The sequence below is a fragment of the Eublepharis macularius genome, chromosome 2 (genome assembly GCF_028583425.1).
Source record: "Eublepharis macularius isolate TG4126 chromosome 2, MPM_Emac_v1.0, whole genome shotgun sequence".
In the NCBI taxonomy this organism is placed as follows: Eukaryota; Metazoa; Chordata; class Lepidosauria; order Squamata; family Eublepharidae; genus Eublepharis; species Eublepharis macularius.
Genome location: NC_072791.1, coordinates 134,700,337 through 134,844,515, shown reverse-complemented (window position 1 = coordinate 134,844,515; position 144,179 = coordinate 134,700,337). Strand labels below are relative to the sequence as shown.

The 144,179-nt window shown below is 42.3% G+C and overlaps 1 protein-coding gene across 2 annotated transcripts; it reads right to left on the bottom strand.

Annotated features, from left to right (window-relative positions):
• Positions 1-36,972: 36,972 nt before the first annotated feature.
• DUSP8 (dual specificity phosphatase 8) lies at positions 36,973-127,413 on the bottom strand. Of its 2 annotated transcripts, XM_054971737.1 has the most exons (6): positions 127,183-127,413; positions 106,369-106,507; positions 42,160-42,326; positions 40,686-40,845; positions 38,907-39,030; positions 36,973-38,101 (listed from the first exon to the last, which is right to left on the bottom strand). In XM_054971737.1, the coding sequence occupies exons 1-6, from the start codon at positions 127,411-127,413 to the stop codon at positions 36,988-36,990; spliced, it is 1,935 nt and encodes a 644-aa protein (XP_054827712.1). In that variant the 3' UTR covers positions 36,973-36,987. The 2 variants fall into 2 exon arrangements, with proteins under 2 accessions (XP_054827712.1, XP_054827713.1); XM_054971738.1 differs by lacking the exons at positions 106,369-106,507; positions 127,183-127,413 and adding an exon at positions 63,421-63,460.
• Positions 127,414-144,179: the final 16,766 nt, after the last annotated feature.

The window sequence follows — 144,179 nt, the reverse complement described above, 5'->3', positions numbered from 1 at the left end:
AATTGCAAATACAGTGAATTCACTCTATACAAATCTAGAGTTTTAGTAAGAACTTGAGAGCTAGGTATTTGCTGCAAGAAGCCAAAATAACCCAAAGGTATTTTCTTTTCTTTTGATCTGTCCTGTCATAAGCAACAACATTTTCTAAATGGTCTGGGATAACTTTGCTCCTGAACATGTAGAGAAGAAGCTCTTTTTGATAGCCAGTATGAACAAGTAAGGGTAGTGGCTACAATGGGAGAGACTAAGCGTGCTCTATTCTTCCCAACTCTGAAACTATTTTGCAGCAGATCTGTCATAATAACTCACATTGGACTCTCCTCATCTAGATGGTTTTGCTCTGGTTGTGTGTTAAGTTGCACATTACACAGTCTATAAGGGTTATGTATACTTCATTTTCTGCAGTTTGAAACATTCTGACAGCACTCTTGTGTAATAGAAAGGACAGAAGTTCCCTTGCTGCTACTGAGCATGTTTGTTTGTTTGTTTGTTTGTTTGTTTGTTTGTTTGTTTGTTTGTTTGTTTGTTTGTTTGTTTGTTTGTTTGTTTGTTTGTTAGATTTATAGTCCACTCTCCCTGGACCAGGCTCAGACCAGATCACATCATACAAATATATTCAACAATAAAATCATATTAACAACATAAAATTCAGAGAACGGCCGTTTCCACACTGTCTTATTTTACTGCTTCTATTGTGCCATTCCCGATGCCGCTTTTTAGTGATCGTGTCCAAAAGTCAGGAATATCTCGCTTCTGTCATGCTTCTCTCTGTTCTCACGCTGCTCAAAAGAGCGCCATTTCTTCTGGAGGATCCAGTTATGTCAGCGTTGATGAAATCAAAGTAACACCCCCCCCCCCATACCTGGCATATCTCCGACACATTGTGTGAAAGCATAACACCTATGTCTGCTTCCGAAGTGCCCTGGAATGTAGGCAGAAGTTGAAAGAGAGGCATGAGACCAACAGGCGACAAAGCAAAAGGAAGCAAATTGAATGATCTTCTCAATTGTTCTGCACAATAGCACCCTACCGAAATAAAAAAAATTTAAAAAGTGAAAAATATCAGATAAGTGAATGATTGATCAAGCAACCAAATAATTGGAAAATATTTTACGTGTCTGTAAAAGAATCAGTCTCAAAGAGAGACTGATTCTCTTTCAGAAATCTAATCAGCTGGTTTGCAGCTTAGAGATGGGAGTGGGGTGGGGGGAATCCGAGCTGCAATTTCCTGCCAGAAGAAAAAGAATGGGCGGGACTGGCTCTCTCTCTCTCTCTCTCTCTCTCTCTCTCAAAACACCTCAGCTTTTTTTCCTGTCTCTTGTTACATCGTTCCCTACCCCCCCCCACACCCCATCCCAAGTTCTCAGAGGATTTTTGAAAGAGAGAGAGAATGTGTGTGTGAAACTCCCTCCTCCCTCCCCAGCTGAGAATCAGCTAACTACAATTACCAGGGATCATTGCAGGATCTGACCCTTGCCCATGCGTCTCGTATGTTTTGATCCTGAGAGTCAGTGACAGTGGGAGTGGCTGAATAACCATTTGTGGTGGTACTTGGGGAAAAGCGATTTCATGCATTCTCATGCATGGGGGAAATAACAGTAAATTCCCATCACAACATGGAAAAAACGGAACAAGAGCTTTAGCAGTTAAAGTGGCAGAATAGTGGGATGTTAATGGAATGTGCACAGTACAATTGCAAAACAGTGTGGACAAATGCAAATAAAACAGCAGAATTGCGCTAACATGACGCTAAAATAAGGTTGTGTGGAAATGGACAACATATAATTCATATAATTCATGCGGCAACCCATATCGCTTAACCCCATCAATACATTCTATGAGATGAGGACTGGCAGACAAATAGAAAGCATGTCAATGGGGAAAAACTGGAATGAGGGGTTTTTCAATCCCCCCTGACAAGACATTGGCAAAGGAACTCACCCACACCTCAGTCTCAACAATATGCCTGGCGGCAGGCCTGGCAAAAGGATAACAGATCTTGCTGGGCAATTGCTCCAGTCTAAGCCCACAGATTTCAGTTGGTTTAAGAAAAGACAAACTCTTCATAGGACTGTATTTTAAATTTGGCACATGTAAAGAATTGTTGTGGATATGGCTGTCCACTCAGCTACTGCATCACAGTTTAATTCTTCTGCAGAGGTCACTGAAAAACCTGTTTTCACTGTCACTCTCCATAGCATCACTTGTATTATTTGTTAGTTCCATATCTGATTGGCAATTAGAATATCCTTGTCACCATGTGAGAGAAGACATACAAATAAGAATTTTACCTGTGGTTTGATTTGACCTGCACAGCCAATCAGGTAAATTCATAAGCTGATTTTTAATTACATGTATTTGGGATTTTATCCCACCCATCCACCACACATTCACAAAACAGTAACATTTACTTCACTCACATAATTCCTAAGGATAATTGCCTGAATTCTTTTATTGACAGTTTTGAAACGTGCCTAATATTGTATTGGCAATACATCCATTCATTGTTACTAATTTTATGAAAAAACACACTCACACATACATGCAAAAATAAAGAACTGAAAAATTATCAATTTTGGAAAATTTTCTAACCCATATCCCTGCCCCATGCAAAAGCTGAATAGACTCTCAGTCAATGAAAAGCAGTATGTCAGCTCAGAGACAATGACCAGTTTATGCCTGTTGAGAATCTGAGCCTTTATGCTGTCTTGGTGAGTCACTATGTTTTGTATTTATTGTCACTTCTTATGCATATGTGTATTTGAGAAAATTGCAGCAATTTTCAATTCATAACACAGGAAGACATCTCTTACTGAAATACATGTGCTAGGGACTCCAGAGGGAAAACAGCTGAAAAATTCCTCCCTTGATAGATGTGTGTGTTAGGAAGGATGGGGGCTTGTGTGATCACGTACATTGTGTGTTTGTATTTTCTTAATGAAGTAATCTTATGAATTGGAGTGACATGATGAGGTAATGTCAGCTAATTACATACAGTGAGTAATGGATTCCAATCTGTAGAGATAACTCCTGGTGCCTGGCAGTGTCCCCATCTCAGACTGCTAAAGATGTATTGTCAAGCCATTTTCACAGAAAATAAACTGTTCTTTCTTAATGCAATATGGCTTTTTAGTTGGGCCTACAGGTAGCAGCTGTCTCTTTCAACTCACTGCAAACATTCTGTGTGACAGAGACCTAACACCTCCAATTTGGAGCAATTTAATGGCACTCAGTAAGCATGGATCTCATTTTTCATGCAATGAGTGTGAATGTATATAAACATACTTAGATTCTCTCCACTATTCTCTGAGCAATTTCCACCAACCTGCTGGCCAATAGTCACTTAGTCCCTCCCTCTTGGGAGTCCATCAGGGAAGTGCCTTGCAGACATTCTTATAATTATATTCTATCACCATTTTTTAAAAGAATGATAAAGGTGTGTTGATGCACAGTGGGAGATGACTGCTGCTGAAAGACTGAGAAACTATGGGGAAACCCGCCATATGGAGGTGCCATTGCCGCAGCCACAGTGGCAATGGGGAAACTACACCTTCCCTTGCATGAAAAATACTTCTCATACAGTCCAGACATCAAGTTTAATACTGGTCTCTTGCTTAACACACTGGTTAATATTAGTTTCATGTAAGTAGCTGTGTCTGTCTGCAGGAGAACAGCAGAATTTGAGCCCAGTAGCACTTTAGAGACCAACATGATATTTAAAATCTTGTTGATCTCTAAGGTGCCACTAGTCTCAAATCCTACTTATTAATATTGTTTTACAGCTATAAACAAAGTTACTATTATTATTACCATTGTTGTTGTTAAGTAGAACACTATGCACAATTCTGTGCATGTAGTGTTTGCACAACTGAGCATCCTGATTTTTCCAGAGCAGTTGTATAAATACAAAACTTTCTACATGAGTTCAGCTGAATGTGTAGAGTGCGAGCAACAAATGCACTCCTTTTCCTCACATTCTAGGAGTTCAACGTGTCATGTTCAGAAGGCTTGTTTGTATGCTATTGCCAAAGAGACTCCATTTTAATCCTTCCAGTATTATGAGTGCTTTCTTCACAGGTGCCAGGATGTTCCCAGGCAGCTATCTCCCTGTGGAGGAATGTTTTGGCTACCACTGTTCCAGCTTCAAAGGACTTTCGCTTTCCAAGCTTCAAAGGGATTGTTTTGAGAACTGTGGGGGGAGGTTGGGCCTGCTGGGATCTGTTACTTTGTACCTCATGCTTTGCCTGTCATTGGTAACAATTCACATGTACCATCCTGAATATTGTATTCAGACTCGTGGACTATAATGCATTCTTTCTTCAGTAAACTTTTACAAACAACGGGCTTTTGTCTGATTGCAGAAGGTAGTCTGGAGTAAGGACATTATCTAGCCACAGTTCTGACATTTTGTTACCAATTACATGCCGAATATGTGCCAACCTCGCAAGCTACTGGCTACACTGAACAGGAGGTTGAAAATCCAGATAGAGTGCAAGTCTTGGAGACCAGACTAGCAAGCATGGAAGAAAGTTTAGCTCACGCTGTCCACCTGCTATCCGTACTCGTGGTGGGGGACAGTGGACGAGAACCGCCAGCTGGTCTACCAGACATCAGTCAAAGTTTGTCTACCATACAAAGCCTTGTGCCCCATCCCGAGGGCCCAATCCAGCCCTGGCCACAACAGCCTCCGGAAACTGGGGATTCTGAGCCTGATACCGGGGAACCCTGTCCAGAAGACCCTTGTCCAGAAGACCCCTGCCCAGAGGATCCAGTCGCACCAGATGACAACGGAACCAACGGAGGAGGTGGGGAACCGGAACGTCCTACGGGGCCCCTGTCCCCTGTAGCGCCTCCACCTACAACCCAAGAGAGTGAGCCACCAGTCCTACCGAGGGGGGATACGCCGCGACCTATCCCGGGGACGAGTGTGATTGGAAGAGGCACCACTCCCCGGCCACTCCAAACGCCGGGGCCGAGAGGGACCCTAACGCCACATCAGCCGATCCTGGGAGGAACTCCTGTACCTCTTCAGCCTATGTCTCCTCACCCATCCCCGTTACAACTGGCATCCCAAGGACCAATTCCAGCTCCTCTGTTACCAGCGCCTCGATTGCCGGCGCCTCGAGATACGCCGCCGGTTTAGCCAACGCCTTTTCGGCCAGCTCCGCTACAACCCTTACCCAGAGGCCCTCCGCAGCCGATTCCGGGGGGGCCTCCTCCGCGACAACCTCAACCTCGGCCTCAGCAACCTCCGTCGCTTCCACCGCCCGCACCGCAACAACCTCCGTTACTACCACCACCTTGGGAAACGAAATGGATCTGTCGTAAAAGGACCCAAACGGCAGATCAAACATCAGTCAGTTCCTATTTCGAACAGACCCCAAGGGTCCATACTCTTCATACCAGTAACTTTAGTGTATCCTGACAGGAAAGTGCACATCCGCGTGCAAGCGCTAATAGACTCGGGCTGCTCCAGAGACATTATTGCACCAGCCCTAGTGAATGGATTAGTACTTCCTGTGAAAGAATTGGAAACGCCTGTCATTTTTGAGCAAATGGATGGCACTAACATGAACCCAGTCACTACCGAAACCACTCCGGTCATAACCGGCATGGGACAACATTGGGAAGTAAGATCATTCGTTATTAGTGCCACTGCTAAATACCCCTTGATCCTGGGGAGCCGATGGTTGTGCGATCACAACCCCTACATCAACTGGGCAGAGGGAAGCATCACGTTCACCCATGAGGCTTGCAAAAGTCATCGTTGGAATCAAAATTGGGGCAACGACCCTACCATCACTGAGCCTGCTCTCCTCACCCAGGAAGAAATCAACGAAATACCCAAGCAATACAGAGCTTACACCCAAGCTTTCACAGAAGAAGAAGCGAACGCTTTACCTCCTCATAGGAGGACGGACTGTGCTGTAGAAATTTTACCGGGTGCCTCCCTGCCCAAGGATCGCCTATATCCCATGAGCCCTAACGAAAGGGAAGAACTCCGCAAGTTCATCGACACCAATCTTCAAAGAGGATTTATTCAACCGGCCAACAGCCCGCATGCTGCGCCAGTACTCTTCGTCAAAAAGAAGGATGGGGGCTTAAGACTGTGCATGGACTTTCGGGGACTTAACGCTGTATCTTCCAGTAACGCCTATCCCATCCCGCTCATCAGAGATCTACTCAACGTTGTGGCTCAAGGTAAGATCTTTACGAAATTGGACTTGAAAGATGCTTACTTCCATGTTCGTATCAAAGCAGGGGACGAATGGAAAACCGCTTTTAATACGCCCCTCGGCCAATATGAGTACTTAGTTATGCCATTTGGCCTGGCTGGGGCCCCCTCAGTTTTCATGTCCATGATCAATGAAGTACTACATGAATTTTTATACAAAGGCGTGGTGGTGTACCTAGATGATGTTTTAATTTATTTGGAAACCGAAGAGGAACATGTGGACCTTGTGAAAAAGGTCTTAACCACCCTAATGTGTAACAAACTACCCATCAAGCTGTCTAAATGTGAGTTCCACAAAACAGAACTCACTTACTTAGGCTACTGCATCTCTCAAGATGGCTTGAAAATGGACCCAGGCAAAATACAAGCAGTACAAAATTGGCAAACCCCCGCTACCCGCAAAGAACTACAATCCTTTTTGGGCTTTGCCAGCTTTTATAGAGAATTCATTGCAAACTTTGCTCAAATTACACTCCCTCTAACCGAACTGTTAAAAACCAAAGACAAGGGGGACCAAGCCAAAAAACCAAGTGCAAAATTGCCTTGGACACCAGAATGCCAAACAGCATTCAACCACCTTAAAACACAGTTCGTTTCAGAACCCGTTCTACAACACCCCGATGAAAACCGCCCCTTTGTAGTGCAGGTCGACGCCAGTGACACCGCAATTGGAGGCGTACTATTGCAGCGGGGGGAGGACGGGAAGCTCAAGCCCTGCGCCTTCCTTTCCAGAAAGTTTTCAGAAGCGGAAAGGAATTGGAATGTTTGGGAAAAGGAGGCTTTTGCTGTAAAAGCAGCTCTCACTACCTGGAGACATTGGTTAGAAGGAGCCCGTCATCCTTTCGAAGTTTGGACGGACCATAAAAATTTAGAGGCCCTACGCAGCCCCCGCAGGCTAAATGCCAAGCAACTGCGGTGGGCAGAATACTTTTCCAAATTCAATTTCACGTTAAACTTTTTACCGGGCAAAACTAACTTTCTGGCCGATGCTCTCTCACGCATGCCCCAGCACAAAAGCAAAAGGGAGGAGACAATTGACACCGTCTTTTCGCCTACGCAATTAGGAGGTGTGGTAACCACACGCAGCTGCACAACCCAATCCCCTCAACCCGATCAGGGGTGGAGACAAAAACTGAAAGCTGAAGTGGAAAAGGAGGGGGGGACGTGCCCAAAGACAAACTGCAACAATCCAATCAAGGGGAATGGCTTTGGGGAGACCGCTTCTATGTACCCAAAAGTTTAAGAAAAGAAGTTTTACAACGCTGTCACGATGCCCCAATGGCAGGACACTATGGGTACTTAAAAACGCTTCATTTAGTGCAACGTCAATTCTGGTGGCCGGGCATGCGCAAAGACATTTCCCAATATGTAGCGTCTTGCCCCATTTGTCTCAGTGCCAAATCCCGCAAAGGCAAACCACCAGGACTATTGCAGCCGTTAGAAACGCCAAGCAGACCGTGGGAAATAATATCTATGGACTTCATTACTGATTTACCCCCCTCCAAGGGGCACAACTGTATTTTAGTCGTAGTTGATTTGTTCTCCAAGCAAGCTCATTTTATACCTTGCACCACTATACCTTCTGCTAAAAAACTAGCTGACATCTTTCTAAAGCACATTGTAAAAATACATTCTTTTCCATCAAAGGTGATTTCGGATCGCAGCGGACAATTCGTTGCCAACTTCTGGCAGGAGCTTTTACAACTGCTGGGTATTGAACAAGGTTTAAGTTCAAGCCATCATCCGCAAACCGACGGACAGTTGGAAAAAACTAATCAAATACTAGAACAATTCCTCCGCTGTTATATTAATTTCCAGCAAGACAACTGGGTCGATTTACTCCCTTTGGCAGAATTCTCTTACAATAACAGTGTACACGCTTCCACGGGAGAAACCCTGTTTAAAGTAGTTTATGGCTTCCACTTCAAACCCTTCCCGTTTGATGCGCTCCCCCCTTCTACTTCAGCATCCCGAGACGTCACCGAATGGTGGGGGGAAGCTGCTCAACAAGGGACTCAAATTAAGAAACATCTCGACAAAGCCAAACAGGATTACAAAAAGTATGCCGACCGCCACCGTGCGGCTGAATGGAATTTACAACCAGGGGACCTTGTATATCTTTCCACAAAGAATCTGAAAGTAGCCCAAACCAGGCGCAAATTGGCTCTGAAATTCCTGGGACCTTTTCCGGTTTGTAAAGTAATCAACAAAGTGACTGTCGCCCTGGATTTGCCAAAGAATTTACGTTACGTGCATGATACTTTCCATGTCAGCCTGTTGAAACGAGCTCCTCCAGCAGACCAATGGCACTCTCGTGCCCCTCCTATTCCAACTCTAATTGATGATCAAACCCATTACGAAGTGCAGCAAATTTTGGACTCTAAATTAAAGCGAAATCAACTCTTTTACCTCATCAGGTGGAAGGACTTTGACTCTGGGTTTGATGAATGGGTGAACTCTGTGCATGTTCATGCCCCAAGACTTGTCAGGGCATTCCATAATCGCTATCCTCATAAACCTGGGGGGGGGGGAGCATCTTAGAGGGGGCAGAATGTCATGTTCAGAAGGCTTGTTTGTATGCTATTGCCAAAGAGACTCCATTTTAATCCTTCCAGTATTATGAGTGCTTTCTTCACAGGTGCCAGGATGTTCCCAGGCAGCTATCTCCCTGTGGAGGAATGTTTTGGCTACCACTGTTCCAGCTTCGAAGGACTTTCGCTTTCCAAGCTTCAAAGGGATTGTTTTGAGAACTGTGGGGGGAGGTTGGGCCTGCTGGGATCTGTTACTTTGTACCTCATGCTTTGCCTGTCATTGGTAACAATTCACATGTACCATCCTGAATATTGTATTCAGACTCGTGGATTATAATGCATTCTTTCTTCAGTAAACTTTTACAAACAACGGGCTTTTGTCTGATTGCAGAAGGTAGTCTGGAGTAAGGACATTATCTAGCCACAGTTCTGACACAACGAACATGTGAACAGGGCTTACTACAATTAGTAAGTGGGCAGTTGGGTTTCTATTTTAAAAAAGAAAAAAACTCAGTTGCCACATAAATAGATAAATCACTCTCTTCATCTCTTTATCCTCCTATTCTAGAACATAATTCCAATTATTAGACTGCTTAGAATGGGGTTATTTTTCAAAAGATACAGTTTACATTGGATAACTAACAATGGCCCCTTTCACGCTCACAGTTTAAAGTGCCCTTTTTGAGCAGTCGCAGTGGCTTCAGCTTGGCACTGATCCTTTCACACTTCCCAGCAGTTTCGATTTGGCCTCTTGTGATTCCTTTCAGACCTGCCTCCAGAAGTCTTTGTTCAGTTTCGAGCTTTTGGGGCACTGCAGTGCACATCACCTTTTTTAAAAAAAACTTTGAGCATTGCATAGTAATGTTTCTACATCTTCTGACTGACACGGCCTCCCCATGCCCACCCTTCAACCACCCACCCCCACCCCACTCTTCCAAAGGAGTAAGGCAGGACTTCAATTTGCACAGCACCTTTTTAAAAAAATCTGAGCATATGTAGTAACATTCCTGCATTACTACATCTTCTGACAGACAAGCCTCCCCCCATGCTGCCCCTTCAAACCCCCCCCCCACTATTCCTGGGATAAGGCAGGACTTGCCTTCCCAGAAGAAAGGCGTGGGGGGAGCAGACTCATACCCACCCCGGCTCAGCTGAGATGCGCCGAGCTGGGGCACGGCTGGGGTGCCAGCTCTTGTGCTCTTGAGAGCCACCTCGTCTGAGCCCTGGCTGCGGAGCACGAGAGCAGGCACCCCAGTGAAGTCTCAGCTCGCTGCATGCTCAGCTGAGCATGCAGCAAGCCGGGGCTTGGGAAAGGTGGCTCTCGTGCTACGCAGTCTGGCTGCAGAGCACGAGAGTGGGCGCCCCAGCCAAGCTCAGCTGTGCATGCAGTGAGCTGGGGCTTGGATAAGGTGGCCCAAAAAATGGCAGAAAAGGAGTTCAGAGAGTTGTGTTCAGTGGGTGTGGTTAATTCCACACAAACCAATCAGCTCCCAGGGAAAAGGAGCGAGGAAGCGCTGCAAAACATTCACATTGACATTAATCGAGTCAGCCCCGACTGGGCAGCTCATTAAAAGTTAATGTTGCGATATGTCAGCAGGGAGAAAAATTGGGCTAATGGGGGAAAAGAGTGGCACCACATCCCATGACTAACTTGCAAGTGTGAAACCCCTGCAAACATGGGATGCGTAACAGGTACAGAAATGCTTTAAAATCCTAGTATGAAAGTACCAATGTATTTTCTTGGCTAACATTTTTTTACAATGAAATAATAGTTCCACAGAAACCATTCTTGGCCATTTTCACACTGCTTACCAACCACGGAAGTGCAGGTAGTAGGCTAAGGGGGAGGAATCAAATATGAATTTAAATTCAGTAACTTTGAAAAGAAATGTGCACTGTACCTCATCAAGTACGGCACTCAAGGGGTGGTGATGGCCCACTGGTTAAGGGAACAGTACTTAGATGTCTTGGGTAAAGATATTATTAAATATTAAAATTTAAATAAAAAGATTTTGAATTCAAAACAAGAGTCTAATTAATGTGGAGAATTTCTTTCTAGAAATCAGATGCAATACTCTTGCTTTCATTTAAAAGCTCATTATGCATCTATTGCTGTTTGCTTATGAGTGGTGAGAGGGCGCAGGAGCAATCTGTAATAAGCTTGCCGACTCTGATGGCAGGGGTGGGGGTGGGAGGCTAGCTGGAAGGAAAAAATCCCAAAGGCATGCTGAGCTTGTTAAATCTGCCGATCGGAAGGTAGAAGCATAGACAGAAAGAACTGCGGAAGTTATTGAAGAAGAGAAGAGAAGAGAAGAGAAGAGAAGAGAAGAGAAGAGAAGAGAAGAGAAGAGAAGAGAAGAGAAGAGAAGAGAAGAGAAGAGAAGAGAAGAGAAGAGAAGAGAAGAGAAGAGAAGAGAGACCGGAAGCTGTAAGAGACTAGTTCCAGGTAAGTCCAAAAAGATGCCACAAACCAAGTTAAATAAAAGGAACTGGATCCAAAGTAGCACTTGTGTGATCAGAGGTATTTCTACTCCAAGAAGGGTGAGATTTCTATGGATTTTCCCCTTAAACCACAGGCCCACCCTAATTCCATGATGTTTCTGAGTATCCTTCAACCCTCAAGAGCATTTTTAAGGTTGTAAAAGGCATTGCAGAACAAAGGGGGAAGCACAGAGTTCCGTTAGTGGAACTCTGCTTGTGGTATTTTGGATCCAAACAAGCACTAGAGAAGTTCTATATGTTTGTGAAAAGGCATTGGATAACAAAATAAGAGCAAATGAAGCTACAATCTTCAAGCTTTTACAACAACAAACATCAGTATTGAGTTGCCATCCTCCAGGAGTGCCCTGGAGATCTCCTGGCATTCCAACTGTTCTCCAGACTACAGAGATCAGTTCTCCTGGAGAAAATGGGAGCTTTGAAAGGTGGGATTGTATGGCATCACATCCCCACTGTGGTCCCTCATCTCCCCAAACTCCACTCTCCCCAGGCTCCACCCCCAAATCTCCAAAGATTTCCCAACCCAGTGTTGGCAAACCTAATAGAGAAGGTAGACTGAAAGCAAATACATAGCAGGACTTAATAGCAGTAGAGCTCCTGCAATCACCAGGGCTGCACAAAGGATAAAAAAGCTAGCCAGACAAGCTGTTCACATACTGCCCTCCGAGGGATTTGCTGCCTCCAGACTCTTTAGCTGTTTTCCCCATCATGACCCACCCCCAAGGTCTCTTTTTCACTTTTCTTCAGAATATTTAATCTTTCCACCATCTAACTCCACAGTCAGCTGATGGGAGACTGATTGATTGGCCATGGAAGTCTCTCTCTTTTCAGCTTTCTTCAGTCAATCCAATAGGAAGCATCCTGCCTGGCTACTAGTGGTGTATTTGATTCTTTCAGGCCTTGCTGGCTGCTGTGGAAAACAGGTGGATGGAAGTGTCACTGCTTTAGTCAGCTCCAGTGGAAAGAAAGAGTGCATGCTTGGAGTTTGGCCACAATGGTTGCAAGCTTAGTTAATTACTGGACATAATTACTGAGCCATAAAGGGAAAATACTAGACTGTGCAGTTGAGAACTGGGCCGATTCCAGACGGCCCTCTGCCTCCCGAAATGTTGCGCGTCGTCGCGCGGAAAACGCGAAATATCGCGTTTTCTCGCGTGAGTTTTGCGCGAGGTCGCGCAAAACTCGCGCGAGAAAACGCGATATTTCGCATTTTACGCGCGACGACGCGCGACGACGCGCGACGTTTCGGGAGGCAGAGGGCCGTCTGGAATCGGCCCTGGTCAGTTGGCAACCCTATTGGAGGTGGAGCTGGTAATGATGTCTAAAACTAGCAAATATTATAGCAAATACCATGATTGAAGTCTGCTGTCCTGGACCATTGGAGAAGTTCTGGTTTTGTTTATACACACACTTTTGGATTTTGAATCACTCAAATTAGAACTTTATAAAACCCATACTAATTTTACCATCATATCCTATAAAAGGCAAATATATATTTCAGCTTAATCTTTACTAAGCTAGTACCATTTGTTGCACAGAGAATGCTTTGGGAACTTTCTGGCTTGCCGCCGTTTTTCCTTTTTTCCATGAGATGCAGGTAGGAACACATTATGGTTGTCAGTCTTCAGGGCAGGGGGTGGGGGTGGAGATCTCATGGGATTACAACGGAACTTTGGGCTTCAGAGATAATATTCTCTGAAAAAAACTTGCTCTGTTGCAGTGGACTGTATGTTGCCAGGTCCTCTTACCCTCCTAGCGTGGGTGGGGGGGACCCAGAGCTTACCTTCCTGTTGCTCTCAGCATGTGGTTCTGGCAGTCCTGCGCTGGCGCAATGACATCACTTCCAGGAAGTGATATCATCGTGGAAGTCTGGGGAGTGCATGAGCGCTTTGCAGCAGGCCAATTTGAGCCTCAACCAAGCCCAATTTGGCTCATTTGGGGCCCAAATTGGCCAGCTGCAAAGAGTGGGAGTTGTTACGCTGGCCCCAGGAGCATGCTTGAGAGACCTCCCCCCCATCAGCCAAGTAAGTGTTGATGGAGGGTGAAAGGTGGGAGCAAGCGATCCCCCGCCCCTATGGGGGAATGGGATCCATATCTTTTCCCTCCTCAAACCATGCTTTCTCCAGTCTCCACCCCCAAATCTCTAGGAATTTCCCAACCTGGAGATAGCAGCCCTAACCTCCACAGTGGAAAATAGGGATCAAGGGGTGTTGATTTTGGATCAGCATTCTAGCAAAGCCCACCTTCTGAGTGCTACACTGAAGTTCTGGTTGGGCTGGAGGGCCGTCTGATTACCCTTTAAGATCAAAACAATAACTTGCTGAAATAATAAGAAGAAAACAAATACATCCACCCCCAATATTAGGAATCATAAATGTCCTGATTCCATTCCTATCCCTCTCATCTTAACTGGCCTTCTGAGTTCCTTTTCACCTACAGCATAGTTCTCATCTGTGTGCAAGTCTCTCCATTATAATTTGTTTCTGGGCACAATTCAAGGTCCTAGTGTCCCTGTTATGAACCTATTTGATTGCTATGGTCGTCTTCTAAGGCCCTGCTTCAGGTGCCCCTCCCTTCTGAGATTAGATGAGTGGCAACCAGGAGAGGATCTTCTTGGTTGTGGCACCAACTCTCTGCAACTCCCTCCCCAAGGAACTCTTCCTGTCCCTTTCTGTCACCATCTTCTGCTAGCATCTGTCACCATCTTCTGCTGTTGATTTCAGGACAAACTTGCCAATTAATACCCAAACTCTTTAAAAATATTTTTCCTTTTATTTTCTTGTTCATCTAAAAGTTTTAAAATATGGAGTTATAAACATGGAATCTGAAAGATACTGATGGGATGGTGTCCCTTTGGAAACCAACACTGGATTATTAAAACAGGATCTAAAAGAAAATTGGACCAGATTAAAACATGCTGAGTCTCTAAACTAAATCAAGTTTAAAAGTCTCCATAACATTACAAAAAATGGAAATGTTGTAATTTTTGCATTTAGAGGCTCCTCATAATCTAAATTCCTAAACTGCAGCTTGCTTTGCTTGTGAATAACCCAGTTCTAAAAGGGCAGATTTGTACGTAGGAGTGGGGGCAGATTTGCAGGTTGCCGAGTATTCAATAATTTTCCTGGTTTTGGTATCCCATACAAGCAACAAAGTAGGTTTATGGAGTCACTGCAGGGCATGGCTGGTGGCTTCATTCAGCTTGGTGGTTCACAAGTTGTGCAAAATAAGTTACAGAATGGGACACTCTTCAACATGAAATGTTATGAACTAAACACAGTTGCTTTTAAATGATAAAGAAATGTGAAGTATCAGTAGCCAAGTGTTTGTTTGGGTTTTTTTTGATAATTTTATTTTTTAATTACTAAACTCAAAAACTACAAAAAGGGGAAAGGGGGAACAGGGGGAGAGGGAAGAAACAACATATAAAAAACACACTCTACAACTACAAGTTTTGCATTCCCTTCATAATACAGTTATTTAAAATTAAACTTTCTAATATGCTACTAGATTGGTAGATCTCATAAAATACGAAGTACAGTCAGGATCAGGTCTTCTTCCCTCCCCCCCCCCCTGTGTCTCGGTCGCAGCTCTCTCTGAACAGCTACAGTAGCTGCGCTCACTCCATCCTCCCCACTCCCTCCTTCAGATTCTGGATCTTCTCCTTGCTGGAACTCTTGATGATTAAACACAAAGTCCCTCAGCTGTGCTTCTGATGTTATTTTGTAGGCTTGGTCTTTATAACTGAACCAGATACCTTCCGGAAATAACCATTTGTATTTTATTTCACGCTTCCTCAGAAGAGTTGCAAGCCTTTTGTATTTGAATCTTCTTTTCCGAGCTAAAAATGGAACGTCCTTCAATATCTTAACCTTGTTACCCAGAAAATCCAAGTCCACATTATACGAATTATATAAGATGGCGTCCCGAGTCTTCTTAGATGAAAAGTCAATAATAATCTCGCGAGGCAGCTGACGCTTCGTTGCATATTTTGAAGATGTCCGACGGACTTCCAGAATATCGCTTTTTAACTCTTATTTAGTTGCCTTTGCGGATGACGCCAAAAGTTCCGACACCAAATCCTTTAAATTTTCACTTTCCTCCTCCTTCACATTCTGAAGATGCAATACCGTCTGAGCACGCTCCACCTGTAGCCCTATCAATTGATTCTCCAAAAGCTTTACTTCTTTGTTTGTTATTTTCATGAGTACTGCGTTTTCCCGAGCAGACTGCTCTGCCCCAGACGCTACGTCTTTAATGGTTTTCACTTCATTTTCAACTCAGCCAACCCTTTGACCAATTTCATTTAGCTTATCAGCAAAGGGCTTCATAGCTTCAACAACCGACCGTTTAACCACCTCTTCAAGAGACTCTCCTTTCCCCTGCAATGCAGCCGAAACAGATTTGCCCACAGCAGAGCTCTGCTTTTTCGTCGCCATCTTGGGGGGGGGGGGGGAATCCGCCAACTAAGTTTCAAAACTCAATGAAGGGGAAGATATCCGAACCTTCTTAGCTTCAACTCCCACCAATCCTTCGCATACGCTTGGAAGAACAGAAGGGATTCACTTACTTACAGGTTTTCACCTTAAATCTGCTTGTTGCCATTCTCCATGGCCCGGCAGCACGCGATGTGCTGTGCAAGTCTGCCGGCCTCCATTGGAGCAAACAGGCTATTTACCCCCTGCATCGACTTCAGGGGGCTCTTCCCGCAGTGCTCCGGACCCTGACCCCCTCACTGGGAGTCCTGGGGGTTAACCCTCGCAGGTCAACCACCCGGTCAGGCTGCTCGGGCGCTTCCTCCCGGACCTGTGGAGAGGAGCATCCGACATGGCCGGGAAAATGAAACCAAAAACCCAAGTGTTTGTTAAAATCATAATTTGTCAAATGAAAATCAGAATCTTAAAAAAAAAATCACTGTAGTAACTCTAGACTAGAGTATATTCCATAGTATATAATCACCCAAATCTTATTCAGTGGCTAGTCGTGGGCACACGAGTATCACTCAGTCAACTGTACCTACAAAGAACGTCCTACAATGTTATTGATGATCAGCAGTAATGGAGTGAGGGTGGCAGAACTGGAGAAATTGCAGTGCTAACAGTTAAAATAGAGGAGATTTGTGTGTATGTGCAAGCAAGGTTCCTTCAGCCTCATTTGCATTGGCTGTACAGTTCTGTTTACATGGCACAGACCCACTACACTGATGTCATCTGTCTTTTCTGGAAGGAGGCTGGCAATGACTTCACTGCAGTATATGCAAGAGCCAAAGTATTTGTTTCTCTCTCAGCCACCAGGCATAGTGGAGCCTCTGGAAACAGAACAGCCTGTCTGGCAGGTCCATTTGGTTTTGTACCTGCAATAATAATTACTAAAAACACACACATAGGAGTCAGGGTTTGTTTTCCATCTCATATATTTATAATTGCAGTTTTTATTTCTTGCAAAAGACATTTAAGTGGTGCCATCAACTGAATGTTCTGACCCCTAAATGTCAAAATCAAAGTTAAATGCACAACAGGACTTCAAGTGTTCCCAAGAGATCAACTCCCATTTATCTACCCAGCAAAGATGTTCTGAAAATCTGGCTCTGGCTGACTGTGGGAGAGATGCTGAATTCTAAAGCCACACACAAATGTGATCTGTATGTTAGTGCTGACAAGGGCATCATGTTTTTCTCAGTAGCAGGCATTGATTATACTGAAAATTAATTTGTGATGTATTATGCAGTGGCTAAAATAAGTGTGATCATTTGGAAAAGCCCTGAATGAACACACATGATGCAATCTTCCCTACGCCCTGTTGGCAAAAGTAGAGCTTTCTGTGGGCTTTTCTTTAGAATTATTCAAAGCATGACCTCATCACACCCTGGCTCCCTCCACTGCAACATCTCTTCCAGTGAAATAGGTATGATGTGCAAAGGAGCGGTAGACAGCTTAGGTCAGACATGCTAGCTGGGCTGCTGCGCCCACATTCTTTTACTGATCAGTGGGAGAGCAGGAGAGAGGAAGACTCTGCCTCCCCAGAATAAAACAGTCAGGAGACCAGCAGTAGCTGAAAGAATCCATGATTCCCAAGCCACCAACAGGAAAAACATTCAGGAGTCTGGACAGGAACACCAACAAGGCTTTCATGAAAAAAAGACTAAAGGGCATAAATGTTTTGTACTTTCTGAAAAGTTCATGGGTGGTGGCATGGGTGTATGTAGCCCCTCTAGTCAAAGGGTCCAGAGGAACATCAGCAAGAGAAGCTATGGCTCCGTTTTTTCCATTTGCTGCTGAGAAGCTGTTAAAGAGGTAGGCAGGATCATTGGATTGAAATTGAGGGATTTGCTGGAGATCAGTATGGAGGGCAGCTGACCGGCCATTTTGCTGTGCTAAGAAGTCTTTTATTCCAGAGGGATAGCCATGTTAGTCTTCTGGAACCAAAATTACGTGACAGTCCAGGAGCACCTTAAAGTCTAACAAAGTTTATTTTGGAATGAGTTTTCATAAGACAGGGCACACTTCTACAAACTGATGCGCAGAAGGTTTGAGTGAGAGAGCAAAGAGGGCAGCATCATGATGACAGTGGGAGGAAAAACTGCACTTGCTGTATGTTAGTATTTCATGTTTATTAAGCCTCAAGCTTATTTTGCAGAAAACTATATGGAAATAAATACATGAAGAGCGTACACCTTAGAAAGGGAGCAGAACAAGAAGCAGAGGCTCCATCCTAGGGGAACCCAGACAGATGAGCCATGGGGTGCCTTTAAGTAATGGCAAGGCCAGCCGGTGCCGAATCACGAAGAAACAGAACCTTGCTGGAGCCACAACATGGCTATTCTTAGCCAGTCTGTTTCCAACTGATGCCTCACAGGAAATAGCATCAGCAGGTTGAGGGATTAGAGGTGTGGGGAACAGGACTTTCACTTCGAAATAGTATCATGCGGTTGCTTGGGTTTTAAGACCATCATCCTCTTTCCTACTTCCTTCTAGCTGATTTTCTCATCAGTTTTCATTTTGCTTGCTTTCTAATGGTTTGCCTCAACAACTTTTTATACTTAATGAGCCACAATTCAGAACCAGGGACCAAAAATCAGACAGTATAAGACAGTCCAGTTTCATAAATGACAATATACAACCTCCATTACTGATAATTGTCTTGTTGATTAATAATCTATAGTTTCTGCAGCCCAAACACTGGTTGTAGCAAATATTTGATTAGAAAGTGGCTCACACACAGTGTTACAATAAATAATAAATATACACAGGACAGAGTACCCTGTGCACTAACATACATTCATACATGATTGACAGTTGGATAACTGGCAACTGTTCTCCTCTATCATTTCCCTTTCTGTAATATCTCTTTAGTCCCATAAAAACATTTTCTTTCCATTTCCTTCATACACTGGTTATTCCAGCATCCCACCTACCACTCCAATATACATTCACTTACAGATTTTGTATTGAGCCACATTTTGGCCCTAGAGCTATAGACTGCAGACCCCTGACCTACACTGCAATTGTCTTTTTTGTGGAGGATGATTGCATCTTCAGGACTCTTATGTAGGGAAATATTTATGCATGCATGCATGTATGCATGGGTTTAAGTGCATCCTGTCATGGTGCGGATACACTGGGGCTGGTTACCTGTCTGGTTTATAGAAGACTCTCTGGGAGGGTAACACTTCAGATGAAGTGGCAGAATGGGTGCTCCAACTTTACTAGACCCTGTAATAAAGCAAGAATGTTCTTTTTCACTGCTACTCATACCAGAGTAGAAAAACCTTGCGGCATTAAAGACTCTTACTGGACTGGACGCTTCGGGACTCTGTGGACTCAGAGCTTTTATTCACTTGATAGATCTGGTCACAATAGTTGGCCAGTATCAGGAAAGGGAAGAGTCATCTTGCTTTTAACACAGATGTGTATTGGAGTACAGGACAGGCACATCAAGATGGCAGCCCTCGTCACATTTACTTGAGAGTGAGCCCCACTGAACACAGCAGACTTAATTCTGAGTAAGTGTACACAGTATGGCTCTAAATATTTGGACAGGATTTTTGGCCCGGCCATGTCACTCAAATTATCATGCAAAGCCAGCATTCACAGCCGTATTACATGCAACCTGCTCTTGTATTTTATGGACTGTGCAGACCCTCAGTATTGGAAATAATAGCAATTCAACATAAAAAGAAGCCCACTCCAATGAATGTTTACTGGAAGAACAGCCCAATGAGTTCAGTGGTGCCTGGTTACAGTGCATAAGAGTTCAGCCTTGGACTTGGTCTGTCAAATAAGAACTACTAGGCTTAAATCCAAGCAGTTCCAGGTATTGATTTGTGAAGCAAGTCCCCATTACCCACCTGTTTCTAGGATCTCACACACAAGCAAAAATTAATAATGTTGGGTACTTCTGTAGGGATTAATAATGTTGGGTACTTCAATTGAGTACTTCTGTAGGGATTATTTTTATTAAATGTGTTTTTAAAAATAATGTCACTCTGGGATGATACTCAGGTCATGTTACCCAGTTAACCTTATCGGCAGTATATTCTGGTCAGACAAAAGGAAATACTTCTTTACAGAATGCATAATTAAGATATAGCATTTGCTGCTATGGAATGTAGTGATGTCCAAAAGCTAGATAAACCAGATTAGACAAATTAATGGAAGATAGGGCCACCAACTACTCTTAGCTATGATGGCTGAATGAGACCTCTTATGTTCAGATGCAGTATTGCTCTGAATGGCAGTTTGGGGAGTTAGCAGAAGTGGGAGCCTTTGTGCCCCACTGCAGGAGTCAGCCCCTAAGGAAACAAGATGCTGGACTAGATGTACCATTGGGTTGAGCATGCAGGATTCTTCTTATGTCCTTATGTCCTGAAGTTCTTCTTGCTGCTAATTCCGATAACAGAAGTAGCTACATTTCTCTGAGAAAGAGAAAACGGGGAAGGGGGAAAAGAATGTTCAACCCTACCAATGCTTGTCCTGACCTGGATAGCTCAGGTATACCTGATCTCTTCAGATCTTGGAAGCTAAGCGGGTTAGTAATTGAATGGGAGACCGCCAACAAAGGCCATAAAAACTCCACCAGTGTCTCTGTAAGTCAGCTATCACTTGACGGCACTCCACCACCAATGTTTACCCCAAAACACACTGCAGCAATTTATGTGATTGCAAGTCACCCAGGCAACTTGTACTGTGGTCACTGTCAGGTCCAAACAAGTAACATAAATTGCACAGTAGCAAGTCACCTGGGTGAATTAGGTAGTGGTCGCTGCCAGACATGGCCTGAGTAAGTCCTCCGTCCATTAGGGGATGTGGCAGTGGTGGATGTGGTACTCTTTCCAGGACTGTTTTAGCCTCCCAGAATAGAGATGGGCATGAACTGCATTACGAACTTCAAAAACCAACGAAAATGGCGATCGCGTGATCACAATCCGGCGGTTCATTATTGGCCACGGCCAACGAACCAGCGGTAGGTAAAAGCCTGGTTCGGTGTATTCGGCCGCGGTTCGGGAAGGCAGACACTCAGATGCCAGCAATCAATTCCCCTGGCAACAGAGCTGGAGGAATGCCTGAGCTCTGTCTGCGCTCCTTCTGTTGCCCTGGAAACCCGAATGGAAACCCAGCTTACCTTGATCGGCAGGTCTTCCTTCCAACCATGGAGCTGCAAAGCAGTTACAAGTTGGGAGAAGACACCCAGGAGAGGGAGGGGGAAGGGGGTGTCCTGTAGCCACGGGCACTCCAATCTCATCCCGGCAAACCCTGATAGGCAGCTCTGATGGCCAAACACCGACCTCCTGCATTGCTCAATGGGACCTGTGCTTATAAATAGCCATGGGCTCCCAGGTTGGGTTTCACTTTCAGCGAGCAGTGGAGTGGGACAGAGCTCTTGCTTGCCACTTGCTAGCCTTTGGGGAGAGAGACAGAGAGTATAATTCAGCTTGGATTTTTGTGGGAGTTTCCTGGGGGCCTTGGATTGGAGAGGGTATAACTCCAAGATCCCTTTTGCAATCTTGTCCAAACTTGGGTGATGGCTGTAGGGGAGAGCCTGCAAAAGACTCCCCGGGAATATGGGCTCTGTAAGTGCCACGGGGTCCGTTCCGCACCCAAATAACCGCGAACTAGTTCAGTAATGGGAAATGTTCGTTGCAGTTCGCGATCTCGGGATCGTCATCGGCACCAAACCGCGAACCGCTGGTTCATTAAATTTTTTGGGTTCGCACCCATGTCTATCCCAGAACACCCCTGCTCCTCACTGCCTTTGACAGACAGAAACCAAGGCTTGAAAACTGGGCAATATAGATGTGGTTGCCTAGTAACCCACAAAATGAACACCAAGATCATCTCAGTGACCATTCATGTCTTAAAGCTACAGATGTTGTTTCTATTATTTTGGGGAGCTTTAATCTATCGTTTAATGTTTTTCTTTAAATCTGGGGCTTTCTTCAGGGTTTTTAAAAAAAAAAACAAAACCTGCCCATCTGTCCCTGCTTCCAATGTGTGGATTTTTTAATTCATACTATGGGTAAGTTCAGAATGATATATATGATATATGATCTATATCATCAAATGCATGAGACAAAAGGGCCCTAGTTTGAGGAATGTATCTAAACTTTGACATGAAAAAGACAACGAAGTGAGGGAGGCAGCAGAATTAAACAGGGAATGGCTATGCATTTATTTCCGCTACATGTACACAGGTTTTGTTTCAATAATAAATAGTCACTTTAGGGTTTTACCGAGGACTTCATGGAAAAGGTAAGATTTTGAGAACAAGTGGCATCGCACAGGTGTTCAGAGAGACACTTCTAGGTATAAAGGGCAGAGTTCTTTGAGGATGCAAGATGATAAGCTTGAATGTTTTAACACTGACATCTCTAAACTCAGAATGTACAATGGGAGCTGCCTAAAATATGGAATTAGGCAAGATGGGAGCCAGTCACTTGGTTCCCCCAGGTATGTTTGTGGAATGCAGATTCAGGTTCTATTTGAGACTTCCTAACTTTCTAAGAGAAGCCTGATGAAGGAATGTAGGGCCCCAGTTAAGCATCTGGGTCAGGGACTCCTTTTTAAGCTGTGCTTCCTATTTCTGGCCTGAAAAAAAAATCCCTGTGCGGAACAAGGGCTAATGTGGATCATACTCGATAGCGGTTTGTGTCCAGAGGCTCAGAAAGGCCAGATCCTTCAAGATAGTTTCAGGTAGGTAGCCGTGTAGGTCTGCAGTAGATCAACAGGATTCTTCTCTGCTTCACCCCACCCACTTCCTGACTGGGATATAAAGGATCAGGGATCTCCACTCCTCTCTGTGTCTTTAGAAGGGAGCTCTGCCTCTCAAAAGCTCATATCCTGAAAATCTTATTGGTATCTAAGGTGCCACTGGACTCAAATCCGGCAGGTGCTTCAACTGACCCAGTGCAGCACCTCAAAACTGCTGCCCTCCATGGGTGGTCACAGCATGATGGGGATAAAGCAATGCTAGATTTAATATTGGCAGGCTCTCGTGCAGGCACAAGCTAAATAAATATACTGCAGCCTGTTTCAATAGCTTCTATATTTAGTACTAGAACATTTATTTATAGGTTTGGCAGCCGTTCTCAGTCAATAAAAGACCGAGTACTGGAAAAAGGATGTCCCAGTGTTCCTCATGCAATAGTGGCTGCTACCATTGCCATCATAGAGGAATTGCCTCATTTACTGACATAGACTCATATCCCATCTTCTCTTCATTGCTCAGGGGAGATAATTTTTGTAAGACTGAAAAGACCTCTCCCCAAAAAACTCTACTAAAAATAATGACTAGGATCCTTCAAGATGAAAATAGTAATTATTGTTAAGGGGTTCCTTCAAAGCTGAGAGTGTGCTAAAAGGTTCATATGAGACCTTTAGATAAGCTCAGTTATTCCTAAACCAAGCTGAGGGACTAGTAACCTAAGATGTGGTTCCTAAGATTCTGTAATGCAATGGAGAACACATGATTATAGGTGAAAATAGTAACACAGCTTCTTTCAGGCGTAATCTGAGTTAAAGTAAATTGCTCATGATTTGGCATGACATGATTTGACCAACAAGGTAATGATTTAGGGCTGGTTCTCACATGCACGGTAATGGGAGCATCCCAGAATGGCATATATGTGCAAACAGGCCATCACACATAGACCATCAGAGTTAGAATGTTCATATCACTTTAATATAAACATTTCACATTGGTTCCCGCACAGATGTAATCGGATTTCTCTAAACTTAATTGGCAGTTGCATTTCATTGCATTTTAAGTTACATGTTTTTAATAGCAACTAGATTTGAAAATAAGGTTGCTAGATTATTAATTTGGAATCCTTGTCCTAGATCCTTAAAAGTACTGGATTTTGAAAGTCTCTCTCAATCCAAGTAGGTGGGGGACTCCAACTTTAGTCCCAGTTCTGTGCCTCTGCCTTTCTTCTACAGTACCACTACAACCTGAGACCCCAGGGCTGTGTCCTGGAGAAACAAAGCTTCCATGTTCCTCAGCCTTTCCCCTTTCTCACCCAAGAAAGCAATGATATTGGGCATGTCAGCTGACCACATCCATAGCATTGTTTAAAGGGGTTATTTGCTCCTTTCCACCACTGCTCGCTCACCTTTCTCATCAGGCTCTTCCAGAGGCACTACCAGAGGTCAGAAGCCAGTTTGCAACCCACCTATGCAAACCAAGAAAAGGAAGAAAGCCTCTTCTGCCGCACGCTGCAGTCACTGCCTGACAGCTGTGGTCAGTTGGCTGGAAGCGAAAAAATGAAATTGAACACAGACAAGATGGAGATGATGGTGGTTGGGAAGGTGGAGACTGAAGGACATTGTTCTCCCCACTTTAGCTTGCTAGTTCCCCCATAAATCATATTTATTGCAAGGAGACCCACTTCCGATAACACTTGCAGACTTGGTTAACAGCCTAGAGTAGCGATGGCGAACCTATGGCATGCGTGCCACAGCTGGCACGCAGAGCCCTCTCTGTGGGCACACGAGCCAAGTCGCTGATCGCTAGGTCCAGGGCTCATTTGGAGGGGGAATGCCTGCAACGGCATTCCAGTAGCTCTGAGCAGAGATCACATGGGCCCTGCCCATGTGATTCCTTTTCCTCAAGGCTGCCTCCCTGCTGCCCGTCTCTTTAGCAGCAGGAAGTGGAGGCAGCAGCGAGGCTGCTGGGGCTGGCTTTCTAAAGAAGAGTAAGCTGTGGTTGTTGTGGGTTTTCCGGGCTGTACTGCCGTGGTCTTGGCATTGTAGTTCCTGATGTTTCGCCAGCAGCTGTGGCTGGCGTCTTCAGAGGTGTAGCACCAAAAGACGGAGATCTCTCAGTGTCACAGTGTGGAAAAGATGTTGGCAGGTCATTTATATCTACTCAGAAGGAGTGGGGTTGAGCTGAGTCATCCTGTAAGAGTTTCCCAGGGTGTGGAATGCTAATGGCGGGAGGCTTCACTGTATCCTGAGGAGGTTCTTTTGCATATGGATTGGTGCTTGATGTGCTAATCTTTTCTGCAGGGCTATTGTCAGGTATAGAGTGTTTTGTTAGCCTGGTGTTTTTCAGAACTAGAAACCATGCTCTGTTCATTCTTAAGGTTTCTTCTTTCCTGTTGAAGTTTTGCTTATGCTTGTGAATTTCAATGGCTTCCCTGTGCAGTCTAACAAAGTAGTTGGAAGTGTTGTCCAGTATTTTGGTGTCCTGGAACAACCAAGGAAAAATAGTCTCCTACAGGAAAAGTGTTTTTGCCATATATCAAAGGAATTACTGATCAGATGGGAAAGCTTATGAAAAAGCATAACCTTCAAGCAGTATTCAGACCCACCCGAAAAATACAACAGATGCTATGATCAGCAAAAGACAGTAGAGACCCCCTCACCTCTGCAGGAGTATACTGTATACCCTGCAGCTGTGGACAAGTTTACATCGGGACCACAAAGCGTAGCATCCAGACAAGAATAAAAGAACATGAAAGACACTGCAGACTTGGACAACCTGAAAAATCAGCAGTGGTTGAACATAACCTAACTCAAACAGGGCACAGTATCTTATTCCAGTATCTTATGCCTTTGACAATACGACAAGAGTAAGCTGCTTTGATTTAACTTGCTTTACTTTCAGTCGTGGCTCTTGAGCAAGTGAGAGAGAGAGAGAGAGAGAGTGCTTGCAAGCAGGGCTGCTGGTCTAAAGAAGGGCAAACTGCTTTGATTTAACTTGCTTTACTTTCATTCATGGCTCCTGAGTGAGTGAGTGAGATGTTAATTAGTTGGGACAACTGTATGAGTTGTTTTTCTTAACTAAAACCTCAGTATTCAGGTTTAATTGCAGTGCTGGCACTTTGAAATAAATAAGTTGGTTTTGTGTTGCAATTTGGGCACTCGGGCTCAAAAAGGTTTGCCATCACTGGCCTAGATCCAGCACTACTACTAGAAAAGCAAGTTAACACAGCTGCAAAAAATGCTTTCTCCTAATACACTCTAGCCTGGAAGACGGCCCCCTACTTTGACACAGCTGATCTGGCCATCTGGATCCACAGCATGGTAACATTGAGACTTCACTACTATAATGCATGCACTCTACATAGCTCTCCCTTCAAAGTCTACTAAGAGACTTCAGCGGCTGCAGAACATTGCAGCTCGATTATTATCTGGAGCTAGACACACCATGCATATAGCTCCCATTCTTCAGTCACTGCATTGGCTACCTGTCAGTTATGGGGCTCAATTAAAGGTTTTGGCTGTCATGTGCAAAGCCTTCCTATGGGATTGCTTCTCCCTCTCTGGTCTATCATGGCAGCTTCATTCATCTGAACAGGGCCTTTTTCAGGTGCCATCTTGCAAATGGGCAAAATCACCAGCTGTCCATATATGTGCATTCTCTGTAATGACCCCTACCTTGTGGAATGGCTTCCCTGAGAATGTCAGGAAAACTCCCACTCTCCTGACTTTCTACAAGCTGCAAAACCAAGTTATTCAGGAGGGTTCTCCTAGACAGGTAATAGGGCTGGTCTCTAAGGAAATGGTTCAAAGAGATGCTTTGATATATGGATAGGGGCTGTAGATTATGCTACTGCGCACTTCTCTTACTGTACCTACTTGGTCATTTCCACATTGTTTAATATGTTATGTCAAATTGCTTGTGTTTGTTTCAGCTTTGTATCAGATTTCTATTTTCAAATTTTTGAAATCTATACCCTATTGTATCATTTATTGAATGTCCTTGATAGTATTGAATTACACTATCTAATCCACCTTGAGTCTCAATGAGAAACATGGACTATAAATAATGTAATTAAATAAATAAGCTATTAGTTCAGCTTCCAAAAGCGAGACTGGAACTTGACTGGAACTCTCCCTTGTGCAACAAACCAATTTAGGCAATAACAACAGAGGAAAGTCCAAATTCAGTACAGCCAGATGTTACCCAAATTGCCATACACATGGAAGCCCTGTAACAAGCGAAGGTGTCCCCTTGCTGGCCAAGAACAAACTTGTATATTGCAAGGTGTTTAAAACAATATTTTGGAATCTTTAAACTGTGTATATGAAGGTCCAGAATACAGAATAAAATGGGGGCGGGGACAAGCATTCTTAAAGTGAAAAGGGTTTTTATTGAGATAACATAAGCCAAATTAAACAACTGTTATAAGAAAAGAGAGATTGTGAAGTGGCTAACCAATAACCTTCCCCTAACAGTCACCTGTCTATAAGAGAAACCAAGGGGTGGGGGGAATAAGAGAATACAACCTGTCATGTAGAATGTGGCAATCCTGTAGGGTCCTGATGTGAAGAGTGGAGTGTAGAGACGGCCAAGGAACTTCTACCACACAAGGGCAGTAGCTGGAAAAACTACTGCAAAGTATTGGGGATTTGGGAGCAATATTTATGGTATAGATGTTCTGTTTACCACCTGAAATGTACTGGTCATAAGGTGGGGCAATGAGAACAAAAGACAGGAAATGACAGATGGCTGTCTCTGGGAAGGTGATGGGTCTGTAAAAGGGCTTATCACCTGCTGGACCTAATTATGGAGAATCACCCAAGTTTAAAGTGGGGAGGAAGCTCATATTGAAAAAGGGATTTTCTCTGGTTTGCAGTTAAAAATGCTTCCTGGAGGAGGTTTGAAGAAACACAGACCTAAGGCTGGGTGAATAACAAAATTTAAGGAGAGGGCAGAACCTTCCTATATAGTCACTAATATAAGGGGAGGAACTAGCTGGGGTTAGTCTATTGCTCATTGTCTTGGAGACTGGGGGCCAAGCTACACATGACGAATGACACTTGAACAGCAAGTGTATTTCTCCCTGTTCACTTGCCCTCCACTCAATCCACTTGCCGTTCAAGTGTCATTCGTCATGTGTAGCTTGGCCCCCTGTTGCTCATTAGGATCAGGTGGGTAGCTGTGTTGGTCTGCAGTAGAACAAGATTTGAGTCCAGTAGCACCTGAATGACCAACAAGATTTTCAGGTTCTAACAACAACAACATTTGATTAATATATTGCCCTTCAGGATGACTTAACACCCACTCAGAGTGGTTTACAAAGTGTCATTATTATCCCTACAACAATCACTCTGTGAGGTGGGTGGGGCTGAGAGAGCTCCTAGAAGCTGTGACTCGCCCAATGTCACCCAGCTGGCTTCCAGTGGAGGAGTGGGGAATCAAACCCGGTTCTGCAGATCAGAGTCCAGCGCTCTTAATCACTACACCAAACTGGCTATCTCTTATAACCAAACTGGTTATAAGCTTTCAAGAGACAAAGCTCCCTTCCTCAGCTGGAAGACAATGGGCAGTTTTGTTGATGGTGTACAAAGTGACATTCAGTCCTTAAAAAGTAACTGGCTGCCACTTACTTGGCTCTACATTTACCATACAATCTATATAAAAGGACAGCTCTGAAAGAACGTGGTGAAGAGGTAGCTGATAGTTCTGTTCTGTCTAGAACTGTAGCTGGTGACAAATCAGCAATCTCTGCAGTGCTTGGAAGAACACTATCTTAAAAAGCTTAGGCAGCAACAAGTATCTTCCAGAGCCAAGAGCTCCCTCAAACTTACTAAGAGACCAATTCAATTCTTGCCAGAGGTGTCACTGAGAACTACACATAGGCAGGCATGCTGCCCACTGCTTATGCAGCATGCCATTAATCAAGTATCTGACATATGGCCGTCAGCCATCCCAAGATTCCCTTCTTTTAGAAAATCTCTTGAGCAAGGCTGCACAACATTGGTCACGGGCTTGGCAGGATTCACTTGCAAGGTTTATTTTTAAAACAAGGCGGTTTAGGGATTTTTGCAGATAGTAATTTTCTGTTAGGACTGTATACTTCAAGTACAATGGAAAGGTGTATATGCATAAATTTGACCAATAGGAAATAAATGCACAGAGCTGTGAATTGTTAACAAAGGATCCAGAGATCATTTCTCACACCAGCACTTTTGTCGCAGATCTATCAGGCTTCTTCCGCATTCTCAAGCTGCAATGTTATCAATAAGCAAACGGGATTTTTCTCTTCGTTGGCACCTTCTATAACTGTGACTGCAGTTAGGAGGAATGTACTTTACCAGTGTTGTGGGCACCTACAGGGTAACAATGACTAGTACAACTCCATGACAGCGTATGCATTTTACAGGCGAGTCAATTTTAAAATACTGTTTCACAGCCTCTTTGCACAGCATCCTTTGTTTTGTTATGACCGCTTGATCTCCTGACAATGCTGCCAGGGTTGCCACCTTCTCAGTTTCCCCTTCTTCCTTTTATTTCCCTTTTGCCAAGCACAGACTTTTAAAGAACAGAACCAACACTAGCTGTTAAAACATCTATTAGGAATTTATTACAACACATTGTTCCCAAATACAAAAGAAAGGGAAAGAAAGAGGGTAAAAAAGCACTGCTGTTTACAGCCTCCAGTAATAAATAAAGTAGAAGCAGGGGCAGAGTGCACCACTCAGTCCTGCCAGGCAACATCCAATATCAGCATTCCTTTAGCAGGCAGAAGAAGATACATTTTGGTTATCATGACTCATGAGAGAGGGAACAGACACACAGACTGGATGCAAAATGTCTTTTCCCCACCCTCCCTCCCTGGACAATACTCAGAATTCATTCTAGGAACATACAGATGTTCATACCCAACCCCCTTTGCAAGGGCACTGCTTGTAAAGGAATTGTCCAGTCTTGGATCACCTTGTTCCTCTCTTGTCGTATGAGAACTTTTACAGAATAGGACTTTTTAAGTTCTGTATCTCTGACAGGTGCTTAACCACTTACCCCTAATAAATCTTTGTCCACGAGCTTTTGTAAGATTGGAGAAGTGGAATAAAAAATACGGAGTTGTAGACAAGAGACCATGAAGAATTCAATGTATGCCTCCTGAGGAGATAGGTTTTTCCATTCCTTCCAAAAGAATTCTGAGCAATAATAAATAAATGCAACATACTGCAATAGAAAGACCTTCTTCAGCACCTCTTCTCCCCACCTATTTTTAAAATGCAAAACATACATATTCTATGAAATGGCTGTTCTGAAGTACCTCACCTTAAAACTGATTCCTATCCTCCTTGACAAGGAAGTACTGTGGCAGGAAGGTGATAATATCTTTGGGCATTTTGACAGGACACTTATGGATTGCAGGGGGACCTGGGCAACTAAGTTTTGTTCCTCAAATTTATTCAGTAATACTAACATTTGTTTCTGATGCTGGGAGTGAAAACATTTGTTTCTATTGTTAGCTATATAGGAATGTGAGATACCATTAACGAGAGCATATGGCAGCTTCTACTCCCCCAGTTTCTATAAACAACTTGGGTGCAAGATGGAAACTTGAAGAACCTTCTCATACAGCAGCAACAGCCTTAGTTCTTACAGATTATCAAAAATGCTCCAGAATTAGGAGATTTATCTATACTCTAGAACGGACTCTAAATATCCTGTAAGTATTAGCTTTATAATCAGGATTGCAATCCAAACACCTGGGGGAAAAACTGTACTGAAATCTGTAAGATTTGAGGCTTGAAAATTCTAGGATAAAATACAAGTAAAATCTGGATTCTATGCATTTCTTAGTCTCCTTTAAAAAATAATCTACCATTCCTTGGTTTCCTCCTTCTTTGCACCAAAACTAATTAGTATTGTAGGAAAAAGAAAACCTGGAATATGTTGTTTTACCATCTCCTCAGTCATTTGTAGTAACTTACAAACTCTTTTATTACACCTTATAAATATCCATGGATTTGAGAAGACTTCTGAGAGTGGCAGAGCACTGAAAAGTCCCCATCTCCTCATTCTCCATAGTAATAGGGCTTCCTACTTCATCCTGGCCAAGACATCTAATGACCAAGCATGCCACAGTACTGACCAGTCACCATCACCTATGATTGGAGTCAGGATAGGCAAATGAGCAGGTGGAGATTGAAAAAAGGTCTGCATATACTCACGACAGTGAAACAAAGATCAACATACACAGAAGCAAAATTACATAATAATAATATAATAAATACTTAAATCTATAATTCATACATTGCAATTACAACATTGATAGCTTATTATTATTAGCATTAAGGAGCAGGAGGAAGGCAGAAAAGATCTTCTTTTAAGGGTTTGGTGTCCAGCAGAGGAGACAGGACAAGAGCACATGGCTACAGGGATGAACACAGGGAAAAGAAATAATAAATAAAGCAAGAAAGCACATATGAAAGAACAGATGGAGTAGGTCAAATCAGCATAGACTTTAAAAAAAAATCCAACTTTTTTTGACAAGAAAAAAAAAAGGTGCTGCAAGCCAGAAATTCACCTCGCAAGACCTGGGTGGTGCCATCTTAGATACTTTTGCCCTAGGCTTAAAAAGTCAAAATGGCATACCACCCCGAGTCATTGAAAAACAACTGGCATACACAGATGGAGGCTAGAAGCAGGAAAATAATACTTCTCTGGAAACTCCCACCCAAAGCAAACTACCTCCTGTTGCTTTATGGTCCTGGACTTGGGTTTTAAGATCAGTGTTACCTATTCCAGCTTGCATCATCCCACAAACACTCAATTTTACACAGAGCTTGTCCCTACATGGAGTTGTTTTAAAGCTAGGAAGCAGTATTATTGGTATTCTGCTCAAGGCCAGGTTGTAGTATCTGAGGATTAGTTGTTATTGTTTCTTCCTTGAAGATCAAAGGCCTCATTTGGATTCTGGTAGAATCTGCTCTCAAAGCAATTCTCAAATAAAATCTTTTTACATTATTCTGATTGTCATTATTCTGATAACCTATCTGAAATCCCTTGACTCCCACTGATACTAAGTGAGCTGAGCAACAATTCTGCTATAGACAAGAGATCAGAATTTGGAATACATTTTCCGGTTGGCATGAAAAACTGGGGAACTAAATGGTAACAAAAAATTTCCCAGGAAGAGCAATGCTACATCATCTAGAGTCAACTGTGACTGACGACAATGCAAAGGTTTATTAAATTCAGTAAGACTATTTTTGATATCTCCACTAGAAGCTAATGGAAGATTAATCCCTGATATTTACTGACCTAACAGTAAGATAACCCAAGTAGGATGAAGACTGCTCATTCCTTTTCAAGCTCAGAGGCCAGGGAGAAAGAAAACTTGATCTTTACAAGCTCAGACTTAAACTGGCTCAAAGAAACTTTTCCCACATGGCAGAAGGTGGTGGTCATTCTTTCAGCAACCACTGATCTTGTCCTTGTTGCTTTCTTCAAGGAGATGTCTGTAGTAGAGTTTGGCCGTTTTCATACTGCTTACTGGCCACAGAACATCACACTGAGCTCCCGGAACAACAGCGTCTTCCTGGTGTGATTTCACGCAATGTTCTGCGGCCAGTAAACAGTGTGAAAATGGCCTATATTTGCCCCCACTGGTATAGCTACACCTGTAATGTAGAAGAGATTTGTGGGGCTGCCAGCATTTTAGCAAGGTCTACGTATCAGTGCAAATCTGTTTCTCAAAACAGGATAAAAGGATCCTTTTGGACTTCAGAGTTGTAAACTAAGCATAAGACATGGGCCCAGCACATAGTTATGGGCCCATTATGAAAGTGGGATAGTATGAATCAGGCTGGCATTGCAGTGATGTCACAATAGCATCACAGGTGGACGCAAGAAGTTTAGAATCAAGGCAATAATGCTCAGTGTCACAGCCAAGGAGGTTGCGGCTGCTGAAATGAGGTAGGATTTCTCAGGTCATTTTTATTAACAGTCCCCAAGGGCAAAACATTGCTCTGCCAAGGACTTTAAAACCCATTTTATACAACCACATGGCATCTACATTTTTAGTTTTACTCCTTTATGGACATTTAAAGCAAAGCCTGGGGTTGCAACATTACCTGCTGCTTCAGTTCAAAAGGAAGCAGTCCTGTTGAGGACAGGATTGCCAGCCTAATGAATTTACAGGTTTTACCTGCCTTGTTTTCTGCACCTCTATTACATCCTTTTACCTTTGTTTATAAAAAACTATTTTTCCTGAAAGTAGTACCCTTTCCCATCCACTATAGATCAAAATGCTCCTGTGCTGATAATCCCACAGAAAAAAAGAGGCACAGAACAGATACACATGGAGATTTCTAATGGACCAACATTTAAACATCCAGTGCAGGCCTATTTAAACTTGAATATGAAATTTCCTTGGGCTGTGCTAAGAATCTGAGAATTGGGTGTTCGGCTTGGTAGAACTCAAGCTTTGGCTGAGAGGGCAGTCACTGAGCTTTCTGCCCATGTTCAAATCCTAAACACAGTAAAATGAATTGTGGGTGACTCCTAGGGCCACTGTTGTGATGATCAACCGGGCTCATACCATATACCCTGCCCTGAGCTCTTCAGAGGAAGTATGAGATGCACAATTACAACTGTAATAACGTAAGTTATACAGGGATAAAATAATGGTACGGCTAATACTAGCTGAAAATTTACTAGTAGCCAACATTGCATTTGAAGAGGTATTTGCTACAGGGAGGCAATGTGTGCACTGTGCTTTTTTTTTTTTAAAGGAGTAGATTATTTTCTTATGCGTAGATTTTGAGGGCGAACAAATGGAACTAGGGACACATACTCAAGTTAACTGAGTTAGTTAGTTACTCCTCAGCATAGTTTAGTTATGCATTCATACAATTAATGTGGCACCCTTTTTGGTGCAATGGAGATTCCAGTCTACTAGTGATTATACGAGACAGTGTGCACTTCATTACTCTAGACCTGAAAGATATGATCTGGCCTTTGTATACTAAGTGGGATCGCACAGAAAGCAATAAAAACTGATTCAAATCTCAATATAGGTTGTTAGCTGTAACCCGGTCCTCTGCCACACCAGTTCCAACACATTAGGTCCAAGAGGATCACTTCTGAGTTTGCAGCATCTAATTTGAACACATCCTGATAAAGCAAATATTTCTAAAAAGTCTAACAGGTCTTTGCCTTGTTTGTGTCTTCGTAGTGTACAGACAGTAGTTACTACAGTCAGGAAACAGACAATTTGGTGCAAGAACGTATTATTGCTGTTCCCTGGGGGTTTTTTTTTGAACCTGAGATTTTGTTTTTTATCTTTTGTAGGACTATTTTTTTTTTAAAAAAACCTAAAATTCAACAAGAAAGGAAAAGGGAAAATAAATGAACTGGTAATTTTTTTTTCTTTTAAACGCTACACAAACCCTGAGGTATTGGCTCAAAAACCAGCATATGATACGAAAGGAGAAAATGCAAAATCAGTGATACAAAGAGGAGGGGAAATGTGCTTTCAGCTTTGCTGAGAGACAGCTCTGTGCCTGTGTCCCAAATGTGGGGCAGTGTTGTGGCATCTGAATAATGAAGGCTTTTGAATGGATACCTTTGCTACTCCCCAGAAGGGAAGAAGTCCAGTGTGACCAACAGTGAAAACATAAATCATCCACTCCCACTGTTGCGTCCTGGCTGAAATCTTCTACTGTATTTGGTTAATAACCCACACGTTTATGATTTGCTTATTTGTATGTTTGTTCTCCTGCTTTAGAACCCCATCTTGCTCCCATGAGGGCCACCTGAAACAATATGACCACCAAATGGAGATACCTGAAAAATGCTTCATGTAGCAGCTTCATGCGGGGCTGTAGTATCTGTCAGCTACATGCCATGTGAACAGCTCAGTCATGGGGCAGTGTCCACACTATTGGCTCCCAAGAATGTGAGCAACTGTGATGAAGGCTTTCCATGTGATTGGGCCTGTTTGCATAGGAGCTCACAAAAGTTTCTAATCTGAGGAAGGCTGCCAGTTTTTAGCAACCTCTGCACTAGGACCATAATGCTTGAATTACTGTTTCTTGCAACTAGTTGAAAGCAATTCAAAGTCCCTCAATCCAGGTCACCATTACTACAAGGTAGAATGAGGCAGAACTGTAGGCAGAAGATTTCTATTTAAGAGTGGTAAATTATAAGTTCTGAAATGTATTGTTATACTTTTTACTTGAGGGGGGATTTCAATTCTTTATTTCACTTGTCAAAATATCTTGGGCCAGTCTTGCTACAATCTCGGCCTATTGGTGTTTACCTTTAAAAAGTGCTATATCTTCCCCATTTTTCCCGTACATGAAGATTTTTTCTATCCAAACCTTCCCCCAAAGCAGTAATTAGGTAAGACCTTTAGCACTGGATTTCCTTTGTGGATCATATCTTAGTCAACTAATGTCACTTCTCAAAGAGAAGACAATCAAGATATATGTCCAAGCTCCTCTTTGTAAGCAACACATCTAGGGCTAGGAAGATGACTGCTGGAGGGGGGGTATGAATTGGAGAATGTAATACTACTTGTCCTTCCTAGGCACCACCTGCCTCAAAAGGCTATTCTGTTTGGTCTTCTTCTAGTTCAGTTTTGTCTTTGGGCTTCTTTCTCATGGTTGATTCACACTCATTGGGGAATCCTCCTATGAAAGATTCATGCTGGAGAACTGGAGCTGGAACATTTATCTTTTACCTGCATTCTTGCAGCAGGTGGCCACTGCCCATCAGCAGCCCTGAGAAACTCAACGGGATTTTATTCTGGTACCAGAATAACATCATTCAATCAGTTTGGCTGCAGCCATCCTTTCTCACAGGTGTCAAACCTCCATCTTTACCCTTATACCTCTCCCCCCTTCCACAAAGCCTGTTGAGGCTAGATTTAACACTGTTCAAATAACAGCAGCATCTGAAAGGTCAGCCTTCCCCTGCTTTGTAAGGGCAAGGAACAGTGTATACTTTGTTACTATAATTCTTTTGGGAGATAGCCTGAGCTACTGGAAAGGGAATCCATACTCTGGGAATCCATCCCCCCTGATCTAATAGGCTCCCTTGTCTTGAGAGCAATTCAGAACGCTCAGGAAACACAGCTCTATCTATCGATGCAGCCTGCTGCCTCCTTCTTTCTCTAGACTATGAATCCTTCCACCTCCCTTTCAGAGCAAAGCAGACGCCTGTCCTTGCAAGCCCAACCCTACTGTCCCCCAAACAAACCCAGGAAAGGGGAATATTTTATGGCTTTGATTGCAGGTGCAATAGAAATAGGAAGTAAGAAAGAATTAAGAAGGATTCCTGGCTCAGTTTGTGTTGAAAAAAACTCAGTTTGTTGTTAAATAAAAGCGCACGCACACACACATAACACACACACAAAAGATTTCTCATCCCACTTTTTGGGGTGTCTGCATCACTGATGTGAGCTACAGAAGGAGCCGCAGGCCTAGGATATTGCTTTGAAACTTGTGTTTCAGATTTAAATACCATACACAGTAAAAAGAGAGCTGAAAGTACCTCCCCTACATTGTCTGAAAATCATTGCCAGAATGAACAGCTTTAAATAAATTAAAAAGAAAAGTTGAAATATTATTTGTTTCAATAAAAACTGTAGTAAAACCATTTAAACCTTTTCTTTGTGTTCTCTCTCTCTTATATTATATATAATATATATTTATATATGTATAGGGCTGCTGTAAGGCAGCATTAAAGAACACTAGCCAGAGAAACACAGAGGAGCATGCTCAGTATGGCGGTGGTGGGCTGGGGACAGAGGAAAGCCAAGAAGAATGGATTCTTCCAGGTTTCTGCACCCCATTCGGGGAAGGAACCACCAATATACAATGTCCAACCAAGATGGAATGGAAAGGGAACTCCCTTCTGTAATGGGAGCAGAGTATGGGCACGATATCAGTCATTTCCTATAGGTAAGATAGGAATGTTTTATTAACAATGGGTAACGCACTCTTATAAGAAAATAACTTGTTTCCCTTTAACTTCCCCCTGTTGCAAATCTGCACCTCCAACAACAATAGCCATCCATCAGAAGAACATTTATATTGAAAGTAAATTGGTAAAAGAGTTTAACTCTGCCACAGCTTTTCTTTCACCACATCTTTGAAGTCAAACCTCAGCTTTTCCAATTTCCCTTGGGAGCTTAAACCCTGTCTGCATGCAAAATAAAAGAATTCGGGGTTTAGAAAGTTAATACAGCCTCCCCCTCCCCCCCAAAGGGAATGTGGCTGTGGTTCATTTTGGTGGTGGAGGTAGGAGCAAGAGGGGGCACTAAGCACGCACCATTATGTTTCTTGACTTTGGATTCATTTAGCTTTGCCTTCGTTTCAGCATGTGTGCACTTTGGAAATGCGCACAGGCATATAAATAATACTCCCACCCATGCCTTACTTCTCCCCAGTTAAATACCTTGCCAGTATTCTCACCCACCCATCCCACTGATCAACGCATATGGACTTGTTCTCAAATTTCACATGGTGACCATCAGGACACCTCTATGATTTCCATGCTGCCTGAAAAGCTAGACTGTTTGCTGATTTTGCCCAGGTCTTCTCGAGACCTGCTCTCTGACAAGGTCTCTTCAAACTCCATCTGACAGCTCCTCCTCTTGAATTGCTTTTCGGCCGTGCTGTCCTCATGCCAGCTGTGCCGCACATCCCGTTGCTCCCCTCGCTGCTTGTCCCTCAGTCTGATCTCACAGCTTGCCTGGATTGTGCTGCAGCTGAACGAAGAGTAGGTGGTGGCACTGGCAAACAGAGTCCCGCTCCCGCTGCCCTTGCTGCCTGATGCTGAGTCAGTGCTGAAGTACCAGGGATTCTCTGATGAAGGAGTGCTAGGGGACTCCAAGTGCATCCCCCAAGTGCCAGCAGAGGTTGGGGTGGTGACTGGCTGTGTCAGCTGCTGCCCCACAGTGGGAAGGCTCAACCGAAGTGTCTGCTTGAGGCTGTCCTCCATGCTGGTGCTTTTATGCATGGCACATACTCCGCTGAAATTAAGGCTCAGTCCATGGGCAGGGGAGCCTGCCTGGTGCCGGTGCTTCCTCCTCTGTCGTACTTTGGCCTCTAGAAGGAAGTCAGGCCCACTAGGCCAGTCGGGACTGTCTGGAACAGGAGAGAATTGGCATGTACCATTAGGGCCTGATGGGCTGTCAAGCTTACAAAGCTTGGGGGTTTCTCCTACTTCTGTGGATTCTTGGGCTTCTTGCCTTTGGCTAGGGGAGTAGGCTGACTTAATATCTAAGGAGAAGGAACGCTTCAGCCGGTTGGTGTCTTGGATACGCTCAGAAGACAAGTGCAGCCCATTGAGTCCTTGCTGTAGCACTGTAGGTGAGACAACCTTGGAAACTCCTGATGGCTTCTCAGAGTCAACTGAGGAGATTTCCACACTTGTGCTTTTTACTACCTCCTCGGCCTTTTCTGAGGTAGACAAGTGTTTGCTGCCTTCCTGCATTTCAGATTGGTCTTGCTGGGAGTCTCCCTCATTCTTCTCCCCTTGGGCCTTCAAGGCCTTGAGCAGCTTCAGGCTTCTCTCATACTCTAGAAGCTGGCCCAGGAAGTTGAAGTTGGGTGATATGGAAGGACGTCTGTCTTTGACAAACCTGCCATTATAAATAAAATAGTTGTGGTTATTACTTAATCTACATTCAACGGGATTCTCTAGTTCCTTGATACTATCGTTCTGGGTGTTAAAGAAATGTTAAAGAGACCTAAGATTTAAAGCAGTACTAGGAATGTGTTGGATTTGTCCTTTCTGCATTGTGTAACTTCAAGAACTAGATGCGCAATGTGATGCTTTGACGCTTTCTGCTTATCTGGCAGCTATTTGCTTGAGGCAGTAGCCACTGGAATTGCCTGGTTCCTCCTATGGGCATGATCACTACTACATGTAGGAGGAAGTTTTTTCACCTGCCACTGTAAATGCCTAAAGATGTAGGTTTGCCACGAATGACAGAACAATCCTGCATTTGATGGCAGATGGATGTGACTAGCTTGCATTGGCAAGGAACCAGACTTGATATGAAATTCAAATGGCTATGAGGACACCAAGAGCCATGCAAATCAGCGGCCAAAGTTTACACCAAGAATCTGGTTTGTTAACAAGGCTACAAGTGACTGTACACTCTCACCAAGCACTCCTTGCCTAGTAGTAGACAGCATGTCTAACTAAATGAACTGTGCCTATGGCACTACACTTTTTTGTGCTCATCAACCTGTACCATGTTATGGGATAAAGTATAAAAATGTACTTTATAGCAAAGTGTGCTGTTTAAAAAAACATTCCCTAGAGTTTCTTTTTAAAAACCCCAAACTGTCCGTACCCCCCTTCCCAAAACCCATACTCCAGAAAGATTCCCCTTGACTGAGCAAAGTCCACATTAGTGTCCCCTTTCTCCATATACCTACCTGTAGGCATCATCTGAAGACATGCCCATGGTCTTCATGATGTACGCAATGGCAATGGTGGCTGATCTGGAGATCCCTGCTAAGCAGTGCACTATCACCTGGCAGCTGGAAACCTTGGCCTTATCTGCAGCGTGAGAAAATAGGGTGACATTCTGGGAGTTACATTATTCTAAACAAAAATCAGAATAATTTTCTTCCAAAACGGTAAGTTTTAACATGCCGTACAAGAAATTTCAACAAGCCATTGAGAAGGGTCATAAATCAGTGACAGAGCATTTGCTTTGCATGCAGAAAGTCCTAGGTTCAATCGAGAGGTGTGCACTAAAACTTTTTGGTATTTTTCAGATTTAGGTATCTGGAATACCATAGATATTCAATATTCCCAATAATCACACCTCCAAATACCTGTATAATATTCAGATTCAGGTTATATTCAGAATTTCAAATATATTCAGCTCCATTATTCTCTATAGGAGAATCTTTCCAGGGGGCTGGAGGGGCCCATTCTTCAAGCAAACTACACTCAAATTGCAGAAAACCAAATCCTGCCTGTCCACTAAACATTCCCCAAGTTTCAAGCCAATTAGGTCAAGAGGTCCAATTCTATGGGTCTCTGAAATGGTGTTCCCAACCACTCTCCATTATTTCCTATTGGGGGGGGGGGGCAATATCTAATGCCTTCTCCAGGTCTAAGGTGGTGGTAGAAAGTGTTGCCAAGTCATAGCTAACATGGCAACCTCTGCTGAGGTTTTCAAGGCAAGAGATGAACAGAGGTGGTTTGCCATTGCCTGCCTCTGCATAGCAACCCTCGTCTTCCTTGGAAGTCTCCCATCTAACTAACCATCTAACTAACCATCTAACTCCCATCTAACTAACCAAGGCCAACCCTGCTTCGCATCTGAGATCTGATGAGATTGGGCTTGCCTGGGCTATCCAAGTCAGGGTTCCAGGTCAAAGATAGAAGCCTAAAAAAGAGTCTTAACCAAAAACAAGAGCAACCATGTTGACCTCCCAATGCAAACAAAACCAACAATGCCCCAAAGAACCAATGTTAAACCAGAGAATCCCAGCAGAACCAAACTGAAGCAAGGGACACTATTACAAGTGCAACAGAACCTGCGTCACTCATGGATGCCAGGCAGAACTCAGGGCCAATGCAAGCCAAACAGAACCAACATCAAACCAGAGAGTCCAAGCACCCAAACCGGCAAGCCAGCAATACCAAAGTAGCCAACCAGACCTGGCAATGGAGAGTAAGCAACTCTCTCTCACACACACTCACACATATGTACACAAACACACACAGTAAAGCTGCCTCCCTCCTTCCTCCTCCTGTAGCCTGGGAAAACTGCAAAAGGGGTGGAGGACAAGCTGCTGCAACCTTTAAAATATGATTCTTAAATATTTCCGAATATATCTGGATAATTCGGGAACATAAATACTGGTTTATTTTAATATAACCTAATAAGAGAGATATATCCATATATATCCAAATAATACTGAGTAAGTATTTTGGGGGGATATTTTTAAACTGGATATAGGAATTGCACATCCCTTGTTCATCTTCAGTTAAAAGAGTCAGGTAGTAGGTGAACATGGACTTCTGGAGTCAATATGTGCAGGTGTGTTTTGCACACATTAAGAGTTGAAAACAGTGTAAACAGAAATGTCTGTGTATGAACAGTGTCATTATCACTTGGGGGCCTTTTACAGCGACACCACAAAAACAGAAGCCTGTATGTTTTTTAAAAGGCCCTAGAGACTGGAAAGCAATCTTACCTATGAACTCGATGGATTTGTCCAGCCAGGGAAGGAGCTTCTCACAGTAATTGTCATTGACAGGAATGCGCATGAAGTGACTGTCACAAATGAAATCTGGCTTGGGACAAGAGTTGCTGGCGTTGAGGACATAGCTTATCCCATTCTGAGTCATCAGGTCCTGGGTAAGAGAAAGATACTTATTACATGTTTGTTGGTCCACTGCAGGTTCTTTTCATCCACTTTTCCAGAGGCTCTGACTATATCACGCTATATTCTTTTCCCTTCTGTGACTCTGCAGTTCATCCTGAAATGTATGGCTGTGCTACCTGTAAAAAGGTGTGCACTAGCTGCTTGATTGGCACTGTGGTTTGAGGCTCAAAAAGGTAAAGAGGATTCACTGGGTGTTGCCACAAGGGAAAGAACAAGACTTTGAACAGGAAGCAACCTCAGACTCCTAACAAAAGAATAATCAGAAGACATTTGATTTGAAGTAAATACCTAGAGAGATGCAGATTGACAAAGTCTTCTGAGTACCAAGCCATATTTCACTCCCCACCCTGCCAATCAAATACCAATAAATACATCATTACAGCCTCTCTCTTGAGTTTCCATGGCTCAGTAATTTTTCTGAGTGGCCTTGCTATAATAAGTAGTGACCCTCGCTTCAGTCTGTAACAGCCAGCCCAGCTCCCAAGTGGACCTTCCTGGCATTTATTCCCTTGATTTCCTTCTACTCCCTGTATAACATGTTTTCCCTTCTCCCTTTTTATTTCTTTTTTAAACACTTCCATCTATCCCTCCCCAAGGCAAACATGTCCAATTGGTTCCTTCCTTCCTAGAACAAACATCCATTGGTGTTTTAACAACAATTATGGTTTCTTTAATTTTTATTATTTTCCCCCTTAAACAAAATTCTCTTCCCTGGTGTGATATCATGGCTCAGGCATCCTGGAAGCTTTGGAAAGGACACTGATTGCTCCCTCCCCATGGTCATTCCCAATATAATTTCTTTGTCCATTCTGGGGCCTTCTCAAAGGGCTCTTTGCTTGCAGATGTGTTCTGCAGTGCCCACACTCTCCCTCATCTCACCTCATCGTCAGTCAAGCACTGAATGCCAAGCTTAATACCTCATCATCTGGCACTGAAGCTGGACATGGAAGAACTGAGGTCAGTGTTATTCTTTAGCCTGGCTGGCACTGGACCCTGACAAAAAACAGCTAGGTTCCCTGTCATAAAATTTCTCACGGTCAATTTTGCCGTCTTGATGCTCCCACAACGTCCTTTTTACTTCAAAAGAATTCACAAATGATATCTCTGCCTTTCTGTACAACGGTCCATGAAGACACTACTGATCCCAGTTGGACAATGTACAATTTCCCTCATAGGTAACATATACGTTTTGTCAAGCAGAGTTCATAACTCTTAAAGGAAGGGAGAAGGAGATGGCTGTTTGTAAAAGAAAGACTGTCTCTCTTTTTAAACTAAGCTGTACCTTATTTAAGACATCTTTCTGGGAGCCCAGATAGAGATGAGGCAAGATGCGCGTTGGGCCAATGTTGGCCACTGGCAAACACGGCTGAGAGATGCTCATTGGTAGGATGGCAGCAGGTTTACCTTCGCAGAGTCCTGGGAAGCAAGATGAGAAGGTGGCAAACCCCCCTGGAGAAAGAAACAGAAGGATCCAGAAACGGTGAAAAACTGCTGAGCAGTGCTTCATATGTTGTCTTTTACAAGTCATTTTATAGATAGGGAACTGAAGCAGAGAGGTAGCAGCCTACCCAAAGTCTCACATTGAATCTGTAGCAAAGGTGGAACTTAAACCTGGATCTTCCACAACAAAGCAAAAAATGGAACAATTTGATTAAAGTTTATTCTATAGCTCACATCACTATATATAAATGTAAATTCCTTGGCTAATGTAGTTTGGTTACACTGATCTTCCGGTACCATATACCCTCTTGTCCTCTAGAGGGCATATGCATGCTACTACTTTACATACTCCCATAGAAGTGAATGAGAGCTATCACTTTTATGGCAGAGTAAAGAATTCTTCATAGGGATGGGGTCAAAACAAACTCTTGACACTGGACCTCTGCTGACAGGGAGCCTGTATCTATGTTTATGTGTCCAGAGGTCCCTGGAATCTTTAAGCCCTCCTTATCCATCACCATGACCAGCATTTCAGTAGTCTGTAAAGTAAAGGCTTCTTTACTTTGCTCCTTTGTAGCCATTGCTTTATCTTTGCTTCATTACAACTTTACTGTCTTCCTTGATGCCAACCAACTACTGAGTTACTTAATTAACCCATTGAAATAAATATGCAAGTATTAAAGGAAGTGTACTATTGTGTGGGTATTTAAGTGAAGGTAAATGATTATTTTTACTAAATAACACAAGACAAGACATTAACACTTTGGGAAACAAATATATTGCCTGAATCTGGAGACATATGATTGTTATAACAGTGCTGTCATGAACACTGAACACCAATTCAAGTGCGCGTTCTCCAACAACTATTCACAGTTTAAATCTGAGAGTAATGAATCAGCTCATTTATCATATCCATTCATCTCTTCCGTCTTTCAGTCCTTTCTATAAAAGTACACAGAAGCTGGATTTACCATTCACCAGTTTGCTTCCTATTACAGTGCACATAATTGAGGATAGCCTTTTTGTCATTCACTGATTCCAATATGGTAAGGAGCCTGTGCTGCCTACCGTAAAGGACCAGGGTCTCTCCAGTGGGAGAAACTATTCTTCACATTATTCTTTAATTTCACTTCATAATTTATTTATTTATTTTATTTATATCATATTTGTACTCCGCCCTCCCCGCAAGCGGGCTCAGGGCAGATAACAACCTTAAAATCATTTTAAAACATTCCATATTAAAACATTAAAACATCATATAAAAATAGCAGCGCTCTTTTGCCTGGCGAGCAGCATAGGTCTAGTCTAGCCTGCAGATCTTTAGGTGACTGCAAGGCAGCAGAGTCTTGTAGTGAAAAGTAATATTAGATAAACATATGACACAAAGTTAAAAAACTGCAATTGCAAAGATTTGGGCGGGGGTAAAAGAATGAATGTGATTCTAGGAAGGCAGGAAATAAATTACCTGCACTGGAATTTGGCCAGGACTCCAAGGACTAATTTTACTCCTCTTCTATAAATAGTCCCCATGGGATCTTAAGCTGACAGATGTGAGCAAAACTTGTCATCTGAGAAACAGCAGCCCCAATTGCTGCCAGTGTTGTTATTAAGAGCTGGCTGAGCTGCTCTCAAACTTTTTACCCTTGGGGAATAACCCGTCTACCTATATAAACCCCTGGCAGGGGTACCATGAAATCCCAGTGCATTGTAGAAAATTCAGTAGCGTATTCTGGAGCACATGCTCAGACTTGTCTCACACATACAAGGAATGAGATGGCAAAGATAACACACACACACTCCTTGTAAATAGAAAACTGGTCCAGCATGGAAAGAGAAAGGGTGGAATCTTTTCCCAGCGGTACTAGTCATCTGTTCACATGGAAACACATTCAAAGCTGGAACCCACCACCTGCAATCAGAATTGCTGCAGTCCATTCTATCACCTCGGGGTTCTACTACCTCATTCTCTTTCATGCCTAAGCCAGACCTCCATTCATGCAAGTCCTCTTGGATTTCTGTATTGTCCTGAGTGAATGAAGACTGTCACCTAGATGACCTCTCTTTCAGCTACTCATTGCAAGTCAAGATCAGCAGAGGACAGACAACCTGGTTTACAGAGGCCCAATCTGCCCTATAGATCTTCTTCTATAGAACTTCAGTAAGCTTCAAAGAATTTCAGGCTAACAGGAACACAGTTTGAAAGCCTCTGGCTTAGGAAATCATTCCCAGCCTTCTTCAAAGCATTGATCTGTTGGGGGAAGATTTCATCCCTTTATCCCTCTTCTGTAGTATCTGGTGGAATCACAGCAAACATAGCTGCAGGCCATTGTACTTGAAAGAGATCAACGCCAGAGTCATGCAGCACTTCAGTAGCCCCCCCCCCTCGCTGCCACACACATACACAGAGTGTTTCTCTATTTCATGCCTGAGCAGCTGGGCAATAATGGCTGTTTTCACACAGCTTACTGGCCATGGAACATTGTGCCGAGCTCCCGGAACGACAGCATCTTCCTGACGCAACTTTGCATGAGAACTGCTGGCGCAAAATTGCGCCAGGAAGATGCTGTCATTCTGAGAGCTCGGCGCGATGTTCCATGGCCAGTAAGCCATGTGAAAATGGCCGAAGAAACCTTGTGTACCATACTAATTAGAAAACAATCTTGTACACTGATCAGATGATGCATAAGATGAGTGACCAACCTCCAAATCATGCTGATCCCAGTCTAGTAGGTAGCTTTAGACTGGGCCTTATTTTGATTAAAGAATGGAGAACAAATCAGGTAGAATTCCACTGAAATTGTAATATTTAATAGAAAGAATCAGCAAAATGTATTGATTCAATTTAAACTGAATTTATGAAACTGAAGTGGAAACAGTATAGTTAAAAGAGACAAAAATCTTGGGTGCCCTAGTGTCAAATTCAGTTTGGCAACAAAACAAAACAAAAACCAACATCACAAATAAGATCTGCATTTTGCCCCAGTGTAAGTATAAAAGAAAATAATTACAAAACACATTTTGTTAACATTTGACTGCTTATTAATTGAATAAGACCCAGTAATGTAAATGACAAATTTTGAAGGCATTATCAACTAGAAAGTTTTAAAAAATGCGTATCTGGTGGAACTGCCCCTAAATTAAAATTTTCTGTGGAGAAATTATATGCAATTAAGTTTGATGATTAATTATAGTTTACCTTGTAATCCATTGAATATTTTGCTTGGCTATTTGGATGCCTTAATTACACAAGATCATTTTGAGTTATTAGAGAATCTAAGAATTGCAGTGAGAGTAGTTGCAGGCAGGAAACAGAAGAATCTTAAAATTCTGGTATTAAAAACTATCAGCCTTTTGAGAACTTGTGACTCCTGTTTATTGACTTTAGAAAAGCAAAATATAGCTTGGGCATTAACAGTGCAACCCTAAGCAGGGTCATATTCTTCTAGGTCCAATTAAATCAATGGACGTTGAATGTCATGTCTTTGTTTAGGATGCACTGTAAGATGCATAAAGATTTTTCATTTAAGTAGATATACAGTTTGCAGTTTCTTTTTTTGTAGTTAGAAAGTTGAGCTGTTCTACACTGTTTTGGAAAAAAAGAAAAAAATCATTTGAAAGTTTACTTAGGCCAATACATATACTATGATTCTGAAGGAGCAGAAAATATAGCATTAGGTGCAGGAATTCATTTTTCTGAAAACTGTAACTTCCATTGACCACGCCCCCCTCAACATTTCTAGTCCTTAAGTGTGAGGATATGTTTGACAGAGTATGCACAATGTGTTTTCATTGGTTGGGATGGGGCTTCATTGCCCTGCATCGTTCATAGCCCCTCTCCAACACGAACAAAAGCAGCATATCTTATACACACCATCCAGTTTTTCTTTGGTGTATATTGCCTGGATACAGCTGTGATTGGGGATCAACATATTCTGACTAGTCTTGGTAGCTGTACTCAAACAAAAGAGGCTCCCATAGGAGAAAACACTTACAGCTCAACCAAGGTTCTCCCACAAGAAATTAATCAATGAATTCTGAAGCAACCTTAAAGGTTCTATTTAACAAGTGTTCAAAGAGCTAAGTGGTAAGTGCATACAATGTAATAAATACCAATATAAATAATAATAAATAGTTGATCCAATTTATACATATCCAATAAATAGAATACAATTAAATCCATCACTGTTTAAAACTACAATCACACTTCTTAAAGGTACAGTCTATGCACGTTTTTATGTCTGTTCTTTATCGTTCTTCTTTGCAGGTTTAAGCATAAAATTCCACCAGAGGCTCCCAAAGAATGTTAAGGTAAGTGATAATCTAGTAGATATTTATCAACATCATATAATCAGTTTCTCTTGTGTTTCTTGTGGGTCACACATCTGCCCATAGGATGCCACTGGCCATGGCACTGCCCAACAGACAGCTAGCCCCACCTGTTTTGCACTTAATGCTTTCTCAGGGGCTGAGAACATAGCTTGTAATGTCTGCTGCTTGCCAGATGTACCCAATTTCCATAAGTGACTGATAAAGATTCCCTTTATCCATCACTTAAGGAAATTGGGATGGAGAGTCTTGGGATGGGGCTTCATTGCCCTGCATTGTTTGTAGCCCCTCTCCAACCTGAGCAAAAGTCTTGGTAGTTGGCCAAATTTTGTACTTGCCACCGACTTTGCCTGTTATTTCTGATATTATGCTGATCACTGAAGGCACCTTAAGCAGCTCCAAAGCCTAGTTCAACTGTGGGCATGAATCTACCCGCCTCAGGGTGGAGATGTGTCCCTAATACACTTGGTGCATTTCCAAAGCCCAGAGTAACTGCAGGAATGATCTTTCATCGTTCTTGGGGCAGGGGCTTGGGCCCATCACATTCAGATTCAGAGGTGCTCTCATGTCTCAAAGGCCCAGCATGATTGAGATAAGGGTAGCCCCACTCTTACTTCTAGCAGAGCTCATTCTTGTCACAGATGCTGGAGCCAGAAGGGGCACTCACCATGGCCATTTCCACACTGCTTACCTTCCCTTGGAACAACCCAAAACATTGCGCAACATCACATTTTTTGCGCGATGTTCTGGGTCATTTCGAGGGAAGGTAAGCAGTGTGGAAATGGCCCATGTTTATGCACAAGCCAGTTTGTGAGACCTGGTTGTGGAGCTAAATAAATAGTAACTTGCTGCACTGTCTTCCAGTTGGCTTCTGAATCAAATTCAAGGTGTTGGTTTTAACCTTTAAAGCACTTAATGGTCTGGGATCCTGATACCTACAGGACTGCCTCTCACAATATAATTCCCTGTGTGCCTTACGGTATGCAACTCAGGTCCTGTAAGTGGTTCCTAGCCCTAGGGCAGTTCAATTCTCTTCGACCAGAGGAAGAACTCTTAAGGTTGAGGGTCCCTCCCTCTGGAATTAACAGAGGAGGCTCATTCCCTTTGCAAAGCAGAGATGTTTTGTCTGGCATTTGGAGGCAGATTCAAATACGTGTATTGGCTTGACTTCGTAGACAATGGGCATACGTAAGGTTTAGGGATGGTGCTGTTCTTTTAAATGTATGAAATTTAATATTTGTATTCTGCTATGGGTTGTAATGTTTGTATTTTACTATGTTATTGGTTTTAATGTTTATGTTTCATTTTAATACTGTATTATTGATTTTAATGTTTGTATTATATATGTATGTATGCCTTGAGCACTAGACATGGTTGAAAGGCAGTATATAAGTTGAATAAATTAAATAAATAAATATATTGCAAAGAATACCCTATCCCAAATCCAGCCCACTTTTAATACAAAATTATATTCACCTATTCATCAGCCAAGAACGTGTTAGCCACAATCTCTTAATGTGAGGCTTCATACATTTGCTTTTTTCATGCAGAACTAATGTTTGTGATGTACCAGCGGCACTGTTAACTTTACAGGATGTATGCACATGAAAATGGCCTGTTGGGAGTTATGTTACCCTACCTGTGGTAAGAGAAGATGACTAGTGTCATATCAACAAACAAACAACAGTAGTATCACATCATTTTTTTTGTTAATTCTAACAATATTTAATTATTACTAATTATTTGCCATTTGTAAACATACCTAAAATGTACTAGGAATGTACCTACTTTTTAAAAAAAATGCACTAAAAGAAAAGAGACTTGAGGCGAGAAGGAATACATGTATTAGGAATACATATTTAGAAATATGCCCAACTACCTCTTGGAAATAAGCATTTGTGGTGAATTAGTAAAGCTAAGCATCCCTTCACAACTTTACGCTTGCAAAATGGTTTATAATCATGCCAGTATTGCACACCAGGTAGTTTAAACTGTAATTCTTGATTTAATTTCTAGTATGCACAAGTAATAACGAAGAATTGCTCCCTGGCCCTTGGTGGCATTTGATATGCATATGAAGGCTAAGTTAGAAAACCTACCTTTCTCAGAGTCTCTCTACACAAGGCATTTTACATGAGAACGCTCAAGTGTAGAGAGACGCAACGCTAGCCAGGAAGAGAAGTTTAAAAAGATAGAGCAGAAGGCGCTGTCAGTTTCACATCTCTACAGAATTGGCAAACATAGCTCCTCAGAGGGTTTGTTAATTTCCTCTTTGCCTTCAGGAAGGTTCTGTAAGGTGAAGAGGAAATTAACAAACTCTCTGAGGAGCCATCTTTGCTGACTCTGTAGAGAGGTGAAATTGACAAGCCTTTGTTTTTTTAAACTTCCCTTCCTGACTTGAATTGCCTCTCTACACTTGAGAGAGACTCTCAGGTAATCTCACACCCACCACTGTACTAGATACATAAAGGGACAAGGTGATAAGAGGTGCTGGAGGCTAGGCACAAAAAGGTCCCATTTTACATGCAAGCATCTCCCAGTAGAAGAGTAGAAGAGTAAGCCTGGCTCTAAATCTCACATAAACATCTACCTTCAGATAATTAATATTGTTTTTTTTTTAAGGCTAATTCATTTTAACACTCTGCAGAGCTTCCTGATTGTTTTCTCTACAGAAATCGTCAACTATAATACAGTATTATCTCTGGGGGTGAATAAACCCATTAAGAAATAATGAAACATTTTACAAGGCCTCATCAATTTGGTAAGCAAAGTGTTAAAGTGCCTTGAAACGTGGCTTCGAAGCTCTGTGGCTCACTGTGGCATGACATCACTCCCTCAACCGGGATATTAAATCAGAATGAATGAAACAAGGTTAGCACAGGTGCACATGAGCTCTGGTTACTTCCATCTGCCCCCCTTCCTCTCATTGCATCAACTTCACGAGGAAGCATAAATCACTAGGTTGAGTGGAGTGTATGTCAGCATGCGTAATTCCCCTTTCTTCTGCTCTTGGACTGAGAGGAGGAAAAATAATCTTACAGCCAAAGCTTAGGCATCTGGAAGTACTAGAAGAGTCCATCCTATACCCAGCTTGGGAACTGTCCTACCAATGAACTACAGCTACAACCTTTAGTTTGTTCATTGCTTAGATTCCTCAATGCCTTTTAGCAACTAAAAAGGTGCCACCAATTAAAAGAGAAGCATATTAAAGTGTTAATTATGTTTCAATATAAAAATTGAAGGTGAATGGGTGCGGTATTAGAGGAAGTTGCCTGTTACAATGACATATACATATATTCCCTAAAACCAAAGGAACTGTTTTTTTCTTTCTACATTTTATTAATATGCACACTTTTGCAGATTTAATTGATGACAGTTTAGCTTCTTTAATCAGGTGACAGCCTTAACTTGAATATATGAAATTATTTTATACTGTCAGACCATTGATCCATTTAGCTCAGTATTGTCTGCTAGCTGGTAGCAGCTCCCTAACATCTCAGACCAAACTAGATGTGAAAGGTCTGTATGATTAAACATGCATTTGCCACGGTTACTTAGAAAGGAGGGAGGGATGTAATTCTAAACAGTAAAAGGACCCAACCATCACTTGTAGGAGTCATCTCCTACCTCTTTGCTTTCCTCCCCAGGTCCCTTCTCTCCCAGCAAAGGCCTAGAATTCAGCTCTGGAAAGCACTTGGGGAGAGAAGGTGAAGGGAGGTAAACTGTGAGTAGTGGTAGGATTCATGCATTCCTCACCTGCATGCCTCTTCTGTTGCTAGATATGCACTTCCACTTCCTCTTTCTATATAATTCAGTACAGGGTCTCCTGCCATCCAATCTTGACTGGCCCTGAAATATTTAGCTGGCAATGTCAGGGACTGAATTTAATCGGGGACCTCAGTAATATAAAAACCATGGTTATGCTTATCTTTAATTCATGTTAAAGCAGTCATACCTGGACACTGTGTGTAGGCAGGCCTGCTACAGAGAGTAAAAAAGAGTTTAAAAAGGAGTACAAAATAGAGTAAAAATGCTCATAGCATGGCTGGAGGGAAGGAAGGGCTGTGGCTCAGTGGAAGAGCCTGTTTGGCATGCACAATATCCCAAGCTCAATCCCTAGGATCTCTGGTTCAAAGGACTAGGGAATAGATGATGTGAAAGACCTCAACCTGCACCCTGGAGAGCTACTTCCCATCTGAGTAGACAATACTAACCTTGATGGATTAATGATGATTCAGTGACTGTGACTGCACAGATGGCCATTCAATGAACATCAGTTACAAGTAAGCACAATAATGTTTCTGTTATTGTAGTAACTGTGCAGTCCCTTATGGGAGAACAGAGAGCTAACTTACCATGTGAGGATGGTGGGAGTGAGCTCTTAGTTGAAGAAACTCTGGAGGACTGCTTTTGCAACCTCTGCTTCTTTTGCAGCACAGACATCCATTGAATAATTCTTTGCAAAAGTAGAGAGCCAATCAGGTAGCTGCCTTGCAGATGGAGTCAATGGACAGGCCATGTATGAAAGCTGCAGAGACTGCTTGGGCCCTGATGCAATGAGCATACACCCTGCACAGGACAGTCAATGGTAACCAACTCATAATACAGATGAATTTAGGAACTATCCATTGAGAAATGAGCTGGGGAGAAACCTTGTAACCTTTTTAAAAAATTCTCATAGGAAATAAAAAGCTTGGAGTCAATGAAAACATGAAATCACTTTAGACAAAAATTGGTGAGCAGCATGAAGAACAACTTGGTGTTCTTGATCTTTACGAAGGGAGAGTCATTTCTGAGGGCTTGCAATTCACTAACATTGTGAGCTGAAATGATAGCCACTAAAAAAGCTGTTTTAATGGTTAAAAGGAAAATTAGGAGGTAGCCATCATGAAATGTTGTTATAGCTGTGAGATGACCTCTTATTGAGCTTGAAGATAATCCTCCCTGAACCGGATGGAGCAAATTAATTCAAAACTGGCCCAAGAGAAAAGCGACTTACAGCCCATAAGGAAGAATGTTTCCCCTTTATACAGTGGGATTTACATGTAGAAGGTTTCTTGACATTAAGCAAAATTTGCTTAAGAAGGTCAGAGGAAACATGGGGTATCCTTAAATAAGGCAGGCTATGTTAAGTGCATACTGTTAAACTGGGACGGCAGATTGTCCCTTGGGAAAGTAGAGCAGCATCTGGGAGATCTGGGGAGATGTCCCTAGGCCAGAGAGAGCAGAATTAAAAAACATATCTACCCAGGGCAAAACAGCGCTCTCAAAATGGTGTGAGATTGTTCCTCTCTCACTTTGCAAATGACATGGACTGCTAGTGGGAGTGGGGGAAACAGGGTCCAGAACACTGGGTTTGAAAGTAATCTCCCAGTGAGTGGGGATCCTGATCAGCTGGAGGCTTTGCATTTTCTGTATACTCAAGTTGCAAAAAGACCAATTGCAGGGAACCCTCATCTTCTGAATATTGGCTCAAGATACTTGGAATGGACCTCCCATTCATAAGGACTTATGCAGGAAAGTCTGCCAGATGGTTTAGAGAACCTGCAACATGAACAGCTTGAACTATGGGCTGATAGGCTATGCTCCATTCCCTGATCATCGTGGCTTCCCGGCATAAAGACAGGGATGCCATTTCTCTCAGCTTGTTTAAATAGAACACAGGCATGGTATTGTCTGTATTGTCCATGACACCATCTGCCCATCTGTAAAACTTTCCTTTTAGCTAAGATTCTAGGGACCTGAGTGCTATTCCAATGCATTTCTATGTAGAAGGCTTTCCTAAGGCGACCATGTTCCACTGGAGACAAGATGGTTGCAGTGCATCCCCCAATCCAGAAGGGATCCATTTTTGTTGTGCAGGAAGGGGTTGAAGGCCCTGATGTGCCAAAGCTCCTGCACTTCCAGTGTGGCAAGTCCTTTTTCCGATACCTTTGGCCTCACTACTGCCCTCCGAGTCTTTACAAAGATGATCTTAGTAGTTGTAGTTCACATACAGGGATGCAATATTTACTTTTATCTTTAAGATGGGCTTATCATATCAAATTCAAGAGACAGACTGTTATCCCAGATTCTACTTTAAGATCCCTACAGCTCCAGGTCAATTTCAACAAGTCAAATCTGGAACCATCTCAGCACTGGACAGGGTGAGATTCTTGCAAAACAGAGTGTTTTCCCCTTGGAAAGCAGAGGGGTTCCCCCCCCCCCCAAATCCAGGTTGCATGTTAATTTGGAAAATGTCTCTTCTCGGCTGGGCTCCTTGCCCAAGACTGTTAGGCATCATAGCCTCACCATGATTGTAATCCCCTACAAAGGATTGCCTTTGAGACCATTCTAGCAGGGGTTCTGCAAAAAGTTGCTCCATCTGCATGAAGTGCCCTATGATTAATTAGTTCTTTCAACTAGTTTCCCCAGTGTCAGGCTGGTTATCTTACCCACTCTCTCCTAACAGTCTACAATACAGCTGAGGGGATATATTTTCTGCCTTGACTGCTTTTGCCCCTCTGTTTCTCCAGCATCTATTAAAAGTTTTACCACAGCTAAGGCTATTTAAAAAAAAATAGCATAGGCAAGATGACATCAGAACTAAAGCAGGATGGGGCCTGCTGCCATTCTCCTAGCAACGCTATCTCCCCTTCCAGGATTTGTCTGTCATCAGATCCATTGCCAGCTTTGTTAGGGAAAATGCAGCCAAACATACCAGGACCTGTAAGAATGCCAAGCAGGATTCACTGAGGGAAGCAGTATCCCGGATCTTATGTTATCCGTAGCTTATCCCCCCCCCCATTCCAACTAGCTTTTGCCTAGGAAATATATAGCCCCATTTTAAGTATGATCTGGCAAAGGTTGTGTATGTAAAGTCAGGCACAGAATAAAGTTTAGAGATGTGATATACACAGAAAATTAGGTCTGCTTGAGTGCCACAGGAATATGTGGGATTTAAACAAACAGTTAAATTGTTAAATTCTACTAAATTAAATTGGATTTAGGCACTCTTCCACAGAAACGAGAGAGAAAGTTAAGTGTGAAAGAGAAATGCAGGGAGAAGCAAAGGAAAAGGGGGGGGGAAGAGATGCTTTTTACATACGTGGGGGGGGGAGAGAAAGAGAAATTCTCAGCCACAATAGTAGCTTTGCAGCCTCTAGTTTCTGTTTTAATTTTAAGAAGCCAAATGTAGCTTTACACAGAAATCACCAGGGCAACAAACTCAGTTCCTGACATGATTGATGATGGGTCTGCTTCTATTAATATATGCTGGCTGCTTTTCTAGTTTCAGATGAAGCCAGAAAACTATAATGAACAGGTCCCAGGCCTTGTACATTTGTGGTTTTTAAAAAATTTGTCAGGCTATATAGCCCAGGAGTGGTATTCTCTTGGCATGAGTGGAATTAAGAGAAGGGAGTGGATCTGTATGTGGGGCAGTGTGGGTGGAAAGAGCTCTCAGATTTCTTATAGCTGCTCCCTCCAACAAGAGATCTGGCTCAGGCTTTGGATTCCTTGCCTGGCTGAGAACCTTGAGACTGGCCAAAGCTACAGCATTCCCAACTAAGTCCAAATGGTCTACCTGGCCTGTAGAGTTTCTAACATCATAAACATGTGGAGTTGTGGGCTGCATGTGAGTAAATCTGGGCTCTAATAAAAGAAAAATGCTGGCATCTCTTAACATAACATTTGACAAGAAATTTACAAGCGATTACAACTTTACAGGGTTAGGGGAAAGTGTTATGGGAAAAATTGCTCCTTGGTGCAGGACCTTTAGCAACCAACCTATTTGCTGAACAGGACCTTTTCTTAAGACAAGAAATTTCATAAAGAAATTATGGAATGCAGCCTCACAACTTGTATATGTCTTCTGTGCAGATCTTGAGGCAGAAGACAACAAAGGTGGACTTGCAAGTCCAAGGCCAGCAGCTAACCACTAGGAAATCCTTCTCTTCACTAATTAATTTGAGCACAGAAGCAGGGGTGAGGAGAGGGACAAAATTCCAAAGGCCCTGGCTACATGAAAGCCCCTTGCCATGAGATTTATTTTCACATGATTGAGAAAATTCATATGCTGCCTCTCCAGGTACTTTTCGAGCATGTTGATTAGAGTTATGCCTTTTCCTTCATTATTTCTGCCTTTGCAGAGCAGGCAAAAACAACTGTGAGAGTTTCACACAAAGATTCTTCCCCTCATACTGCTCAGAGTCCACAGATTTCTATACAACAGGCAGAGAAGTGTTTCTCGTTGATGCAGAAAGTAAATGCTCATACTATTAGGATAGTAGAGTCATAATTGTGATCTGTTGCAATGTAAGATTGCCAACTCCTAACCAGCTTCTTATAACTTCTTGAGTGGAGTAGAAAGTTCACCTAATTTAATTTGTCTTTCATAATGCTTAACTTCAAAAGTCTGATTGTTTTCATGGCCCTATATTTTACATATAAAAGCAGTCTTTAATTCTGTGTGTTTGATAATGGTCATTTTGTGTGTTTGTATTAAATTCAGGTTTCATTTTTTTTTAAAAAAACTATTTTTTAGAAGATAAATGTATGGTAACTGTTTTTAATTCAATTTATATTTTAATTTTATTTTTTAAAATCACCTCTCTCCGTCCTGCTTTCTTTTGTGCCTTATGCAGTTCATTTTAAAAAAACTAAAAAGCTCCCTTACCCAGCCAAGTAACTCAGATTATCTGACTTCCACCTCTATGTTGCCAGTGCAACTACATGTCCCACGTACATGTTTCTAGCTAGGTTTTATGGTGCTGCTGGAAACAGCCAAAGCAGCTTCAGCTTTTTGTCTATTTCCCCTATCCTACTCCTTCCAAACGGTCAGACCCCAGTTTGTAAAATAATGATTTCTAACTCTGTTGGTTATTTTTTCTGTTAACATCTTTATTGATTTCAAGTGCATGCAAGTATATGTGTGTGTATAACTACTGTTAAGACCCACTGAACAATAAACAATATTCCTTGAAAACCGGGAACAGGTAATTTCCAGCAATCATAGCATTCAAGGTAACTCCACTGGTGATCTGGAATTCATTAATATAATTCTAGTTATTTTTATACTAAGTTTATACTTATCTAATATCAGCTATGGGCTGATACCACTGTAAGAGCCAGTGTGGTGTAGTGGCTAGAGCGATGGACCAGAATCTGCGAGACCCAGGTTCAGTCCCCTGCTTTGCTATGGAAGCTTGTTGGGTGACCTTGGCCCAGTCACATACTCTGACTAACCTATTTCAGATGGTTGTTGTGAGGGAAAAAATGGAGGAGTAAGATATAAGCTGCTTTGGGTCTCCACTGGGGGAAAAGGTGGGGTTTAAATGAAGTAAAATAAATTTTTACAAAAAATACACAGCCAGCCCTTACAATGATTGTTGTGGATTTTCCGGGCTGTATTGCCGTAGTCTTGGCATTGTAGTTCCTGACGTTTTGCCTGCAGCTATGACTGGCATTCTCAGAGGTGTAGCACCGAAAGACAGGGATCTCTCAGTGTCAAACATTGACACTGAGAGATCCCTGTCTTTCGGTGCTACACCTCAGTGTCAAACATTGACACTGAGAGATCCCTGTCTTTCGGTGCTACACCTCTGAAGATGCCAGTCACAGCTGCTGGCGAAACGTCAGGAACTACAATGCCAAGACTACGGCAATACAGCCCGGAAAATCCACAACAACCATCGTTCTCCGGCCATGAAAGCCTTCGACAATATATAGCCCTTACAATCTTGATTGTGGTAAGGACTGCAAATAGTTATGGGATCTTTGACCCCTTATGTAGTTTGGTGAAGAACATTTACCTTTCAACTCTTCAATGTCTTGTTATATCAGAATGATGGCAGGGAAAAGATGCAGCCTTAGTTTTCTTACAGGACATGAAATTTTCCACTGTTCTTCTTTATGAAGAAGCAAAATTCTCTTTGCTTCTCTTTGCATCTTAAAAAGAAGCAAATTTCACCTGTGGCCTGCAACTAGACAGAACCATGACGAACAGGTAAGAATTGTGACTGCTTGGCTTCAGGCTAGAGGACTTAAAATTCATTCAGCTTCCTTTTTCCTCTGGATCAGAAAACCCTATTTAATACTGAAAGGCTATTTGTTTAGACTGTGCTTCGTCATATAGCACTGGGCCTTTCTATTCCATCACAGATGGTGGTTTAAGACCTTTCGTAATCTCTGCAGTTACCTACCGGCCTACTAGATAACTCAAATATAAACTACCAAACGGCACCTGTCCCAGAGTAAGATTTCATTCCAACTTAAAACTGCAATGTGCCTGACAGAAAGCAAGGCTGCTTTCCTTGAGTAAGGATCCTAGTCAGCTTCTGCATCAGACTACCTTTTCTAAAAGATGTATGAAAGAGGTGCAAAAGGACATATGCAATTGTGTGCATGCACGGGCACACGCTTACTCACCAGTAGGGTTGCCAGCTCCAGGTTGGAACATTCCTGGAGATTTTGGAGGTGGAGCCTGGAGACGGTAGGGTTTGGGAGAGAGAAGGGTATAATAAGGCTATAATGCCATAGAACCTACCCTCCAAAGCAGCTATTTTCTCAAGTAGAACTGATATCTGTGTCCTGGAGATCAGCTGAAATTCTGGGAGATCTCCAGTCATCGCCTGTAGGCTGGCAACCCTACATGAGCCACCATAAAACACAGTCACTCAATACCAATTTCTCTCCATCCTGAAGCAGAAGTCTCTCAACTTGGCCAGTTCCTTTTTCCAGTATGACAAACAGCATGCATTCCTGGTTCCTCAGTGATAATTTCATTCAAGTGCTATCATTTCTTTCTGATTTGCTGACAGCATCTGCAGTGGACCTGCAGTCTGCTGGGTGACTTGATGTAGTCATGTAAGTTGTTCAGGACTAATACTGTCACAAACTTACCTTTTAGATGGAGAGAAAACGAATTTTGCTGGAGGATAATTAGAAGGAAAGCAGCCTACAGCGCTTGCCAAGCTGCTACCTTAAGAATATCCTCAGCTACACACACTCTTGCGCAACAAAGGATGCCTAATCAAGATCACTTCACTCAGATCACAGATCCCTTCACATCCTTTAAAGACTGCCACGGTGGCATTCAAGCCTATGAAAAGGTGTGTTTTCCCCCATCTTCTTAATGAACAACTAAGAAAGAATCAGGGATTCCAATCCAACTTTTTGATTCCAAGAGCAAAATCAGAGTGGTCTTTTTTATTGATGCAGAGTACAAAGATATCCATGATCTTTTGTGCATGATGTCAGCCTCTCAGTCCTGTAAGCAACAAAGGAACAAGTTCACGGGAAGCACACTGCAATATTAGACAATAATTTACAAAAGTGTATTCAAAGTGCAAGTGCTATAAATAGTGATAATTCATACATATTCAAAATTCATACACATATTACCATTCCATATTCCTAACAGATTTTATAGGGAAAACCTTCATACATGTACATAAAGGTTTTCCCTATAAAATCTGTTAGGAATATGGAATGGTAATATGTGTATGAATTTTGAATATGTTTATTTTTTATTTTTTTATTTATTCAATTTATATACCGCCCATCTCCAGGGGCTCTGGGCGGTGAACAGTTAAAATCGATAAAAACAAAAACTAAAATCAATATACAAATAATAAAACAAATTAACAAGGTGCAGTGGTGGGGAGAACCTTCCCCACCCCAAAGGTGGGAGGCCGACATGGCACCGCCCCCTTCAATCACCAAACGCCTGGCGGAACAGCTCTGTCTTACAGGCCCGGCGGAACGATAATATGTCCCGCTGGGCCCGGGTTTCCATTGACAGAACGTTCCACCAGGCTGGGGCCAGGACTGAAAAGGCCCTGGCCCTGGTTGAAGCGAGGCAGGCTTCCTTAGGGCCGGGGACCACAAGTAAATATTTATTTGCTGATCGGAGCGATCTCTGGGGAACATACAGGGAGAGGCGGTCCCGAAGATATGCCGGTCCCAACCCACTCAGGGCTTTAAAGGTAAGAACCAACACTTTGAACCTGATTCGGAATTCAACCGGAAGCCAGTGCAGCTGGCGCAGGACAGGCGTGATGTGTGACTGGTAAGGCATACCAGTCAGGACCCGTGCCGCCGCATTCTGGACCAGTAGTTTCCGGATCAGGCCCAGGGGTAGCCCAGCGTAGAGTGAGTTACAGTAATCTAGCCTGGAGGTGACCGTTGCATGGATCACTGTAGCCAGGTCCTGGGGCGTCAGGTAGGGGGCAAGTTGCCTGATCTGACGAAGATGAAAAAATGCAGACTTGGCAACCGCCGTGACCTGGGCCTCCATCGATAGGGAGGCATCCAGGAGCACACCCAGACTCTTTACCACTGGCAAAGTTGCCAGTGGTGTCCCATCCAGGGCAGGGAGCTGGATCCCAACATCTGGCAGCCCCCGTCCCAGCTGCAGGACCTCCGTCTTCACTGGGTTCAATTTCAGCCTGCTCTGATTCAACCATGCCGTCACAGCCTCCAAAGCTCTGGCCAGATTGTCTGGGGCCGTGTCTGGCCGGCCGTCCATCAACAGAAAAAGTTGGGTGTCATCCGCGTATTGATGACAACCCAGCCCAAACCTTAGCACCAACTGGGCGAGGGGGCGCATATAGAATACTTTGAATACACTTTTGTAAATTATTGTCTAACATTGCAGTGTGCTTCCCGTGAACTTGTTCCTTTGTTCCTTTGTTGCTTACTTGCATGTGTAGGGGGGCAGCCATCTGTTTTTTTCCTTTCTGTCAGCCTCTCAGTCCTGCCTAGGGTTGTAAACTTTGGCAGTGGAGATGTGATGCCACAGGGTTTACCCTCAGAAGTTGCAATTTCCTTCAGGGAACTGATCTCTGTAGTCTGGAGATCAGTAACTCAAGGCCCCACCTGGAGGTTGGCGTCCATAAGTCCCATGACTGCTCATCTGGTTTTTAGAAGGAATCTTATTAATACCAGTTAAGCAATTGAATGCTCTAGAAATAAAAATCCTCTAAAATTCTCAAGAGAACGACTGAAAACTACAGTTCAGGCCTTTAAACCCTCTGGATAGGCTTCTGTGCATATAATGAAGAGCTTTCTTCAGGATGGAATTACACATTATATGTAGTTCTGTAATTATGTTTCCTGACAACAATTTATATCTGAATACTAGGGGTTGCAAGTAAAAAGGAAAGACTGGTGTGAAGGCAGAGGGGCAACTGAATTCTCTTTTTTGCCTTCACCAAAGAAACTTGTTTACTGAATACCTTTAATACCCAACCAACAGTTTCTTGATATATTGAAGCCCATCTCCTGCACTTATTACACAGGCAAATTTCTCAACCACATAGGTAGTTGATATACACAGTCAAAAGTACAACATTTGGACATTTTTATTAAGCCACTTTCCTCCACCCCCAGATATCAGACCTCTCCTCAATTTTGTGTTAGTTAATTCAGTTCTTTTAGCATATAGAAAATGAACAGGGGAAAAGGCCAACGGATCTGATAAGCTACATAAGGTGATTTGTTTTCAAAAACTAAAGCGTTGTCAAATCCCAGTTTCTGTCAGCAAACTGCCTCTAGCTAATTTGATGGGTGAGGGTATTTTTGCTAAAGAGGGGCCAGTACATTCTATTACTAGCTGAAACAATGATGAAATTGCAGTCCCTGAAAACGTGCTCATTTCTGCCTTGGCAAATTCCTTGGCATTCTCAACTGTACTTCCTTTTTGCTGGGGGGGGGGGGGATCTGTTGTCTGCCACCCAGTCCTTGAAGTGTGAGACAACAACAGCCCAGATTTAGCACTTCAGTTTCCACACAAAGCAGAGAGTTCCCGAACATGAGCTTAATGCTTTGGTTGCTAGGCAAAACTGGGCTTATCTTTTACATAAGAGAATTGTTAGTCTCTTAGTAAATTCGTACAATATTAGATCAGTTATGCAAGTTTCAAGGTTATGTATATTTTTGCTGTAGAAAAATATATACAAGTGTAAAGAATGTAAAAGAATAGACTGCTGTCTGTACTCACTTCTATTCTAACTAAGAGCCAAGCTACAAGTGACGCCTGACACAGGTTGGACACTTGTCAGCTTCCCTCAAGTTTTGATGGGAAATGTAGGCATCCTGGTCTTGCAGCTGTAATGGAGAGCCAAGCTGTAAAACCAGGATGCCTACATTTCCCATCAAAACTTGAGGGAAGCTGACAAGTGTCCAACCTGTGTCCGGCGTCACTTGTAGCTTGGCTCTTGGGGCCAAGCTACAAGTGACGAATGACACTTGAACGGCAAGTGGATTGAGTGGAGAGCAAGTGAACAGGGAGAAATACACTTGCCGTTCAAGTGTCATTCGTCACTTGTAGCTTCGCCCTTAGATAATTAAGGGAGTATCTGTCAGAAGCTGGGGTTGCATCAGACCTGGAACATCAAAATATCTTTCTGGTGATGTTGGATTTTACTACAGAGGGTGAATTGGGTAGGGACACTTGGCACCTAATTGTCCCCATAGGACTGCTTTCCTTTCTCAAGTAACTCATTGTTTTTATCAACCTGCTTAGCTGACCCGTTGCTGGACAATGACCAGTTCTAAATAATATTCTTTTTTTCATTTTATCAGAGGGGCCAGAACATTCAGCACATTTCTGATGCAGCCTCCATGGCTCCTGATGCAAGGGCAACATTTGCTGTTTTGCCAGAGCCAAACACTGACCGTTTTATGGCTCTTGAAACAGAGTCCTGAAAAATTGGCATCTTCTTTCATGTCCTCTCCCCCTTCTGCTCTGTCATTTTAAATGGCTTTAGGATCTTACCTCATCAAGTTCCTATTCAAATAGTCTAAAAGCACAGTCCTTGCAGCTATTCCCTGCACAGCCCCCTCTTCTATTGAATCTCACTGTCTCTGTCCTGTATCAACTGATAGCCTCTTCCAAGTCTTCCGCCAGCAAAAGGCTGGCATCTTCATCAATTATCATCCTCTCATTGCAGCTTTAAGGAATATCCATTTCTGTCCTCTCAGTTCAGACACTTCTAGAGCAACTCTCACCTCCTCTCTCATTATTGTCATATATGATGTCCCTTAATCTCAAGTTATTAGATAAATATTTCAATTGTTACCATTTTATAGGAATTACTATATCCAACTTTACTCAGAATGTACCTGTAATGGCAGTAAATGAACTCACCTTCTTTCCAGTTCCAGGACCAACACTCAAACTTCTATGAGATTCTTCCCCTAGGCACTCCTCCCCATTCCAGTTTCCAAAATATACTAGATTATAATACAGATAGTTATGACTATACTGGTCCCAGAGGTCAGGATATGCAGTGGATAAGATTCTCGCTTTTGCTCAGGTAGCCTGTGCTGGGCATGCTATTTTGAATTACATGCTCAACAGAAGGTGGAGTTCATCAAAGAGAATGGGAAAAAATATTCCACATTCACGGTCCTTGGTCAGTCCCATTTTATTTTTGAGTCTTTGGTAAACTTGTATTCCTTTGCAGTTCAAAATCTCTCATAAATACAACAGCAACCATAAACGGATTTTTTAAAAACCGAGCCAAGAAAAACTTTGAACAAGTGGCCCTCCTGAGTTGCTGGTCCAGATTTTCCTCGGGAGAATTTGTCTCACCAAGACCAGCTTTACTGGTTCTAAGAAAAGGAAAATGTGTCATTTCCATAAGTGACTTATTACGAATGACACCATCTCTGGGCTATGCAACATCTCACACTCACACATACAGGCTCAAACTCTTAAGCATTGTAGGAGAATTCCCATTTTGCCAACAATGTGGGAAAGGTGGGAAAGTTTTATGGCTTCACTATTTGACAAAGTAGGTCATTTTACTTTTTAGTTCCTTTTCTCATCTTTCAGCCTAGCCCCTGCAGTGATCAAGCCACTTTTAGAAACAGGAATCATTCTCAAGACAGAAGTTCAGTCATTTTTTAAATATAGTGACTGGTAAAGCAAACACAAGGCAGCATAGTACTGTTTTTGTGGATTCAGTTGTTGTGTCTTTCTTTCTGTTCTCATTCTAGAAGACTTTCTTTCCCCAGCCTCCTTTCCTTCCATTTGCACACTATCTTGATACAGATGACAGGGGCCTCTAAAGAAGTCTGCAGAGAACGCATGATGCTTCCTCATGCACGGAGATACCCCCAGGAAATTTCCACTGCTCCCTACCCTTCTGTCCTGGAGAAGGGAACGTGGTGGGTTACATAAGAAAGGAAGCGTCTGCCTTCACCCTCTGAGCACTCTGGCTAATGCTTTCCAGCTTGCACCTTTCAGTTCTAGCCTATTAAGACCTGATTAAAAGGACAACACTCCTGGTGTCTAGATGGCAGCTGCAACAATGCACTAGCATAACAAGAGAGATTCAGACCACTACCACTAAACATCCATCTTTTCACATACTGTACTTGCAACAGACAGTAAAGGGGTCCAGAATCAGCAGCATGTCATCTGATTATATGGAGGAGGAAGGGAGAGGAGAATTGTCTCTCACATTCAGACCCAATCCTCAGGATGTTTAGCAAGTTTCTCTGATTTTAACAAGATTTCCTTCCCAGTATGCAAGCTTCAGATTGCAAATGATGCCTTGTATTCCCAAAGAGTAGGAAATAATGAGTATATAGTTTTTACCACCTCCCAAATACTAAACTTATGCAATTGTTCTCTGTCTCAACAGATACAAGATTGCAGTTGTCAGTCCTTTCTTGGCACTCTCTCTGAGATAGAGCAAGAAAAAAAACTATCTCACACAGCACCCACTTTTCAATTCACCTCTCAAGTACCTCCCCACATAAAAGAAACAAAATCCAAGGGACCAACCTCGTATGTCCCTGCTCTCCTTCATCCGTCTCACCCTGATTTTCAGCTTCATCTGCCCCTTGTGCATGTCTGGCCAAAACTGGTCCTCAGAGGGAGCGATCATAACATCCAAAGGCATCCAGGCAGCTGGGCTGAATCTCCAAGAGCTGCCTCCTACCCTCACAAAACAACAGCTGGCAGAGGTGGAGGGGGGAGCTTCCTCTTTCCAAAAAAAGGGAATGAGGGAGCCTGAAGCACCCCAAATCCAGCTTCAGGAGAAGTAAAAAGGGAAGGGGGTGAAGGTAATAGGACAGAAATATCCGTGCCCCCTCTTAGAAGGATTATTTTCCTCTTCTCTCCACTTGTGTATGTGCAGCGCCAACTCCTGTGAGGCTGAATGAGCTCAGCACATGAGCAACAGCCGTGCCGATCCACCAAGAAGCAGTCATAGCTAACGGGTCAGGCATGCAACCACATTCCTTACTCAGCACACAGACATGCAGTTTAACTCAAGGGCTACGCTACTGGCATATGGTTTGCTCAGCTGCTTAAAGAGACAACAACCTATTTTCCCTCAGCCTCCTTCACTATTCATAACTGTCATGAACAGCAGCCAGCAAAGACAACAGAACGCCTGCAGAAAGGCAACAGAAGTAACTCCAGTGCATTTTTTGACATTAATATAACTGAGTGGTAACCTGAATCTGTTAGAATGCTGTACAGTTAATCCATTTGCTACATGGTCTTCATCATAGTATATCAAGACATCAATATGAAAAAGGATAAGTGGTACCAGTGGATGGGACTGGCCAGTATTACTGTGATACAGTAATACTGGCCAGTATACTGGCAGTACTGGCAGTATACTGGCAGTATTCTGCGTTGTTTACTCCTGATCCTTGAGAAAGTGGAGGGGGCCCCCAGTCTCCCTACATTCTGGAACTCCTGTTTGAACTTCACATGAAAACTATTTTCTGTATCGTTAAAGACTGGTCTGCTGTCCCCCTTTCTGGCCAACATCCCACCAGTGTGGCTGTAGTGGTTAGAATGTTGGACTAGGACCTGGAGACTCAAGTTCAAATATCCACTCAAGCCATGGAAGCTTACTGGGTAACCATGGGCCAGTCGCATACTGTCAGCCTAATCTACCTCACAGAGTTGTTGAGAGGATAAAATGGAGGAGAGGAGCTGCTTTGGGTCCCCACTGGGAAGAAAGACAGGATATAAATTAAGTAAATAGATAAATAAATATTACAGGAACCTCTTGTTAACAACCAATTTACACTTTCAACTAGAACCAACTGAAGATCAAGGCAACTTATGAGTAATAAACAGTAGCCCCAAACAGGCCTGTGAATTTCTATTTATATCAAGAGACAGTTCAGTTAGTTCTGGATAGCCAACACGATGTAGCTAGGGATGCTTACTCAGATATGTATCAGCCATGTTTGCAAATTCTGCTTCTGGATGCCGATACCTCTTGATAGATGGAAGCACCATTCTTTAAGCCAAAACTAAACCTGGCTATTCTGTGATCATGGAACCCAATTAACCCACAATCCAATCTCTAGGTTCCTGCGCCTCCTCCTTTTCAGCACACACGCCAATATACTGGAGATAGAGGAGTTATTATGGGCTTAGAGATGCAAATTCAGCCTCTAGACTTATTCCAGAACAGTGGAGGTAGAACTGAAATGAAATGCAAAAACAATACTGGTCTAGATGCATGTCCAATCAGGAATCCAAGTTCTATATTCCTTAATAAACAAACAAACAAACAAAACCAACAAATTCTATAACATGATGTGTTTTTAGCATGTGATGTTTTAGATTGTGATTTTTTGTTTTTGTAAATGATACAGCATTTTCCCCATAAAACCACTTCAAATGTAGGAAAGATGGGATACAAATGTTTAAATAAACAAGCATATAAATAAAAGAATGCACCAAGAAGTTTGGTGGATCAGACCAAGGATCCATCTGGTCCAGCATCCTTCCTGTTTCCAACAGTAGTCAGCCAGATATTTCTGGGAAGCATAGAAATGAGGCTTGAAGGCATCACCCCTCCCCCTCACTGTTTACTCCCTGTATCTGGTATGATGCTCCACACTGCCACAGGTGTCTTATGTACCCTTGACAAGTCACTTAACTTTTCTTGTCTTTTGTTGTAACCAGGGGGCAGGCGGAATCATTAAAATAAAATCCTGTCTCATAAGATTATTGGGATGAGCCATATATTAAAGATTATACATATATTAAAATGCTTATTGTGCTCACTAACCACTGAGACACTCTTATGATAAATATCCCACAGACAATTTGCAAAATAAGCCCTCAGACTAGTGTCTCAAATAACTATATGTCCTTGGATGGCTTGTGAGGAAGTATCTTCTACAGACTCCTATTAGGACAATTCACACACAAAGAAAGAAAGAACTACCATTGATGGATCATACTAAAGGGCCATCTAGTCTACTCTTCTGTCTTCAATAGTAATCAGGCGAACACCTTTGTGGGACCACCAACAGGACAATGAAGGTTAAATTCCATGATAGCGATTATTAGGAAATGGGCTGAAAACCAAACAGCCAGTACTATCCATAGCACAGTTGTATCTGGTTGCTAAATCAGGAAAACGATATCATAAAGCTACAAAAAATGCAGAAAGGGGCAACCAAAATGACCAGGGCGTTACAGTGCCTTCCTTAGAAAAAAAAGACTAAAGCAGCTAAAAAAAATTTGTTTAGGAAAAAGATGACTGAGGGCCAAACTTGACTTTGGCAATCAAAACTGACACTCTACCCAGGCTGACCCTTGAAGGGTGAAAGAAAGATCAGCACCTTCCTTTTGCTTGTTGATTTGTTTACTTCACTGATACCTCACCTTTCTCCCCTTTCGGATACCAAAGTGGCTTACAACATTCTCTCCTCCTCCTTTGTAACCTCACAACAACCTTATGAGGTAGGTTGCGCTATGTGACTGGTCCAAGATCACCCAACAAGCTTCCATGGCAGAATGGGGATCTGAATCAAGGTCTCCCAGATCCTAGTCCAACACTGTAACCACTGCATCATGCTGGTTTGTCTTTTGCCATTCCGAATTTAATAACACCCTGGAGGGGCAGTTTAGAAAACCAAAACAATATGAGAGGGAAGGTTAAATCCTCCCATGCCATGAAAATCATTTCTGCAATTCACTTTTAAAAACACTGGGCTCAGAGGTCTCCCAATATTTTATCTAGCTTGGCCCTAAGGAGGAACATGATAGAGGGTTATAGTATTGTGCAAGGCACAGAAGAGGTGAATGGAAATGTTTCTCAGTTTTTCATACCTCAAAAACTTGGGGTTGACCCAAACAAATTGATTAGGAACAGATTCTGAACAGACAAAGGAAAGAATTTTCATGCAGTGCAAAAATAAGTATTTGCTGGCAGAGACTGTGCCAGTGGCCACTGGGCTAGATGGCTTGAAAGGGAGATTAGGTACATTCATGAAATATGTCTGTCTGCAGCTATTCACCACAATCACCACAATAGTTAAATGAATATCCATGTTCAAAGGTACCAGTTGCTGGGGGGGGGGGGGTGAGGAGAGAGGAGGAAGACAACTGTATCCATGTCTTGACTTGTGCAATTCTTCAAAGTCACTGCTTGCCCCCCAGTCCTGCCCACCTATACATCCCCATTTGCTCATTTGGCCACAAGCCATCCTCACAGTTTCTACATCCAAACTTCTTGGCTGCAAATTCTACACTCTGCACTGCTGCAATGCACCACATTCCACTTCTGTATGCTTCATACTCTTTGACATTTGTGCTGGTAACTGAGAACAGTGAGCAGTGCTACTACTGATATGTGCAGCATCAGCCACTGCTTATTCAGTCCCTTGCATGGCTAAAGGCCTCAGCTTTCTAGTCCTGAATATGGTACAATTCTTGTGGAGTGGGGTAGAAGGGCCTCTACTTGTGCTGGAGACCTGAGAGGTCTCTGGGCCTCATATTAAGCCTCCTCTATTTATCTTTCCCCTCCCACAGGTCTATAGTCTATGTATGAGTGAATGGGTCTTGGATCAATGGAAAACTGTACAGGATTAAATTAACTAGCTAGGATACTTTGTCTCTTTAAATCCAAAGATCTACAAGGACAAGGAATCTAAGGCTGACCTGTTTAATGGGAGTTCAGTGTTTTTCCTTAGCAGTGACATCACTCTGGATGAGGTCACCAGCATTAAATAAACCCTCCCACCTTCCCACTTCATGATTGGGGCCAGTGTTCTAATGAGCCTTGTTACTCTATGGGGTTGATTATTGTCAGATGTGGGATGGAGTTTACAGAAGCACAATGAATGCACTGGGAAAGTGTCTGTTTAAATGAGGCAGTATACAGAAACCTAAGATGCAGTTCCCGTAAACTCCCCAGAACCTATAGATCTATGAGTCACTGTGACATGCCACTATGTTGCAATGAAAACTGGATACGAGTACACAGTTTTAAAACACCATTATTTCTTCTCTACCAGTATGTCAAACACTTGCACGAAATGGGATAGCATTTCACTAAATACGGTAGGTTTATCCAAGCAAAAACATGTTCCAGAAAACAGGGTAACTGCTTTCTGAAACTAAGCCATTCCAGAAAAGAAACTTCTGAAATTATTTAATCATGGTATTATGGCTAATTTTACATGATAAATATTACTGCATTGTAGAGATTTACAGTGCCAATGACAATTTTGAATTTACAAGTCAATATATTTGACTTTTACTTAAAGGTGCTGAGCTATTAAAAACAAGTGATCAAATAACACCAGAGAGATAACCATCAGACAAAAGGCTGGTATGTGGGGAAAGGACTGGGTTTGGAGATGAACAACTAGAACTGATACAAATAAACAACGTAAGCATAAAAAGGTGATTACACTGACGTATACAGACTTCAGGTTCCTATTTCTTACAATAGGAATATCCTCTCCCTTGGAGCAGAAGAGGAGCAGTACTTGAGCGCCAGTTTAGAAAGGTGGTAAGTGGGCACATCAAGAAGAATAAAAGGCTTTGTAATGTTAGTCCACATGTCATGCAGGCAGCAAGGCCAATACATATACTACCACTGCTACTATTGACAAAATGGACTGGCAAGCACTGAACAAATTATTGTTAAATTGCAATGGAGCTTGTGATCTTTCACAGCCACATAGGAAGCAATCCAAGGCATGTGCAGTTCTGAACAGTTTCCCTTTGGTACTTCCGCATGACAGTGCAGTATGAATAGCATACAGCAGTAACCCAGCTGGGTGACCACATTTCACCAGTGCCAGTTTTATTTCCTATGCCAGGCTTATTTAGGTAAGTCTTCAGGGAAAAGGAGGCCAGGTTTCTCGAAAGAAAAGACCTAGGATCAGGTTCTTATGTTTTCTCACTCCTCCCTCTTTACCCTCCTTCTTCCTGCCAGAAACCAAATATGAAATTACATAGTGCTTTTGCAATTTTAGTATCTGGAGGTCTGTTCTTCTTGAAGTGCCCTCCCCAGCTTTTCTAGTTTCTTGTTCTTGGTGCAATTGTTAGAAAAGTAAATACTCCAAACAATAATTATAGAATCAGGAAAACAAGTCTTCTGATGATAGTGTCACTAAACACTATAGAACACAGGCTTGGAATACAATTGGTTCAACCACAGGACCTGGCTCAGTTTGCCTGAATGAAGCGCAGGCAAACTGAACAGCAATCTAACTCCTACTAATGAGTACCAAGGCCCAGATGCAGGGAGTATCTGAGAATGGCATGACTGTATAACTTTAGAGGTGTGCAATTTGGTTCAGAATCTGGATTAAAATACTGAATTTTGGCTGATTTGGTAAAATCTGGCTATTCTGAATTAAAAAATCAAGTATCCTGAATTTTTACCAAAGTTTTTTTTTTAAAAAAGGTAATATTTGGCCGTTGTTTTCTATGGGAAAATCACTCTGGGAGATATCCAGTGGGCTGAAGGAGTCATTTTTCAACTAAACATCATCAAATTTGAAAGCAACCTACTCCTGACTGTCCTCTACAGATCCCCCAAGTTTCAGAAGATTGGACCCCAAGGGGGCCCACAAGCACAAGCCATTCTCTTCCTTCAGTTTGCTTATGTTTGGCTAAGTTGCAACAGAGATTTTCCCAGAGAAAATAATGGCTGAATTTTTCAGAAATATCTGAACTGAATTAGAGTATCAATTTGGAATGCAGGAAATTCTGAATTTTTTCTCAGATTTGGTGCACATCCCTATTTAACTGTATAGAAGCTGGCAACATTATTCGAAGATAGTTACATTTAGGGGTGTGCGCTTTGGGTTTCTAATTCGGGAAAAATACCCGAATCGGATCCAATCTGTAAAGATTCGGAATTTACGAATAGGAGCCAGCATGCTGGCCTCAATTCAGAAATCCTGAATCAAAGCTTCCCAAAGCATTCGTGTTGCTTCGGGAAACTTTGGGCCCAGGGCTGGCTTCAGTTGGGAGGCTGGGGGATCCCACCCCATCTGCCAGCTGAAGTTTAAAGGGTCCTTTCTCTGCCCATTGCAAGCTGCAGGGCCCTTTAAACTTGGCCCAACCACCCCCAGCCCCAGCCCCAGCCCCCCAGCCCCAGCCCCCAACAACCCCCACTCCCCTTGGGCTGGCAGTGAACTGTGGTTACACTGAAGATAACATGAGAATTACTCAATGCATTAGGCTTCGTACTTTCCCACTGGGGGCAGGAGACCTCCTATCCCAAGTACCCATTGTCCACCAGCACTCTCAAGGCTAGCAGGAGGAAAACACAAAGTTCCCATCAGGTGATGGCATTATGTTACTTTCAGGGTAAACCCAAAAATGACATCATGCCTCTTCAGGAATCACCAGAAACTCTAGTTTCCTGCAATTCCTAGAGAGGCATGACATCACATTCGGGTTTTCCTGAGCTGGATCTTGGGGAGAGGCAGGTCACTTGACCCGGGCAGCACCAAAGAGAGGGCGGTGGCACGGAGGCTTCTACACACGCACACACATGCAGAGCAAGCCTGGCCGCCAGCCGCCACTCTTTCCCTCTTCCTTGACAGAGTGCCCGACTGCGTGCCGAGAGCAAGCAGCCAGGTGGCTACTGCTGCGCGCGTACACACATGCACGCAGAGCACTTGCTGTGGGAGCAGTGAGAGCAGTGTAAGTACTGGGCCAGGCCTCTCTCGTGGGCCAGCCGCCTTGGCAGAAGTTGTCAGGCTCTCAGGGAGGGAGGGAAAAAGGCCAGCAGTGGCGCTCCCTCGCTCTACCCCCAACCACCCCCCAACCAAAGTGAAGGAAGGAGACCAACACCACATCAAAGAAGCACATCCTTTCCTCCCAAACCAAACTGAAGCAAGGCAGACAGCTGCTACGTAACCCAACAGAAGCAGACTGAAGCAAGGGAATGCCTTGTGCTTCTAGTTGGATACTGCTTGGTTCTGTTCTGTGGTGTTTCCCCACTGGTTGAACCCAGTGCCTGGCTGCTGTGAATGACGCTGGTTCTGTTATCCTATGTTCCAGCCATGTCCCTTCCTTCCATTTGGTTTGGTAGGAATAGATGTGATTCTCTGATTAGATGTTTGTCCCCTTCCTTCACTTTGGTTGTGGGGGGATTGTATTCCTGTCCTTCAGTTTTGTCAGCGTGGGCTTTCTCTGGGATGAGTTCAGCTTGCGTTCGGGAGTGTGCCTACCCATGGCAGCCTTGCCCCGGTGACTTTCTGCAAAGGGAGTCAACACAGTTTATTCTGTTGTTTAAAAGAGTTGTTTATTATATATCTATATTAAAAACACTGATCATATACGTATATATAAAGAAAAATGAAAGGGGGGAGCCATTTTTTAACTTTTGCCCTCACTCAAAAAATATGTAGATCCAGCTCTGGGGTTTTCCATGGAAGTGACATAACCCCCTCATATCCCCGACTCACACCCGGATGCCCACCGGTTGGCTTGCACCCCTACAATGATCATATGAAGAAAAATCATATATACATGGATTGAATGTGCATTCACTGTAAGTTGTGAACAGGGCTAAAGTGGCTACATTTTCTGGAAGCACAAAGATTTGTGTAGAAGTAGTTATTACAGAGCTAGGGCCTGTGAGGACTGTTATAAAGAGAGTGGCTATATATTGTGTCACACTGGTTGGCATTTTTGCCCACAAACCAGATTACTGTCATCTCTGAGGGAAAAAAATTGCCTAGTTGAGGTTCTGGAATATGGCACAAGACTACATAACAATATCACTTGTTCTTGAACTGGAAAAGGGTGAGAGTATGGCTTGTTTTTTGTTAGAACAGATATACAGGAAATGAGTAAGAACATTTCCACTGGTAACTGTCTATTTACAGCTCAGAATTGCTTCTCTATTAAACCAAGAGTCTTGTAGTGTCTTAAAGATTAACCTTGGACCTTGAGATGCTTGAGAAAAATGCAGATATATAAATGCTATAAATAAACATTTTTATTCACCTATAAACTTTTGTGGACTAGAATCCACTTAGTTAGATTTTGCTGCAACACACCAACATGGCTCACCCTCTTAGATTATTTCCCTTTCTGTGCTCTCTGACAGACAGCCCTCTGTTAAATCAGAAGTTACCTGTTCACTTTTACTTGATTAATCTTTGATACGAAGTATCATTTATTTTGTGGCTGTGAAGGTTGCCTCCATTGTATGAAAGGACCCCCCGTTTTCATGGACTAAAATCCTGCCACCACTGTATCTACTGCTGCCACATCCACCTTGGGTCCTCTTGTGGACACCACCACAATACTAGTCAAAGTGTCATTTAGAAATGGCCTGTTCATAAGAAGAGATACACTAGAGGTCTGCTGAGAGCTGGCCTTATAAAACATTTCATTACCATTTGTAGCTACTGCTTGCTTTTCAGCAGCCTCCCCAAAAGCTTGGGAGCTGTGGTGTTAATGAGGTGCTAACGAAGCTGTTTGCCAGGAACAAACCAAAGGGGCTATTTAGCCTATATTTGTGCCAATATGATCTTAAAGGAGCTGAATATGGTCATGCCTTGTTAAGTCTTTAAATGAACCATTTTATATCGTGTACACACACGTTCATCTAAACTGCAGCATTTAAGTAAGGGAATGGGGTTGCAGCTCTTACCCTAAACTCAAGTTGAAACTGGATATTTGTGCAAGTGTAGATGCAGACATTTTTGTATTAATTATGGGATGCTGCTGTTGAGGCTGGACTCTCCCGAGGAACCTGCAATATTGACACCGGTAGCAGGCTGGGCAGCAGGCATGGCTCCATCAGGTGCAGCATCACAGAGGCACTGATGCAGGCTACAGTTGCCAATGCAGAATACCTCATTGCCAGGTCCTGTCATAATCGGGCAGTTTGCTGTAGGAAAGTGGTTTATTTCACCGTTCTGTCTGTTTGCCTTCTTTGTCCTCCTCCTCCTCCATCAGCAGCCCCAATGTGTGCCATACACTTGCTTTCATCTCTTCAATTAGGCCATACCCAGGGGTTTCTGGGTATATCCTGTACTCCTCCCTCTACTTGCCTCCCTCCAACCCACAGCCAAGGTGGAAGCAGCTTACCACCCATGCCTTATCAAATGGGTATCTGGCCACACCCATTTCACAGGTGATTTCCCAGCTTCCCTCTGCTCCTCTTGCCACATCCTGCTGACCAGCCAGGACTGACCCTGTCACAGATACCCATTCAGAAACATGGCCTGGGACAAAATGTTCAGTTATGCTTTCCCCATATCCAGTATATCCACTCAAGGTTCCTCCTCGTGCTATCCTCCCACTGAACTATTTGCTCTGTGCTTTATGCTTGTCATTATTAGGGTTGCCAAGTTCCCAAAGATTTGAGGACAGAGCCTGAGGAGGCAGTATTTGGAGAAGGGAGGAACCTCAATAGGATATATTTAGATACTTTGATTTGCTGTTTATTAAAATATTTTTACCCCTCCTTTCCATGTAGTTCAAGGCGGCTTACAATAACAGATTAAAAACATTTACAGATAAAATAAAAATAAAATAATAGTCTCAAAGCACTAGTTCAGAACCAAGACAGACACATCAGGAGGCTTGGATAATGAAATACAGAGATGGGTGTCATCTGCATATCGATGTCACCCAACTCCAAAGCTCTGGATGATTTCATATATTGCCATAGAGTTCACCCACCAAGGAAACTGATCTCTGTAGTCTCGAGATCTGTTGTAATTCCAGAAGATCTGCAGGCCTCACCTGGGGGATGGCAACCCTAATCACTGTGCACTAGAGATGGGCATGAACCAAAATATGAACTAAAGTTCGTCATGAACCGGGCCAGTTCGTGGTTTGCAAACTGGTGGTTCATCAGAGCCCATTTCTGACAAACCACAATGAACTTTAGGCTGGTTTGTTTTTCATTTTGTCACTGCAGACAGCCTGGCACCATCAATCAATTTCCTAGGCAACCTGAGATGGGCTTTCTGCAGTAGAAGTGTTCACCCTGCCGCTTTTCAGCTCATAGGAGGCGTTTGAAAACAGCAACACTTTTCTTGCCTGCAAGTAAAGTGTTGCTGCTTTCAAAGGGCCTGCTGCTTTTTTCTGCTGAGAGGAGGGGCATCCCCCTCCCATCACCTGAGGTCCTTTTAGAACTGGAAATTACTTGTTCTGCTTCCCATGTTTGCAGGAGTTTGCTTATTCCCTGCTGGCTTTAAAAGCCAGGAAAGGGTTAAATGGCTGGTCTTTCCCTTCCTCCTTTGGGGTATGCATACACTCTCTCTTCCGAACCATGTGGTTCGTGGTTCGCCACATTTCACAAACCACGAACTTTCATGAACTTGCCCCAGTTCATGAACTGGTTCATTTGGTTCATGAAAACATCACTTTCAGAGCAGCAGAAGGTCTGCAGAATAGGGGGTTGCACTTCTGGTTTCTCCCTTTTAAATGCCTGCCACTTTTCAGTTGATAGGAGGGGGAACCCCCATCAGCTGAAAAAAGCTGCCAGCTTGAAAGCAGCAATACCTTTCTTGTGTGGCAAGAAAAGTGTTTCTGCTTTCAAACTTCCACTGCTTTTTTCAGCTGAGGGGAGAGGCATCCTCCTAGCAACTGAGGTCCTTTTCACACTGAGATTTTAAAGCGTTTCAATATCAGTTCTGCTTCCCATGTTTGCAGGAGTTTGCTTATTCCTTGCTGGCTTTAAAAGCCAGGAAAGGGTTAAATGGCTGGTTTTTCCCTTTCTCCTTTGGAGTATGCACACACTCTTTTTTTTTTAAAAGCAAGAAAGGATTGTAACATTGTAACACTGTAATGTTACTGCACATTCCTCCTGTCTTTAAAAGCCAGGAAAGGATTAAATGGCTCCTTTTTTCCCTCCCTTTCAGGCATGTTTCAGGCTTTGAAAAAGAGGGAGGGAAACCCAAGCATTCTGCATGGTCCTTTGGAAACAAAGTGGCAGGGAAGCTGCTACTTCATCCTCTCCCAGCTTCCCAGCTACTTTGTTTCCAAAGGGCTGTGCAAAATGCTTGTTTTTTTCTCTCTTTTTCAAAGCCTGAAACATGCCTGGGAGGGAGGGAAAAAAGGAGCCATTTAATCCTTTCCTGGCTTTTAAAGACAGGAGGAATGTGCAGTAACATTACAGTGTTACAATGTTACAATCCTTTCTTGCTTTTAAAAAAAAAAGAGTGTGTGCATACTCCAAAGGAGAAAGGGAAAAACCAGCCATTTAACCCTTTCCTGGCTTTTAAAGCCAGCAAGGAATAAGCAAACTCCTGCAAACATGGGAAGCAGAACTGATATTGAAACGCTTTAAAATCTCAGTGTGAAAAGGACCTCAGTTGCTAGGAGGATGCCTCTCCCCTCAGCTGAAAAAAGCAGTGGAAGTTTGAAAGCAGCAACACTTTTCTTGCCACACAAGAAAGGTATTGCTGCTTTCAAGCTGGCAGCTTTTTTCAGCTGATGGGGGTTCCCCCTCCTATCAACTGAAAAGTGGCAGGCATTTAAAAGGGAGAAACCAGAAGTGCAACCCCCTATTCTGCAGACCTTCTGCTGCTCTGAAAGTGATGTTTTCATGAATGATGTTTTCATGAACCAAATGAACCAGTTCATGAACTGGGGCAAGTTCATGAAAGTTCGTGGTTTGTGAAATGTGGCGAACCACGAACCACATGGTTCGGATTTCTCCAAGTTCGTGCCCATCTCTACTGTGGACATGGCTATGCCAAAAGATTGTTTGGGACTAGAATTAAAATAATAGAGAAATGCAGTCTGAACTTCAGTTAATAAAATTAAAATCATTCTATACTCTGTATGAATGTAGGATATATCACTCCATTTTTCTCTATGGTTGATATATTTTATACTTTACACTGGAAAAGAAAAACAAGTTTACTAATTTCTTTAAAATCAGAAGTACTAGTAAAGTCTGTACCCCCTCTCCAATCAGCCAATTAAACAATACAATTGGATCAAGACTTCCCCATTGAAGCAACAGTTCATCTAGTTTTTTGGGAAGACTTGATTAAAATCCCTCTGGGTTGGTTTGCTTTAACTAATTTTTTTTTTTACCAGAATCAGCTTTCCACATGTGTTCCATTACGGTAGTTCTATATATTTAAAATATTTATTAACCACTCTTTCTACAAAAACTGCTGAATGAACCTAACATTGCATACCGCATACTATAACAATCTACACTAAAATGTAAAAACAATATAATCTAGTCCCTTCTCTCTGTGTTTGCTTTTTTGTACTTAGCCAATTTCTATCTATGACATAACTTTTGCCCTTGATCCTCATGGCTACTTAGCTTCCTTAATAGACTCCAGAGAAGAACATCTATGGGCCCATTTTGGAAAGCCAAACTAACAGTACCTTTTGATGCTACTGGTTCATCCATTTCCTTTTACTTGCAAAAACTGAGACCCTGTTTTGTTCCATTTACTGGCCACCATTAAATAACCCAGTATAAACAGATGGAGAAATTAAATGGTCCGACACAAATACTGGCTCCCAGCTTGTCTGATGAATGTAAGTATTTCCCCACAGCAGTTAATGTGCCTGCAGTCCTTCCTATGTATTAGAAATATATACACTTTGATTGCAGGAGGCAAAGAAAATAAACAGGTTGGCTGAGTTTTGGGAAGTAGGAGTGGAGGAAAACCAGGCGAGCAAGATGCATATGTCTATGAAACAGATAGGCTCTCTGCAGCACTGCAGGGTTGCAAGTGGTCTGGGAGCACAGCCAGATGTGTCAGTGGCAATGCGTTTGTTGAAGAGCTGGGAAGGAAGGGAGGAGGGAGAGAGCAGAGATTTCTCATCAATTACTGTGCTGCATTCTTTCCAAATCATGAGTGTAAATGGATGCTCCAAATTTAGAAAGAAGAAGGCTGGAAAAATCTAAACATTCTTCACAGAACTGGTAGAAGCTCAAGAGGAGGGAGGAGGAGAAGCACACATTTACAGTACACCCTGGTGAAAAACTTCTGACTTTCGAAAAAGAATGAGAAGCATCAACACAGGTTGCTGATCAAAAGTGAGAAAATAACACTCCCAGAGGCTGCATGTTTCAAAAGTAGCTTCTGTCGTGGAATATGGATCTCTAACTCTTTCATAGCCATTTAACCACAGCAGTCTTGCAGTGGCTCAAAATATAGAACTGGTGTTGTCACCATATTGATGTCAGCCAATTCCAAAACTATGAATGATAAAGATTAAATATGCATAAAGGATAAGACCATATCCTGTAGAAATAGGAGTTGGTCCACCACTGCTCTCCTCGCCCCCTTGCCCAGAAAGGGCAAATTAAAGACAGCGATAATTAGTTATTTCTGGAAACTTTGAAGCCATGGGGGAAAAAACTTTTTTCTTTTTTTGGGGGGGGGGGGGGAATTTGGAAAAATTGAAATATATGCAGTACTTTCCTATCAAACTAACTTCTTTACTGACTGAAAATACAATGTATCATTTATAATTTAGCATATAAAATTGTACTATTTTGCATATTTGAAGAATCTGGATGTATAAAAACATTCATTTTCTATAAGAAAAAATGCAAGTATAGCCAATACCTTCTTCCAAAGAGCTGCAAACTGTTGCACCCTATGCTTCCACAGCAAACACACTTTTAATTTTTATCATCTGTCTGTTATTTGGATGGAAACTCATTCACAGAGGACTACCAGCATGGTTGGATATTAAGCTAACCTTTATAACATTGAAAACACAGAACTCTTTAATAAGAGTTAAGCACACTGAAGCATATTAATTGTTGCCAAAGTTATTTACATGTAAACAAAAAATCCTGAAAATGTTGTATATGTCCACAGTATAAGAGGGTTTTTTTTCCAGTGCTCCTCCAAATTCCCCAACTTTTCCCTTGGAAAATTGAGGAAGTTATCAGACATTTTCAATGTTTTGTAAGAAAAAGGTTTTCTCACTCAAAAAGAGAAAATATTATATAGGTTTTTTCCCCAGTAGTCCCCCAAACGTCCCAATTTTTCCATTGGAAAAACTGAAAAAGTCCTTGGAAAAAAACCCATTAAAACATTTCTGGTTTTTGTCCAGGCCTTCACATCTCTTGCAAGAACTGGTCACACTATTTTTCTGTAGGGATGGTTTTTAAAGTAGTAGACAGATAACTGGCTCTTGGAGTGGCTGAGGGAAGTCACCCTGAGTCTGATGAATAAAGGACATCAATGACTAGTTAATGTGGTCCCTCATGTACTGGCCCTCTTTAGGTTGCCCAGCTCCACAGTAAACCATGGAGTTAGGTTTCACCTAAGAATAGGAGAGGTTGACAAGGGGCAATTTTGTTGATTGTGTCTAGGAGCTTCATATTCCAACATACACTGCAGCCTCCCCAAAGTATTCATTTAGAATCCTAAAATCTCCCAGAGCATTCTGGAATCCATGAGTCTCTGAAGGCAGGCCATTTTAACCTCTCTCCCCTGCAGAGTGTCAGAACCACACATGCTCAGAACTATGGCTGGACCCTCCTGCAGTAACACTAGCCTATTATGAGGAAATCACAAAGTCTACAGGAATACTTGCTGCTATGTTATGGCCAAAGTAGATGCTATGCGCGGTGATGTGTGAACAGATCTTACAATTGCATTTTAAAGGGGAACAGCAGCAGTGCAATATACCCATTTGGATCAGAGGTGTTATGTGGTAAGAGCAATGGATTGACTCCCCCCTCCCTGATGGTTGTGCTGATCAAAGCCACTACCCTGTGCCATTATGAGTCTTCAGCGTGGCTTTTTGTTCCTTCCAGGGCAAACTGCTGGGGGGTGGGGGCAGTGAGCATTAATCTCTTCTTTCCCCCTACAGAGTGGTCAAGCTCTGAATTGGTGCAGCTAATATTCCGTTACAGAGCACCAAGCAACATGGTTAGGTTGGCCCTCAGTTTCATTTGGAGTTGGGCAAATACTAACAAACCCACAGATACCAACAGTTTATCTTATAGAACACTCTTTGTGGACTATTAAAGCAAGTATAGTATAGTAATTAAAGTGTTTCATTAGGGCAAGGGAGACTAGGGCTCAAATCAGTATTGAGGAATGAAGCTCACCGGGTAACTCTCGGGCCAGTCATTCTTTCTCAGCCTGACCTACTTCACAAGGTTGTTGGGAGAATAAAAGGGGAGAAGGAAGAGCCCTGAGTTTCTTGGAGGAATGCAGGGATAAATATAGAGAGACAGACGCATGCAGCTAAAAAGGATGTTCAGGTTTGTTATTTGCTTTGTAATCAATGCCCTTTATTCAAGCTTTCTTCAGCACAGCTAATTAAAAGATGGGCATCATCATAGGGCAAACAGCCTTCTTGGCTCCAGCACCCATTTTTGCCAGAGGGAAAGCAAGAAAAGGCATTGTGGCCAATTGTCTCAAAGGAGTTATTTGGCTCAGATTTAAATAACTGATGGTATGGACTGTTTCAGGCAACAATGTTGCTAGTATTGTCTTGCACCACTACATGCCAAAGCACAGTCTTATTCCTGGATTGTTTTCTGACCCACTGCCCAGGCAATGTGCCTCCCCCCCCAAAGCCAGTGCATGGCTCAACAGTGAAGCAAAAATACGGAGCATTGCACAGTGGACAGAAACCATCTGCGTAGCAGCACCAAAGACAATTACTGTGCCAGCATTTGGCTCAGGAATACCAACCCTTCAACACTCTTATAACCAAACACAAAAGGAAAATAGACTGATGAGGACTTCCTTACACTAGCCTGACAGCACCCGTGCTGATGGCATGAACTCAAGAGGACTTCTGACAACCCACTCGATAAGCCAATTATAATAAAAGCAAAGAGGTGTGGAAGGAGGGGCTGCAGATGTTGCTTTGGCATCAACAGAGGTTATAGAACAGTTAGGCTCCTGCAGGAATAGCAATGCTGTGAGGAAGGGAGGAAGAGAGAAATATTGTAATGCAGGAAAAATGTTGGCACTGTTCACTTTTTCAGCACTCTGTATGACGTAAGGAAATCCATCTAAATCAACAGGCTCTTTCTGCCTGCAAATGGTGAACAGCAAGCAGGGACTTTGATACTTATTTGAAAAGACCCCCCCCCCCCACAATATCCAGCCTCTCAGGAAAGCAAGAAAAAGCAGCAGATTTCAAAGTGTAGGATATATGTGATTTATTATGCCTCTTTCATCTTCTTCCTCCTACCCCAGTATAAAACTTCAGTCTGTTGGAACTTCAAGAGCTTACCCTCCCACATCTTGTCAATCCTTTTGTGTCCCTCTGATGCTCACTTTGCTCCAGGAATTCCTTGCAGGTAACATCAGCACCAAGTTACTACATAAAGAAGCACGCAGTACGATAAAAAGCATTATTAACGATAGCAAAGCAGACCCATGCGGCAGGTAGGTGCATGTGTGCGCCCAAGGCATCATACCTAGAAACGAACTCCATCAAGACTAAGACAGACAAGAGCTCTAGCTCCTTTGAGGGACATGCAATAGTGACTCAATTCTTTACAACGTGGGAATTTCATAAACCAATAGATTTTACTAGCAATCAGCCACAGGGAAATTCCAACCAAGGTTTCTGAATGTAGAGAGAAAGCACCTTGTAAATCTAGGATGAAGGATCAACACATTTAGCAGCAGCTCTTCTGATATGTCTGCAACTGAAGAGGTACAGGAAAATATTATTTTACATGGAATGCATCCCTTATATCAATGGCTTAACTATGAATCCAGCCACAACAGCTCCTTGCCCACCGAAACACACATTTAAGCATGGATCCAGAGGAGTTAGCCGTGTTAGTCTGTGGTTGCAAAATAGTAAAGAGTCCAGTAGCACCTTTAAGACTAACCAACTTTATTGTAGCATAAGCTTTCGAGAACCACAGCTCTCACATGAACCACATATCAGCCAGAAGCATTTTCATCAGCCAGAAAATCTGTAAAATCTAGTTTGGCTTCTTTCATCAGAAGAGTCCTCAACTTACTGCAAGGGCAAAAGGACGATGCTCTGAGCCCCTAGCTCAAACACTAAATACAGACACCCCCACAAAACATGGCGTAAGCATGTACATCTTCCTCTACCCTTCCTTAAAATAAACGTGGGCAAAAACTGAGCCCAAATCAGGTTTCTCTAGTATGGGAGCATTTTTTAAAAAACAAAACATACACACATGGTCTGCTTTTCTGATGTGATATGCATGTACTGCGCACTTAAGTCAGAAGCATTTGGACAGCAGTAGCTTCTTTCAGATCTACCTCTGAAAGATGGGACTTCTGGGCCTTTTCTGCACTGGCGATTTACTCCTCTCTTTTTTAGTGTTCACTCCTCAAGCTACTGCATTTAATCCTGATGTGGGTGCTGTCTTTTTTTGTCCACACTGCCACAAAATAAAGAGGGGTATGTGGTGTCCTGGATAGCCCAGCTGAGCCTGATCTCATCAGATCTCAGAAGCTAAGCAGAGTTGGCCTTAGTTAGTAATTGGATGGGAGACCTCCGATGAAGACCAGGGTTGGAGAGGCAGGCAATGGCACACGCCTCTGTTAGTCTCTTGCTGTGAAAACCCCACCAGGGGTTGCCGTAAGTCAGCTATGGCTTGATGATACTCTCCACCACATGTGGTGAGATGTGGATGTCATCGCTGGTGTTACTGCCGGTGTCACCAGTGCCGTCACATCACCATCACCCTTTTTGTTTTAATTTTTGTGTATTCCCAATATGTTATGTTATATTATGTTATGTTATGATGTTATGACCCAATACTAAGGCATTAGAAGTAAGGGGATAAAAACAAAAAAGAAAAGCAAGTGAAAAGAAACTCAACATGGTGTGCATGCAGTATTGGTGCAGTCACTCCAAACACAGAACTTTTAATTAAAAAATCAATAAAACCTAAAAGAGATCCATGTAACTATTATGCAAATTAATCATCATTATATCGTTATGACACATTTCTTTTTTTTTGTGAAGAAAACTTAATGATGCTGTAACATCATAAAGTTGTCGTTATGGAACTGTGCCTCTGCTTCCCAGCTCTGGATCAGCCTGTGTGAGGATTCTCCGATCTGGACCATGCAGGGAGGGGGTTTGTAAGTCCTAAACAAAAATGTTATCCACAGCACAGTCGTCCTATATCGGGGAATTTTTTTTAAAAAGCAAGCATAATGATGTTATAGCATTATAATGCCATTATTCTTGGTTTAAAAGAAAATTTCCTGATACAGGGAGCCATGCTCCGGGTAGACATTTTTGTTACAGTTTTACGACCCCCCCCCCCCAGTCCAAACAGGAGAACCCCTGTGCAGGCAGACCCAGAACTGTGAGACAAAGGCCAGCAGCAACAATATTACAATGTTACACTGTCATTAAGTTTTCTTCACACAAAAAAGAAGCATCTTGGGAAAGGAGGAGGGTAAGGGGAAAGGCAGAGGGGGGAAGATGAGGGAGCAGCTGAGAGGATGGAGAGATGAATCAGCAAGAAGTGGCCTGCAGTTTGGAGGGGAGGGCAGGACAGAGGATGGAGGGGAGGAAGGCGATAGGAAAATTTTGCATGATTGAAAAAGCTGACTCAAAACTGCATTGAGAAAAAAACATTGGGGAATAAGCTCAAGCAGAAAATCAAAACAGGTATCTTGAAAATGCCTCATTGAAATCCGAAGGGGGAGTTAAGCATCTGGAATTTGGAAGAAAAAAAAGGTATGGGGCCAAAAGAGGCATAAATTGCCCCTGCAGAAAAGGCCCAAGTGTAAAAAGTTCTCATGAAAATAATGCATGAACTGCAACTCATATAATTAAGAAACCTGCAATGTACACATTATGGCCAAAGAACCTAGAAATCTGTTCAAACACTGTCATAGCTAGGGTTGCCACAGTAAACTGATACAGCTCCTTTCTCGTCCTACTGTAGTAGTAGGAGGAACTGGACAAAATCTCCCTTTTATGTGTAACAGAATTTGAAAGTTTTCAATGAAATTAAGGATGAAAGTTTTGAGGTGTGAATGACATGGTTAGTGAACAAAAGTTTATAACTAGAGCTATGAGAACGCCCTGAAATCATAAAGGAGTCAGCGTGTGAGTTCCTGATACAATTGATATTCAGCTCACTTCTCCATGTCGTTGAACCTGTTTCTTCCTATGAATAAGCTGCTTCCCCTCCATGGGCACTCCTTCACTACTACCTAGTTTAAAAAGAAAGAATTTATTTTTACTGTACAACCTGAATTTTTAAGAACAGAAATATGCAGACACATTTCTTAGGGTCTCTCTAGACGTACAGACCCAACTCAGGTTCCCACAGCCATACAGCAATTAAAAAGTAAATGGCTGTTAAAAAATAAAGGAGAGCCCAAACGGCCTCAGAATGTCTCTGCTGGGGGAGGAGGAGTTCCCCCCTCAAGTCATTTCCCCAAATCAAAATTGCCTGGGGGGGACTCCCCCCCCCCCGTTTTTACTGCTCCACATGCACAGAATACTTCACTTTGAGCAGAAAAAATGGGGGGGCTCCTTCTCGTGTTATTTTGACATGGGGAAATGGCTTGAGGGAAAGAGAGGAACCATTCCTCCTCCCACAGAGGTACTTGGAGGCCATGTGGGCTCACCTTTATTTTTTAACAGCTATTCTAAGCTGCTGTGTGGCTGCAGGGAACTCCAGTTGGGTCTGGTGAACCCTTTACAAGCCTGCATGTTTAGCTCAACCCATAGTGCCCACCAATTGCCATCAGAGTGCAGAAGAGAGAAGTATGCTCTGTCTTTTACCAGTGACTCTTGGATAACCAGAGATTCCTGTAGCTGAGCAACTTTCATCTCCAAAGCATGATTTTCAATTTAATTCACCCCTCCTGCTGTAGCCCAAAATGCTTCCTAAAATGCTGCTTGTTGGAGAGTATGAGAAAAATTGCACCCTCCCCCCTCCATCCATAGAAATCCTCAGGGCGATCCAAGCTATAGGTTGCTAGACAAATTTTTTTATTGCTTCAGTTGCTTGTAAAGTGCCTTGGAGTAATTTGATTTAAGGTAGGACATGAACCTTTGAAATAAATAGATGATTTAAAGTAATTTCTGAAATGAAATATCCACAATACATTGTCCAGAACTGTATGAGCAACAAAGGCATTCAGTAGAGTTTACAGCTTCAAAACAATGAATTTGTCACAAGTAAATGGGGAAGAAATGCTGGTCAAAAACTGAAGCCAATAGCTGTGTCCAAAATGATGCAGCTAAATAACTCAAAATTTCAACCAGTATCCAAGTGGGAAAAGGAAACCCAATTCTGGAGCACTTGCACCATTTAACTGGCCAAGAAACACTAGTAAATTATCACTTTTGCTAGGGAAAACAAGTATAAGGCAACCTCTGGATAAGGAAACAGGTCTGCAGGCAGCTCTATCAATGTAACTCTGTTTAGGACAGTAATCATTCCCACACTATATCAAGATAATTACCTTAAGATGGCTCAGTATAGCTTCAGAAAGTAGCACATATGTGACTTTCAGACCTCCCAAGCAGTAAACCTTTTAGTCTAAATTAACGGGCTGTAGCCCACGTTAGACGAAAGAGGAAATTCTGTGCATGTGTGTGTTGCAAATCTGCTCTGCCTGCCTCTTTTTAAGACTTCAGCAGCTTCTCCCCCTTCATTTTGAGTCACGCTTTCCACATAAAATTCAGCAGCCATGACCCAGTGTTCTACATTTCAGTTTCTTTCCCCCACCCAACACATTAGTGGTCTGTATTTGACATTAGTGAATTGGCGGGCTCAAGGGCATATAGCTCATGACGCCACAGCAAAAACACACATAAGAATCTTTGCCAAAACCTCAGGAAGGAAATTATCAGCAAATTCTGGGAACAGGCTCCTTCCCCTCCCTGAACAGAATGGCTCATGTATGTGTGTGTGATTTGAGAAATTTGAGCTTGTACATTTAAGATAGTTTGAAACATATATACACAGCCTGATGGTCCACCTTTTCCACTGGCACAAATTCTACTGAATTCACAAGGGAGTGTACTAGTGGCATGTTTATCACATTTATATCACTTTCTTCTTTCAAAAAGCTCAGAGTTTTATCATAAGCACTCTGTGAGGTAGGTTAGGCAAAGAGATAGGGACTGAGCCAAGGCAGAGCTTGCAAGAGCCACTACAGGTCTCCACACAAAGACTTCCAGACCCCAACCTTACAGAAGTGACATCATCATCACATCGCAGCTGGAGCACGTGCGCACTTTGTACATGCATGAGGTATCAAAAGGGACCAGGAGAAGGTATGTGCCAGGCCCCAAATCTGCCAGCAGGAGGTTTGAGGGACCTGGCAACACTAATCATAATAAAGAATCTGAGGGCCAAGCTACACATGACGAATGACACTTGAACAGCAAGTGTATTTCTCCCTGTTCACTTGCCCTCCACTCAATCCACTTGCCAGGCAAGTGTCTTTCGTCATGTGTAGCTTGGCCCTTAGAGGAGCCATTCTTTTAGCCACAATGTTTCTTAAAGCTGAGTTGCGGTAAAGATACCTACTACCAATTAAGCTATCAACCCTACAGAATATGTAGCAAATCTGGGTGGTGTTTTGTTAATTCCAATGAATCCAATCAAACCCCACAAAGAGATAGGGACTGAGCCAAGGCAGAGCTTGCAAGAGCCACTACAGGTCTCCACACAAAGACTTCCAGACCCCAACCTGAACATCACATGAACACAAAAAACATTATTTGCTGTTAATTTAAAAACAAGGGTGAGATTTACCTCTTCACATACAGCTAAACTACAATTCGCTCATCTTGAGTATCATGTACATTGTGTCTTTTTCTTAGCTATATTTACATGACTTTTTTAGAAATATATCTTCTGAAGTTATCTTCTAGGAAACATTTTAGGAAGTGGTATAATCAGGAAACTGGAGACAAGGTCTGATTAAAAGCAGGCTCACTTTACCCAAGCCTTATGGAAAGGTACAGAGTAAGATTTAAGGATGCAGTACAACACCAACAGAAGGTACGAGCAGGGACCATGCAAGGACTTGCAGGGGACATCTCATTTTAATCTCTCCCACTATTTCATGACAGGTCCCATATCCTCACTTTTCTTTGCTTCCTTCTGTTTTTCCCACCCTTCCACCAACCTTTTATCTGCCCACCTTCAGTTATATTTATTATTTATTTACTTCAATATACACCACACTTCCTGACAATGGGTACTCAAAGCTGCCTACTTCATTTGTCTCTCCTACAGAGTAACCCTATGAGGAAGGATAGGCTGACTGCATATGGCGAGCCCAAAATCACCTGGTGAGCTTCTATGGCAGAGTGAGGATTCAAGCTTGGGCCTCCCAGAACCTCATCTGAAATTCTGGCCACCACACCAGACTGGCTATCATATGGTGGCTGTTAAACAACAGCGATAAGCCAAGCCTTGGTGAGGCATGCCAGTCATGTGGTATCAAGTCACTGGCAGTTATTGCTGTGCCTAGCCCCAATGAATCCTCCCTCAAAGACTAAAACAGCCCTCGAAAGGGCCCTGCTCCCTCCTCCTGCCTTTTACTGACAGAAACCAAGGCTTGAAGGTTGGCAATACAATTTTGATTGCCTTGCAACAGCCACAGACACTATTAATTTCTTAAAGCTACAGATGTTGTTTCTATTATTTTGGCATGTTAGCATTTATTTTTTAGATTTCAGATTTTTCTGCAAAGCTGAGGCTTTTGTAAAGTTTATAGAAAGACTTGTCTTGCCTGTCCAAGGCCCCAATCTCTGGATTTAAGTATCCACAGTTGGGGCCATGTTAATAATTAGATATATTAATAGTCTTGATCCATGTTCCTTGAAGTGTGGGATCACTAGAACTTATAAAATTCTGACATATTAAAATGACTATTCTTTCTTCTTCTATGCCACTGTTTACCTCATCCCTTCAGGGCCAACATCTTGGATATCTGGGAATCCCCTCACAATGTTTTGCCTTATTAAACAACTCTGAAAAGTCTGAGAAGGTAAAGTAGCATTTTAAACTGTACCAAGGTCAAACAGAACTTGGAAGCTCAACCGTGAAGCATATTCGCAGCACTGGAGCTCTGATATATGTAAAGTTATATACTAAAGAGAACCTCTGAGGATATGCAAAGTACCTTTCTGTGTTATCCACGAAGTAAATACAGTGCAAGAGTCAAGCAGGCAGCCAGCCAATGACCTATTTCCCCCAGAACATGTGGATTTTGCAGTCAGTAGTTTGAGGGCTGTGTGCAGAGGTATGGGGAGTATGCAAAAGCAGTGGCCAGATGACAAAGGTCCTTTGGGCCATATGCACCAAGAGTGTCATATGAGGAAAATGGGCCATCAAGTGTAAGTGAATCTTTCATTGTTCTTCCTTTTCTTCCCAGGTGAAGCCTCCTTAGCAAAAATTTAAGTATCAAATCTCTGAGGGTTAAGAGACCCGTCTCAGTTCATGAAGTGGAGTTTTGCTCAGCTGAGATTATTACAGCATTAGTATTTCTTATGGTAAAGTGTGTTCGTTCTTTACAGGAGTAGTTCAGGAAAATGAAAGGAAGGAAAGGCAGGAGAATGAAAACTTTGTACAGCAGAGAACAACTATGAACAGAAGTGAGAAAGGTGGAAATTCACATGTAGATTTAAAACGGGCAACTCTTTGGCTGCACGACTCTAGTTTAGAAGACTGCATGTTGCCTACAGGTATTAAATGATACTCAAGATTCGCTGGTCACCCTTGGAAAAAGCAGAAGGATTTCTGTGACTGAGGTTTTGCTGGCCTCTTGTCCTTTATTCCTGACACAGTGACCTTGCAAGGATGGCACAAGCTCTGCTGACCACAAGACCGGACTACAGCCTTTCTCCAGGGAGAGGGGGAGGGACTGCTGTTATTCAAACTTTCCAGAGCAATGTAATAGGAGCGGCTCCTCCTTTCTGTTTATCTTGCAGTCTGAAATGATCAAACCTGAACCATTGCAGGACAGCAGTGGCAAGTTTTAAGGTTAGCTTTACACATATGATCTTATGTTTTTTTGTTGCTTTAAAGGAGTTTACTGTTGCTGTTGTATAATCAACACCACAAGCAGGGACCTACTGTGTGAAGTACTGTTGCTAAGTAACAGGACTTCAGAATCCACAGATAAGACACTGATATTTGCATTCTTCATTTTACACAGAGAGGACAAAAGATTAATCAACTTCTTGATAGCGTACAGCAAGTTTATTTTATTTTATATTTATTTATGTCATTTATAGTCCGCCTTTCCCACTGAGACTCAAGGTGGATTACACAGTATGAGATTAGTACAATCAGTATCAAGTACATTTCTGTACAGTGTCAAGGACATTTCCATAAACAATGCCATAGGGTAAATAAATACAAGTTTACAAAGACATAGCATTAGCAAGGATCCAATACAGAGTTGAAGAAATGCTGAAGCAGAATATAATCAATTCTGGGACTGACATTAGACAACATGAAGCACAGGTAGTATATAGGAGTACATCTTTAAAGCAACAGATAATACGTAAGGCAACACAGTGGTGAAGTCTGTGGTCCCTAACTCATTAGCAAAGCATCTGACAGCCCTCCTATCTGTGTAAAAAGTCTTTTTGAATAATTTGGTTTTGCATCGCTTGTGAAAAGCCAGGAGAGTGGCGGCTCTCCTGACCTCCTCAGGCAGGCCATTCCACAGGATAGGGGCCACCACAGAGAAAGCCCATGTATTGGCTGCTGTTGATTTCACTCATGTACAGGCTGGCACCTGCAGGAGACCCTGTTCAGATCAGCAAGGCTGCCATGGAGGAACATAGGGAGGGAGGCAGTCCCTTAGGTATGCCAGGCCAAGGTCGTGAAGAGCTTTGTATGTAATAACCAATACCTTGAACTAAGCACAATAACTGATAGGTAGCCAATGCAGTGACTGTAGGATGGGCGTGATGTTCAAGGTCCTGTTCGCTCCCAATAATAATCGAGCCACAACGTTTTGCACCCATTGGAGCCTCCTAGTTAACTTAGATGGGAGACCTAGGTATAGCGCATTACAAGTTCAAGGCAAGTATTTGTCCAGTGATCAAACTTATTGTAGAGTGAGCTAGTATCCTGCTCAGAAATCTTGGCTATGTTTTGTTAGATTCTGGTTCACGATGCTTACTGTAGATTTTCTTTGAATCAGCTGCCTGTACTCTCATATCTAATGCAATTCTTTCTCTACCTCAATCTGTGCTTCTTGACAGTCTCCTGCCATCCAGCCAAATAAAACTTTCCAAGTTTCCAACATTATCACTGTACTCACAAAAACCATGATACCTCAGGTGTGGCATTAATATGAAATTTCTGGCACACACATATGTCAACTGTAAAAAGAACCTAATAATTGTAGTACTTCTGTATTATATATGGAGCTATTATATATATATGGAGCTAAAACTCAGTATGTCACAGAGACCTCTCAGCCCATAACTGAATTAATGTTCCTGTTTGATGAATGCCTAATAAAAATTTGATAATGATAAAAGTGGTTTTATAGCACACATATTAAGTGAAACAACTATTACTTTTCACAGCTGTCTCTCAAGATGTGTTTATCATACATTTGTTTATGATGTATCTACTCCATTCACATGTAAATGGAGAACAGAACTCCCCTCCCTTCAATGGTGATACTACAATATCTAGAAGAGGATTTTTTCCCTACATCATTATTAGGGTTCCCAGGTGCCCGCTGGTGGTGGGAAAACTCCTGGGGATTTCCCCCTCGTCCGCCAATCGCTGGACAATTGGCAGGAGGGGGCACACTCCTGGAGCTTGCCTGCCACTGGCAGGCACCTTAGGAATGCATGCTGTGTGTGCTCCCTACCGGCGCAGCAATGTCACTTCCATAAGTGACGTCGTCACACAGCCCACAGGAGCATTTCTGCACTTTGTTTGAGGCCGATTTGGGTCTCAAACTGGCAGAATTGGCTCTGGGTGAAGCACAGAAGTGCTCATGCAGCGGGCTCAGTGACATCACTCACGGAACTGATTTCGTGGCAGCATGGTGATGTCACTTACAGAAGTGACATCATCATCACATCGCAGCTGGAGCACGTGCGCACTTTGTACATGCATGAGGTATCAAAAGGGACCAGGAGAAGGTATGTGCCAGGCCCCAAATCTGCCAGCAGGAGGTTTGAAGGACCTGGCAACACTAATCATAATAAAGAATCTGAGGGCCAAGCTACACATGACGAATGACACTTGAACAGCAAGTGTATTTCTCCCTGTTCACTTGCCCTCCACTCAATCCACTTGCCAGGCAAGTGTCTTTCGTCATGTGTAGCTTGGCCCTTAGAGGAGCCATTCTTTTAGCCACAATGTTTCTTAAAGCTGAGTTGCGGTAAAGATACCTACTACCAATTAAGCTATCAACCCTACAGAATATGTAGCAAATCTGGGTGGTGTTTTGTTAATTCCAATGAATCCAATCAAACCCCACAGACTGGTCACAAGAACTACTAATAAAATGGCAGTAATTCTGTAGAAGATTTAAGAGCACATTGAAAACACATTCCTTAATGATTACCTCAAACATTCTAGCACTAAAAGGAAAGGAAGCCAAACTAAGGCTGTGACAGCCAGGTGCTTTCTTGGCTCCCCACCCTTTCCCGTCATACCTTCCAGCAGCAGTGACTGAGTTGATTTTGTTATGGCCTGAGTTGCAAGTGGTCAGTGAGGCAATGTTAATAAATAACTGCCAGGTTACGTGGTGCTCTTACAGCAGAAGCCTTGGATGGTAGAAGAGGAATCTGAAGTAATTTCTACTACTTCCCCTCCCTGCACAGTGATTCTCACCAACACCTTTGTTCTACAACAAAAGGAGTAAGTTTATTTTCTCTTCCTTAAAGGCCTCAGGGCCAACCTACAAGTGACAAATGACACTTGAACAGTAAATGGATTAAATGCAGTGCAAGTGAACAGGGAGAAATACACTTGCCGTTCAAGTGGCATTCGTCACTTGTAGCTTTGCCCTCAGTCCTTATTGGGGGGGTTGGTGGATAAAGCAAGGAATACAAGTTATAATTATTTCAGTAGAGGATAGTAGAACTCCACTTCAGAAGAGTTACAATATTTCACACAGCCCAGCTTTATTGAAATGACAGTCTGTTTGTGGCAGAGAGAGGTAGAACAATTTCACTTGGAACTTCTTACTAGACCCAAGAATCTCTGCCTACTGAAACAGAGTTAGTCTGTCTCCTGGGATATTTAAGAGCATAAGAGAAGCCATGTTGGATCAGGCCAATGGCCCATCCAGTCCAACACTCTGTGTCATACAGTGGCCAAAAACCAGGTGTCCTCAGAAGGTCTGCCAGTGGGGAAGGGACACTAGAAGCCCTCCCACTGATTGCCCCCCACACACCAAGAATACATCACTGCCCTAGACAGAGAGTTCCATCTATACCTTGTGGCTAATAGCCACTGATGGACCTCTGCTCCATATGTTTATCCAAACCCCTCTTGAAGCTGTCTATGCTTGAAGCTGCCACCACCTCCTGAGGCAGTGAATTCCATGTGTTAATCACCCTTTGGGTGGAGTACTATCTGTTCTAACCCGGCTGCTCAGCAATTTCATTGAGTGCCCACAAGTTCTTGTATTGTGAGAAAGGGAGAAAAATACTTCTTTCTCTACCTTCTCTGTCCTATGCATAATCATGTAAACCTCTATCATGTCACCCCTCAGTCGTCATTTCTCCAAGCTAAAGAGCCCCAAGAGCTTTAACCTTTCTTCATAGGGGAAGTGGTCCATCCCTTTAATCATTCTAGTTGCCCTTTTCTGCACTTTTTCCAGTGCTATAATATCTTTTTTGAGGTGTGGTGACCAGAATTGTACACAGTATTCCAAATGAGGCCGTACCATTGATTTATACAGGGGCATTATGATACTAGCTGATTTGCTTTCAGTTCCCTTCCTAATAATCCCCAGCATAGTGTTGGCCTTTTTTATTGCCGTCGCACAATGTATCGACATTTTCAGTGAGTTATCCACCATGACTCCAAGATCTCTCTCTTGATCAGTCTCCGCCAGTTTGGACCCCATCACTGTGTATTTATATTTGGGATTTTTGGCCCCAATGTGCATTAATTTGCACTTGGCCACATTGAACCTCATTTGCCACATTGACACCCACTCGCCCAGCCTTGACAGATCCCTTTGGAGTGCCTCACAATCCTCCCTGGTTCTTACCACTCTGAACAATTTAGTGTCATCAGCAAACTTAGCCACTTCACAGCTTACTCCCAACTCCCAAATCATTAATGAACAAGTTAAAAAGCACCAGACCCAATACTGAGCCCTGTGGTACCCCACTGCTTACCACCCTCCACTGTGAATATTGCCCATTTATACTACTTCCTATTCATTAGCCAGTTTTTGATCCACGAGAGGACTTGTCCTTTTGCCCCATGACTATTGAGCTTACTTAGCTGCCTTTGATGAGGAACTTTATCAAAAGATTTCTGGAAGTCCAGGTAGGCAACATCTATTGGTTCCCCCTTGTCTACATGTTTGTTCACTCCCTCAAAGAACTCTAATAGGTTCGTGAGACAAGATCTTCCCTTACAGAACCCATGCTGAGTCTTCCTCAATAGCTTTTGTTCATCAATGTGCCTACTAATTCTTTAATAACAGTTTCCATCAACTTACCCGGTATTGACGTTAGACTGACTGGCCTGTAATTTCCCGGCTCTCCTCTGGAACCCTTTTTAAAGATTTATCTCAATCTCCTCACAAGTCACTACCCCACTATTCCCTAAGGTAACACAGGTGCGGGGGGGGGGGGGGCGGTACAAGGAATAGGCCTGGTAGCTCTGGAGCATACAGCATTCCTAGTTGCCCTGGGAATGACATCATTTCCATTAAGATAAAGGAAGTGAAGACCTTGCACAGATGTCATTCCCAGCATGACAAAGAGAGCTTTAGTGAGTGTGTGCATGCACAAGCCTTCCATCCCCTAGTTTTAAGGTTGGGGGGGGGGGGGCTGGCAACTCTAATGCTTCCCCTGTAGGTCAGGATTTTCTGTGAGGCTGGGAGGGCAGAAAACAGAGTTGCACTTACCAGTAACTGCTGTTCATTGACGTCTTCCGTACAGGCACACATGGGACTGCGCATGCGCAGGCCTGCAGAACAGCGAGGTTTTACAGCTAAAAAAATCCACTAGGGGGCGCTCGTCTCCCCAGAACGTCTGCGCAGCAATTTCCTGCCGAAACTGGGTGACTCTGGGAGACAGAGCCACTTCATCCTCAGTTCCACCTGAGCTGCTGATTCTCTTAAATACGCAAACAGCATCAGCAGGGTAGGAGGGAGGGTATGTGTGCCTGCATGGAAGACTTCAATGAACAGCAGTTACTGTAAGTGCAACTCTGTTTTCATTGTCCGTCTTCCTGTACAGTCCCACATTGGAGATTAACAAGCCACTTGCCAGGAGGTGGGTATGCTCTTCACTTGAATAGAGATTGAAGCACTGCTTGCCCCACAGCAGCCTCTCTGCGTTCCCATACATTGAGTGCATAATGCTTTGCGAAGGTCTCCGAAGACGACCAGGTCGCTGCTTTGCAGATGTCAGCTAATGGGACCCTGACCATCAATGCCATGGAGGACACCTGTGACCTCGTAGAATATGCATGGATCTCAAATGGACAAGGTATGTCTGCAGTTTTGTAACAAAGCTGAATAGCCCTCACCACCCACCGAGATATAGTTTGAGGGTTAGCCCTCTTTCCCCTGTAGGGGCCAGCATAACACACTAAAAGTTGTTTACCTACCCTGAAGGATTCTGTACGTTTCAAATAAAACAGAATGGCTCTATGGACATCTAGAGGGTGTAATGATTGTTCTGCCATTGATATGGGTGATGGAAAAAATGTTGGAAGAGCTATGTCCCGTCACATATGAAATTCTGGTATTACCTTCAAAAAGAGTACAGTAGCACCTTTAAGACTAACCAATTTTATTGTAGCATAAGCTTTCGAGAATCAAGTTCTCTTCGTCAGATGCATGTTACAGAAACTGGTCAGATATAGAAGAGGAGGGAGGAGGAGGGGAGGAGAGAGAAGAGGCAATTAGGGCGTGAGAGGAAGGGTGCAACCAAAACATTCCTTTGCTAGTAAATGTAAACATCTCCTTTTGGTGTTGGGGTCAGTTGGAGTTTGCCCTGTTAGTTTGTAGCAGCAAAACCAATTCCAATGCAGTATAAGCCTTCGATAACCACAACTCTCCCCGCCAGATGCATCTGACAAAGAGAACTGTGGTCCCCAAAAGCCCACGCCAGGTGTCACTTGCATCTATGGTATTACCTTGGGTTGAAAGTCTGGCCTGGCCATAAAACCACCTTCCCAGCATGGACTTTAAGGAAGGGAAGGTCTAATCGCAAGGCAGCAATCTCACCTACCCTTCTAGCAAACAAAACAGCTATAAGAAATGCCAATTTCCATGAGAGGAATCTAGGTTGACACGTAGCTAATGGCTCAAAGGGTTTACTAATCAAATGAGCCAGCATTAGGTGTAGAGACCATTGAGGCACCACTTTGGATACAGGAGGGAATAAGTTCTTCAAACCCTTGAGAAACAATCTGGATGAGTGGTGAGAAAAAACCATCTTTCTATCTCTAGGGGGATGAAAAGCGGATATAGCTGCTAGGTATACTCTGAGGAGTTAGATAAACCCTCCTGTTTCAGATGGAGCAAAACTTCCAATATTTCTGCCAAGGAAAAAAGTCTGACAGGTCTGAAGATCTAAGTCTAGCCCACTGCGAGAACTTATCCCACTTATATGCTTCCTAGCTGAATCCCGTTTAGCATTCAGAATCACCTCAGTGACCCCTTCAGAGAAACTGCCTATTATTAGATCAACCACACAGTTAGCTTCAATCTGGGTAGATCGTGATGTAGGATCCCCTGGTATTGTAGTAGGTCCCAATGTGCAGGTAAATGATGCATTACTCCTCTGGATAATTGCATCAAGCGGTGAAATCCCGGTTGTCTTGGCCAGTATGGTGTTATCACTATGATTTGTGGCCTGTCTGACTGGATCTTGCTGATCATACGAGATATGAGAGGAATCAGGGGAAACATGTAGCAAAGACGACCCTTCCAAGGTATCTGAAACGCAACCTCTAGAGAACCCCTCTCTACACCCCCTCTGGAACAGAACAGCAGTGGTTGTTGTGGGTTTTCCGGGCTGTACTGCCGTGGTCTTGGCATTGTAGTTCCTGACGTTTCGCCAGCAGCTGTGGCTGGCATCTTCAGAGGTGTAGCACCAAAAGACAGAGATCTCTCAGTGTTCAACAATACATAGAACAGCAGTGCTTTCTTGTTTTCTCCCATAGCAAATGACTATGTCCGGGAAACCCCAAGTCAGGAATGCTGTTTTTATGTAAGATAATTTTATGGACCACTCGTGGTTGTTTGAACCCAGCCTGCTTAGGGTGTCTGCAGTAACACTGGATGTTCCTGGTATATGAATGGCCTGGAGGCTCGTGATGTGAGCTATGGCCTATTCCCAGGTTGCAATAGCTTCTCTGTAGAGTCCTTTTGAGGCAATGCCCCCTTGTTTGTTCAGATAATACAATGCCGAACAACTGTATGTCAATATTTGCATGTCTGCCCTGTACAATATCTGCAAACGAGGTAAGTGCATAACAAATGGCCCGCAGTTCCAGTACATTAATATGCAACCCTCTTTCTGGTCTTAACCACCTACCATAGGTATGGAGTTGACCATAGTGAGCCTCCCACCCATATGTCGATGCATCAGTGGTAATGGTGACATCTACTTTCCTGGAACCAAAGTCCATACCGGTAAGCAAATGGGCATCTAAAGTCCACCATGTAAGTGATCTAATTATGGCCCTCAGGACAATAAACTTCCTCTCTGGTGAGTGGGCAACTGGGCGATAAACTGCAGTTTCCTCATGTACAACCTGGCCAATGGGGTCAATCATGGTAGTTGCTGCCATGAGACCCAATAAGGTCTGAATGGCTCTAGCTGATTGGAATCTATAGGCACTGAATTGTCTAATTATGGCCTTAATACACATAGCCCAATAAGCTGGAAGGAAAGGTTTATTGACCTGACTATCAAGGATAGCACCAATAAACTGAACCTTCCTAGAAGGTGTCAGACTGGACTTCTTAAAATGTATGAGAAGTCTGAGAGTTTGGTGGGTGTGAGCAATGAGGTCAACATGGGTTTGTAATGCTACTTTCGAAGGAGCAGACACCAGCCAGTCGTCTAAGTATGGGTATAGGGAGTACCCTCGGGTATGTAAATGTGCCACTATCATGGCCATGCATTTCGTGAACACTCTAGGCACTGTCGCTAGGCCAAATGGCAGCACCTGGTATTGATAATTGTGTCAGTTACAAGTAAATCTAAGATATTTTCTACGGGAGGGGTGGATCGCTATATGAAAATAAGTGTCCTTCAGGTCCATAACTGCGAACCATGAATTGTTGGGGATCGGCTGCAGGACCATGCTTAAAGTCACCATCCTAAACTTTTTAACCAAATAAACTTGTTTAGACCTCTTGGATCGAGAATAGGTCTCACACTCCCGTCCTTCTTTTGGACAAGGAACATTTTAGAGTAGAAGCCCTGTGGGGATTCTGATGGAAACAACTGGTGTATGGCTCCCTCTTTTAGCAGGACTTCTAGCTTGGCCTGCAGGATCTCAGAATGGTTACTGTCATTACAACCAGGAAAACTCAAAGATGGGAAACAGTTAAACTCAATTTTATAACCAAACTCTATGATATTGAGAACCCATGTATCAGACCTAATCGCCCTCCAGGCTGAGAAGTAAGAGGCTAGCCTATCCCCAAACACGATTTCTTGTTCTGAGGCTACTCAGAACTGTTTTGCCTGTTGAGGGGCAGAAAAGGGCAACTAGAATGATTAAAGGGATGGACCACTTCCCCTATGAAGAAAGGTTAAAGCTCTTGGGGCTCTTTAGCTTGGAGAAATGACGACTGAGGGGTGACATGATAGAGGTTTACATGATTATGCATAGGACAGAGAAGGTAGAGAAAGAAGTATTTTTCTCCCTTTCTCACAATACAAGAACTTGTGGGCACTCAATGAAATTGCTGAGCAGCCGGGTTAGAACAGATAGTACTCCACCCAAAGGGTGATTAACACATGGAATTCACTGCCTCAGGAGGTGGTGGCAGCTTCAAGCATAGACAGCTTCAAGAGGGGTTTGGATAAACATATGGAGCAGAGGTCCATCAGTGGCTATTAGCCACAAGGTATAGATGGAACTCTCTGTCTAGGGCAGTGATGTATTCTTGGTGTGTGGGGGGCAATCAGTGGGAGGGCTTCTAGTGTCCCTTCCCCACTGGCAGACCTTCTGAGGACACCTGGTTTTTGGCCACTGTATGACACAGAGTGTTGGACTGGATGGGCCATTGGCCTGATCCAACATGGCTTCTCTTATGCTCTTAAATATCCCAGGAGACAGACTAACTCTGTTTCAGTAGGCAGAGATTCTTGGGTCTAGTAAGAAGTTCCAAGTGAAATTGTTCTACCTCTCTCTGCCACAAACAGACTGTCATTTCAATAAAGCTGGGCTGTGTGAAATATTGTAACTCTTCTGAAGTGGAGTTCTACTATCCTCTACTGAAATAATTATAACTTGTATTCCTTGCTTTATCCACCAACCCCCCCAATAAGGACTGAGGGCAAAGCTACAAGTGACGAATGTCACTTGAACGGCAAGTGTATTTCTCCCTGTTCACTTGCACTGCATTTAATCCATTTACTGTTCAAGTGTCATTTGTCACTTGTAGGTTGGCCCTGAGGCCTTTAAGGAAGAGAAAATAAACTTACTCCTTTTGTTGTAGAACAAAGGTGTTGGTGAGAATCACTGTGCAGGGAGGGGAAGTAGTAGAAATTACTTCAGATTCCTCTTCTACCATCCAAGGCTTCTGCTGTAAGAGCACCACGTAACCTGGCAGTTATTTATTAACATTGCCTCACTGACCACTTGCAACTCAGGCCATAACAAAATCAACTCAGTCACTGCTGCTGGAAGGTATGACGGGAAAGGGTGGGGAGCCAAGAAAGCACCTGGCTGTCACAGCCTTAGTTTGGCTTCCTTTCCTTTTAGTGCTAGAATGTTTGAGGGGCATCTTTCCCTGGAGTATTGGATTGCCCTTGTCATGACTTGTGGCTAGGCCTCCGCCTTTGATAGTGGCCCTGGTAAGGGGAACTCTGCCATGTGTGAGGATACTGGTAAGGCTGGTAACGATATGATCTGCCCCTGTATGGTTGCTGTTGTTGTTGTCGGTACTAAGGTCTCTGGTTAGGAGGTTGTTTCAGAGGATGGACCCCATACGATTGCGCAGTTTGCCGATCTTTATGCCTCCACAAAAAAAAACACAAGCACCGTGAAAAACTTACTAACAATGTATATCAATGAAACAGTATATCTAAATGTATCAATAAATGTTCCAAATCAACAGGCTTGTAGTACAATCATTTACAAATCACATATGTATCTTATGGCTGCGCAAAAAACCTCAGAGGCAACATCATAAATATACTACATATAGGTCACATACCATTTAAGAACGTCTTATGAATGAATAATACAATAAGCTCAGTAACAGTAAACACAGACATAAAGTGACCAGTGCTTCTAATATTAAGTGCCAATGCCTCGAGTTACAAGAAAGACAAGTCAATATGAGACAAACGTCTTAGTGAGGAAATGTCCAATCCATTCAAAAGAGGAAATGTTCCACGGTGGAGGAGTAACTGCAACGGGGGTACCAGTATTGCCTTCCCGTTTCCGTAATCCTTCTTCTGGCAGTTATCACACTACAAAATACATTCACGTAAGTAAACATTCCAAATTATATAAATACAAAGTACAAGTAGTTAATCATACTCACAAAACCACTATTGTATTCGAAAAGAGAACATTTCCAAAATGACTCCTGTGTCGATCACAGCAGCAAAGCAATCATGCCAACCCAGTCTATTTAATAATAGGTAACAACTGAGGGGAAACCCTTCTACAATGATTTAAAGGGAAAGGAACAGCAGAACAATATGCCCTTCTGCTGTCCCTTTCCCTTTAAATCATTGTAGAAGGGTTGCCCCTTATTGTATTATTCATTCATAAGTCATGCTTAAATGGTATGTGACCTATATGAAGTATATTTATGATATTGCCTCTGAGGTTTTTTGCGCAGCCATAAGATACATATGTGATTTGTAAATGATTGTACTACAAGCCTGTTGATTTGGAATGTTTATTGATACATTCAGATATACTGTTTCACTGCATATATATTGATATACATTGTTAGTAAGTTTTTCGCAGTGCTTGTGTTTTTTTTTTGATGGTCTTTCCATGATTCTCTCTTGCTTTGGATCTTTATGCTTCTGCGATATTCATCCGTCTTCACGGAGAATAGGGTTTGTCCCTCAAATGGCAGATCTTCTATTCTGTTATGAATCTCTAACGGCAAGGCAGTAGATTTCAGCCACGCATGCCTGCGAAGCACAACAGCAGAAGCCAATGCTTTGGATGAAGAATATAGAGTTGCACCCGGTGTTTACCTGTTGTTTGGACAACTTTAATGCTTCCTCCTGAATGACCTTAGCCAGAGTCTTCTGGGCTTCAAGAAGCCAATCAAGGAAAGTTGATATTCAGTTCCATAAAAATATCTGATATGCCCCCATGATTGCCATGTAATTGGCAATCTTAATGTTTAGGGCTGAATGCATAAATTTTTCTGCCCAAAATATCCAACTTCTTCCCCTCCTTGACTGCACCCTGCCTAGGTCTCGTCTGCATCTCCTCTGTCATGAGGGACGATGGAGGAGGATGCGTAAAGAGGAAGGCACAGACATTTTCTCTGCTTTTGTAATAGTTTTCAGACTTCTTCAATGTTGAGGTGATGGAAGAAGGTTTCTCGCACAGGGATGAGATTGTCAGAAGACCCTTCAATAATGAGGAAAGCAACATTGGCAGGATTACCAGAGTATATATGCTGGAGAATCTTGTCCTTAGGTTTTGGGTCAGTGGCTGTAATCCCAATGTCGAGGGATTTAGCTGCTATGGAGCTTAAAGTCATCAGTTGGAGAGATTGTCCCCTTTTCAACAACAGTCCCATCAGGGGATGGTTCCGATGGTCCACTGGGACTCTTCTCTGGGGAGCATGGATCCTGCTCCAGATCCAACAATTAGTATGCCAAGGAAGATCAAGACACCTGGTAGGTTTGGCTTTGTGACTTGCGCTGTGAAAAACCCTTGAACGTAGAGGCTATCAACTCCGTCCTATATGGTTCACCCAGGTCCAAGTCATAGCAAGATGGCTGGGAACATTGGAACCAGTTCTGACAGGCATGTGCGCAATAAGCCCGCTGTGACTCCTGGGATCCGACCCATGGATCCTGTTGAGTGTGAGATTCAATCAGCTCTCCTTCCTCCTCCAAGTGCGTAGAGGGAAAGTGTGACTGGAAAGAGGGAGTATGCGGGCATTCTAGCTCTCGCATCTCCGGAGTTGAGTGAGGTCTCTCTTTATATTTTTTCTTTTCACAGGTGATGCTTCTTTGCTTTCGCTTTCTTCCTTGGTGGTTCCGAAGACTCCGAAAGTAAGTCACGCTTGTTAGATCCAAGCTTCACTGGAACCGAGGGCTTCAGATCCGAGCAGTCGGGATTGCTTGGAGCCGCACGCTTTTTCTTTTGGTGGTTGTCTGGGCATCGGGTTGGTTCTGACAGGCTAGGCGAAGCCGACGGTGGATGGGACCGAGATTGTGATGCCTCAATTAGTTTCCAAGACTCTGGAGTCAGATGTCGAATCCAGAATGGAGGCAACATTAGATCCGAGGAGCTGCCCAAGAGGCTGATTGGATCCAAGTTATGCCAATCTTGGTCACTCGATTTCAAGGCTGACGTTGGCATTGGAGTTGGGCAGTCTGAAGACTTGGAGGTAACGGTCTTAGTCCCTTTAGCGTGGGACCTGCAGATGCCATCATAGCCCACTCCCAAAGACTGGCTTTTAGCCTTCTGGCTCTTTCAGCCCGTGCCTTCGGGGTAAAGTCCTGGCAGTACTTGCAAGCTGCTACTTTAGGCCCCTCACCCAGACAAGCAAGGCATATTGCATGTCTGTTGGTGTGAGTCATTTTAGTAGCACATGCGGCGCAACACGAGAATAAAGCTTTATCGGCCATACTGCTGAAACTCACAGTCTCTTGTTTTTCTTCTTCTTCTTTTTAAAATATTTTTATTTAATTTTAGAACTGTAACAATAATCAAACAACAAACCAATATAATACATTGCATTTACAAATATTAACACAGTGCTTCAACTTTAATACATCAACAATGAGTGGTGTGAAGAGGGAGGTTGCAGATCTCTTGCTTCTATGAATTTGTAAAATGGGATCCATTTTTCCCAGAAGTTTGATCCTGAAGATTGATATTCTGTCTGATGTAGATTGTCAGTTATTTTTTCCATTATCAAATGGTTCCAGATTTTTGTAAACCAAAGTTCTGTAGTAGGTGGAGATTGGTCTTTCCATTTGGTTGCTATTGCACTCCTAGCTGCCACCAGGAGGGCGTTGATAAGGTCTCTTCTAACATTTGGGATTGATGTCTGATCCCACAGTCCCAAAAAGATTACTTTTGGTGACATAGGGACACTGTACCCTGTTATTTCCTTAATAGTATTTAGTATTTCTGACCAAAATCGAGATATCAGGGGACATTCCCACCAACAGTGAGCAAAATTACCCTCATTATTGCACTTCTTCCAACAAGAGGGCAATGCTGAAGAATAAATTAATCTTGTTTTTCTTCAAAAATGGTTTGCCTACTCCGAAGTGAGCAGACGGCAGAACACTGTAATAGAACCTCTTCAACCGGTGGCGAAAGAGGAACTGAGGGTGAAGAGGCGCCGTCTCCCAGAGTCACCCAGTTTCAGTGGAAAAATGCCACGCAGGTGCTCTGGGGAGACAAGCACCCCCTAGTGGATTTTTAAGCTGTAAAACCTTGCTTTTCAGCAGGCCTGCACATGCACAGTCCCATGTGGGACTGCACAGGAAGACGGACAATGAATTAGTGGCTATATGTTACAAAGGCCTAATTGACATGGGGTGGTAAACCAATGTTTGGGATGTGCCACTTCAAATTGCAGGTAGGGATTCACATGACTGAATTCTTTACCACAGAAAAGTATCTCTTCTACTTCGAATACTAGATGTCAAGAACAGTTTTATGCTATCCTTCTCATTAACATCTGAAAATTGGGGAGGCAAAGTATGGAAGGGTCCAGAAGTTAACTTTATCTCAACATCCCTTTCGGTACCAAAATTAGACCTCCACCCCCATCCCACTTTGAACATGAATAGGATGGGAAGCCACGTGAACAAATTTGCCTGCCTCTATCACAGTCTATTTGGCTATAAGGACTTCTGTTTTCTGGCTGATAACAGGTGTTACACACAGTACTTTCCCTACACAAATGTGGAGAAAATGTACATCCATGAATCATAACATTCATGTTCGAAAATAGAACCAGTTCTTTTACAGTGAAGCAGCAGTGGCTTCCAAATGTATACAAAAAGATTTGGGCCATTTTCAAGCATGACAGTGCACATGGAGATTATCACTATGCAGGAAAAAGCCAAATACGAAGAGATCCTTGGGCTTGGATGGAGTGGCCATTGTACCTGCAAAGGGGAAGACAATAATCTACCCTAAATGTTAATCTCACCATGCAGTGCCAAACTGGATATTTAATGACCAGGACTCTGCTGCACTATTTCCATTTTATACTGTTTTGTTAGCACTGTGCATCAAAAAGACAGCAAAGGAGGACAGAGGAAACACTGCTTTGATATAGTTTGGCAGTTCTTAAGTTTTCAAGAGTGCAGTCCTATGCAAGCTCACTCTAGTCTAAGGCCACTGACTTAGATTGAAACAGCTCTGCATAGGATTGCAGTATGAGTTGCCACATGTGCTAGGAGGTGTCCAAGGGCAAGCCTGTAAACCCTGCTTCAATCAATGCCCAGAACCTCTAGTCACTGTATGCTTCAAAAGGAAACAGAAGGCCTGCCTTCCAATCCTGTGGGATAAATAAAGTGTTAACTTCCCTTCCTCTTTGTCCAGTTGGAGGATTACATTCATTTATGCATCTCCCCTGGCTCTTGTAGCACTGTAGTTGCACTCACTCTGCAGAAAAGCTATAATTAGAATATCATGCTTACTTAGTCACTTTACCACATGGGCTATGATCAGGGATAACAGTCCCTCAGGGACTCTTATTCATCGCAATTAAAACCCCCACCTTTTCCTCTTTCTGAATGAATTCATTGATTAATTTTTAAGAGTTCTGGAAGGGATTCTACCCATTCATTCACTCTATAAATATTAACCATTACAGGCATATAGGCCTGAACCATTTTGGGGGGAAGAAAATAGATGGATTCTTCCAAGAAATTCCTCTTGCTCCCTGCAAATCCCCCAATCTCCATCTCTTAATGTTTAGTTCTATAAACATAATCCTGCTGGCACCCTGTTTCACAGAACTAGCTTCAAACAAGAGACGGACACAGGACCCATGGTAAAAGCTAGGCTGTATGAGGAAACGCCATGGGCACGGGGGACAAGTTCACCATGGTGTGGCCAGGCACTAATGTTCAGCTTATAATGTTGGGCTCAGTTGCCCAGACTGGACTATGTTGATTTTCATGGATGTGCAATACTCCCCTCTACTGGGCAGAACAGATTAGGCTTTATAATGACTTCAGGGGAACTATCCCATTTTATTTTTCCCATAAAGCTAATATATATAACAATTCTCCTCCCCACAAACACATATAAAGAATAACTATATGATAAAGGTGAGAGGCTATAAAGTGACTTCTCCTTCATTCAAAGTAATTAATTCAGCCACTCCATGCTCCAACTATGCAGCTGATCTAATATTGTATCATGAAACATCTGGTTACAGACATGAAGTGGCTCAGAGCAGAGGTCATCTTTCACCAGAAACTGAACTAAGCTAGAGTGTAGCTGTGTTCATCACTTCCTTACGCAAGATGGAGATCCCTCTAATCCACATAGTAACTAAGATCAGTAACAGCAGCCCCTTAAAATCCAAGAGTACTGAGTGGACTACGGCTAGACAGACACTCCAAGGGAAAGCACCGAAAGATTGTGGGAGCCATTCCAGCTCTTCCCTGTCTGATAGTGGGAGAGGTTTCTCACATTTAGTTCTCCAGCCTCACAAGGTTTGCTTGAACATCTGACAATTCAATGGTTACATAACCCTTTGGAATACAAAATTCCATGCCCAGCAGCACCTTGGTGGCAGAATGAGAGCTTCTAAGTTGAAATCAGTTAATTTAAAGTAGATGAACAAAACTCCAAACATATAAAATAATAACAAGATGGTATCATACTTCAAAAAAACTCTCGACAATTATATCAAACTACTCCCCATTTTCTTGGACAGAATGTGGAGGTATTGGCTCATACGCCCACTGCTGGTGGCAATGTCCGATAATAAATAAATTTTGGGTCAAGGTACTTCATCAAATTCACACAATAGCAACTTAAAACAATCCTCCTTACTCCCCAACTAATTTTTTAAGATTTATGGCATGACATTAATATTCCTACGATCAGACGTGAATTAATAACTACACTTTTAATTGCTGCAAAAACACTAATAGCTTTTAATTGGAATAAACCTAAACAACCAACAATCAAACATTGGTATCTGAAAATATGGGATTACTTCATTATTGAAAAGATAACTAACAATTTACATCACTCTATGTCATCTCTGACTAGCTCACAATTTTATGAGAAATGGATGCCCTTTTATGAATATATCACAGAGAAAGAACTGCAAGCTCCCAGCCAACTTTACCAAAATATTTTTGATTCATAATCTAACCAAAACAAAACAATGAATAAGATAAGGAAATCAACAGACTAGGAAGCCAAATCTTATTTACCTCTGTACTGTTCGATAATCGATCGAATGTTTACTTATAAATCCTGTTCTTTTTGTATATAGTTTATAATGCTTTGATTTGTCTGTTACTATGCACATTTTGTTACCTCTGTACTTTCAACATTTATTCAATAATTTTTTTAAAAAAGTAGATGAACAAAGAAGCAAGGAAGATACTTGTCACAATCAGTATAAGAAAATCTGCTAGCACACACTGTCTAAAGTACTATGCACTGGGGATAAAGATGTGAAAACCCATAAAAGTGGGTGGATGCCCCTGTAAAATGAAAAGAAAACCACTGTGGAAATTGGGGGTGTTTAAAACCTTTTATGACAAATCTACTATTTCAGAATGAGGAACTATTTTATAAAACAATATCTGCTGTAGAATAATGGTTAAGTGGTTGGGTTGTGAATCAGCATCCTGCTAGTTCAAATCCATGAGCTCAGCAAGAAGCCTTGGGTAAGCCACTCCTCTCAGCCCCAGCTCTCCAGTTGTATTGTGGGCATAATAATACGCTGACTTTGTTCATAGCTCTGAGTGGAGCACTAATCTGTCTAGAAGAGTGGTGTGTAAGTGCAGCTATGATTATTCTAAAACAGTGATTTGTCACAGGTCATACTGCTGCAAATCTCTTATAAATACCAAACCTTCACAAATGAAACAGCCACAATCTTCAAAGATACATTTAATTCCATAACAAATGCTGTGTTTAGCAGCAATGTACAATGTAAGAGTGAGGAGAGGTGTCTTCCCTCAGAATCATTATAGAGGTATCCAAGGTATCTGGTGAAAAGATGCAGCTATAGGGACACCTGGGTTTTGTAGGAACTCCATGTTGTCCCCACCTTTTAGCTTACAGAACAGCCAATTCCTTCAATGCAGTGGATTAACAATTTTCTTTTTCAGCATGAGGGTTCACAGAAATTGTGAAATTTCAGGAATAAAACACCCTCATAAGTACAGGCTGCTTGCTATTTAGAGCACGTTGCCAGCAACAAGACACTTGATTCCCACAGAAAGATAGTTATTGTAATAACAGAAGACTCTGAAGATCCCTTATTGAATCTCCTATATCGTGAAGTTTCTCTAGCTGCAAGTGGTGGTGGGGTTTGACTTTGACCATGGCATTGGGTGTGGGATGCAGGAATGAATCTCCCCTTGGCACTCTTTTCCTGATTTAAATTGGCTTCCTTGGAGTACTATTTTTCCAGAAATGCCTATTATGTTTTCCTTACCAAAACAAAAGCATCACCAGAGCTGTGATTCCATCATGAAAGTCATGAGGGAATAGTGATAAATTCCTTTCCCATCACTACAGTCTCAATGAAAATGGAGGGTGAGTGGGGACTTGCAACTTGCTATTCAGTGAAATCTAATGAGATGAGATCTACTTATGAATAGCCATCAGGAAAGCAAAGAGTCACTATTTTACCACCAACCTTTATCTGTACATTGTCCTCAGAAAGGTTACTTCCCCATATGCTCAATTAGCAAGAGTTTTTCAGTACATTTCAGTACAGTTCCTACCTGTAAGGATGGAGACATTGTGGAAACAGCTATCCAGCTTTCCAAGGAGGATTGAGAGGAAACTGTCAGCTGCCAGTCCATTTGCATCCCGTGTGCTCTGATCGTAGACTACCACATCTTGGTGTTCTTCTGCCTCTACCTGTGAGAGAAGCACCACAACAAAGCCTTAGAATGGAACACATGCCTCCAGGTCTTAATCCATTATTTCCTTCCCTCAAGAGAGTGATAGCCCAGGAAGGTAATGCAAGGATGAAGGTGGGCATAAGAAAACCGATGTGCTTGTAGTTGCAGAAAATTTAGCAGAATGTGTTGTTCTGGTTTCTATAAAATTAATCAATGTTGAGACTCAGGTCCCCTTTACCTAAATATGGCTGGTACGGTTAGGCCAGGCTTTGCATTTCAAGCAGAACACTGTGGAAATACATAGCTTGAAAAGACATCCAACTGGGATCCCCAAGAATTATATACCAAACCCATTTATTGGTGTGTGTGTGGGGGGGGGGGGGGGAGGTCTAGCCACCATTGCATCATAAATAGTATTCAATTACACAACTGCGGTGTTCATGCTATAAATATTTAGAACATTTGCTATCCATCATCCTAAATGACCCTATGCTAGTAGCGAAGTGGATAAGTGGCGCGCTCAATGTATTTTTATACACAAGAGTTCACAATGCTTTAGATAATAACAAAAACATGTTGCTGCCCCAAGAATCTTATGCCATGGTTACATTGAAACATAACTACTATAATGCTCTCTGCATAGGTCTCCCCTCTTAAGTTAACTCAGAGACTCTACTTGATGCAGAATGCTGCAGCTTGGAGCTAGGAGGAACATGAATAGTACTCCCATCCTGCAGTCACTCCACTAGCTACCTATAAGCTGCTGGGCTCAATTCAAGGTATTGGCTATCAAATACAAACCTCTTCATTGCCTTGGTCTGGTATATCTATGGAACCACCTCTCTGTCTATGTTCTAGCACAGCAGCTTTGCTCATTTGAACAGGGCCTTCTGCAGGTAGCACCTTGCACATGGGCAAAATCAACAGCTGCAGGAAAAAAAGGGGGAAACCAAAACTCAACCCAAAATATACTGAAGATATTGCAAGCGTCAAGCTACAACAGATAAAATATAAATCAAAATAAATATTTATTATGTGGTGTACACAATAGTAAAATTAAAAACATTGGGCCTAATGTCAACCTGTATTCTAAGTCAAAGGCAAGTTTCATATAAGCTGTAATATTTTCCAAACACAGTTGATGAACATGTCAAATGACCAATACAAGACTATATGCATTTCGGTCTCAGGGACCTTCCTCAGTGATCAATAATATACATTTTCACACACACATGCAAAACAATCCAGACATCCAGAAATTCATATGAGTCAATTCTAACCAGGTGTAGTTATCTAGAGATACAAACAGAAAAAAATTCCTGAGGAAGGAATTTGCATTTAAAACTCCCATCTGATTTCTAGGCATTTCAATTACTGTTTTTTTTTCCTCTTCATTTTCTCTCTTTCCCTCCCCCCTCCTCAGGGAGCAAAATTATATAACACATGGGAAGCATTGCATCATTCTTTCGTTCCCTCTTACAGCTAACCTTATATGACAAATGTGTCATTTGATTTCAATTACAGGTTGATGACACACATTTTCAGAAATACTGGAAATTTTACTGCAGGTTTGTGTGGGTTTGAATGTTTTTAGTTTTAAATGTTTATCTAAATAAAATTTAGCTCATATATAACTTTTGCTTTATAGATTATAACATCAATGAGGTTTCGTGTGAATTCAGCTACCATGTGAATGGATCCATGGACTTCTTTATAAATTTACATCTTAACGCACAATAAATGAGGTAGAAATGGTTTTGTATTCTTCTGCCATTTTTTTTAATAGTTTATTAATGTTAATTCTTATTACAGTTTAATTTTTCCCTCTTTTTTTCTATTTGTATCTCTAGATAAATAAGAGTCTCTCTAAACGAGATGAATTTTACGAGGACGCTCAAGTGAAGCAACGAGGTGCAATGTTAGCCAGGAAGGCAAGTTCTTAAAAGGACAGATCAGAAGGTTTTGTTAATTTCCCCTCTCCACAGAGCCTGCATATATGGCTGCTCAGGGGGTTTGTTTATTTCCTCTTCATCTCCCTGAAGGCTCTGTCAGTTTTACCTCCCCTTCTGGGAACCAAAGAGGAAATAAACCCCCTGAGGAACATTATTTGCAGGCTCTATAGAGAGGGAAATTGACAAAGCCTTCCAATCTGTCCTTTTAAGAACCTGGCTTTCCAGTTAACATTCCCTTCTCTTGAGTGTCCTCGTGTATTTTGTCTCATTTAGAGAGGCTCTACATCTAGTCAAAATTGACACAAATGAGTTTCTGAATGTGTGGGTTGGTTTCTTGTGTAAAAGTGTGTATTACTGACACTGAGGAACACCCCTGAAGCTGAAACACATGGTTTTGTGTTGGACATTTGGCATGGTCATAAACTGTGTTTGGAAAATTTTACAGCTTATATAACACTTGCCTTGATTTAGAATATAGCCTGACATTAGGTTCTATGTTTTAAATTTTACTACTGTGTATGTACATCACATAATAAATATTTATTTTGATTATATTTTATCTGTTGTAGCTTGACCCTTGCAGTACCGTCAAAATCAACAGCTGCCCATACACGTGCATTCTCTGTGAGGACACCCACCTTATGGAACAGCCTACCTGAAGAGGTCAGGAAAGCTCCCACTCTCTTGCTTTCTGCAAACGATGCAGGATTGAATTATTCAAGAGGGCTTTTAAAATCAGATAGGTGGGCTGTACTGTAAGGAAGTGGTCTCAAAGAGATCCATCAGTACAGAGAAATGCACCATAGACTTTAATACTATGGGTACGCTTTGTTGCTTTAAGTATGATCCTACTAGGTAGTTCTATGTTGTTTAATATGTCAATGTTAGAATTGTTTTCATTCTGTTTCAGCAGTCTTTCTACTCTGTATTGGATTTCTACTGGTTTTAAATTTTTGCAAATTTGCATTTATATACCCTATTACATTGTTTATTGAAATGTCCTTGAAACTGACTGTACTAACTCACACTGTGTAATCCATCCTGAGCCTCAATGAGAAAGGCGGACTACAAATAATATAAATAAATAAATAAATGATCTAAAAGTTGATTCAGGGGAAACACAGAGAGAGAAGGAAGATCATGAAGAAGATAAATATAAAATGTCTGGGGCCTATAAAAAGAGCAGAGGCTGAATGCAGTGCATCCTATGTAGCCTTTAGAGATGACTAGACCCAGGGTTAATTCATAAACACAAGAAATGTCTTTTGTTTTGGAGGACAAAAACTACACAGGTATTCCCACCCTCAGCATGCAGTAAGTCATTATTTGGTAACATTGCTTTTTTCTTAGATTTTCAACAGGATCCTGTACTGTGTGTGAGAGCGCATGTACAAGAACATGCTATATACAAAAAAGAGCAGAGAAGATTACAGGCAGATTTCTTCCTCTCTGCATCAGCCTTAGTACAGATGATAGCAGGGGCTTCAGAAACCTTGTGCACCTCTGCAGGAAAGAAGATGGGTCTCACCATAGTTGCTTGAGTCTGTGTAGGGACAAAAGGGGTTTACCTCTGACAAGGACAGCATACCTAGGCAATGGCATGAATACTGATGAAGAGTGCAAAGCACAGTCAGGGGCTGCCTTGCCTAATGAAAGGTTAATGCATTAAAGGCTGATAAAATCCTCACAGTGCCATGGCTCAATGCATCTGCTGAATAGGCTGATGGGTGGCATACGCCAGCCTTTCGAGCCGGCGGCCTTCCGCCCTCTGGCGCAAAGCACATCTATCATTCAGCTGTCAGGGGAAGGCAGCTGTGGTGAAGCAAAGCCAGAGAGAGCAGCCTGTTGGGGATGGGGAAAGGACTAAATAGCTCTTTCTATTACATTTCAGATAGCCTCTTAGTGAGCTTGAGTCAGCTTTGAAAGGCATTTTAAAAGTCAGTTTTTACTACAGACAATCTACTTTTAATGTGTCTAATGTACTCAGGAACAGGGAAATGAATGGAGAACAGCATTCAGAGACTGCTTACCCTGGTAATGAAAATAAAAGCGCTTAGTATATATCTGTATTACAAGTATATTTGTCATAGCTTCCTCAAAAGACTCCAGGGAATTGTAGTTTGGAGAGTGCCAGGAACTCTGTTAGAGTCCTCTGTCAACTCAGAGAGCTGCAATTCTCCATATTTTTCACAGACAGGGAATGACTATAAACCAATTTAAATCTGGTGTAGATATGCCCACCTGAGGACCTCACTCCGTTACACAGATTTAGCACGTCACTAGATAACAAGCAATTATTATGCTACAGAAATCAATTGCAAATAGATTTTCCTGTATGGACAAGATAATCCTGTTGTGCAATGACATATATCTAGTGGTGTGTGGATGCAGTCCAAGTACATGCTTTTCTCTGGCTTACATGTTTGTAAAGGTGCTTGCTTCATTCATACAAGAGATTATGCCCTTTTTCTAAGCAGTGTCATGAAGGCTTGGCATTTCTTTGTTTCCACAAAATACTTAACCTACAAGAATATTTTATGGTATTATCTCATTTACAAAAATTGTCACAGAGTTGCTAATCTGTAAACAGGATAATAAGTGTCTTACTACTTAATGTTCCAACAAAGTAGAACAAGCTAGGTATGAGTGTTCCCCTGCATTCTTGGTATATGCTCTTCTCCACCATCTGCAGTAGTGTGGCATTCAAAATATACAAACATTTGGCCAAATCCCAATGCTACGTATGGTGGTTAGATGGAGAATAGATGCTTAATTCCGGAAATATCTGAGTAAAAAGTTTTGAATAGTGCAGTGGTGAAGTAGCTGCAGTCAGAAACTGAAGTAGTTTGCTGGCCGTTATTTTCAACTTTGTAAGAGAAGTTTCAACAACTGCTTCACAGTGCAAATGACATAGGTGTGAGATCTTTGTTGAAAACATACAGCCACACCATTTCAGCAGCAAACTTGCCATACCTTTTATACTATTAGCATACTAGCATTAGAACATGATTTGTTCATGAACATGATTACAGTTATTGAAATGGGACAGTGAAATACAGCTTAGCTTGCAGTAGTACAAAATGGACAAATTGCCCCAATCAAGTCACCCACCACAGAATAACACCTCAAATTATCACTAGAATTAGTGTAATTAAAAATGTCCAGAAACACATATAACAAAAGACGTATTTTATTATTTGTGGCATGATAATCCATTGGGGTGAACTCTATTGAAATAAATGAGGCACTGAGATATAGTGAAGGCACAAAGCACCTAAATTCTATACTATACATTTACACACTCGAGGATAGGAAACCCATGAGAAGACCCGATTTTTGTATTGTTGCAGAAGCCACAAAACCACATAACCAAACAAAAACCTACCCACCACAAGCCTTCTCTGGACACAGAGGCATGTGTAATACCAATCTGCAAATCCGTAAAGAAAACAAATTCTATTCCAAGTTGTTTTGAGTTCACTGGACCTATTTAAGCATGTGTAGTTGCCTGGCAACTTTCAACACATCCCTTGCTGATTGACTCGTGTCTGGCTGCCAGCAAGAAACATGAGGGATGCTATTGATGCTAATTTAGCCCTCAATTATGATTGTCAAAACAAACCAATATAAGAGAACAGGAGAAATAAATGCCAAGCATGTCATGCCTCACTAAATATTTCCAGTGGAAATGGTTGGTTGGTTTTGCTTGTAGTATCTGAAATTCCAGGAGGAGTGCTTGTTGAGGAGGAAGATTATGAAAATGTATGAATTTGGAAGGGAGAGATGGGATTGTGAAACAATCTTCATGTAGCCTTTTATGTGCTCTAAACGGAGATCATCCTCAGAAGAGCTCGGACCTTTGGAAGCTATGTCTTTCACTCCTGAACAACACGCATGCTCTCTCACACAGCTTACATTAATTGCCCCCCAAATGTTCCTTAACAATCCCAAAATGGTCTCAGAAACTAAAAGAAACCGAAAGCCATTCAGGTTTTGGTTCTTCTAACATGGAAATTATCACTCATTCCAGGCAGTTATTAATAACCCTGTTAACTAATGAGTGTATAACACAATGTTAGAATGGCCATTTTTTAATTTGTACCCAAGAGAAACACTGAGAAACTGAGCTTTTGTTGTTGAAGGAAAATACTTGCATGGACATTCGGGCATTGTGTTTCATAATGCCTTTTCCGAAAAATGAGAATTAAAATTATTGCTGGGAAAATTTAACAAGGAATATGCATACTAGCGGCCTCAATTCTTAGATACAGGTAGGCAGTTCTCCTTGCCACATCACTAAGCAGCCCTGAAGTCCCCACTCCCCATCCCCAAGGTTACTGTATATATTCTTCAATATAATGTCTGCATTCACAGCCACAAGGATAAAGGTGACAGGACAGTCCCCCATGCTCAGTGTGCATCGCTGCTACAGGTAAAAAGATTCACTACCAAGCCTGGGCTGTTACGAGGGAAGGAAACAACAGCTTTGGAAACAGAATTATCCCACAGTAGGATTTAGTGTTCCTTCCACATGGGGAGCTTTGTTTTGGGCATTACTGCAGGGTTGCTGAGCAACAGCAGATGGATGCGACACGGTTTATATCTTATTAAAGTTATAGGGTTTCAAGCAATAGAAATGCCAGACAAGCACTGGCAGTACACAAGCAGGCTGCATCGAGTAAACACTGCATTGCCCGGGCAGAGTTCAGAAGGGGAACAGCAGGAAGGGACGTGGATGTTTTATATACATTTCGGCTAAATAGGGTTGCCTTTCCTTTAACTATTAAAGTAATGAAAGAGTATTTGCATGATTCCCTGCCTGAAAGCTTCAGTAGCTGGTGCTGATACAAACCACAGCTTTGTTTCTTTAATGGCTCCCATACCTCCCTAACTGACCTGTTCCATTCAGTTTCTCCTTTTTATCACCTATTTTTTCCAAATTGTGTCCAGTTCAACTTTATCACGTCTGTCTCTAATAAAGACGAGAAAGGCAGGAACAGAGGGCAGACCCCTCATTTTCCAATGGAAAAACTGGAAATTTAGGGGTGGAAGTAATAGGAAAAAAACGCTTTTACAATGACTGAAATGCTTTTTAGGGTTAGGATTTAAAATACTGTTATAGCTGATTTTCATCCCTGGCAAATCCTTTCTACTTACCCTGTCAAACAATCTACAGTATATTAGATAAACGCAATTCCCATGCAGTGTAGACAACTGTCAAGTCCTTTTTTGTCTGCTTCAAATCCCTACATCTTTTATAGCATGTGAAAGAAAATGGTCTATGGCTGTGAGCATATACATCCAATCAAGAAACATGTGAAATAAAAAAGCTTGTTACAATCTATGTAGATCTTCAATTCTCTGAAATTTTTTGGCAATAAAACCAAAAATTTAGCAGTGAAAAATACTGATCCTTCAGAAAGAAATTTGACAGCAGTATTTTAAAGGATATATCTTTCATTGTTTTAGTGTCACGATATGGGTTTCATGTGACTAATTTCGACCACAGTCATTGTGTTACAATGTATGAGAAAATGCATTTCAGGAGAGATCTATGACATTAGTGGATTCTCCCCTTGAAGAACTGGAACCTGTCTGAAAGAGGGATTGATGCTTGTGGTACAAATACCCTAACTTTTCTGGTACATAAGCAAGGGAAACCTTTTATATTGTTTCTAGATAATGCTGACTACATTGGTATGTGCCTTTTTAAGACCAGATAAATGCAACTTCTTTTCTTTGCTACCATAATAATGGCTCCTATTTTAAATGCTACTTTTTCAACTTGCACAAACTAGGTATATTTAGGTACCTTAGGATGCAGTTTGGCACTTCATTTCTAATGCAGAATATGCATTTAAATTGTTTGAATAAAATATTTTAAAATTTCATAGATATTCTAGAACAGTAACATTTTAGGCATATACTAAGATATACATGATACATGATGCATGTTATTTTCTTAAACAGTAATGAACATTAAGGTCTGATAATATACTGCATTATTTCAGTATTACCCTAAATTTGTTTCTCCTGGGCTGGGAAGGTTTTTTTCTCTATAGCCTCAAAATTTCTAGCAATTTAGACATCTCTAACTCCTACTTGCATACAAGGTTTCTGGCTCTTTCTGCTGACCTCTGTGTTTTCCAATTCATTTGTTTGTTCAATTCAATTTGTTTGCTCAATTCCTGCATGCCTGGCTGCTATTAAAAGCAAAGGAGCAGAGCCAATAAAGATATTGGGAATCCTAATTACAATTTCTCACCCATGATGCTCTGTCACACTTATATTCATCCTTCTGCTCTCTTAGCGTAGTTATCCTCTGCAACTAGCTTTTCTAAGAGCTCAGCAATATAAAGCTCCACTGAGGAATGGTTCCACTGATAAACAAGCATTACTCTGAGCTTGCCAAATGTTTACCTGACAAAAACTATGTAACTGCATGATACGTAAACATTCCACAGATACAATTAATCCCAGTATGAAGATGCAGTGATCAGGCACCTACTAATGGTGTAGCCTCTGTCAAGGAAAAAAGTGCCCTTAATAACTGTGGTAAAGAGGAGGCCTCTGCAGGTGCATTCTTTAATTGTTGCATGACAAGCTGCGCTTGCACAAAATTTCCTTGTTCACATGAGTGTTAAGGATACAGCTGCCTTCCGGGCCTATGCCTCAAGTCACCTGGAACAGGATTTCCAAAACCACTGAACAAGATACACTAACCACCAGATCACATGAGAGCAGCTTGTTCTTAATTCTTATGAGACGATATACTCTTTGTAACAGTATAAAATTAAGCACACTTTGGGGGCATCCCTTGGCCCCGGTTTAAACATCTTTTAGGGACAAAAAGAGTGAAACACTTTTGTATTATATTCAGTTGCTTGGACACATAAGAGAATCCGCCCATGTGAAACAGCCTATTATATCAACAGAAAACCTCACATGAGATAATCAGGCTTAGTTGCACTGATGAACTCTGTCTCATTCAAAAGCTATGATTCTAATCATACTTGCATGAAAGCATATTTTATTTAAATCAATGGGCTTAACAAGTGTTAAGCCCATTTGGGTGTAACAATATAAAATGGGCTGATGAGACAATTGAAAGTATAACCTCTTTTTCCTCCCAATGCTATATGGAGAATCCACAAACTGATCTCCATTTTCTTAGCTCACAAACCTGAAAGGTAGACCTGCATCTTACCTTATTTTTATATACCATGCCTTATGTATTGCTTTAGAATGATAGAATACTACTTGAACATACTTTACTCAAAATGGAGAGAGTATCTGAAGATCTCTAACTGCTATTTTCTCCTCCCCCCCCCCATCCCGTTTTAAATTTTGTCAGCAGGAAACCAGAAAGGAGGGCAGGAGCCTGTCAGGAAGAATAATGGGGCAGGACAATTGTGCCTATGATGTCACCCTTCCTGCCATCTGCTCCTCAAGCAGCAGCTCCACTAATGCCTGTCCTCTCCCCCATCAGAAACAAATAAACAAAAAAACCCACCCACAGAACATGAAGGCGATTTGCTCCACTGCTGCCCTCCACACATCCACCCTCCTCTTGGGAGAACTTGAAGTAGCACCATCACTACAGGCAGATACCCATATTTTAAACGTCATTTTCTTTTTTAATTCTCACAAGATTGGAGATGACATATATGGATTATGTAACTGAGAGATGGAGAAATCAACATCTTGAAAAATCTTATATTTTATTGATCTTACTGGAAAATATTGTAATGCTTGTACCAGTTCTTCAAGTGGTGAGAAATCCCAGGGACCAGAGCTCACCCAGGTTGGCCCCCTTGGAAGGAAAGAGAACTGGAGTCTCTCAGGCATGCACCTACTGTGCCCTCCAGGTAGTTGGAGAGTCCACCTCCTCAAAACTCAATGGGCATTTAGCCAGAGTTATCAAGGCTCACAGAAAGGACTTATGAGTCATTAAGGGGCATTAGCTTTTCTCACTTACATGGGACAGACCAATTCCAAGGCAATTACAGTATGCTTACAAACTGCAGAGATAACAACTATCAACCAAAATGTAGACTACAACCAAGAAATCAGAACGACTTGAGACTTGGAAGGGCAGTAATGAAGGAACTAAGAAAAAGCCTTAAGGATAAGGACATATCACTGGAGACCAAGATCAAGATAATCCACACTATGGTATTCTCCATTACTATATATACATGTGAAAGCTGAACAATGAAGATAGGAAGAAAAATGATTCATTTGAAATGTGGTGCTGAAGGAGAGTTTTATAGATACCATGGATGAACCCAAAAAACAAATAAATAGGTTCTAGATCAAATCAAGCCTGAATTCTCCCTAGAAGCTAAAATGATAAAACTGAGGGCCAAGCTACACATGACGAATGACACTTGAACAGCAAGTGTATTTCTCCCTGTTCACTTGCCCTCCACTCAATCCACTTGCCATTCAAGTGTCATTCGTCATGTGTAGCTTGGCCCTAAGGCTTTTGTATTTTGGTCATATCATGAAAAGACAAGACTCACTTGAAAAGACAATAATTCTAGGAAAGGTGGAAGGCAGCAGGAAAAGAGGAAGACCTGAATGACTCAATTTATTTAGGTATTTATAGTCCACCTTCCTCACCTGAAGAACCAAGGTGGGTTACACAGTGCAAGTCAATATGATCAACATTCTGGACATTAAATGAACAAATACAATCCATAAATCCAAACACAGAGATGAATCAGAGGAAAACTTTGTTGAAACAAAGCGTAAATAATTAAACATGACATCTTTAATAACATGGAAATGTACATCAATAGGCAGCACCCAGAAGAATAGTCTACAGTCTTTGTTCCTTTACCAAGGCAGTCCATCAAACAGAGACCGCACACTGGGATGACTGCAGTAGAATAGGGAATTAAGAGCATTGTGAAATCCCTCACAAGTTTGTAGTTTTTGGTGACCATTCCAGGGCTGCGTCATGATGATTCCACATTCTTATAGGAAACTGAGGATCTCTACCTGCTGCACCCTCAATATATGTTGAAAAGAAGTGTGTGAGCACTTCATTGTAGCTGCCTTCATCTGGAAATTTGGCAGCAAGCTCATCAAAAACAGTTCTCACATCATTGATTGGGACAAAGGCTAATGCAGCAAGAGATTTCAGGGTAGTTTTTATGTTCATATTAGTTTCATATTCAGTCTTCAAGCCAATACTGTTGATTTTCCTAATGAGACACTGACACAGGTGAAAATAACACCCTTTGACCTCAGTGTATGGAAAGGAAATCCTCACTGCATTCATACAAGCTTTCTCAAAATCGACCAAAACCTTTTGAGGTGCCAGTGTTCCACTAAAAGATAAGCCCCTCCCAACTGCGGAGACTGGTCTGATCCAGCAGGGTTCTTCTTACGTTACCCAACCCCCTCAGCTGCTGCCACTGCCTCCTCCTCCTTGTCTTCCTTGAATAGTACAAGTAGATAAGGCCTCGTAGCTCTATGAAGCTAAGCAGGGCTGACTCGCAAATATTTGGAAGGGAGAAATCAATAAACATAGCTGTAATTAATAAAAATGGTATTTGTAATTGTAATTAATAAAAAATATTATTTACATGCAGGCTTCTTTCGGTGTTGGCTTTTTTTCTGTGTGGGTTTCTTTCTTTAGGGGCTTTTTTTCCGCGAGGGCTTTTTTCCATGGGGGCATTTTTCTTGTGAGCATTTATGACCATGGGGATTTTTTGGTGGACTTTTTTCCTGAGGGCTTTTTCCCCATAGGCTTTTTTCTGGTCACTGTCCAAGGTACATCCCAATACCAACTTCTGCCTCCAGGTGCATCAACATGACAGCATGGTCTACTGTAGCAAAAGCTGCAGACGGATCCAGGAGGAGCAACAAAGATGCATGGCACTTGTCTATATTCAGGCAGAGGCCATCAACTATAACAACAACAACAACAACATTTGATTTATATACCGCCCTTCGGGATGACTAAAGCCACAAGAGCCATCCCATAGTCCAGCCCAAAATCAGACTGAAAAGGATCCAGAGCACAAGAGTTATCTAAGAAGGCCTGGAGTTGGTTAGCTACTGCTCACTTTGCCAAAAAAGGACACATCAGAGACTGGATGATCCTGGGCTACATTATTTTTGTCTAGGGATTTTTTTTTAATAGTGGGAGGATGACTACCTCTGAGTAGCCAATGGAAAGTGCCCTGAATTAGTGACTGATTTATGATAGACATTAAAGGCTCATTTATGTGGTCTTTACAAGATTTTAGCAGCTAGAATGGGCAAGGGTCCAGTGCACAAGTAGTAGTCTTTACAGATGCCAGGATCTTGTCAATACCTATCACTGTAACTGGGTCAAAATAGTTCAGAAGTGGACCAGATGGTGTTTTAATCATTACTTCTACCTCGTCTATATTACAGCTGGCATCCAGATCAGAGCATATCTATGCTATTTTATCAGCAAAAGAACTTTGCAAAAGTGACACAATTAATGGTCTGTTCTTGAGCAAGTAATGGTTCAGATTTAGGAGTCAAACGATTTTGACAGTAAAGGAATCCACAGGCTCTGATTTGCAAGATCAGAGCAAGGTTGTTAATGACAGAATATTTTCGAAGTTGTTAATTCATAGGTCGCCGTAAGTAACTTGACCACACATAACATACTCACATTAACATAGCCCAGTGGTGAGTGGAAACTGCATGCAGGGGGTTAAAGTTCAGTCCCTGGTATCTTGAATTACAGGATCTCAAGTAGCAGGTGCTGGGAAACACCTTTTTCAGCCTGAGACCCTAGAGTATTGACTAAATACACTGCTGGTTTGATTTGACATAAGCCAACTTCATATCTTTACAACATAAAAGATTAAGATATTTAAGATAATGTTGTCCATTATGTATTATCCAGTGCACTACTATTCTGTTAAATTTCTTTCTGCCATGCTCAACCCAGGATCTCAAACAGAAAAAGAACAACAAAATGGCAAGCCGTCTCCCAAAATAGCTGTCATGATAAGCATAGAAAGGATAGTGCATTTGTGGACTGCAGGTTTGCATCATAAGCATAACATTATCCTAGCTGAGATCACCTAGCAACTTGTGCAAAAACCAATTAAGCTGTGCTGCTCACCTTGACTTTCCCAGTGTTTCCACTGAACTTACTAATCAGCCATCTGTTGTGGTACCATAATAAGTATAGTAATGAGACTAGTAGTGTAATGAGGCAAGAGGTGCAGAAATCTTTCCTTGGAGTATTGATCGTAGGCATCCTTTAACGGCCTGATAACACTAGGCCAATGCAAGACCTAGAGGTAAGGTGTCTCTATTGCTCATCCTTACCTTTCATAAACAACTGATGTGGTATAGTAGACAGAGCACTGTATATGGATTTGGGAGACCTGGGTTCAACCTTCTAGTTGATCCAGAAATTCTGGCATAGACCAGAAGCTCTTACAGTTCAATTGTCTTCAGATGTTTGTTGTGGAGAGAGTCACGGACAGTCCCATGTATACTGCTCTGGGCTCCTTGGAGGAACATGACAAAATAAACAAATCCTGCTTCTAAAATCTCCACCTCTGCTCTTCTGAAACTATTCTCCTTCCCAGAGGATCTAATTAACTCAACATCAAAATCTCACAAGACATTCCACTTCTGTCAAGATGATCCTGGGACATAAGGTTTTACACTCTGCTGTGCTAAGCCTGGCAATAACACAACTATATGTTGCTAAGTAATCAGGAAAGGCAGTTTCACGGTTTGCCCTCATAAAATCCTTGGACATCAGTCCTAAAGATGAATTCCTTTCATTGAAATCATTAGAGTGTAAAACATAGGTTTCAGGAATGTAGATCATGACTCCTGCAGAAGACAACTGTAAACATTTTCACTGCAATAAAGTAAGGATAAATAGAATCTTGATCTAAAGCTACATATCAGAAAAAATTTCCTGAGATAATGCATAGTTTACAGAATTCCCTATCATAAGATGTGGCAATGGCCAATACCTTAAGGCAGAACTGTGATTCTTTATACAGTTTTTTGTTTTAGCTGATGAGACTACAATTTCTATGGGAAGACTAGCAAAGAAGAGGGGAAACAGTGAGACTTCTTAACCATTTCCTCCTATTCAAAATCACCACCTCCCAAACTGCGTTTAGCCCCAATATTGAAAGACTAGCTTTAATAGGGGATTAGAAAGATTCATGGCGGACAGGACCATCAATGGCTCCTAGTTATGATAACTAAAACCAACTTCCATATCCTGAGGCAACAAATCTCTGCATACTATTGTTAGGAGGCAACATTAGGGGAAAGCCTTGGCGTCTGTATCCTGTTTGCTGGCCCTCTAGGACAACCGCTTGGCCACTGTGTGGAACAGGACACGAGACTAGACCGGCCACTGCTCTGATCCAGCAGGACACCTCTTATGTTATTAAGCAGGATGATGGGCTGGATGGTTTTCCATCTGTGAGTCAATTTTTAGCCTTTCATATTTTTACTTACATTTTATTTAAATTTAGATTTTGGCCTTTAAAAAAATCATTTATCACTTTACCAGTATCAAAAAATCTCATCAAAATGATGCTGACCTGGTTGTCAGGCATCATGGGCTCTGCATTACTGATTAATGGGGCTTCTTTGCAAAGAGGTTCCTGAAGAAGAATTATGAAAAACAAGCATCATGCACATTTGTTAGACTTGCGAAAATCTACTGTCTCTGCAGAATTCAGCTGTAAATATCATATGCTGTATACCCACAGTAGCAGATTCAGAATTTAGTTACACAATACTGTTATTTGTAAAGAAAGTACTCCTTTGAAATCTATGATAAAAACAAAAGTTCTGTGCAAGCTGTTGAACTGATCATGTGCGTCATTTGAAGAAAGAAATCCAGGTCATTCAAGTTCTATTGAAATATTACGGTCCTATGAAAGTAGACTTGAAAGTTTCCCCAGTTGCATTTACTGCTGCTGGGCATTTTTGTTCTGACCTCTCCCCTTTGGATTTTCATGTTTTTAACTGGAAGTCAGAAATAAGAAAATCTGCAGTATTTGAAAGTCACAAAGCAAGCAAGCAAGCAAAGATGAATTCCCAGTGAACTCAAGGGAGAAGGTTTTAGCTTCTGTGCAAGAAACCACCAGGGAGCCAATGAAAAGTTTCTAGCCTTGGTAAAAGTAATGAGAAGAGTGTCAGCAAATGAAGTATCTCTTCTTGTTTATCACTGCCATGTCCAAACTGTGATTCCAGCTATGTAAACAATTATTGCCAGGCTTGTCCAGTGCTTAATGTGCAATCCAACTTTTGTGATGACAAAGTGCCACAGAAAAATCTTTGTTCTCACATTCTGTGAGGTCCTATGTTGCTTCACAACAAGTCTGTCCAGTGAGAAGTAAATTTTTAGCACAGAATAACTTCAATTAAGTGTTTGCTCCATTGTCTCACCAGAAAATAAAGCTGAAACCTGCTGCATCTATTGCAAACAGTCAAAACAAAATCGGCCATTATGGCAGATGCAGGGTGGGTTGAGAGGGGATGCACACAGGGAAACTCTCATATAAAACTCCTTGTACTTGTGCCCCCTTTTTTTTCCTCAAGGAAGGACACAAATTACCTCCTGCAGAACTACAAGGGCATTCTCTAATCACCACCCAGAGATTAAATTTCTGGGCTTCTCTCAGTTCCCAATTCCATTTGTCCGAAGCTGGATTCTCTGCAATGTACATTCTCCACTGTAAAGTGCCAAAATTCTGTATCAACAGAATACAAATTTGCCCTCTTAGAAAAAGTAGTTCCACATGGCAGAAATGGACAAAATGACAAGGAAACTTAAAGATCTTGACCTAGGACAATATATTGTGGATTGGGGGAAACTGAAACAATTTTTGGAAAAAAAGTGGGATGTAAAAAGAGAACTGTGGCAGTTTGAAAATTTTTAAAGAATAGTGTTGTAATGAGAAGAGAGAAGGGATCTTACCATTTAGGGGGAATGTAATTATAATCTAAGCTTATATAATATTTAAGGGGATTTTATATTGAGTATATGGGATAATGAGAAGGGGTAAACAGATATCTCAATGAGGTATACTATATATGATATATGACATAAAACAATGGGTTAGTAGATCAGACTCTACATATAACATAATATGTGGTTGTGTTGTGTGGTGATGTGTGCTATGCTACACTGGTGGCATAGCATACAACATATATATAATATATTATTGTGATATACACTATATTGATAGTGTATTTGATGAAGTATATGCTTAAAAGAAAAGAAATAGAGTAAGTTTAAAGTAAGAGATAGGGCGATCCTTGCTATATATTATATTATATTCGCATGTTATATTGAGTTGAGATATACTATATTGATAGTAGGTTTGATAGGGGTTATGTAAAAGATAAGAATGTGCTTAGAATAAGAGATATTACGAATTAAAGTTGGTAGGGAAATATAAATGAAATAGATTTAAGTAATAAGAAGGGTTAGGGGTTGGAAAGCTGTTGGAAGTCAATAGGAAGGGGGGAGGAAAAGGGTGGGGGATAGAGCAAGGGGTAAAATGGGATTATTTGTGTCAAATCTGCAAAATTTTCTTTGTTTTACCACTCACTAATAAAAATGTTATTAAAAAAAAGAAAAGAAAAAGTAGTTCCATAACCTGTACAAAAACCATGCAAATATGCATATTTTTATTTTGCATACTATGAGACAAAATATACAGGGAAGGACAGAGCACAGCAGTCGAACACCCTCATCATTGCAAATCCTTCTTTGGAGATTTCATTAGCTACTACCTACCACTTTGAAACATCTTTGCAGCCAAAAACCCTAAAAAATTGCTTTTGGTTAAAGCAAAAAATTGAGATTCTCAAGATGCTAACACAGTACCCCGAATAAAGCATTCTGTGCTTGAACAGAACCTGCACAAAATCACAGTGTACAAAACACTTTTCAGACACCTTTTGGAATGCTCAGGGTTAACCCTGGACTTTTCCTGTTTCTAATTTTTCTCTTTTGAGGAAATACTAGCAAGTTATTCTATTTCAAAAATATCTCTCAGAATTGAACTGACCTGTAACCACTACAACAGTGATCTCTTGAGAATAGAGGGCATGTCTCTCTAAGCATCTAAAGAGATTATTCTGCTTTATTCTCTAGTATACTTACATGGCAGCTAAAAACCCATTCAGAAACCATCCCCTGTACCCCAGCTTGAAACATCAATAAAGCGGGTAAGAGGCAACAAGAGCGCTCTCTCTCTCTCTCTCTCTCTCTCTCACACACACACACACACACACACAAAGTCCAGGCAAGGATGATGTCATTGCTAGCCAATTGCTATGAGCTATGCACGCGCGCACGCGCGCGCATGCGCGCGCACGCACACACACACACACGCAAAGGGAGGGAGAGATGAGGACGCCACAGATGGCTCCAGCTGGGCCTAGCATTTGATTAATCGCCTGAATTACCCTCACTTTGCTGCAAAATAAAAGAGAGGGAGAGAAGGAGAGAATAAACAGTAAAAAGCAATCCAGCTGCCGAGAGCTACCCACAAATGGACAGGCTAAGAGAGAATCCATTGTTAAAGGATGGTTGCTGAGCCTAGTAGATTGTTCCTAGGTGGTTAGGGGAGAATCTGTGTGTCATTGGACTGCACAAGGCATATCCGACTAGGGTTTCCAGCTTTTTTTACTGGCCAGGCTCATGATCATGTAACAGCCTGTTATACAGCTATTTACCAAGAGAAGTTTTTTTTTCTGGTACAGAGATGCAGTGGAAATGATTTCATGTGTTAGACAGAACAGTATAGCCAATATTTTAAAAATGCATTCTAATACTCACTAACTTTGCCTGGAGTAAACTTTACATCCAGGGTTGAGCTCTTCTACCTGGTCAGCCCTGATGCCTCCCACATCTGGCTGCCTTCCTTTAGAAGAACTTGAAACGTGATGTTGTTTTGTTAATTGATGTTTGTTTTTATATTTTGATGCTAGCTGCCTTGAGTATTCTTTTTGGATAGTAACTTAGAAACATAGAGCTGGAAGGGACCCCAAGGATCATCTAGTCCAGCACCCTGCATAATGCATGAAATTCACAGCTATCAGCTCACCTTCCTCAATGACCCCTGCTCTATGCCCAGAGGAAAGGTGGGATATAAATAAATATTACAAAAAAATCATATTGAACACTATGAAATTTGTTCACAGTGGAAGTCCCTTCTCAGAAGCATGTTGCATCGAACTTTGGAGTATATTCCTCTGAAGGCTTTATAATTTTTGTCCTGTCCTCATCCCTCTGTTTTCTCCAGTGACTGGGACATGTGTAAATACTGCTAGTCTTGTACCACTGAGCCTGCCTTCAATTTATGCCAGATAGCATTCCCATAACCCAGTTAGAGCTATTTTAGTACTTCCAGTTCCCAAAGTCAAGGTACTTCAAACCATGTTGGAACCCAGCTGAACCACCTGGCTGACACTTTGAGAAGCATGGAGATGTCCCTTCTCATAGGATACATTTCTAACTGTAAAATAGAGTGCCATGTGGAGCCACCAGTTAGGTGTATTCTGTTGCTATTCAGGAGGCTGGAATTTGGGATGTTTCCCAACTTTTGCCTTTAAAAGGTTCTGTAACGCCAGACATTGAAAACTACTGAGCATTTTAAAAAGGTGAATAGCAGCTGGACTGAGCCTCAATTCAGGTCAGCATCATGGTGCAAAAAGGAGAAGGGGTTTAATTCTTCCACCCTGCACAGTTCTGCCAATCAAAACTGACTCTCCTTTGCCTATCACCCCTCAACTGTGTTTGATCAGGGATGGAGCTAGGCAAGAAGCCCTCTCTCTATCTGTTATTTTTCATTTGCAGGGCTAATACAAGTACAGAGTGATGTTAGCTTTGATCAGCAATGCCATGCAGGGCTGCAGGCATTAAACCTCTCAGTCATCTCCCCCTCCCCATGCTACTTCCTCAAGCCAGATCAGAACTTAGAACATTTTCTCTTTGCCTTTTAAAAATATTTAGAAGATCTCAGTACAGATCTCCCAACATCTTGTTCATATTATTTAATAGCAATGCTGAGCTGTGTGGGCTATGCTAAAAGTAAATATATCACAGTTTGGGCTACTAAATATGCTTTGGTCTCATTCCCCAAAGTAAGGGGCTATAAGCCATTGCCAGGAACTGCAACACAGAAAAGCATGATGGGATCTGTGAAAACTGCAGAGAGACTCTGGAAAGGAAGGTTTATAGAACAGATTAATAATTCAGATCATGGGACAGATTTGGACTTCAAGAAAGAGAAAGATGCATTAGGAGTAAATATTTCCTATTTCAGAAGAGCAGCAACTAAACTTCCCATGTGGACACACTATACCATATTTCTGTCTATCACTGTAAGAGAAAAGGATCCGGAAGATTATTTCATCTGTAGCACAGACTTGCTCCTCCCTCTCCTCTGCGCACCATTATTTTCATTTACATAAATCCTACTTCAAAGGATTATTCTGTTAACTCATGGCTCTTGAAGGTAGATTATACATCAGGCACAGAACTAAGGAAGAAAATTTGCCTATATACAGACATGCATACACAGCACTTGTGCAACCCATGCAAACTGAATTGCACACAGCATTCCAAATGTTGGTAGACCATAGAATTGGGTCGTGGCATAATCCCTTTTCTAATAATTGCCAATATTGAATATGCATCTTTACAACTTCAGTACATGGAAGTACAAGCTATCAGTGAAGTTTTCCCCTCATTATTTAGAGCCAAATCACATGTGTTAAGTTTATGCACTTACATTCCATTTCACTGGCTAGTACATTGCACTGTCACCTACTAGGAAGAACACAAAAATATAACTTCAGTCTGGCAATTTTGTTATCTGCAAACATGGTTTATTCCTGAATCATTCTTGAATACATCAGCAACATTGAAGATCCTTAAGGAATCTGCCAGTTACACCCCCCTCTTCTGTGAAAACTGACTATTTTACCATTGACTTTGAAGGGTGTGAACCTACTAGGAATTGTTTGTAACTGGAGTAACTTTTAGGTCAACAGATCTTTAATTTCCGGGATACTCTGTTTGGTTTTTAAGTATTACACTGGCCACTTTCCATTTATGGAAAGTAGGCAGATTCTAGAGATATACATTTAGTAGAGCTGAGCCCAAAGGTAGACGTTTCATGAACATTTTCAGCAGAAGCACAAAATGTTCTTCCTTTCTTTTCCTTTGAAAGCGTGAAATGCTGATACAGGAAAGTATGCCCACACTCACAGTTTTTTTTAAATTTGCTGTCAGTGATGTCAACATTTTGGCATAATTTATTATTATTCAGTACTGCAATATAATCATTCTCCCAGGTTGGATGGAATACCCATATGACTACTTCCAGGAAAAAAGATTACTAAGAAAAAACTGGCATTGAAAAAGCAGTAGAAAAGGGAGGGGTAGTAAACAGGAACCCGGAAAGGTGCACATGCACATGTTTTGGGGGTCTAAGGAAAATGATTTTTGGGCTCCCAAAACAACTAACTGCAGCCCCAAATAAGACAAATGAACATTCCACTCAGTTAGTGGTATGTTCTTGTTATCTATGCCTGCTGCCCTGATCAATGTTTTTAATCTTATACTGTCATTAACTGTGATCCTTCATAAATAACACAGGCTGCCCTTTAAGGTCATGACAGGAACAATGAGTCATAAAAGGCTCTAGAGGCTTACCGAAGGGACAAGTTTAGGTACCTTTATATTGGAGGCTGGTTGGATGAGCTCTGTGATGGATACTTTGTCTTGCTGAAGCCTCCTCTTGACCAGCTTGGAACAGCAGATGTTGACAGAGCTGAGGACATGCCAGGAGTTGTACTCCACAAAGGAGCGACTGTCAATGACCAACGTGCTTTCAGCCCCACTCCTCAGAAGACTGGCAAGCTTCTTTGGATCCATCACTTTGCGTGGAAGTCTGTCCCCGGCCATGATAGACTTGTCCCTTCTGCAGCAAGTGGGAGAAGGGAGGGGAATGCCCAGGGCAGGGGGAGCCAGCTCAGATCTCCCAGAGGCGAAAGGGAATGGGGGAGGGGAGGCAGCTCAAAAACAGCCAAATCTTGCCACGGTGCTAAGGCCCTGTATGACAAGTCATTGTGCCACACCTGTTGAGAAGTACAGAAAGGGAGGGAGGGAGAGAAAGGAGAGGAAGGTAGTGAGATGCTGCACTGACTTATTTTGCCTGGCAAAAATTCTATATGGTTCTAAAGAAAGCACCAACATACATTAACAACACACACATAAACAGAGTTATTTATCCTTATAAATCCACTGAAGTCAATGGTCTTGGAGGGTGTAACTCTGCTTAGGGTTGCACTGGAAACCACTCCATGAGCAGCCATCCAGAAGGACAGATGGAGAGAAAGAGAGAGAAAGGGACCATGAAATTACTGACTAGGACTTGGGAACAATTCATTTTGGGCCTTTTGACCACAATCCTGGCCTTTATCTTTTACATTTTTATCCTGCCATTCTTCCAAGGAGCTCAGGAAAACACACATGGTTCTCTCTTTATCCATTTATCTTCATAACACTCCTGTGAGGTACTTTAGGCTGAGAGAGTTACTGGTCCAGTCACCCAGTGAGCTTCATGGCTTACTAGGCATTTGAACTTGAGTTCATGAGAACCTAGTCTGACAATCTAACCACAACACAACGTTGGCTCTCAGTGCATCATTTGGAGTATAAAGCTTATTGTGCCTTAAATTATTAGATGTCCTGCAGTTCTATGATTCTGCCCTATTCCAAACAACAGTGGTTTTTAAAGTGTTTCCAGATTACCCTCAAAATTTATCAGGAGTTTCTCCATAATTAGTTCAGAAATGGCAGACAAGCTACTCAGAAAGACAGGACTAGCCACAATTGACAATGTTCCCCCAGAATATGCAGTAGCAGAATAATGCTGGGCTTGCTGTTAAGTTCTGCTTTCAGTTTACATGAAGCAACAGTGAGGCCCAACTGACTGGGATGATGTCCAACATGAACTGAGCAAATGATCTAAAAAATGCTATATTGGGGCTCCTCACAAAACAAGTCTATGTAAGAAAGGTTCCCTAAAGGAAGAAATCTGAAAAGCGCCAACATTACACCTGAAGTAGCTTCCCCAGACAGCCAAAAAAAGAGGGTTACGGGCAAATTAAATTTTGTAATGGGAAAACCTCCTCATTGGTATCCTGGTTTTGCCATATAGTGTTGCACATGATGTTATTTTTTAAGGAAAAAAACCCTCTTATCTCAAAGTGAGATTTTTCTGTAAAACAATGAACATTCCAGTTCATCCCATAGTTTAAACCTGGGGGATTTCAGCTAATCTCGTGGAAATTTTACTGGCTTGGCTTAATGCCAACAATATTGCATTCTCATGTGATCTCCTGTATACAATATGTACAAGTTAATTTAAAGGAAATAGAGGATACATGGCAACAAAAATGTCAAAACAAATAGAAGCAGCAAAAGCAGATTAGACTAGCCTTGATTTTCATGATGTTTCTGACTAAAAAAATTCTTACACTATGTTGTTTTTTGGAAATAATAAAATGTACTTGGTCCCTCTAGCACACCTGTAGTTTGTTGTTAACATATTTTGATTTGAACCCTTTCTACTCCTTTGTTTTTAAAAATGGTTCTTCTTTACTAGGTTAATATCAACCTTGGCATTTTTCTTTTGATGGCTAGCTTCTCCTAAGTAATTCTGTGTAACTTGGAAGCTCACTACCACTATCTGGAGCATTAGTTGGTCTAACAAAGTATAGCCTCATCTACTCTGCAGGATGAGCATGGCTACCAAAAAGCATCTGTTTTAGGCATAGCTTGCCAACCTAAAATACTGGGTTAAAAGATTTGTGTCCAGACCTTAATGCCCCCGGGAGCAAAATTAATCCCTTGATGATAGAGAGATCACATTATAATGTATTTGGGGGAGGGGACTATGAAGACTATAATAGGAATAGCCATTATTTCTAATTAAATCTTTGCCTGTTCCTCACCTCCTCAGTGTGCATTTATATTTATTTCTTGGTGCATTTGTACAAAGATGCCAATTACAGCCATTCCTTTGGTAATTGGCTCTGAAATCTCTCTCCACCTTCAGAAGCTGTTCAATATGGGTTCTCTTGCATGCTAAACGATTGTATTCTCATTGCACTTAAGGGCAGGCTTTTAAAACTGAAATAGCCATAATTAAGGATGGTCTGAGGAGAGAGATGCAGGTTCCTGCTACCATTATGACGCACTTCGGTATGTACTTCTGCTTCACCAAGGATCACCTGCTGCACCTGGACTACAAAACTCAAGGTAATTAAAAAGGATGCAAATTAAGGGTTTTTTGTTACGTTCACCTCTAACCCATTTTTGTACCCATGAGGGGGGACTAGGTGCATGCTTCCATTCCCCCAAATTCTAGGAGAAATATTAATAGAAATAGAAAAGGAGGCCACAGTAAAAAAAACAAAAAAAACCCAACCCTGAGATAATAGAGACAAAGTATCAAAATGAAATCTGGGACTGAGATGCAGAAGGAATGATCAAACAGAGAAGGTCAGTTTATCAATGATATATCAAGATAACAGAACTTCAGCCCTACTTTCAAGATTATGAATAATGCACAGTGCCCTGGATTTTCAAAACACAATTCAAGAAGGTTTAGAGAGATTTTTAAAAGAACTTTTATTTCTTAATTATCCAAAGAAAACATTGTTTTGAGGAGGCTTGTGTGTCTTAAGCAGTAATGAAAAAGTGAATTTTGAGGGGAAAGTTCACAAGGAATGTTAAAAGATGGCAAGAGGCCCAGCCTGCATCCTTAGTTAAAAAAAAAAAGCTTTACTGACTCAAGTGTTTAAATGGAAAACGTCGAATATGGCGGCTGTTTTCTGAATAATCAGATGACAAAGACACTGACACGAAAAGCAGAAACTAAGGCAAGCTCTCTCAAAACACATATACAAATAGTTAAAGTGAACTGATAATGTGATTTGAAGGTCACTGGACCAATGCCAAGCAAGGAATCAGAAATGTGTCACTGCCTTCCAAGAGAGTTTGTCCTCATAAGGACAACTACCTGCAACCACAGTTGAGAGGAAGCATCAAGAACAGGCCTACATTAAGCCAAATAAAGCCTGCGTTTTTGTCTTGTCTGTTTTAATGCTGTACGCTTGAGAATGGTCAAGTACTTGATAGGCACGGCTAGTGGAACAATTTGGTTTGGCAATTACAAGTACGTTCCTCAAAAGCCTCGTAGCAGTCCCCCCCCCCCCACACACACACAGAGGGAGAGGGGGAGAGAGAGAGAGAGAGAGAGAGAGAGAGAGAGAGAGAGTGGTGAAGTGATTGTGAGCTGTCTGAAGCATGTACTATCTCTGAATAGAGAATGGGATCCATATGTCACTGGACATTGCTCCTCTTAGATTTTCCTGTCCAGGAGGGAAATAATTATTGCACAATATCCAATGGTGCATGGATCCACACAAAATTAGATAATATACACTTGTGTTGATAAATGTAATACATGGTGGACACGCAACAACAGTAATGGCTGGAGAGTCTTATTACCGCATCAGAGACACAGCAGGCCACTAACTCCTAAAAGGAGAGAAAAGGGTTAACATGGCCCTAAAGTAGGGTTTCAGAACAAAGCTATGTCCCTTTTTTATCAGTGTATCAAAGTCACCTTAATCTTTCTGAGTGCTCCTGAAGAACATTACCATAATCCTTTAATCCCACCTCTCTCCTGAATCACTGTAATGAGGAGATGGGCACAGCGTTAACCTGAATGAAAATAATAAAGCAGGAGGTACCATGCCACAGTTTTGGGGCAAGTCAGTCAGCTTAGCCCAAGTATTAGGGCAACTCCAGGCTGTCTGAGGATAACATGGCACTCGATGAGGGTGGGGAGGAAGGTTATAACACAGTCGTGCCAAATAAGCATTATGCTCTTTGAATTTAAAGTCCAAGCTAGAAATTTTGAAAACCACCAGCAGAGGCTCCACATTTCCTCTTGTCTTGGTAATGAAAAGGATAGTGTGATGTACTGTATAAGTTTTGCCATTCCATCTTATGACAGCAAATGAAACAGGGGGTGGGGGTGAGAAACCTCATACTTTTAATTCTAAACCTTACTAAAGAAATATCATAGAAAGTAATGTCCTACTGCTGTCTTTGGTGGCAAGCACATAAAGTCTAGTTTAGCCTTGCCAGATTCCCCCTTACAGTAGGCAATCTCCCAGGAATGTATGCCTCTGCCCATTGATCGCTAGCTGATCAGTAGGAGGAGGCAGGCCAGGGAAATGGGGATATGAGCTCCTTGTCAACCTGTGATGACGTCACTTCTGGTGCAACCTGGACACAGCAGCATTGCATCAGGACTGATTCTTTAACAAGCGGTCAAAAATATTTCATTTTTGGCCCAAAATGCTATAGTTTTGTCTGACTGTTAAAGCCCCAGGATGATGCCATGGCTTCTGGGTCAGGCCAGAAGTGACATCTTAATGTGGTGATGAGGACCGTGTGCATGTCCCCCTGGTTAGTTCCTCCCACCCCCACTTCTTGCTGAGGGAACCTGGCAACTCTAGTCTAGTTCCAGACTCACAGTGCAATCCTAAAACATACTCATCGCCAAGTAAAGTCCCACAGATAGGCCCGAGTAGTTAACCTACACATGCAAAATAATTAAAATGAATTATTTGTATCATATTTTGAAGCAGAGGATGTAAAACTAAGTATTTCTTACAGTCTGATGGAGCTTTGACCCTTGAAAGCTCACACTCTGGAAATCTAGTTGGTCTTTAAGGTGCTACTGAACCCAAATCTTGCTCTTCTACTACAGATCAACATGGCTACCCACATGAAACTATTCCTGCTGAGAACTGACATATGCTCTGCCATATAGGGTTGCCAGGTCCCCGTCATCTTGGCGGGAGGTGGGGGCCCTGGCACCTACCTGCTATGTCATGTTTGTGCGTGTGCACTTCCTGGCCTCCATGATGACGGAAGTGATGTCATCACATAGGCCGTGGCCACCACCAGGAGCACTCCTGCACCCTGTGGGGGCCAATTCAGGCCCGGATTGGGCCCAAATCAATCTGAAACAGGCTGCTGAAGAGTGTGGGAGCACTCCCATGCTCCCCAGTGCCCTGATCTGGGCCCATAGGAGCACACCACACTGCCTGGGAGCATGCCCCCATGAGGCCCATGCCTCTTCCGCCAGCCAGGTAAGCGGGGTCGGGGGTGGAGGGTGGGGCTCCCGTGGGTGGAGAGTGGGAGTGGGGGATCCCCCACCCCCAGTGGAGGACTGGCAACCCTACTGCCATACTCAATACTCCAGTTTAACCAATATATTCCATATTATAATGCCCCATAAGCGGGTTCAAAAGTGACCATATGAACTGGGGGAATGTTCAGAGTTACTAACTGTCCAAAACCAGACCTTCTCCAAGACTTAACTGGAACCCAGCAAGTGGCCATGACTCTAGCCCCAAACTTAAGGCTGCCGACTGCTAGCATGACTACCCTGATAGCAAGAGGGCTGACACCACTTGGCCAGGGAATGCATGACTACTGAGGAACTACACAATTTTAAAGTTGACAATGAGGAAATTGAAGTTGTTAAAGATTTTCTATTCCTTGGCTCAATCATCAACCAACAGGGGGACTGCAATGAAGAAATCAGAAAAAGATTGAGACTTGGAAGAGCAGCTGTGAGGGAGCTAGAAAAGATCCTTAAAGATAAAGATGTCTCTCTGGGAACCAAGATCAAGATAATCCAAACTATGGTATTTCCCACTGCCATGTATGGATGTGAAAGTTGGACAGTAAAGAAAGATGACAGGAAGAAAATTGATTCATTTGAAATGTGGTGCTGGAGGAGAGTTTTGCAGATACCATGGACAGCCAAAAAGACAAATAAGTGGGTCCTAGATCAAATTAAGCCGGAATTCTCCTTAGAAGCTAAAATGACAAGACTAAAGCTATCGTACTTTGGTCACATCATGAGAAGACAAGATTCTCTGGAAAAGTCAATAATGCTAGGAAAAGTGGAAGGCAACCAAGCAGTTGTGGAATCCTGGTTCACCACACCAACTTCCAGGTGAGCCCAGGAGTTCTCTCAGAATTACAACTGATCTCCAGTCCACAGGGAACAGTTCTCATGGTGGAAATGCCAGCTCTGGAGGGCATAATGTATGGCATTCCAACCCCACTAAGCTCCCTCCCCTCTACAAACCTCTCACAATTTCCCAAGCTAGAGTTGTAACCTTATCAGTTAACGTACAGCTTGTGCCCCCAGGAAAGTTCCATTAGATATAATGGAAGCCATGAATGCCAACTGACTTGCATTGGCTCCATTGAAATACACTGCAGCACCAAAAAGTTGCAATGAAAACATGGGATGGAGTTAGAGCATTTTCCTCTGAGAATGGAATGACGTTTCCTGGGAGAAGAAAAATTGCTCTGGGGCTGGAATGGGGACAGAAGTACTCTTTGAGGGTACAGTCAAGGAGATGTTCTTGGGGAGACAGGAATATTCTTTTAAAGGACAGGAGAACAGAGACAATCTATGAGAGAGGGTTAATCTTGGGGGGAAAGAGTAGATGTTCTTTGGGAAGATGGGAATATTCTTGTACAGGAAAGGAGAGGGAAGTCAATCCTGGGGGGAAAGTAGGGTTGCCAGCCTCCAGGTGGCGGCTGGAGATCTCCTGGAATTACAACTGACCTCCAGGCCATAGAGATCAGTTCCTCTGGAGAAAATAACTGCTTTGGAGGGTGGACTCCATGCCATTATACTCTGCTGTGGTCCCTCCCTTCCCCAAATCCTGTCCTTTCCAGGCTCCCCCGCTCCCACATGTCCAGGAATTTCCCAACCTGGAGCTGGCAACCGTAACTCTATGACATTATACCTTGCTGAAGTCATATTTCGGTTCGTTATGAATTAGTTATGAATTAATTCCTGTCCTTAGGATCATAAATTTGGTTAATTAATGGATTTAAATAATTAAGAAACTGACAGCAGCTAGCAGTGCAAGCCGAAAGTTAGAGCCAAGCTACAAGTGACGCCGGACACAGGTTGGACACTTGTCAGCTTCCCTCAAGTTTTGATGGGAAATGTAGGCATCCTGGTTTTACAGCTTGGCTCTCCATTACAGCTGCAAGACCAGAATGCCTACATTTCCCATCAAAACTTGAGGGAAGCTGACAAGTGTCCAACCTGTGTCAGGCGTCACTTGTAGCTTGGCTCTTTGTCTATTTACTAGATAAATGGTGATACTTCTCTTTTTTCCTCAATGTTGACACAAAGCAGCTTATAACTTTTTTCTCTGCTCCATTTTAACCTCAGCCTTGTGGAGTAGGTTGAGCCACTCCCTCTCAGCCTAAGATCACCCAGTAAGCATCCATGGCAGAAAAAGTATTCAAACCCAGGCCTCCCAGATCCTAGGCCAACACTCTAATCACTATACGTCACTGAAGAAGCAGTGAAATTTATTCAGCATTCTAAGCCCCCTCAGCCCACATCCTGCCTCCAACACAATGTTATGCAGCAAAAATGCTAACAAACACTTCTACTGAACTCAGTGGGGATAAATGTAAATCCCCCCCGTCTCTTATCACACCAACAAAGCCACTCTGCATCTTAGGATACCAAGTCTGTAGCTAACCACAGCTCACCTAAGCATTTGACAGACCAGAGACAGGATATACCTAATTCATTCATAACAGCCTGTGCAGCATTTGGCTCCATCTCTTTCCCATAATGTCATGCACAGTTAGAACACCTCACAGGACAGTGGTGATAGGAGCTGTAAACAAGACACTTTGCACAAAAAGCTGAGAACAACCATAGTTACAGTTTATTGCTACCACTGCTCTGATCATTCTGAGGTCGTGAACGAGCCAAAGTGTATCTAGGAGGCACAGGACTTCCATTGCACATCTGATACAAACCCTTAATGGCAATACTAGGACTTGCAATGCATAAATTGGCCTCGATATGTGGTAACTATGCAAGAAAAGGCTTCCCCAGCAGTGGCACCTCAACTGTGAATTCCTTTCTGAGGGCCAAGCTACAAGAGACAAATGACACTTGAACAGCAAGTGTATTTCTCCCTGTTCACTTGCACTCCATACAATCCACTTGCAGTTCAAGTGTCATTCGTCACTTGTAGCTTGGCCCTAAGGGAAATGCACTAAGCTCCTTCCTTAATGCGGTTTAAATGGCAGACAAAACCCTGGTTATTTCAGAAGTTGCTTGGGTTGATGATAAATTCCTTGCTTCTGTGACCTTCACTTTTTTTTAACCCTGCTCCTGTTCCTTTTATAGCAATCATGACTGTGACGCTGCTGTTTTATAAAGTTCTGTGCCTTTATTTTGTTGGTCTTATACTGGTGTTAAACCATCTTGATAATCTGGAAGGATGGAAAGACTGAACAGAATTTTTTAAATTAAAAAAATCAACAAATAAAACTGTCCTGACAATTCTATATAAAGCAGGAGCACAATTTTAAGCTTAGCTTGTGTGGGCAGGAAGGGGCAGCTTAAATTTTCTTCCTAATCATGCTTTTCCTCCCTCCCCAAACTGTTTTAAAAAACAAAACAAAACCCTATAATCTTCTCCAAACAGAAGTTTTGTCTGGAGCTCCCTTGGGAGAAAAACAAGTTTGGTGAGGAAATGGAGATAAAGTTCAGCCCTCCTTACTGCCCATGTGAAAACCCTATTATTGAATACATCTCCCTTAAATTAAGAGGCACCCACTTCTTGTGGAAATGCTGAATGCCAGGTCCTAACACCGTCAAAACCCATGTCAACTTCATATGTGGGAGCTACCAGGACCACACTTAATAAGTCTTCAGATAATTCACTCATGGGGAAGCCGTATGTCATCTAAGCAGGATTTATTGCTGGATAAAGCACTGAAAAATACAATACATCCCACCCTTTTCTTTTGCTTCAATGACTGAAATAAATAACCTGGTAGAAAATGAACTGCATGTGCTTTGGCTGTGTGAAACACTGGTAAAAGGTTTGTACAGAAGGATATTGAACCTGCTCCTGATCTCACTGCGCAAAGAGATCAATGGGGAGGGAAAGGACATGCCCTGCTTCTAGGGTTTATATACATACAGCTCAGAGCTGTGATTTCTGTCTGGGAACATGAACTAGGGAGAGGACAATAAAATCACACAGTGATACTGGTAAGTTAGGAGCAACGCAAGTTAGCCAATCTAAAGCTGCAGTCCTAAGAATGCTTTCCTGGGAGTCAGCCCATTGAGTAAAATGTGGCTTACTTCTGAGTAAACTTGCTGAGGGTAACAAACAAGTCTTTGGGATCAAATCTAGTTAATTTATGCAGACTTGGTCAGAAGAACCCATGTTTTTCTATCATCACCGCCAAGCTAGTCAGGTAAGTGTCAGTATAACTGCCCTCCATTCACTGTTATCCCACCAGCTGCTGTTGACCTTGGAGTAGATTCTTGCTTACCTTCAGGCTGGCATTCTGGTCAATAGTTAAGCTTTTGAGAAGAGCCACTCTAAAGAGCGGTAAACCAAACATCCCAACCCTCTCCCACTCACCAGTAGGCTGCCAACAAGTTACTTTATAAGCTGACAAGTAAGAATCTAGACAGCACGTTTTGGGGAGGGGGATTTATCACAAGGCCTTCCAGTTACTGTTCCCTAGTCTAGTGATTTCTCTATAGCCACTGTTTAGCCTGCCATTATATGAAGAGGCAGTTGGCAGTTAAGGGGTAAAATGTGGAAGCCTTCAAAATAAATTATGTGCAGAGCAGAGGTTGACAAAAATAATTCTTGGTTCAGCCATTAGGAATGGCAGTTTATTATCTGCTGGAAGGATTATCAAAGCAAGTAACTGTCAGCTTAGAACCTGAAATTCTGGCAGGATAGCTTAAGCTGCACAGCGATCTATACTCTTATTAAGATGTAAATTCTGGTACCACAGCTAAAGCCCTCCCATCCCTTCTTCCTTCAAGTGCATAAGTGTTTAGCAATCTGAACTCTTACCACCCACTCTGTGCCACATGAGGAATCCCTAAATTACAGGACTAGTACTAAATTATTCTATTTTTGCAGTAGTGGCAATCAAGGGCAGGAATCTTATTAACAAGTCAGCGCCTTGCGTTTCCACAGCAACTGCATAGATGCCAGGCAACTGCTTCATCTCAGAGCCCATGTAGATGTTAACCAGGTCGAACACTACTGCAGGCACAGCCTGGTTCTCATCTTTCTAGATAGCACCTCTGCTACTTACGTGTCTTCCACAGCAGGACCATCTGCTTTGACGGGGGGGGGGGGGTGACATCTCAATTACAGATCGCTGCCTTGCTACAGCAGTTCTACTCAAGGGCACAGAGACAAGCCACAGGATCCAGAACGTCTTTGTGTAGGAGTCTATTTCAGACACTGGCCCTGATTCACCCTATCAAATGGTATTTTCTACCTCCCCCTTCTTCTTTCTTCACTAATCTCTATAATTTCTTGGGATATTTTTAATGAAAAAGTTAAAAGTGTATATAATTAGAAAAATAGCATAACACAATTTGCATTCTCACTCTGAGGCACATTGTACACTTGGCACAGAGTAATGCAGAACTTTTTTGACCTAGAATTTTCGGCCAAAACATGCAGCCTGCTCTTGGTACAGCTGTCATTCAATATGGTATCCGGAAGTCTCAAAACACAAACAGAGATATACAGGTAGGAATTAACATAAACTATTTCTACCACTCACATATTCATCCCACCTTTCCTCTAGCGAGTTCAGAGAGGCATACCTGGTTCTCTCCCATTTTACCCTCACAACAACCCCATGAGATAAGCTAAACCAAGAGAGAACAACTGGCCTAAGATCACTGGCAGTGCGTTGCACGGCAAAGAGGGATTTCAATCCACTTCTCCCCAGTGCTGGCCTGACACTAAAGTTATGAGGCCACATTGGCTCTCTGGAGTTCAGAAAATATGTTTACTCCCTCATCTGCTGTTAGGCCATAGAATCCCAAGTCCAAAATGTAACCTCAAATTGATTCAGCTTGATACGTGACAAACGCTCAGCACTGTTTTGCTTGCAAATTGAACTTGCTTTCTTTGCACTGCTGACTTTCTCAGAACTAAGCACACACATAATCCTATCCTAAGGTTATTATTTATATAACAGGACTAGAGCTCCCGTGACAGGGGGAAATTGTGTGCTTATTTTCTCATACAACTCCATTTTATTCTCACTGATAACAACAGAACCACACATAGGGTTGTCAGCCTCCAGGTAGTGGCTGGAGATCTCCTGGAATTACAACTGGTCTCCAGGCCACAGAGATCAGTTCACCTGGAGAAAATGGCTACTTTGGCAGGTGGACTCTATGGAATTATGCCATGCCAAGGTCCTTTCACTCCCCAAACCCCACTTTCTCCAGGTTTCTCCAAGTTTCACACCCCAGATCTCCAGGAATTTCCCAACTTGGAACTGGCAACCCTAACCACACACCTTTCATGAATTCCAATGACTTCAGGAACTGAGGGCCAGACTAGACATGGTGATATCCATGTGTCCAACCAATGGCTGCTGCCCCATTATTAAGCAATTTAAAAATGCCACAATCAGGATCAGGCCCTCAGTTGGTAGGCTGTTCCCCCTACATCTTTTCAAGTGCCGAAATAGCAGTGTTGGGGGAGGGGGGAACTGCAGCCTCATGGCATTTTAAAATCACTTTAAAATGTCAGTGGCATCCACGGGTCAGATTCATGGATGCTGTCACATCAAGTCTGACCCTGAGTTAGAAGACCTACTGCATTATTGCTGTCTGCAATCCAACGCTTCCCAATACACTTATGATTCTGGACTGAAAAGACCCAGTACACGTGATATTTTTTTGTTCATGGAGTTCAAGTCCCCTTTAGAACATTAGTAACTTATCTTGAAAAGTTAGTTGTATCATTAGCTAGAAGTTTATTAGTCTTAGAACACTCAGCAAGATGATACAGTGCAATGTAAGATAGAGAGGAAAAAACAAACAATAGTAACAAACAGCTTTATTACTAATTATTTGCTTCGATAAGAGGTATAAAAAACGATGAAGGATACCACCACTCTTTCTTCAACTAATAAGAGACATCAAAAAGGAACTGTCCACAGAATCAGAGATACCAAGACAGTCTCAGATTTACAGACTCACAGCTATCCAGTATCAACAACTCTGATCATGTGAGTTTCACCATGTAGGAGTAGAGCACTGAAGGTTGTGTTTAGTTAAATATGTTTACCCACAAACATAGGTCATTCCAGTCTGCGACCTGTTCTACCACTCAAGAGTCAAGTCAAATCAACTCCACCTACAATAACAGTGATACAACCTTGGTAGGTTGTGATCTGCCAATTATCTTGAAGTGAAACAGAATTGAGGAAACAGAAGCAAGTATCCAGGGAACCCTTCCTTCTATGTCACACACTATGGTATCCAGCATCCTCTTTCACTGTGCAAATTAACTCCAGTTTTCGTACTGAGCAGAAGTGATGCAGGAAACAATCACACAAAGCATTTGCATCCTATGGCCTTAACCTCTATGTAAAGCCTTTAGGAGAACTCATTCACAGCTATGGAGTGGGATGTCACCAATATGCAGATAACACCCAACTCTGTATCTCGCTATCCAGGTCCCCTCAGGATGCAGTAGAAATCTTGAATTGCCGCTTGACAGCTGTAGTGAAATGGCTTAAAACAAACAAATTGAAATTGAGCCCAGACAAGACGGAAGTGATGTTTGTTGGGAAGGCAGAGATCTTGAAGGACATTGTACTCCCACTTTCGATGGAGTTCGTCTGACCTTTGCAGACATCATTAAGAGCCATGGGGTTATACTGGATCCAGTACTACTACTAGAATAACAAGTTAAGGCAGCTGCAAAAAATGCCTTTTACAACCTCATTCTAGCCGGGAAGATGGCTTCTTACCTTGACATGGCTGACGTGACCACTTGGAACTATGCTATGGTAACATCAAGACTTGACTATTGTAATGCACTATATGTAATGCATAGGTCTCCCATCCAAATTAATTTGGAGACTCCAGTTGGTGCAAAATGTTGTGGCGCAACTGCTATCAGGAATGAGCAGGAGCATGAACATCACCCCCATTCTGCAGTCACCCCATTGGCTACCTGTCAGCTACCATGCTCCGTTCAAGGTATTGGTTATCATATACAAAGCTCTTCACGGCCTTGGCCTGGCATACCTACGGGACTCCCTCCCTCCCTATATTCCTCTATGGCAGCTTTGCTCATCTGAACAGGGTCTCCTGCAGGTGTCACCCCACACATGGGTGAAATCAACAGCAGCTTTCTCTGTGGTGGCCTCTACCCTGTGGAACTGCTTGCCTGAGGAGATCAGGAGAGCCCCCACTCTCCTAGTTTTCCACAAGTGATGCAAAACCGAGTTATTCAAAAAGGCTTTGGCATTGTAGGGAGGGGCTCTCAGATACTTCGCTAATGAATTAAGGACCATAGACTTCACCGTTATGTTGCCTTACATACTACCTGTTGTCTTAAATAGTGCTTCTATGGAGCTACTTGTGCTTCATGTAGTCTACTGTCAGCCTCAGAATTGCTTATGTTCTGTTATAGCTTACGAACCACTATGTTGCCTTACGTACTATCTGTTGCTTTAAATATGTGCTCCTATGTCAGCCCTAGAATTGCTTATGTTCTGTTTCAGCATTTCTTCAACTCTGTATTGGATTCTTGCTAATGTCATGTCTTTGTAAACTTGTGTTTATTTACCTTATGGCATTGTTTATGAAATTGTCCTTTATACTGACTGTACTAATCTCACACTGTGTAATCCGCCTTGAGTCTCAGTGAGAAAGGCAGAATATAAATGACATAAATAAACAAACAAATAAATAAATATTAATGGAATGCGATTGAATTTGGAATTGAGCACATTAGCAGTGAATCTTTCTGACTTATAAACAGAATTACACTTAAGACATTGGGAGGGGGGGACTTTAAATAAGGTACCACCTCCCAGAATGTGCAAATACTACTGAATGTCTGGGAATGACTTACAGAAGTGATCTGGTACAGTAAAAATCAATATGGAAAGCTGACCTGGGTAAGATCGTTTCTTGGCTTTTTCATTTCATTGAAAATGTATCCTCTTCCTGTGTATTCAACAGCAACTTCACCTTAGTAATGCAGATTAGGGATCCTATTCCCCTGGTTGGGAGTGGGGGAATCCCCTGCTTTCACCCTCTGCCTTCAGCCACCACTCACCTGGCTGGCAGGAAGGAAAGGCATGGAAATGGGCCTCCCAGGCTCACTCCAGGGGTGATGCAATGACATCACTCCCAGGAGTGACCTCATGCCGTCCCGCGAGTGCTCCCGCGTTTTGAGAACAGTCCCATTTTGGCCATTTGAGGCCAAATCAGCCTGCGGTGAAGCATGCATGTACCCTTGCACCTGTCCAATGACATCACTTTCCAGAAGTGACATCATTATGCAGGTGCGAGGAGGATCGTGGGAATGGCAGTAAGGTAAGCATCGGGTCCCCTGCCTCCTGATGGGAGCATAAAGGGACCTGGTAACCCTAATACAGACCCTCATCAAGATTCAGACAAAACTATCTGAGAACTTGAAGAAGTCCTACCACGGCATGCAGATGTTAAGCCACATTGGCGCGTACCCCCAACCCTGCCTTTAGCTTTAGAATTGTGAGTTATAAAAGGACTGATATCCTTATTCAGTCTTAAGTTATGTTGCTGAATCAGTCAAGTAACCACTCCTTTTCTTCTATCCATCCTAGCTATCCACAGCATCAAACACTACTGAATTTAACGGTGCAAGACTAGCTTCCTTCTTGCATACCATAATCTTCCTGTATAAAGAACTTGGACAAAACATTCCAGCGCAATCTACCATGACTGGGCTCATTAATATAACAGCTGGCAAAAGCCACTTTGGCTATTAAGAAAAGCAGAAGATGCCAGTCTTCATCCTCAAAAAGCGATTAAAAATTATGCACATTTCAAGCTCAAAGATTTTTCTTGAGACTGACAAAGGACCTTTCTCACTCAGGAAATCTTTGTCATACTTTGTTTTCAGGTACACAACAAAGATTTTAAAAAACATTTTCTGGGCATGACACCAAAGAGGATGACAACAGAAATCAAAAGAGCGGGACTTCCGGTTTGGGATTCATGGAGGTCTAACGCAGCTCCATTTGTGGAGCTGACCGGATTGCCGTTTTAACCGGCCGGAGGGGTGAAAATAACCCGCGGCCGACTGCTCTCAGGTGGGGAGCAGGCAAAGAACGCTCAAGACCCTAGGGTGAGTTAGATCTCGGACGAGGGGGGGCTCTACACAAGGAGTCTCCCCCCCGATCCTTGAGGTCCCACCTTGCGACGGGTCGGCTATAATCTCTGCGGCAATTTTGGGGCCAATTCGGCTGGCATAAGACCTACATACCCAAGCTTCGATCGGGGAGGGAAGTCGAGAGGAGAATTTAAGATCGAAACAGCGATTACAACCCGAGAAAGCTGGAGAGAAGGTAAAGATCGCTATCTCTTGAAACGGGACAGATTGACAAAAACAGAGAGGAAAGAAAGTAGACTTTTAAACTGCAACAGACTAGTGAAAAGGAGGTGAAGACTCGGCAGGAGTTGTATTTTAAAAGAGACTAAGTTTAAAGAAGTTATTACAAAAATCGGACTATTGTTTTGAATACCTGTGGTTTTGGAGCTGTGGGAAAAAGACACCATCGCGAGACCTGCTGTGGGAAGACGGGAGACAGGAAGTGCGTAACAACAATAGAGTGGCTGGAGGGAAGCGGCCCTTGCCAAAGGACAGGAAGTGGGGAATCGCCATCTTTGAAAGTGGAAGGGTCGTGGCTTCAGCGGAAGAGGAAGTAGGCCATCTTGGACTATAATAACATAGAGAAACCATAGAGAAAAGACGCCCGACATTTTGGATATAAAAAATTAATTTTGGCAAAGATTGGGACATTTAAAAAAAAAAAAGGAAAACGTTTAATTATACGCCACGGAGCTGAGGAAGAGAGCAGATTCGTGGGAGCGAGCTAAAGCAAGCCCCACGATGTCGAAAAAAGAGTGGCAATCGGCAATAGAAAACTTGGACAAAAAACTTATAGACATGATGAAAGAACTTAAGGATACGAAATTGGAGCTTATTAAAGAGGTCAAGGAAGTTACACAGACAGTAAAGTCGGAGCTGTCAGAAGTGAAAAAAGGTGTGGAAACGATTAGCAGTGAATTACAAGGAACGCAGCAGAGAGTTAAAACAGTAGAAGACGCGATGGAGAATTTAATAGACACGCAACAAACAGAGATGAGGCTGGTGAAGGGGAGGATGTCAGTTGCAGAAACTAAACACATGGAGAAGCAGCTTCGTTTTCGTGGTCTGCCAGAAGTGGAAGGGAAGTCAGCGCAAGAACAGATGACTGAGGTGTTGGCTGATTACCTGGGGAAGGAGGAGGAGGAAATTGTGGCTATCCTAGATGTGGCGTATCGTGTGAACTCGAGAATTGCAACCCAGAGGAAACTACCAAGGGATGTGATTGTGCAGTTTACAACTAGAAATATGAAAGAGAGGATTGTGACCAAACAATTTCAAGATCCATTGGAGATTGATGGCAAGACGATTATTATAATGAAGGAACTGCCCAGATCAGTGTTATTGGACAGGAAAAAA

Excerpts from the sequence above, each read along its gene's own strand:
- DUSP8 (XM_054971737.1), bottom strand. The coding sequence starts at position 127,413 with ATGGCCGGGGACAGACTTCCACGCAAAGTGATGGATCCAAAGAAGCTT. Across the intron at positions 106,508-127,182 it reads AACCAGCCTCCAATATAAAG|GTAGAGGCAGAAGAACACCA; the intron begins GTACCTAAACTT and ends CTTCTCTCACAG. Across the intron at positions 40,846-42,159 it reads AGAAAGATGTCTTAAATAAG|GACCTGATGACTCAGAATGG; the intron begins GTACAGCTTAGT and ends TCTCTTACCCAG.